Source organism: Rosa rugosa, chromosome 6, assembly GCF_958449725.1.
Source record: "Rosa rugosa chromosome 6, drRosRugo1.1, whole genome shotgun sequence".
Lineage (NCBI taxonomy): Eukaryota > Viridiplantae > Streptophyta > Magnoliopsida > Rosales > Rosaceae > Rosa > Rosa rugosa.
The window spans coordinates 10,202,385-10,346,563 of NC_084825.1; the positions used below are offsets into that span (position 1 = coordinate 10,202,385).

Sequence of the window (144,179 nt, forward strand, 5' to 3'; positions counted from 1 at the left end):
GTACGATTCAAGAATACTGGTATGGTTCAATCCATCGGCAAACAAAGCAATTCAATATATTCATCAAGAAACAAAGGAAATCAAGCCATAAAGAGTTGAAGCAACCAGAATGGCTACTTCTATGATTCAAGGAAGAGACTACTGGAACAATTTTATTTAACCATAAAGAACTGAAGCAAGCGACTTCCTTACTTCCTTCTAGCTTTTAGTAGAATAATAGAGACACTGGGTACCATCACAACTCATTGATTATATAGCAATGGTTGTGCATGCAATTAATAGTCACACATCTTCATCGATCGTATTGATTCAACATGCATAAATAGGGTACGTAGTAACACTTGCGATATATTGTTCTGCCTTAGTGGCTGATTATTATCCTAGTACATATAGTATATAGTACCTGCTTTATTTGAACATACATGTAGAGTGAGTTTGTAACAAAGATTGCCAATATCACTTTTTGATTCATCAAATATTCTGAAAGAGGGGCGCTTCACTTAAGCACTAGTTCTTGTTCACCAGGCCACTTGGTGTACTAGCTTAGCTTGAGAGGAAATTTTCAGGTAAAGAAATTGCTTACCGTGCAAACAATTAGGCATATGTTTTTATTGAATCCACCCAACCAAGGCATTGAAAAAATGTACACAACTACATTCTAAACAGGAGTATGTATTATACAGAATAATAGCTTTACCTCCACTTTTGCAACATCATTCCTACATATTAAGTTCCCAGTAACACATAAGTGGTTCAGATATTAGCTAGCCAAATTGATAAAAAAAAATTAGGAACTGCTCTTTAAATTCAGTGCTTTTATGATCAAAATCCAAGATGAGCAACGATGAACCGATAGATTAGGCAAGTAAGAAATGAAGAACCACTAAATCATATATATCAATAGGAATAACTGTGAAACTATTTCTGCAGTAGACTAGGTAGTGAAAGCCAACACCCTATTGAAGTATTCAAATGTTTCATGCTGATGACCATTACTGATATTCATTGGAGAATAATGAAATAAATACATCTCATTCTTGCTAGAAAGCATGAGAAAAAAAGCCTTCAACATTATTTCACAGTAGAGAAAGCCAAGTCTAAAACGCCACCTTACTGATAGGAGCATAAAATGCGACAAATATAATGTGCAATCATTTACACTTTTCTTAGCTATTTCCTTTAAAAAGTCTATTTTAACTCTGTTTCTTTTTAGGTAGTTCGTGAAGTGATTCAAGAAAAATAAGAGCTTAAAGGGATGGATTATGAAGTATTGATGCAAAGGAGTAAGTTTGATCACCCTTTTGGTCGGAAATTACAAGGAAAGTCCATGGAAAACGTTGTGCAAAACAGTTGCTGCAAAGTAGAAAACTGCAGTTTTAGAATCAGCTTTTTGGGAACAGTTTTGGGGAGAGTTTCTTGCATTGTTTCAGCTGCACCTTTGCAGAAAGGGCCAGCAATCCTTAAATTCATGATGTTGTACTTCAACAAGAGCCAAAGAACGGGTCAGAAGCGTCAACGAGGCAGTAGGACATCAAGCACAAAATAGGCTTCCCAATAAGGCAGAAACTGTCAGCTTTTCACGAATCTTTTTGGGAGATCTTTTCCGGCAATTTAATTGGAGTTTTTCAAGAAGGTTATTGATTATTATAGAATATATGATGTCATAGAACATGTAGGAGTCAAGAACCATCCAGAAAGTGGAAAGAGGAAGTCGTTCCTTGTCCAAGAAATAAGCTTCAGAGACAGAAATTGAGTCCTAGTCAAAACAGAGCAGTTTGGCCTAGAATCTTCTTTGGACGGATTTCTTGTGCGTTTTTGGAATATTATTAATGTTGCATATATCAAGGAGAGTCCTAGAATGTTTCCTCGAGATTATGGCAAGATTACCAAGGCTTGAAAATCGTTAAATTGTGCACCAATCAAAGGAATCCTCAAGCAACTAGGGGAGGCTTTCAAAGCCAAGTTGGAGAAGGAATCTTGAGCTGTGCTCCTTATAAATATAGAGCTTCTGCAAACATGAAAAACCACCCACCCACAACGCCATCTTTTGCCCTAGAATCCCTAGTTCACAAAGTCGTAAATTCCTCAACTTCAAGAAGTATAAGCCATGCACACCATCATCCATCTTCATCAAGCTTTGCGTGTACCATCTTGAAGGAAGGCTGCCTAAAAGTGGATTCGTGGCTCACATACTCTTCCCTTTACGGTTTTTACTTTCTTGAAATTCAAACTCGTATGTTTTTAGTTGTGAATTTTAAGACAATGTGTGGCTAATTTACTCTTGTTAATTAGGGGCGAGATTTGAAGCCCCTAAGACATGTTCTTGACAATATTTTGATTCCTAGTTTCGTGGTTATTGCTATGTTGTGAAATTGATTATTTGATTTTACTTTACAGATAACTCTTGCATGTTTATGACTTATGAATGCGCACATATAATATTATGATCACGTGAGTGAGGCTAGAAATAGGTATTTTAATCTCCTAAAAGGTTAACAATATTTATTTCAAAGGTAGCGAAGTCTATAGGACAATAGACCAAATCAAATAATGGGAATTGCATGCTAGGTAGGCGTTTCACACTAGTATTGGATTCTTGTTTCGATCAAACTTCCACATGTGATTAATGCTTAGAATAAATTGTTGATAGGATAGCTATACCTTGATTGTTTATTCTAAAGGCTTAGTAATGGTGCGTTCATCTTGTTTAAGTAATTTAGGGAAGAAATAAGAACTTATGCATGCGTTCATGATTTGTTCTTGATTGAAACTTTTTTCATGACTTAGTAATTGAAACTAGGATGATAAATTTGTCTCAAGCATGTTTTGGTGGTGGATTTATGAGTTTCTAACATCTTCATCCATATATTTTTCAAGCCCTAAATTCAAAAGTTGTTTTTCTTTACTTTGTTTTCTGTTTATTTTCATTAAAACCGAAAACCCCCAAATCAGTTTCGTTTTAGGATTGCAACATACTCTTCTATCCTCCTTTCTATTCTGCCATTTTTTTTTTCTCTTTTCTGTTGTTGACGTTTTTCTTTAGTGAAGTTTCAGATTTTGTTATTTGTTTTGTGTGTTAATTTTCTTTTCTTTTCGTTTCTTTTCTTTTGTGTGATTAATATATTTACCCTTAATCTATGGCATCGAATGATCCTTGCCCGTTTGGTACTTACGAAATCCTCTATGATTCCACTCATTCCATAAAGAGACTACTAGTAACCATAGCAATTCAAGCCCATAAGAAATTGAAACAAGAAAAAGTGCTACGATTCACTCATCTAAAGACAAAGAAATTCAAGCCGGTAAGCGAAGAGACTACTGGTACCTAATAAGCAAAGATGAATCAACCAGAGACAAACTGAAAATGCTCGCTCGTACCAAAGCAAACACCGAATAACTACTCTACGATGACGAACTCTCGCACTCTGTATAATGAAAACACCAAGATTTGATCAAGAAAGCGATTACAATATAGAGGATGAAAGCAAACAGAGCAATTCTTTATGAGCAAGGTACCTGAACCACCAAGAGGAAACGAGCTCATTGAGCTCTCTCTCTCTCTCTCAATTTGTCAGGTGAAATGGGTGAAATGGTGGACACTACTTGGAATTCGAAATATTTAGCCTGAGAAGTTTGTTAGAGATGGCTGGAGAGACTAATGTCAGCTACAGTGAGTCACAGACAGATTTTGGCGGCAAATAGTCTAAACGTTGTCGTTTGCTTTTAAAGGTTTCTGGCTAAAATGATCAATATTTATCCACTCCATTTCATTCGTTTGATATTTTGATCAGAAGCTCGTGGTTTACTTCTAGTCCACTTTTTCTATGAATATTTTTGAAATGATGTAAATTTTTCTTCTTTGATATAATATGGCAAAAAAATGCTTCACGGGAAAAACATTCACGTAAATTTTTTTTTTTTTGAATGAATTAGAGATACAAAGGATGTGTCATGAAAACAAATGCATATGCAAAACTATCCGTTGGAATCTAATATTTAGACTGTTCAAGTAAATCCAGAATATGTGTCTGGTCCAAACTCTAGGTTACTTGTGCAAGTTGTAATAGGGTTACTCTTAAAAATAATCTCGGAGAATCTTAGTAGATATCCATTCCTTGTACTCTTAAAAATAATCTCGGATGAATCTTAGTAGATATCCATTCCTTGTACGATTAAGTTTCCATGTACAACTCTGATTCTATGCTTTGTAATCCTCTATATAAAAAGGCCCCTATTATCAATGAAAGCACAACAAATTTTCTCCCAAATATCGATTCCCTAAAACATAGACAAGAATAAAGTTTTGACAAAATTAAGCACTTTGAATCTTATTTGACTATAGAGTCAATCCGTTCGTGCTACAACTACTACAAGGAAACGGAACTTAATTATTAAAACCCGAATCTTCTAAGACATTTGGCTGGATAGATAACAAGACTTACCTTCAAAATCTGTTACCAATTTTAGGACAAGATTTACAGTAGAACATTGTTCATCTTCTTTTATTTTTGCAATTATTTTCCTAATGTTTTAGAAAAACTGAAATTATGAGAGAATTGAGTCGTGTTTTCATTGATAATAGATGCCTATTTTTATAGAGGATTATAAGCATAGAGATAGAGTTGTACATGAAAACATAATCGTACAATGATTGGATATCTACGAATATCTCTGAGAATATATCTAACATAAACCCTATTACAACTAGAATAAGTAACCTAGAGTTTGAGTTAGATACATATTCTGGATTTACTTGAACACCTAACGAATTTTGCTTTTTTTTTTTTTTTCTCTTTCTCCAGAAGCCACATCAAAATATTCAAATTAAACCACTATATTTTCCTTTTGAATCAAAGTCAAATATGTTAAAGTAGTAATTGGAATTGCTTAGAAAGGCATCCCGCAAATAAACATTGGAGCATACATATTAGCCAAGATTGGCCTAGATAAGAGAGTAGACTAGCTGAGCGAGCACATGCCACTTTATTTGCCCGTCAACTAACATGAACACTAACAGAAACTAGGGTTCATTCCAAATGTTGTTTCTGCTTTTTCAATAAGATAACCCATCTTGGATAAATCTTCCTCATCTGCTCCCATAGTTTTCACTAGACAGCCACTTTTGAGAACACATTAATTGGAGCATTGCACTCTCAAATATACTGTAAGTATTGAAGACAAACTTTGAACCATACTCAAACATTACATCCACTATCTTCAAATGGTCAGTGTTCCCTTTGTCATTACAATGGATGCCTTGGACATGCTAATTCTGAAGGAAACTTCTCAGTTTATATGATGTTGATGGGTCCTTTTCTCTCAATCTCACAAAATGGATTTTGTGATGATATACTCACTTTGAGTACTTCTTTAATAATACTGATACCTCTCTTTCACAAAGATCTGAGTAGCTAGGTGGACTAAAATTTAACAACACCAAATTGTATTATTCTCTTGAACCATGGGAGCATTGCAGAATTTTTAAAATCTTGGCTTCCCTTGAGTGGACTGAACCTTTTCTTCCGAAAGGCCAAAATTCTAAATCGTTAGCCTCTACATTACTTGTTTGTAAGAATGACTCATTAGCTTCTCAAATGAATAAAGCTCAGCTTGATGGAAGCCTATCACTGCTCCGTCCCCAAAAGTCAATATGAGTTCAATTGCCGTTCACTTATCTACGTACATTTGGTTTTCCTTACTTTTGGACTAAAAATTGAGTTCACCAGCCAAACAAAAAATAACTATATAGAATTTTGATAATATTAGTAGTCACCGTTACCAAGCATCAAAACTAAAAGATTGGAAATAAAACTTACATAGAGGTTCCTCTTTTTTTTTTTTTACTCATGAAAAAGAGGATCAAATGATTTCACTCTTACCCCCATGGTGACTCGAACCCAACATAGAGGTTCCTCTTACACAACCAAGAGCAAGGTTATCAAAGAGCATTACAAGCTGAAAGTGGAAAGGAATTCCTCCAAAACATTAGCAGTTCTAGAATTAGGACCAGATTCTACAATGTCATCTGCTAAAAAATTAGCCTCTCTTTTGATGTCCCTGATTTGGAAACTTTGTAGCTGGTTTGCTAGGTAGAAGATATCTTTTAGGATGAATTTGATACGCCAAAGAGGAGAGATGTTGTCGAGAATGCTGTAATCTCCTTCAATTTCTAAATTATTAAAGCCATGAATAATAGCAGCATGCAGACTAGCTCTGGTGCCTAGCTAAGAGGTCAAGACATCATTCGATCCCAAATTCTTAGAAACAGATAGAATTAGGTTACCATGCTCATCTATAAACACAAAACCACCAGCATTGTGCAGATTTCATTTTACTGAGCCATCAAAACTCAATCTCAAAAATCCTAATTTAGGATGTTGTCACTTAATCAAATCATTCTGTTGTTGTTGTTGTGTTTTTTTTTTTCAAAGGAGGAGAACTAAAATTTCTAAAATTGGAGAAGAAGGAAGCTGCAAAATACATCACCAGCACTGTGCAGATTTATGACAAGACGCAACTTTATGACTTCCTCTTTCTACATCAATTGTTGACATCAAAGGAGGGGGCAATTCACTGACCAAATTAATTAACGGAGGGAAAAGCACCCAATTACCCAGATCAGGCCATCCTCCGGCCTTTTAGCTTCCACAGCAAGCAAATCTACCAGTGTTCACAGTTCTTCTCAACCAACGCCTTGTACCATCTTAGCTCCCTTTAAATCTACTACTTAATCTTCTTCATAAGAGGAGATTTCCCAAATGTCACCAAGAAACATCCTTCACAATATTGAAAACTGTTTAGAGTCAATTTCAACCACAACAACCTGCTCGAAAACATGAGATTATTAGGTGTCATACACAATCTCTCATCTTGCTTTCTGCAATGTCCTTATGTGCATAAGGTGAAGTCTGGCAAACCTAGATCAACCTTGATAATTAATCTGCAGGAAATGAAGAATTTGTATTCAAATATTAATAACTTTTTTTCTTTCCCACCTTGGCTTTTGGCTTACAGTGGCTTAGTTCACTAACGTCCAATTAATCTTTTCCTTTTCTTTCTTCTGGGGTGAAGACGCAGACTGAAAATAAAGTGAACTTTATACACAGATAGAATGAGATCATTGAGATGTTGCTTGCTGCATCTTAAACGAAGCAAGCAAATTATCACAAACACCAACCATAAACGAGTTGCTACAAGAACAACAAATAATTAAAAGCATGTAGGACAAAGTTTGTTGCAGAAACTTGGTATTATCTGATCAGCACCTAGAATAAGCCAAGCCAAAAGGATCTTAGTATAACATCTGTGCAAAAGAATACAAAAATGATAGAACCAAATATCAAACAGTAGAAGCAAAAGTTTAACTATATGGACATAGACATTATACATACTTGAAGCAACAGGTGAAGATCGAAAACAATCATTAGAGAAAAAAAGTTGGCACAACCCAGATTGGATGCAGCTTAGTCTTCTTCAAGCGACTCATTGCATTTGTGGTATAAGGCTTAGAAATTTGTTTACTTTCGACATTATACACACCGAATTCATGAGGTCCACAAGGTCTAATTTCACTGTCCATATGATTATTATCTTGGTTGAAGTAAATGCAGTTTGGTTGACATTCTGGAAATTTTGACGCCAACACAGATACTGAAGAGTTATCTCCCACAAAGAAAGCAGTATTACCTAAGGTTGTTTTCTCAGTCCATTCGAACTTTTCAGAGTTCAGTTCAAAAATCTTAAATTCTATAGTCACACATTTGTCAACTTGACAGCCCAGAATCCTTTGAACCATCAACAATCCCCCATCATCTGTATGAATCAGATAATTCCTATTGACGTACTCGTCTGGAAGGCCCTTTGCAGCCAATGTGACATCTGAGTTTGACTCCCTAGTAATCTCAAAAGATAAAAGTACGTTGGCTGAAATTATCAACGGCATAAAAATTGTCTTCAACGACATGAACGACTTCTTCAACTGGGTACCACCTTTTGTCAAGGTAAGTCCATTTTGTATCTTTCAGTCTAATAAAACCCAATTGACAACGATCCTCATATATAACCACAACAATGCACTTGTTTGCATCTAAAATTGGGTCTGCTGAAATTGTTGCCCTATGGATAAAATAGTCACAGCATCTTTTAACTTTAAACCAATCTGGAGGGATCATTGGAGGAAGGCGAATGATTGAATTTTTTTGATCTTCCCTCCCTTTAACCCTATAGAATGGATTAAGTAAGGTCACATGCATCATAATTTTCTTCTACTGCTACGAGCCATCCTTTTGAAGACCCACAAAATCGCTTATTCGGTAATCTTACTTGCATATCAAGAACCTTATCTTCCATGACATTGAATAAATTCCATGTATCTTCTTCGTCACTAGAAATCAAGAGCAACATTGGACCAGACATCCTAAGTCCTAACACGGGCACTCTTGTAGTTATCTTTTGCTACATGATACCATGAAATACAAACAACACTGAATCGCAAATAGTCCACGGCTGATACCAATTTCTCTAAAACAGAATCCAAAAGTGCTTCGGCAATTCTGCCCAATCTGAGAAAGACAACAAAGTTTCAATATTCGATTCTACCAAAATTAAATTACTTAAGAGTAATAATACTACGGTACTTTAGACTTGTGACATATAGTTGTGTCATCTATCGTGATCAATAAAAGTTTTCACTTCTACTATACAAGCATAAAATTTGGTAGTCGATTTGATGATAAAACAGACGTGCAAACTAATTGATCTGGGTGGACGTGTGTGGCTAATTCATTGAATTATGCATTGTTTACCTTCTTCTGTGACCAATCATTGTCATATCTTTGTTATTAATTTTCTAACTGAGATGAATACAAGTTATCAGAACGTAGTAAGAACTATATAGTTGCTATATGCATCTATCTCTATAATCTTCTTTCATTTAGAAATCTATAGGAATATTAGAAATATTGTCATGAGAGGGAGACCATATCATGCATCCAAGTTTAGTGACCCATGATTAGGAAAAAGATCGAAACAGAAATTCGTTGAGAAAGCTTATGTACCTGAATTCTTAATTTTTCGTTCTTCGGATGGAGTAGCTGAACTCATTATATTTTTTCTAATGATTGTGGTGCTCTTGCTTATACGGCTTTTAAATATATATGCTTCAAATTTCAAATCCATCAAGGATAAGATCATATATTCGTTAAGGATAGGAAACTAGCCAAGAATTTTGATCTTGGATCAATTCAATTCATTCATCAAGGAAAAGAGTACTGAAGGAAATAAGCTGGTCTGCCGCCAATTGCAATAGCCATAATGACAAGAAATATTCCAATCCAAAGTAAAACCCTATTATTAACATCTTTTCCACATATACACGTAACTATATATCTTTTGGTTATATTATGAGTTAATTACATATAAGTGCATCTTTCAATGTTTTTTTAGCCATAAGGCCACCAACTAGTTTTTTCCCTCATAAGGCTACTAGATTAAAAAATGTGTTATATTTTGGATATTAAAAACTAACATATTTACATAAATGCCACTAGAGTACAAAATCAACAAGCATTATCTCTCTCCTCTCCGGCGAGGTCTCCAGTCAACTCCAGCGGGTCTCTGGCCGACCTGCGGCGAACTCTGGCGGGTCTCCGGCCAACTTCCGGCGAACTTCGGCGACCACAAAAGTTACTGTCACTAACACCAAAAGCTACTGTGGCTAGCAACAAAAGCTACTCTAATGAGATTCTCGGCCACATCCGGTGAGGTCACAAAAGCTACTATCACTAGCAACAAAAGCTACTCTAGTGAGATTTCCGGCAACCTCCGGCGAGATAACAAAAGCTACTATCACCAACAACAAAAGCTACTCCTTACCAAAAAACCTATGCTCCCCAAAACAAAAAGCTATTATCCCCACCAACAAAAGATATTGTCACCAATACCAAAAGATACTCTCATCAGCAACAAATGCTACTCTCACCAACACCAGAAAACTACTTTCACCAACACCAAAAACTACTTTTACCAACACCAAAAGTTACTGTCACCAACAACAAAAGTTACTGTCACCAACACCAACGAGCTACTCTCACTAACATTAGAGAGCTACTCTCACTAACATTAGAGAGCTACTAACATAGGTACAGAAAGCTACGATCACTATGATGGAAAACCACTATAATAGTTACAGAGAGCTACTGATTTGAAAAAAATAAGATATTGACATTAGCTTGAAAATATACTAACATAGACACATAAAGCTACTATCACGATATTGAAATGGCAATAGAACAATTACACGGAGCTGCTAACTTGAAATAATGAAAATGAAAATAGAAGCTATTGACATCATGTTGAAAAGATACTAACATAGACATAGAAAGATACTATCACTATGTTGAAAAGTCGCTATAACAGTTATAGAGAGTTACTAACTGCAACAAATAACATACAAGAAATGGTTCATTATTCATCAATCAAAATACATCACAACACCATCAGAAAACAGAATTCAACCACAAAAACAAAAATACAAACCAAACTAAAACACCATCAGAAACATAGATACCATAAGATCAAAATTGAACAATGAGGCAGAAAATTAAGATCCAATTTCATTACCATAACTCAAAACAATACAAAAGCTACTCAGAAATCAAAACAATTGTAAAATTCATAGTAATTGCCCAAATCAAACCAAAGCTATCAAACTGAATGAAAAAAACAATACAGGAGTTTCTGCCATTTCCAAAAACAGTAGCAATACATGATTCAAACCACAAATCTATAAGAAAATCAAAAACTTAGCACAACGAACCATAGAACGATCAATTCCGGTGAGCTATATTCCGGCGACGTTGTCCTCTTGGGCGGAAACGGTGAGAATCTACTCCGGCTTGTCTTCGTTCGGTTCGGCTTCGACTGAGAAAGGTGATGGAGATGGAATCGACAATAGAATAGGCGATGGCGTTGAGGAAGGGTGCTGCCGGAGCCAAGGCTGAGACCATCGTGCATCAGAGATCCATTTCGTGCGTCCGAGATCTAATCGTGAAACGGCGCGTCTGTCGGGGATTCAGTTCCAGTCACCGACGTGATGGTGGAGAGGAGTGTTTCGCTGGAGAGAGTGTAATAACCGGATTTTTTATAATTAATCAAAAGCAAGGAACATGATCATTTCATTCTTTACCTTTCATGATGATTGTCGATTAGAGCACTATGAATTGTTGCCGACACTCGATCGACCGACAGCAGAAACTTAATTCCTTTCCTCTCTATTTCTCTCTCGTTCTCTCTCTCGTTTCCTCTCGTCACAGTCGAAGAAACAAAACAGAGCTTTGTTCATCGTGCTGCACCGTCCACCACAGACCACCAAACAACCTCAGACCACCTTCCACGGCTTCGCCTCGACCTTGCGCAGCTACCGGAGGTAACCTTGCGCGGCGGCACGGCCGGCAGCGACGGCGGCGACCCCGAGTCCGGTTTAGCTCGTTTTCGTTCCAAACTCGATATCTCGAGCTACAGAGCACCATTTCACTTGATTCTTGGCTCATTGAGCTCGCCTCATCTTCCTATACAAGCACCAAGAAGGATCGGAACTGGATCGAACGTTTTCACGTTCGTCGGAGCTCGACCCGTGCGGATCGAACAACCAACCTTCGGATCAAGATATCTCGAGCTATACACGATCGTTTCTTGTGATTCTTGGCTTGTTGAGTTCATAAGGAAGTTCTGAACAATTTTCCAGAAGGGATCGAGGCGTGAGGTTGTAGTTTTCACGTCGATTTTGGAGCTCGCCGGTTTCTGGAAAAATTCCGGCCACCGACTGGTTTTTGGTACATTTCGATCCCTTCCTGTCATTTTTGGTCTTGTGCTAGTTATGAAAAGTGTCCAGAATGAGAAAACGAAGGGGACAAGCACAGCCCCGATACCAATTGTGGTGGTCGGCGGTGGCTCTGTCCCTAACTCCGGCGGCCCTTTCCGGCCACCTCCGGAGGTCAAAAATTTAGTTTCTGTCCATTTTATGATTCTATGTTTCGATACGATCATTTCGGCGTATTATACGCATTTTTCGGTTATCGTATGAATTAGTTATGAATTTTGAGATTTCGATCGATTTCGATCGTTAGATTTATGATCTGTGGAATTAGGACCGTCAGATGAACCTATAATTTTGATATGATGATCGTATGACTGCCCCAGAGGCTTTGTGTGGTCATGGGCGAAGATTCGACCGTTGGATCTTCGTATAATTGCTAAACAGTGATTAGGGAGGCGATTCGTGAGAATCCGTCCGTTGGATTTTCGTATAAATTAGCGGAGATGTTAGTAAGGACGATTCAGGAAGATCCGACCGTTGGATCTTCGTAATGATTTTTGGAGGATGATCCTAAAGGCGATCTGTGAGGATCCGACCGTTGGATCATCATTTGATTTCGATCCGACCGTTGGATCATCATTTAATTTCGATCCGACCATTGGATTGTCGTTTGATTTTGTCTTTGAGTTATTGGCTAAGTTAAGGTCATGTTTGACTAGGTGATCGACGGTTGGATTTGGCGGACGATTCGTGAAATTGTATTTTGAGCTGTTAAGAAGACGCAGCGGGAATTTAGAGGTGAGTAAACCTCACGTGGTTCATATTACGAACCGAATAAATTTAATTACCTTATTTTACGTATATATATATTTACGTGATTATATGTGAATGGTGTGACATTGAAGAGTGTGGAATTGGGATGATTAAATTATTATGAATTGACATGTGACTTACCATATTTATATGTGATGAACATGATTGATGAGTTCTTGTTAATATTCATGATTTACATTGGAGGATGTATAGAGTTAGAGAATGTAGGGTTCTGAGGATGAGGTGTCCGAAGTTCGACGGTTAAGGATAACCGGAGTGTTTGTGTGCTGAGGACGGGGATGTCCAAGGTGCGACGGTTTATTATTAACCGAAGTTGTGTGCTGAGGACGGGGATGTCCAAAGCGCGACGGTTTATTATTAACCGAAGTATATGGTGCTGAGGACGGGGATGTCCAAAGCGCGACGGTTTATTATTAACCGAAGTATGTCGCATTACTTGCACCTAGGCCAAGGTGACTGGTAGCGATGTGGTTAGAGCTCTAATGTGCTGTGGGATGGACCAAAGTGGTGTTATGTGGGTTGGGTTTTTGCAGGACCAGTGTGGTGTATTGTGATTTGAGGATTGTGAAAATGTATTCCTTGTGGTTTTACATGAGTGGTTTGATGTCTCTTTGCAGACGTAATACTGTTGAATTTTACTTGAACTGAAATTTAATAAATCAACAGTTCTTTCTTTTTACTCATACGGGCTGTCAAAAGCTTACCGGGTTTTGTGTTGTTGCAATCCCGGTACACTATTCAAACGGTGTAGCGGATAACCCTGCAGGTCAGGAGAACCAGGACGGTGATCGGGCAGCTTAGAGTAGTGTTATGTGAATTACAGCATTATATTGTGAGGTTTGTTATGCTCATTTAGAGCTTTACAATTTTACTTTGTAAGAGTGAATTGTAATAATTAACTCGAGGTTTTCGAGTTTTGTGTTGAGTGGCGAGTGGTGTGTTTGTTCTGAGAAAAAAATTCAGAACGTTATTTGTATTAATTGTTTATTCATGTTTCGGATTTGAATTGGTTATTCAAAATTCGGGGCGTGACAGAGAGAGAGAGAGGCAGGGGAGAGAATCGGAGATCTGGTTCCAGTCCGCGTCGTGCATCAGAGATCCAGTTCGTGCGTCGGAGATCCAGTTGCGAAACGGAGGAGAGAGAGAGCATCGTGCAGGAGGTTCGCCGGAATCGGAGGCGGAGACCAAGACGTGAAGATCTGTGATCGACGAGGGAGAGAGGGAGAGCAGAGAGAGAGAGAGAGAGAGAGAGAGAAACTGTGATAGTGGAGAGAGAGAGCGATCACAGATCGATGGAATTGGGTCTGTTAGGTAGGAAGGGTAAAATTGTCAAGAAAGAAATAGTTTGGGGATGCAGGTGGCCTTATGGCTAATTAAAGTTTCAAAATGACACTTATGAGTAATTTTCTATTATATTAACTACTTGCCCTAGCTTGGTATCATGGGACTCTGACATGATAATAGTGTGTCACAGACAATTTAACACAAGAATAATACATTTGGAGAATCCAATAGCTTGAAACAAAGATAGTAGCCCGGCAACCAAACAATTGGCCAAGGTAACTTTTATTTATTGTAGCTCGGTAACCACACAAATGGCCAAAGGTAAAAAAGTAAAACAAAATAAAATGCAAGTATTTACCGTTGGAGTTTTAAATAAAAATTTGTATGGTTTCTGAAGGGTTTAAGCCGTTTTTGTTTCTCACCTCTCTCTCTCTCTCTCAAATTAGTCATGGCGAACCATACGAAATACGACCTGCCTTGACAGATGACGAAGACCTTGAGGCATCTTCAATGTGCGGATTCACCTTCCTTATAGAACTTAAATATCTCCTACTTAAAAGGATAAAAATAGACTATATTTTAGACCACAGTTATTAGCCTTGAATCCAATCAAAACATTTATTAGTCATGATACAAACAATAATTAATAATTAGTTGCCTCTATCATGTAGCTACCATCTAAGCCAGATATCCTTATTTAAACCAACTCTTGGTTATGTACGTTTTGCATTCATATATATCCTTGTTTTTATTTTTATTTTTTTATAAGCATATATATATATACAGATTTTGTCCAGAGCGAGGCCTCGCTTTGAAATTTCAGAGCGAGGTTAGGGTTTAGGGTCACTTTTTGGTCTCATATCCACATCTCGACCGTTCAGTTTTTAGGTACTAATGTATAGATCATCTATACAAAATTTCAGCCAAATTGATGATCTTTAAGGTATCTAACTCACTTAAACCAGTGGACGAACTGAATCTGTCCAACCTAAATCGTACTAGCTTTAAGGCAGTTATCAATGCCTTAACGACCATCAATTTGGTTGAAATTTTGCAGAGATGATCTATACATTAGTACCTAAAAACTGAACGGTCGAAATGTGGAAATGCGACCTAAAAGTAACCCTAAACCCTAACCTCGCTCTGGATAAAATTTGTATATATATATATATACAGATCTTATCCAGAGCGGAGCTCCGCTTTGAAATTAACGTGTGAAGTTCGAGTTTTGGGTCACTTTTCTGTCGCATATCCACATATCTACCGTTCAGTTTTTAGGTACTAGTGTATAGATCATCTTTGTAAATTTTCAGCCAAATTCATGATCGTTAAGGTATCTAACTCGCTTAAACCAATGGACGGACTGAATCTGTCAACCTGAACCGTACTAGCTTTAAGGCAATTATCAATGCCTTAACGATCGTCATTTTGGCTGAAAATTTTCATAGATGATCTATACACTAGTACCTAAAAACTGAACGGTCGAGATGTGGATGTGAGACTGAAAAGTGACACAAAACTCGAACTTCACTCGTTTAATTTCAAAGCGGAGCTCCGCTCTGGATAGGATCTGTATATATATATATATATATATATATATATATATACAGATTACTGGTCACACCCTCATCTTTTTGGGATTCGACAGTTCAGTCCCTCGTATCGTAATTTTAACAAGTAACTCCTCAGACATTCAAATTTCACACAATTTGGTCCAAAATGACCATTTTACCCCTCACTTCCTTTTTTTTTTTTTTTAATTCTTCTCTCTCTCTCTCTGTTTTTTTTTCCTACTTCTCCCCAAGCAACTGAATCGACGATACCGTCTCTTCAACTGGATCAACCTCTCTAACACTCCTCAACAAACCCGAAGCCCCTCCCAAATCTTTAACACCACTAGAATCCACTCCTTCGAATTTTCGAAGATACCCTGAGCTTTCATTCTTCTTCAACTTCATTTTAGGATTAAACAAAGGCGCCAAATTCCTATGACCTAATGATTTCACAGGAAAACCAGCATCCCCACCACCACTCCGTACATCAACAAATTCATCCAAATCAGCTAAAAACCTAGAACTCGAATTCCCCTCACCTTTACTGGCCGTGTGGCCCGACTTACCAGACTCGCCCTCCAATTCCTCCATAAACCGATACAAAGCCCAAGGCGAGAACCGACCGGGTCGGGTCGAGGCCCGCTGCTTCTCGGAGTGGTACCGTTTGCGGAGCTTCTCGATCTTGTTGTGGCACTGCGCGGCCGTCTTGGAGGGGGAGACGAGGGGGAATTGGGCGGCGAGGGTGGCGGCGACGTCATCCCAGTCGTTGGCTTTGAGATTGGTGCGGCCGAGGGAGAACCACTTGTCCTTGAAGACGGAGATGAGGGCTTGGGCCTCGTCGTCGGTCCAGCACAGCGGCGGGAAGCGGCGGCGGGGAGTGGGTGAGGACATTGGGGGTGTAGGTTAGGAGAAGAATGAGGGTTGTGATGGTGGTGGTGGGTGGTCGTTGACATTGGTTAAGGGAAGAGAGAGAGAGAAGGTGGGGAATGCTAGAGTGCGCAGGTGGTGTTAGAGAGAGACAAAGTGAGAGAGAAGCAGAAAAAAAAAACAAAACAAAAAAACGAGAGAAGAATTAAAAAAAAAAAAAGGAAGTAAGGGGTAAAATCGTCATTTTGGACCAAATTGTGTGAAATTTGAATGTCTGAGGAGTTACTTGTTAAAATTACGATACGAGGGACTGAACTGTCGAATCCCAAAAAGATGAGGGTGTGACCAGTAATTTGCCCTAAATAAATTAAGGTTGATTGCATGTTACCCAAAATGTTCCACGTCCATCATCATACCTTAATTCCCATATATGGCTAACCTTGATATCCTCATCATGGGCCGGGCTAGGGCCGGCCCTACCCTAAATTTTAGGGCTTAGGGTAGGGCCGGGCTTTGACCAAGTCAACAAAATTTAGGGTCGGGCCGGGGCTTCAATACGTAAGCCCTTACCCGCCCTTAAGGCCCATTCCGCAAGGGCCGGGCTGGGCTGGTTCAAATAGGGTCGGGCAGGGCCTTTGTTTAACACTTTAACTCACATAAAACACTAACTACATAAACTAAAACAGTCAAACTGATACATAAACTCAAGCAGTGCTTGACACTGATACGAAAATTGATCAAGTCTTCATCAATTCACAAGAAGTGGTAATCTTTCATGGCAACCAAACAAAGAACCTGCAACGAAAAACAATATAATTAATTTATGTGGGAGTTCAGTTCAGCAACATATATAAATGCAACTAGACATATATTTATGGGAAAAGCTTGCTTCTAGACATATATTTCACTTTCACTTTCAATTTCAGTTTAACGACATATATTTCAGTTTAGCAACAAATGCAAACAAGGATATTGAAACCCCAATTTTAACACAAACAAAACAAATCAGATCCAAAAAAACACAGTCACATACCTTTCCTCAATCGACTGGACCTCATCGCGTGGGGAATGAGTACTTCGGCAAGTGGATAGGTGTTGACCACCGCCGACGTCATCATTTTTACATCTCTGAGGAGATCTCTGGTCTATCTATCTGTTTTCGCTCTAAGAATTTTTGATCTAGAAGAAGTGTGACATTTCGAGAGAGAGAGAGATTCAAACCCAGAACAAACAAGAATTCGAAGAACCTCATACACGCGCCGCCGCCACTGCCACTGCACTCCTCAACAAACTCGACTGCTCCAAAGACCCCTCCTCCAAAAGGCACAACATCGACCTTCCTCCGAATTCAAACTAATTGCTACCAATTCCATGGCGGACGGCGGCGGCCTTCATAAGCGAGCTCTTACCAGTCTCGCCGACCACGATGGCGTCCTTGATGAGATTCTGGTAAGACTACTGGTCAAATCACTGATGCGATTTCGCTGCGTCTGCAACTCATGGCGTGCTTTCATTTCCTAGGCATGAAAGCAACTCTGTCTCTCACTCTCATGAGTTGCACGCCATGAATTGAACTCCAAAACCCAATTCCCTTCCAAAACTTTCCCTTGGTTGAGGTTTGGTGGATTAGAGTTTTGGAGGCGATTGGAAAGTTGAATAGAGAAGAAGAGAGGGTCAAACCGGGAAGATCTGTACGAGTGCGAGTGCCAGTTCTCTCTCCAAATGGCTGCTGCCTCCTGCTACTAAGCCAAGTCGCTCAGAACTGAGTTTAGGTCGACCCTTCGATGATAGGTATTTCACTTTGGATTTGGACTTGGACTCGGGCCAGGCAAAATGGGCCTCATGCAGTCAAACATTAATTGGGTCATTGGGTTTAGGAGAGATTGACAGAATCACAGAAGCATATATTTTCATTTCTATGTAATTTTTGTATTATGTAATAGAAAATAACAAAAATATAATATTAATTTTTAGGGCTGGGTTAGGGTCGGGCCGAGCCTAGCCCTTACGGGCTCAATCAGGCTGGGCCGTAGGGTAGGACCGGGCTTCATTTGTATGACCCATACCCTACCCTATTTTAGAAAGGGTCGGGCCGGCCCGCCCTAATGGAAGAGCAGGGCCGAGCGGGCTTTGGGCCCAAAGGCCATATGATGAGGCCTACTTGATAACCTGCATGGCCCACGTCCTTATTTCTTCTTCAATCTGCTGCCATAGGTGCAGCTGCCATATTGATATTCTCCCATCTTGTACAACATTGATAATTAAGCAAATCCTCATTAATTATCAAATCTTTAATAATTACTAGTAAATCAATAAATATCAAGATTTGTCTCAAAATTACTTGATCTTCACATAGATTTTATTTAGCCTCTAAATAATATATTTCGAACGTTCTTGTTCTTGTCGATAATATATAATTTAGGCCACTGATATTGGTCTGATTTCCTTCGAAACATTCATTGTCAGGAAAATATTAATTTGCGCTCGGACACTATGTTCCCTTCGATGAATTCTTTTCTTTAATAAATAAAATATTTTTCTTTAGAATTTTCTTTAGAAAAGAAAAATTGCATTCTCACTTTTTTTTTTCTTTCTTTTGAGCATATGTTGGATTTGTAGCCCAACATGCTTTCCATTTATTTCAAACAAAGTGATCACTTAGTTTCTAGTTATTAGTTTCTCTACATTGATTTTCACACTTCTTGCTTCTAATTTTATTTTATTTTTTTATTTTATTTGTCTTTCAATCAAATGGCTTCTAAATCATTACATTTATGCTTCTAGTAAGATACAAAAACGCGAGCTAGATGTTTTCCATTCATTTAAACCTAGGGCATGTCTACTTACTTGGAATGGAATGTAATGGAATGATTACGGAGTAAAAATATCCCTGTGTTTACTAACACATAAAGCAATCGGAATGATTCCAGGTAAAAGAATTCCTGTGTTTACTAACACATGAAGGAATGGGAATCGGTGTAGGTCTCACCTATTTATCAGGAATCGATTCCTGAATACTCAGGAATTCGATTACGAAGGGGGGAGATGGGTTTAGGAATCATTCCTCCGGAATAAATACCGATTCATTTCTTCTCCCATTCCACTTGTCTCCGATTCATGATTATTTTCCATTCCAAGTAAGTAAACGTGCCACTAGTGTTAGTTTCTCTACATTGATTTTTCAAACCTCTTTCTTCTAATTTATTTGATTTGATTTGTCTTTTAGTGAAATGAGTTCTAAATCTTTATAGTTTATACAAGTTGTTCTAGTGAGATTTAAAGCTCTATATGCTTTCCATTCATTTCAAACAAAATGATCACTTAGTTTCTAGTGTTAGATTCTCTACATTGATTTTTGTCACGCCCCGAATTTTGAATGATAAATTCAAATCCGAAACATGAATTAAACCACTTAATCAAATAAACGTTCTGAATTTTTTTCTCAATATAACCTCACCACACGGTACACAAACTCCAAATCTTGAAACCTCGAGTTCATTATTACAATTCACTCTCACAAGCAATATTGTAAAGCTCTAAATGAGCATAACACACCTCACAACTTACAATTGCTGTAAAACTCTAACAATTGCTCTAACCGCACGATCACCGTCCTGGTTCTCCTGTCCTGTAGGATTACCCGCTACACAATTTGAATAGTGTACCGGGAGTTGCAACAACACAAAACCCGGTAAGCTTTTGACAGCTAGTATGAGTAAACAAGAAAGAACTGTTGATTTATTAAATTACAAGACCACCACAAACCCACGTTACTTTCTCACTCTCATATATATATATAGACACTTATGAGTTACTCTCAATTTAGCTCATAAGATTTCCCAACATTTAACAGACAGACTCATATATATATATAGACACTTATGAGTTACTCTCAATTTAGCTCATAAGATTTCCCAACATTTGACAGACACACTCATATATATATATAGACCCTTATGAGTTACTCTCAATTTCCCTCATAAGGTTACCACATATATATAGACACTTATGAGTTACTCTCAAATTCACTCATAAGGTCACTCCACATTTGGCAGACAGACTAGAGCTCTAACTGAACGTAACCACTCGTCCGGCCACAGACGTGATTACGATTTAATACTATTAATAACCACCAGCCCGGTACGAGAGCGTGATTCACTAATAGATGCCATGGTCACCTCGTGACCTAGTGATCTCCACAGATCACAACAATTTATTGTTCCTCAACAATAAAACTCAACACCTCTCACAATATATTGTTTCTCAACAATAAACTCAATACCTCTCACAATATATTGTTTCTCAACAATAACTCAATACCTCTCACAATATATTGTTTCTCAACAATAACTCAACACCTCTCACAATATATTGTTTCTCAACAATAAACTCAACACAACTCCAACAATACATATTATTTCACGTAATAATATATATACAGACATTCACACAGGAATGTCTAGTAATACCAACAATAGTTCATATGATTGCAACAAAATAAGCAATTAATTGTATTGGGTTCGTAATATGAACCACGTGAGGTTTACTCACCTCTAATCCAGCTGCGTCTTCTTAACAGCTCCATTAACAATCTCACGAATCGTCCGCCAAATAAATCCATCGATCACCTAATCCAATAATGATCTTAACTTAGCCAACAACTCAAAAGCACACATATACGGAAATCCACGGTCGGATTCTAATTTAATGATGATCCAACGGTCAGATCGAATTTATATGATGATCCAACGGTCGGATCCTCACGGATCGCCCTTAAGATCATCCTCCAAAATTATCACGAAGATCCAACGGTCAGATCTTCTTGAATCGCTCTAACAAACATCTCCTCAAAATTATACGAAAATTCGACGGACGGATTCTCACGAATCGCTTTCCGAATCACGATTTCTCAATTATACGAAGCCAACGGTCGGATCTTCGCCCGTGACCTCACAAAGTCACCGGGACAGTCATACGATCAACATATCCAAAATTGAAGCAAAACCGATGGTCAGATCTTCACAGATCGTAAACCGAAGATAAACGTAAAAACGTTAAATAGTAACGTCAAAACGTAAATCCACTATTTATCAACTTTTTCTAACATGACCATGTTATATATCAAAACGCTCGTATGGATGCATAGATCATCGCCTAGATAATGAAAACTCGAAATATGGTCTGATGCGCCGCCACAAGCGGTGGTCAGTGGGCGGTCAACGCGGCGGTCAACGCAGGTCAACCACCTTTGATGGCAAAGTGACCAACTACAAACTGGTTCAAAATGAAAGGGTGATCGACTTCCATACCTGGAGCTAAGCCTGGTTCGGCCTAGATTGTCCTAGATCAAGCGTTGAAGTTGGATTAATCTGGTGCGTCTGATCAGATTCCAGATTGAATCAGGGACGTCGAAATCTTCAACTCGTGATCTTTCACTCCACACTCCAAATCGTCAAGCAAGGAGGATATGAGGATGATCAGGGGAAGGAGGAGATCACAAAAATGGGGAGGATCGGCCCGTGCAACACCGGCACGGCCAAGATCCGATCGGGTCAAAAGCTTGGCTCTGGGGGGCTTCGATCCAGGGATAGAGACAGCGGCGGGGCAAGGAGACACCAGAGGGAGGCTGTGCGTGCGACGGCGAGCTCGGGGAAGGCCGGGTCCGGGGCCAGAGGAGGCTGGAGGACCACCGTTTGGCCGGGCCGGGTCGGTCGGAACCCGAGGGTTCTGAAGGTCGAAGGAAGAGAGAGAACGGAGGAAACCGGGGGCTTTTCCGCAAAAAGAACTTTTTTTCGTCCTTAAATGAAAATAAAAAAATCAGAAAATTTCCTATTTATAGAAAATTCCCAATTTTCAAAAATTCATAACTTATTCATAAGAACTCCAAATATTGCGTTCCACATGTCCACGAACTCGTATCGACGAGCTCTACAACTTTCATGAAGGAAGTTTTCCCAAATTTTGAACGTATAAAAAGTCAACTTTGTTGACCCCCTAAAAACGTTCGTTTTCAAAAATAAAATCGTTCGAACTAATTCCACAACTTCTCCAAGCTTCGTACTCGCTCCTACTATCGTGAAATCATTTCTAAAAATCCATGGAATTTAATTTGGATTTTTCGGGGTATTACAATTTTCCACACTTTTTGCTTCTAATTCTTTTGATTTAGTTTGTCTTTTAATGAAATGGCTTCTAGTGAGATTCAAAGTCCAAGATGTTTTCCATTCATTTAAAACAAAGTGATCACTTAGTTTCTTTTTTTGAGTAAATGAAGATTTCATTGATATTCGCAGGCCAGAACGACACTTACAAATTTTTCAAGAACCAGTCCATTTCAAAAAAAAAAAAAAAAAAATTCTCAGGAACGAGAATCATGTACCATTCGCTTAAAACATCGAAGCTCACTTAAACAAGGAGTTTAACAAACTACAACATTACCCTATAAAGAGATAATTTGTGTGAGTTAGCTCAGTGGTTAGAGTGCTTACTACCTAGGATCTAGGTCCTGGGTTCGAGTCACTATGGGGGTATGAGTGAAATTATTTGATCCTCTTTATAAAATAAAATATAATAATAATAATAATAATAATAATAATAATAATAATAATAAAGGATAATTTCGTGTGAGAACTTCCTTTGCCAATGCGCTCAATTGCGGTGCGCCAGAAGCTTCCATTATCAAGATATACAAGAAATATCATAATCTGCAGGCTAAAAAAACCACCTAACTACACCTGTTAGCGCTCATTAAGGAACTAACAGCATAGCTCCCTAAAAAAATAGGGAATTATTGGAAATAAACAACAAAAAACTATTTAAAACCTTAGTAGCCCAAAATAGAATTTTAAAACAAAACATTAGAATGGGTCAAGGGTCAGAGCCCAAGCCCAATAGCCAGCAAGACTAATCTAATTCAGAAGACAACAGATGTAGCACCACCACCATCTTGCAAGAAACCTTTGCCATCGCACCGCCGGCATCAGCTCCACCGCCACACCACCCAACTATTAGGCGTCCCTCTATCATCCACATCCATCCAGCAAGGAGCGCTGCCCCTCCCAACCATCCTCCACCTCAGATCGGTTCTCAACGCCCCAAACTCGATCGGAAACCTTCGATCTGATTTGATTGCATCAGGTCCCGATCTCATCGCCACCCACTCCTCCCCACCCAGTGACCACACATCCTGCCGTCTCTGCTTCGATTTAGGGTGGAGCGACACCAGCGCCACCTCTAATCCACCTACCCGCTGCTGCCAATCTCCGACGGTTCCAAGAAATCTGGATAAGGATGCTACTCTGCCGCCTTCCGTTCGATTGGACCACCAAGCACGGGACACCAGGTCCCTTCTGGCCCGTCCGATGACTCTGCCGCGAGGGCATGCCGTCGGACCGGGCATAAGCACTCCTTCGAAGACCCAACGCGGCTAGGGTTTTGGGACATACGTGATCACTTCGTTTCTAGTTTTAGTTTTTCTACGTTAATTTTCCACACTTCTTACTTCTAATTCATTTTATTTGGTTTGTTTTTTAGTGAAATGATTTATACATCTTTATATGTGTGCTTCTAGTGAATTTAAAAGCCCTACATTACCTATACTAAAGTTCTAACTCCTTATGAACAGTAACGTCCATATTGGATTACTGTTTTACCTATCTTTGTTGTTTTATTACGACTATGTCATTCAACCTTCAATAGTGAACAGTAATATTGTGTTATTTTACTTTTTTGCCTCTCATTCAAATCCACCACCCACTACAAATATATGCACATAATTTCGACCTTAATCCATAACTCACACACTATTCAAATGGTGTGTTGGCAATTTCTAGTACTTATTATTTGTTTAAAACAAAGTGATCAATCATCGCTTAGTTTTTAGTCTTAATTTCTTTATTGATTTTCCACACTTCTTGCTTTTATTTATTTTTATTTAATTTGATTTGATTTGACTCTAACCTGATTACGGTGTGTCACCGACAAATTTAACACAAAAATAACAGATTTGGCCAAAGGTAACTTTTAGTTACTGTAGGCAAAAGGTAAAGTAAATAAAATAAAATGCAAGTATTTACCGTTTGGATTTTTAAATAAATAAAAACTTGTAGGGTTTGTGAAGGGTTTAAGCCGTTTCTCTCTCTCTCTCTCAAATCAGTCATGGCGAACCGTACGGAATACGACCCGACCTTGACAGACGACGAAGACGAAGTTGAGGAGCTCCAAGAGTGGGACGATTGGAACGCCGAAGAAGAAGAAGAGAGCTCCGACTTGGACTCAGACTTGCTCTGCTTCTTCTGCGACTCCAGGTTCAGTTCCTGCGACGAACTGTTCGACCACTGCAGCGCCACTCACCATTTCGATTTTCCCGCCATTCGGAAAGCCCTGGGCTTAAGCTTCTACAGCTCCTTCAAGCTTATTAACTACCTTCGCTCTCAGGTCAGTCACTGCTCTCAGAAAGTGGATTTAAAAAAAAAAAAAAAAAAAATTTCTTTTTATGAGTTTATGCTCTCTTTCGGCATGTATTTTCTTTGTGTTTTTCAGATGAATATAGTATAGTGTTCTGTGTTAGGAATTGGATGTGAATTTGCGTAGCAATGTGTTTCTATTGGAAGATAAATTTTTGAGAGTTTATTTTCTTATTATCTGCTGATTCACATTTGTAACCAGGTTGCGGAAAACAGATGTTGGAGTTGCGGGCTAAGCTGTCAGTCCAACAAAGATTTACAAAATCATTTACATGAAACAGTCAATTTGAAAGACATTAAACCTATGTGGAATAGCGACGAGTATCTCAAGCCTTTTTTGCAAGATGATTCAGTCTTGTTTAGTTTCGGTGAAGATGAAGAAGGCGACGATGACTACGCTGTAGCGGTTGACAAGGACGAACTTATGAGTGATTTGCGGCATTTTGAAGAGATTTGCATTGATCATCAGATTCATGTGGAAAAGATTGGTGGTGAGTCTGACAACTCTTGTGAGAGTGGGAGAAGGGATGTTGATTCACCATCGAATGGCTACTTGAACACAGCTAGCTCATCTGGAAAGGTGACTGCCAATGGTGTGAATTCAGGAGAGCATGTTGGGTCAGCTGATAGAAAGACAAAAGGGAAGAGTATAAAAGCATATATTCCAAATCATGGTTCAAAGGATATGAAGAATATCAATGACGATTACTTTGCCTCTTACAGCTCATATGGCATTCACAGAGAAATGCTCAGTGATAAGGTATATATAAAAAAAAAACACTTCATTTGAGGTTCTTGCAGAATTGAAAATACAGTTACATTACTTTATTCATCACAGAAGAAAGTTTGAACTGAAAATGCCCGACTTCTTTTGTGTTTAACTATTTCTTATACCTCTTTGCTGTGGTTATGCAGGTAAGAATGGATGCTTATGGACAGGCTATTTTAAAGAATCCCTCTCTCTTGAAGAGTGCGATAGTGATGGATGTAGGTTGTGGCACAGGCATACTTAGGTGAGACTACACATCAGTAATTTTTGTCTTTAATGCATTATTGGCTAACAGTGCCAATCCACCCCTTCCTTACTCTTAACATCGATGGTATATTGAAAAAACACTCTGCTTTTCACTACCTGTATTGTTGTAACATTTGTAGTAGATTTAATTTCCCAAATTACCATGATTGTTGAACATGGAACGTTTAGTTGACAACTAGTGAACTAATTTGTGCACACATTGTGTCGAAAATAATGTGAATTAAACATGGTGATATTAGTTAAAGTACCATGGTAATGATAGCATGAAAAAGGGATAATTTTGGTTGGAAGGAACTATTGATTTATGGGAAATCAAGGCCTATTCCTGTATTTGGAAGACAAATCATTGTTGCAAGATGCTTAATGTCTGTGATATTTTAGAAAGTTATGCGTATACATGGCATTCATTAAAAAACAATTTACTATATATGAGTTGAGGGAATCAATGGGGGTTGCTGAGCCCTGTCTTGAGTTGGCTCTTGCAGCTGACATTTATTCTTTTATACATGCCCAATTTAGAAGAATAGTATTCTAAGCATACTTGGTATTCTCTCTGGCAATTTGAATGAATACTTTTGTTCAATTTTAAGCATATCACATAAATGGGCATGTGATTATCTGGGCTGCTAACTTGCTACGGCTACTATATTATATCTTTGATGTACTTTGATGTGAGCGACGTTTAAATGTTTGCATTGTTTGCTGGTCCACAAATATTTACCCCAAAAAAAGAAAAAAGAAAAAAGAAAAAAAAAAAAGTTGTCCGGAAGCAGAACACAATACAGAGTCTATAGATATTAATCTCATGCAATTTTGATAATGATCTGTTACTTAGCAACATCTAATTTTATCTCTTTTTTTTTCTAATAGTCTCTTTGCAGCACAAGCAGGGGCTTCAAGGGTAATTGCAGTTGAAGCAAGTGAGAAGATGGCTTCAGTGGCAACTCGGGTAAACTATCTCAGTAATCTTCTTATTTCCGTTCCTTCATGTCCTAAGAATTTGTTCTAGTTACTTCATTGGTTTTGTCAATTGCAGATAGCAAAAGATAATGGTCTTTTGTGGAAGAGTCCAGTTGGCAGTACTGCCCATGGCACTGGGGTAATAGAAGTGGTTCAAGGTATGGTTGAGGAGCTTGATAAATCCATGGTGATCCAACCTCATAGTGTTGATGTATTACTGAGTGAATGGATGGGGTATTGCCTACTTTATGAGGCAATGCTCAGTTCAGTGCTCTTTGCACGGGATAAGTGGTTGAAACCTGGAGGCGCCATCCTCCCTGACACAGCAACCATTGTGAGTCCTCTCACCTCGAGAATCTACAGTTCTTTATATGCTTATCCAAATGATGTCCTCATGGTCCTTTTTGTTTTTTTCTTTTTCCTTCTAATTTGTTATTTCCTTTTCTTCTTAGTTTGTTGCTGGATTTGGAAAAGGTGCTACGAGTCTTCCATTTTGGGAAAACGTGTATGGTTTCAACATGTCTTGTGTTGGCAAGGAGCTCGTTGATGGTGCTGCTAAAGTCCCTATAGTTGATGTCGTGGATGATCATGGTTTGGTGACCAGTGCTGCTATTCTCCAGGTTGGTGTTGTGCTATTATCTAATTGTGAAATTTGCCCATCATATGACTTAAATTTGCTATTGGTTTAATACCTCGAGTATGTGATGGATCAGCCATTTTTTGTATGTCTGTGATACTCAGTTTCTTTTTGCATAATGTCCTTGATAACTCAACAGATCAAGCAATAAATAATTTAAAGTAGACCCTAATATGGCAGCTGCTAGCTCCCAAGCCTTGATAATAGACATATCAAACTCAGCATGAGAGTTTGGCTCAACATATCAAAGGTGAATGGGAAAGCCACGTCAAGATTTAGCTGTAACCTATCCCAAGATATTTGATGTTAGAAGCATCTTTGAAGGATCTTATGAACTTTGTATTTTAACCTCCATACTTTTTTATTTCTGTGCAATTGAAATTCCTTGTAAGTTGAAGTGGTACGGAGAGCTAGACAATATATGTACCTCCAACTCCGATCAGGTAGACAATGATTTCCTCTTTTTTGCTGCGCAGACCTTTGACTTGGTTACTATGAAGCCAGATGAAGTCGATTTTACTGCAAGTGTTGTGTTGGAACCAAACTGCGATGGTGCAACTAGTGGCTCGAATGACCTGAAATCTGAAACAACTTGGTGTTACGGAGTTGTCTTGTGGTTTGAGACTGGATTTACCAGCAGGTTCTGCAAGGAAAAGCCAGCTGTTTTGTCCACGTCCCCATACACTCCCCAAACCCACTGGATGCAAACAATTTTGACATTCCAGGAACCAATTGCTGTGACATCAGGAGAATCTTGTGTGGACAGATCAGCAGCAGTTGGCACCGAAGTATGTCCTGCAGCGCGGATTCAGTTGCGCATAAGTATTGCCCGTGCTTCTCAACATCGCAACATTGACATTTCCCTAGAAACTACTGGAATTGATCCTCATGGTCGGAAACACAGCTGGCCTTTGCAACTCTTTAATCTATCTTAGTCTAATGATAAAGATCCAGGATCCTGATGGTCGGTGCTTCTTAGCATTTGAATACTGACAGTCCCTCTAAACTGCTGGAGCTTTGATCTTTATGGTCGGAAACACAGCTGACCTGTGCAACTTTATAATCTACATTGGTTGCTCAAAATCCAAGCTCACCCTCTGGAAATCTTCCTTTTTTGGCAGCTGGTGTGGATTGGCTTTGCTTCTGTAGTTCCATTTTGATTTTTCACCTGTTGATTTTCAATTGTATGTTACTTTTTGCCTATTTTGTTCAAAACTGGAGTTAATATATGGCAAACTTTTTGGAAGCAGCTCCAACAGCCAGGAAATTTATCACCAGGAGAGAAAACCTCTCTTTCTCCATTTATTACTAGCTCAATTTAGCTTTTTTATTGTCGACTAGCTCAGTTTAGTTTTTTTATTGTCAAGTATGTACTTTTCTGTATTCTCAATTTGTCAGTCTGATATTAGCTTAGTTACGACGAGTATGAACCATACTGACTGGAAAATATGTCCTGGCTATTCCTCCATCCTTTTAACATGTAAAAGATATGAGAACTAGTAACGACAATGTTATATAGACCAACACCAAGACCAATTATTCGCGTGACATCTAAAGCCCCTGACATTTGAACCACAAGTGAAATTGAATTGGAGGACTATCATCACGGAGCAAAGGAACACAAAATTTACGTAACACTTGGAACACATACTATAGTAATTTGTCATATAATACGCGAATAAAACACATATTGATGTTTTTTTAAAGTATTTACGTATTTTGTATTTTTAAAAAAGACTCGTTAAATTTTTCGTATTTTTGAAGTCAAAAATATTATACAAGTACTATTATGATATTTACGTTTTATCCATATTTTACCCATATTATTTTTTATTTTTTTCTTTATTTGTTTCTTTGAAATGAAGAAAATTTCATTAAAAGGAGAGAGTTACAATCATGTTGAGGTAAGTCACTAATACAACTAGGAGCTTGAATGAACCAAGCTTCATTCTGACCGGATTCAAAACCGATATTTTCTAGTCTGTGAGCCACCTGGTTGTAAGTTCTAGGAGCAAAATTGATCTGGACACCTTGTGGACCTCTTAGGTCCTCCTGAATGTCATCACTGATATTACCAAAATCAGAGAAACTCGAGTCGGAATGGGCAATCGTTTGAACTGCAGCAAGGTAGTTAGATTCGATGGAAACCTGTGACATTTGCATTTGTTGTGCCAGGTCAATACCCTCCCTGATGGCTAATAGCTCCACATGTTTGGTAAAACAAACATGTTGAATGGAGTGAGCAAAAGCAGCAATGAACTGACCTTGAGAGCCACGTACAACACCACCAAGTCCTCTCTGTGTCAATATCGGCAAGAAAGCACCATCGACGTTGATTTTGATTCGATTATTTTCTTCTTGCTGCCATCTTTTCTTCATTTGGTGTTTTACCCATATTATTGAACACAAATGAATATATTAGAATTAAAAAACTAATTAAAAATGTAATCCTGAATTTTTCATCAAATTACTAAATGAAATTGTTTGAACAATAATGCAATTGTTTAAGGATATCTCTATTTGTGTTTGGCCCAAACTCTAGGTTACTTGACCTATTGGTAATAGGGTTTAATTAGAAGAATCTAGAGATTATCTTTCCTTGTATGATTGAGACTCTATGCATTGTAATCCTCTATATAAAGAGGCCCCTGTTATCAATGAATACACACAGCGAATTTCTCTCAATTTCAGTTTCTCTACAACACGTTATCAGCACGAAGCCCTAACCCTGAAAACCCTAATTTCGTAACCTTCAAAATCCTGCAACCACCGCCCCACATATCGAAGCCCTATTCCCTGACAGGACCCGCCCCGAACTTCACCTTGAAATCTGGAGTGGCCCTGCGGGGCCCACCTTAGAAGAAAGTCTACCAAAAATTTGGCGGAACTCCCTCTAAAAGTGGACTACCCAAAACCTGTAGAAAGACACTTACACTTCTAAAATAATCCACCCTTATTCTTCTGGAGCCACCCTGCTCCCTGCATCACAACATCTCTCATTTCACAGTACAAATCTGAACTTAATAATATTAATCTCATAGGTTATCAGAGCAATCTAATGTACAGGCGTACAAGATGATAAAATATAAGATAAAGGACCGATACTTTTGTAATGCTGAAGCTATGACAGCTATGCCTCAACCCCATGTACGCTCGACCTCAAGCTAAACTGGCCTGCAAACTGGGCATTTGAAACCGAAGGGCCCAGGGGAAAACATTTAAAAAACCGTTAGAGTGAGTGGACGAAAAATAAGTAATTTCGAATGAATAAGTAAAACTTAATGCTTTCCCAAGTTATTCTCTAAAATCTCACATGCAGTAACAATCTGGAAAAATACTTTTAATCATCATCTTTACTGCAATCTTAATCGCGTAGAAATAAAACATCTTGAAATCTCTTAAAATCTCATCCTCAATCCTTATAAAAACATCCTTTTCAAGAGGCTTGCTTGATAACTCGAAAGGACTGCTGTCTAGTCATCTCATGCCATCTGGGAGGGACTGCCACCCAGATGACGCATCGGAAGGGACTGCCAACCGGAATAGGAGGCGGTGGTAGAAGGGACTGCCAACTAACCACAGGTAGTAGACGGGACTGCCGACTAACTACCTCATGTCATCTGGAAGGGACTGCCACCCAGATAACGCATCGGAAGGGACTGCCAACCGGAATAGGAGGCGGTGGATAGAAGGGACTGCCAACTAACCATCTCATGCCATTTGGGAGGGACTGCCACCCAAATGACGCATCGGAAGGGACTACCAACCGGAATATAGTCTGGAAGGGACTGCCAACCAGATTATTACCTAGAAGGGACTGCCAACTAGGTAATATGCGCATGCGCCGTAAATAGTCTCCTCAATAAACTGAATAGCCTCCTCAATAAACTGGAAACAGCCTCTTACAATTACTTGCTTTCGGAAATAAACTCGATAATACTTCAATAAATCATTAATAATCCACTGAAAGCATAACTCAGGATTATCCCGCTAACTCATACCTCAATATCTCAATAAATCCTCGAAAGCATAAATCAAATACTCTGTAAATCAATAAATGCTTTCGGAAAGAAATCTCAATCTTACTTCAAGGCTGATAAGTGCGGAGCTCAAAACTCAATAAATCTCGATAATTCAACTATGCTCAAATATTTGCTAAATCCTTCGTACTCGTATATCATCATATAAACTGATATTCGAAATCAATAATTCTCATAATATTTTCTTAATCTATCACTTCCCGAAAATCGTTTCCCAACTCAATAACCCATAAATAAATAGTTTGAAAAATCTATTAAAAGCCCTCGGGAAGGAAATCCACTAAAAATCCCGTAACTCATAGAGCATAATAAATCTCAAGAAAACAAGCTCATAAAATCATAATACTCAATCATTCAAATGATAAATTAAACCTCCATCGGAAAATAATAATATACTGCATGCACATTTAATTTAAAATAAATGTCCACTCACAGTACTATTTAGGCGATCACGTATACGAATTCCTTCATCGAGCAATAGCTCGGTATATCGCCCTGTACACAATTATAATTCGTGAATAACGATTCGGCAATTAAATACGATTCTAATATCTTATTCTCCTAAATCAAACTTCCAATTTCTTTCCTATTTAATCCAGACTTCACCATTAACACCAAAACTTTATCATTTGCACCAATTCTTTAATTGAAGGTTTCTAGGGCAAAACTGAGAGAAATCCGATAGTGGAATTCTCATAAATCAATAACCAAACTATTGAACTTCGGAAATTCCGATTAATATCCAAACCTCCTCCAATTTCCACCAAACACCTATCCATAAATTCGTAACAATATAAGCTACTCAATAGACCAAAACAACTCACCAGGAACGGCCGGACGCGCCCTCATGCGCCGCCACAGACGACTGCACGTGGGCCCCACGCGCCGCCGGTCAACCACCATATCTGGCTACCAAATTTTACCAACATCATCAACTCAACATTCTAAGCGTCTTTCATAACTGTGGTCAAGTTCAATTTCAAGTCTAAAGGGTCGAATTTACCTCAAATCCGAAATCTCCAAATTTAGCTCAAATCTTCGATTCACCTTCCTCTAGCTGAATTGGAACATGAAACTTGGTGGATTAGGACCGTGGAGGAAGGGGCTAAAAATCCCAGACGGTGGAGTCGTCTAACATGGCCGGAAAATCACGAATTGGCCGGAAAACCAATAACGAGCTCGCCGGAAATCAAGCTTGCTGCGCCGAATTCTGCCATTATCATCGTGCATCGTGGCCACAGGGAGGAAGAGGAAGGTGAGACGTCCATGGGAGCCCGGTTGCACGGCCGGGGGTGGCCGGAAACGCCGGTGGTGAGGCCGGGAAGCCCACTGCCGGCTATCTCCCTCTCTCTCTCGAGTTCCCTCTCTTTCTCTCGTCAGCTTCCAGAAATGGAAGCCCCCGAAAATAAAGGGGAAACCCCCATATACCAAAAAAAATCCCCCAATTTACAAAATTGCCATTACATTCCAACTTATATAACTTTTTCGTTACAGCTCCGATTTTAACATGCTGCATGTCCACGAACTCGGTTTAACGTCCTCTACGACTTTCATGAAGAACATTTTCTCAAATTTTGATCCGAACAAAAAGCCAACTTTTAGGGCCCCCCAAAATATCGAAACGGAGCCAAAAAGTAAATGTAAATGTCGTTTACCCAACGAAAGACTCGTAAACTGGTAAATTTAGGTTCGGGACGTTACACCTCCGGCCACCAATCTCCGGCCACTTTTCAGGCGACCTCTGGCAACCCTTTTTCCGGCCATCTCCGTCATCTTTTCCGGTCAAGAATTCCGGCATCTTTTCAAAGTAAACTTTTCTAAAAGTTCCCGTTTTTTTGAAGTTTTTCAATTTCTTCTTCTTTTCACGGGGACTTCCAACATCCCTTCTTCTACCCCCATTTTCTTCTTCATGGGGGAGACCAATAGCCGAACTGTGGGGGTTTGTGCTCACTCCAAGCTTGGAGCTTGTAGAGTCCTCCAAACTTAGAGTTTGTTGAGAAGAAAGCGATCGACCACATACATCGTCATTTCGATCTAATCCAAAAACCCTCTTGGAATCGGATTTTCTTGGAAGCGACTACACTCAGAAAATCCCTAATTTCTTGGAAGCGACTACGCTCAGAAATTTTATAGTTTTTCGTGGTAGCCTTCTTCGCTCCGAGACTAACCCTATTTTCTTGTTGTTTTTCAGGATGAGTAACCTGAACAAGTTGAGCTTCGCTCCACTAGAGACAACAGGTGCAGGATACCACAAGTGGGTCCGTGATGTGCGCCAGCATCTTAAGGCTGATGGGATCCTGAGTACGATCCAAGAGCCAAGTCAGGACGTGCGTACTCCTCAACAAGTTGCTGCTTTTGAAGCAAATAGAGCTACGAGAGAGGCGAATGAAGCTAAAGCCATCATTCTCATGACAAGGCGCATGAATGACGCGCTCCAAAATGAGTACCTCAATGAGGAAGACCCAAGAAGACTATGGGTAGAACTCGAGCAGCGTTTTGGCAACGTCCGTGATTCCCTGCTTCCAGACTTAGAAGTGAGATGGCATAGCCTCCGCTTCTGTGATTTCAAGTCTGTACTTGACTACAATTCAGAAGCACTTAGTATCAAGTCTATGATGGAATTCTGTGGACAGAACATCACTGATACGATGTTGATCGAGAAGACTCTCTCCACCTTCCCCGTCTTTGCATTGATGATAGCCAAAAACTATCGGATTGATGTCAATGCTAGACGCATCACAAGATTTCATGAGCTAATTGGTGCCTTGAACGTAGCTGAAAAGCACAACAACATACTTGTGAAGAACTATAACTCTAGACCCGTGGGAACCAAGTCAAATACGGAGTCTAATTATAGTCGCGCCTCCAAGGGAGGACGCAAGGAGCAAAACCCTAAGAATAGGGATAATTCTGGACGTTCTGGTCCATATTCTCGCCCTAAAGAGGAAGGAAATCGCCAAGATAGGCGTGCACGGAACCGTGGAGGTAAACGTGTGAAGAGAGAGAGAGGCCAAGCCTCCGGTTATGGTGGTAACGCCACCAAAGGTAATAACCGTCTACAAAACGCTCCCAGAGCGCCTCGATCAAGGGAACCTGACCATAATGATGCTTGTCTCAGATGTGGATCAAGTGGACATTGGGCAAAGAAGTGTACTGCATCCCAGAACGTTGCAAACGCATACAAGATGTATCGTGAAGCAAGGGAGGCAAATTACATGGAACAAGAAGATCAAGATGGAGATCTCGAACTAAGGGTGGAAGACTACAAGGATCAAGACCCAGAAACTGGCGATTTTGATTAAGTCTTTTTATTTCCAAGAGATGTAGGCAATTGCCATATTAGTTTTGTAGTAGATGCCAATGCTATTAGTCTTTCTTCAAAGTAGGCGTACTCAATATGAGTGTGATGTCTAGGAAGGTTTTGAGATAAGTGGTACTTAAGTGAGCCTCGCTCCACCGACATCTCTCTACTCACCTGGTCACATTTACATTGGAATTACCGAAAGGAGTTAGACGACTACCATTGTTTTGCATTAACTAGTTTATTGGATTAGATTTCCTTTGGTTAAAGAAACGATGATGTAATTCCGTTTGGCTTATTAATAAAAGTTGAGTTCTTTTCTTTATGACTCCTTTTTTAATTACGAGCTTTTCTTTTAGGAATGGATGAACTTCAATGTCTTGCGGATAGTGCGACTACGCACACTATTCTACGACATAGGCAATTATTCTTAGAGATGTTGCCTACTGTACATACCTCCAATAATATGGAGTATTTACTACGTCACCAAGCATAAGTAACACCCACTTTGGGACATCCACAAGACATGGCAAGGCCTAACCGAGACATACATCGTGTAGCCCTATGTTCAGGCTACGCGGCGGTATCCGGAAGTCGCAAATCCGCCACTGGGAAGCCACCTTCCCGCCCTTGCCAACATGCCATCACAACTAGGCTTCAAGACTAGAATAGTGTGGTTTCTTGTCCCACATCGAAGAACAAGTAAAGGAGAAGCATTCCTTCATCTATAAAAGGAATGCCTCCTCCCACAACTCAACACATTCATCCATCCCATTACATCTTTTGTAATCCCCTTGGGCCGCAAGGCTCGACACACTAGTATAAGCTTTCAAGTGGACGTAGTCTCCCGCTCATGCGGAGGCGAACCACTATACATCTTGTGTCAAATCTCTCTCTCTGTCTCTCTTTCTTTATTTATAGCTAACTAGAGATCCCCACGGATCACTAACGTTAACATTGGCGCCGTCTGTGGGAAGCCAACACATTGGCTTCGTCACCTTCCATGAGCTAAGTCTGCTTAGCGGAGCTTGAAGAAATTTCTTCCTTCTTTGAGTTTATGTTTGAATTAATGTTTCTTGGCGGCAACTTTTTTCCTAGGCTGATCAACACTACCCCAGCGGTACAACTAGAGCAGAATGTGCAGAAATTTGCACTTTGAGGGCCGGTCAACACTGGTCAACGCCGGTCAACACGTGGTCAACGCCCATGGAGTGGTCAAAATTTGCAGAAATTGCTCAAAACACCAACATATGGGGCGATCAATGCTTGGTCAACACCCGGCGGAGTCGGTCAACGCCCGACGGGGTTGGTCAACGCCCAGCGGAGTTGGTCAACGCCCATCCAGGCTTGATCAACTTTTGGTCAACGGCCAACTCAAAAAGTCAACGCTGGCAAAAAAAAAAAAAAAAAAAATTTCTGCCAATTTGCTCTGGACACCCAGAAAAATTCTCTGGGCACTCATCTCCATTTTCAAATCTGCATTCGGTCTCCGCTAGGCGAGCTCGAGCCTCCGCTCCACAAAGCTCCGCCGGACTTGTTCCGCTATTCTTTATCAGCGGACATACTCCGCCCAACCCTCCTCAGCATCCCCAGCGCCTTGCTCCGCCCAGTGCTGCACCGCCCGGCTCTCCCCTGCTCCGCTGCTCGCACAACATCGCTCCGGTCTCAGCTGCAGGCTGCAGCGCCGGTGTGCAGTCCCCGCTGCGAGCTCCCTGATTGCAGGTTGCATCTCCGCCACACTTCTTCAGCGGCGACTTCCTCCATCAACGTTGCCCAAGAACTCCGCCGACCGGAGAACCACCCAGGCAACTCGGACTCCCCGCCGCACTTCGCTCCTCCGCTGAGCTAGCTCTCCACCAAGCTCCGCCAGCCACAAAGCAGCGCTCCTGCTCTGCAACTCCGAAGTTCCGCCAAACTGCGGTCGTCAACGCTGCATTCTCTTCTTCGCTGCACTCTGCTGCACAACTGGTCGGGGACTGCTGGCATCACCCCCACCGCCGGGCACCATGCTCCGCTCCGCCAGACTTTTCACCGCCGGCTCTCCTCCGCCCAACATCCTCTGCGGAGCCACTACCGCCTGAGATCCTCCGCTGAACTCCATTATTACTGCTGAGTTCCAAAACACTGCCGGCCACCGCCGACGAAACCTCCGCTGCCTGGAGAGCCGCTGACGAGAACTCCATCGCCCGGAGCTCTCACCTCACTCGCCGCCCACTTTTCGGCGACCGCTGCACTTCCATTTGATCAAAATGGAGCTTGTGGTCCTCTCAGTTGCATCTCCCGCCCAAAGATAAGTCTCTGACATGGACTGATTTCTTATGCATTTATAAACATAAATCATTGCAAGCTGCACGTGGCCATATGTCGACTATTATCATATACCTTGAGTACTTAAACACGTGTGCACCCCCACAAGCATGCAGCTCACCTAGATATGCATACGTACATAGCTTACAAATATGTTTGGTGCACGTCCGCTAGCCACGTTCTTTGTTTAAGTACATGCAGCCACATATATGTTTCATTACTTGCACATGGCTTACACGTGTAATTTCTTGCTGCCTTATGGTGTCTATAGCCATCTCTACTGCACATACATATTCCTTCATGGAATTTATAATCTCACGTACATAGTCAACTTCATGATGTATATATGTGCCCCCACCGCCCAACTACATATGCAAATTAATGATGATGATTTTACACTCATGTGCTAATCACCTATTTCTTACACTCATGATGTATATATGTACCATTCATCTAGAAGCTTGTGACACTTACGACTTAGTTAAAACATGCTCGGATAAACGACTTGCTCGGGTTACGACTTGCTTGGGTATCGAGTACGGCCACGACTTGCGCTTGGGCCACGCCTCGCATGCTCGCACAGCGCCTACACACTCAACAACACCCAACTTGCTCGAACAACCCATCTTGCTCGGTCATGTCCAACATGTTTTACTTAAGCCCCAAGTTCACAAACGCTTCATTCTATGTCACCGGGCCTACTCCCACAAAATTACTTTGGACACCCATTACACTTGCCACTATCTATTGTGCGTGTTATATGGCCATAAGATCCACATATACAACTACCAATATTTTACATGTTCATACACATTAATGGAATATGGAATTCTTCTACCATTTGTTAATCCGCTACAAATCGAATTCTTTTTCGCATTCCATTAATACGGACGATAACCAATACAACAAGCATTCTACATATGCGCGTTTTTTGTCTCATTGTGCAGGATCACACGAGTCCCTTCTTGCTTACGGAGTTCGGGGACTTGTAGGGACTCCGTGCCGCCCGGTTACTTATGCTTGATGACTTCATGATTTGAACTCCCCAACCAAGAAGCTACTCTTACTCGGGGACTTCGGGGACTTGTACATACCTCCAATAATATGGAGTATTTACTACGTCACCAAGCATAAGTAACACCCACTTTGGGACATCCACAAGACATGGCAAGGCCCAACCGAGACATACATCGTGTAGCCCTATGTTCAGGCTACGCGGCGGTATCCGGAAGTCGCAAATCCGCCACCGGGAAGCCACCTTCCCGCCCTTGCCAACATGCCATCACAACTAGGCTTCAAGACTAGAATAGTGTGGTTTCTTGTCCCACATCGAAGAACAAGTAAAGGAGAAGCATTCCTTCATCTATAAAAGGAATGCCTCCTCCCACAACTCAACACATTCATCCATCCCATTACATCTTTTGTAATCCCCTTGGGCCGCAAGGCTCGACACACTAGTATAAGCTTTCAAGTGGACGTAGTCTCCCGCTCATGCGGAGGCGAACCACTATACATCTTGTGTCAAATCTCTCTCTCTGTCTCTCTTTCTTTATTTATAGCTAACTAGAGATCCCCACGGATCACTAACGTTAACACCTACATATTCATCTGTGACTACGATGGCTGGGCCATCAGGTTTAGTTCAAGGACATGGAATGGCCCAATTCCTTTTGCCTAATGGCACCTTGATTAAAGTCACTGAAGCTCTCTACGCTCCTAAGGCAAATCGAACCTTATTGAGTTTTAAAGATATTAGAGCCAACAGATTCCATGCGGAAACGCATAGTGAGAACGGAATAGAATTCCTTTGCATTACCTCTAAGGATTGCGGAAGAAAACGCATCTTAGAGAAGCTTATGTGTCAATCTAGTGGACTTTATGTCACTACAATTCGACCTATTGAATCCAATAATGTCATAAGAGAAGATCTATTGGATTCCGACACATATTGGCTTTGGCATGACCGACTAGGACATCCTGGTCGCGATATGATGCTCCGTATATTAAAGACTTCACACGGACATCCATTCTTCAGAGTGAGAAGAAGCAAGAATCGAAAATTGATTCCAGGACTTAGCAAGACCGCAACAATTGCAGCATCTGGCGCTGCAGCCGTCTTGGGGCGCCATAGGGCAGCCCAAGTCCCATGTGATGACGCCATCAATGGCGCCACCCATGAGCATGAAGCCATGGTTGTTCCTCCCAATGGCCATGACGCCATAAACAGCAATTCCCATGGCTCCAACGCCATGATGGGAGATGTAGTCACACATTTTGCTTCTAATAGCGCTACAGACGCTCAGGCCCAACCAAAATCCTCATTGGTTACTTCTAAGGCCCCTCGCTCTTTCTGCAAAGCCTGTTCATTCTGGAAATTAGGATCAAGACAGTCCTACGCAAAGGATCCCAAAATACTCATTCCGTTCTTACAGAGAATCCAAGGGGATATCTGTGGACCAATTCAACCATCATGCGGACATTTTAAATAATTTATGGTATTGGTTGATGCGTCGACACGCTGGTCACATGTCGCGATGTTGTCCACTCGAAATGCTGCTTATGCTAAACTCCTCGCCCAGATTATCCGTCTACGGGCTCACTACCCTGACCATCCTATTAAGTCAATTCGACTTGATAATGCTGGGGAGTTTACATCGAAAACATTCGATGACTATTGCATGTCACTGGGGATTGATGTAGAGCATCCAGTTCCCCATGTTCATACCCAAAATGGTCTCACAGAAGCCGCTATCAAACGACTACAGATGATAGCACGGACATTGGTTATGCGCACCAATCTCCCTGTTTCTGCTTGGGGATATGCAATATTGCATGCAGCGACGCTAATTCGTCTACGACCCACTGCAATCCATTCTTACTCTGCGTTACAGCTAGTGACTGGGTACAAGCCTGATATCTCGCACTTACGCATTTTTGGGTGTGCCATTTATGTGCCTATTACGCCACCACAACGTACTAAGATGGGTCCACAACGACGAATGGGCATTTATGTTGGATATGAATCTCTAACGATCGTCCGCTACCTTGAATCCTTGACAGGCGAACTCTTTACCGCTAGATTTGCGGATTGTCACTTTGATGAGACAGTCTTCCCATCGTTAGGGGGAGATAAGAACACATATGTTCAACAGGAACGACAGGAATTGTCGTGGTCTGTCCCCACTATGTCTCATCTCGATCCCCGTACCGCACAGTCCGAACTTGAAGTACGAAGAATAATCGAGCTCCAGAACGTAGCAGACACTCTGCCTGATGCGTTTTCTGATGTTGCCAAAGTGACGAGATCACACATACCTGCTGCAAACGTGCCTGCAAGGATCGATGTCCCAAATTCTGGACATCACGCCTCTCCTGTGACACCAGGAGATGGCGCCATTGCCCAATATGGCAATGATGTGGCATCTATGGCCGCAGGTCCCGCAAGAAAGCGCGGTAGACCGATTGGTTCGAAGGATACTCGCCCTAGAAAGAGAGCGAATGAGGCACAAACAAATCCTTTGATCATCGATACTCAAAATCCGTCCCATGAGAATGTTCCGGATTATGGTTATGTCCAAGAGACATCATTGGGGGATGCCTCAATGTCAGAACCTATCCCTGAGAACGTAGAGATCTCTGTTAATTACACTAGTGTACATGGGACGTGGGAAAGAAACTCCGTCATCATTGATGATGTATTCGCGTATTCAGTGGCGCGTGAGATTATTGAGACCGATGACATCGAACCACGCTCCATTGATGAATGCCAACGTAGAGCTGATTGGCCAACGTGGAAAGATGCGATCCAGGCAGAACTTGATTCTCTAGCGAAAAGAAAGGTATTCGGACCAGTTGTGCCAATACCGCCCAACACCAAACCAGTTGGTCACAAATGGGTATTCGTTAGAAAGCGTAATGAGAAAAACGAGATTGTAAGGTACAAAGCTCGCCTTGTGGCGCAAGGTTTCTCACAACGCCCTGGAATCGACTAGGAGGAGACCTATTCTCCCGTAATGGACGTCATAACGTTCCGCTACCTTGTCAGTTTGGTAGTTTCCGAAAAACTGAACATGCAGCTTATGGATGTGGTTACTGCGTATCTATATGGGGATCTAGATACAGAGATATACATGAAGATTCCAGATGGAATTCAGTTACCCAAATCAAGTGGCTCTAAACCACGGAGCGCGTTTGCTATAAGGTTGAAATGCTCACTGTTAATGCTTTGATCCGTGGGGATCTAATTAACGATAAGTAAAGAGAGGGAAAGAGAGTGACACAAGCGAAGTATAGTGGTTCACCTCCCGCCTTAGCGGGAGACTACGTCCACTTGAAAGCTTAACTAGTGTGTGTCGAGCCTTGCGGCCTAACATGATTACAAAGTGTGTTGTAATGGGATGAATGGTGTTTAAGTGGGAGGAGAGTTCCTCTTATAAGTGAAGGAAGCCATCTCCTTTACTTGTTCTTCGATGTGGGACAAGCAACCATACAATTCTAGCTAGTTCAAGAAGCATGTAGAAAGCCATGTTTGTGGAGGCATCTTGGCAAGGGCGGGAAGGTGGCTTCCCGGTGGCGGATTTGAGACTTCCGGATACCGTCGCGTAGCCTGAACATAGGGCTACACGATGCATGTCTCGGTTGGGCCTTGCCATGTCTTGTGGATGTCCCAAAGTGGGTGTTACTTATGCTTGGTGAGATAGCAAATACTCCATATTGTTGGAGGTATGTACACTCACTATATGGATTGAAACAATCCGGACGGATGTGGTATAACCGTCTAAGTGACTACTTGATTGGAAAGGGATATGTCAACAATGAACTATGCCCATGTGTGTTCATAAAGAGGACAAGTTCCGGATTTGCAATAGTAGCGGTTTATGTCGATGACATGAACATAATTGGCACCCTTAAAGAGTTAAGGGAAACCGCTGAACACTTGAAATCCGAGTTTGAGATGAAAGATCTTGGGAAAACACGGTTTTGCCTCGGTTTAGAACTTGAGCACCGTAGAGATGGTATCCTGATTCATCAATCAGCTTATACCCAAAAGATGCTTAGGCGTTTCAACACTGACAAGATTAAGACTTCAAGCACCCCAATGGTCGTCCGTAGTCTTAATCCAAGGAAGGATCAATTTCGTCCAAAAGATGACGATGAAGAAATGCTAGAGGCAGAAGTGCCCTACCTAAGTGCAATAGGCGCATTATTGTACTTAACACAATGCATAAGACCGAATATCTCATTCGCTGTGAACTTGCAAGCTAGATATAGCTCTGCGCCTACAAGACGTCATTGGACTGGTGTTAAAGATATCTTTCGATACCTAAGTGGTACGACTGATATGGGCTTGTTCCATCCCTACAGAGAGAAGATGGATTCGGACCCATCAAGTGCCAGGAACACCACACATGGTGGATTTCGTTCCCTCTCCCCATCCCAAGACGATATAAGTGTTTTGGAAGGTTTTGCTGATGCTGGGTACCTCTCTGACCCACATAAAGGTCGTTCCCAAACTGGCTATGTTTTCACCATGGGAAAGACCGCGATATCTTGGAGGTCTACAAAGCAGACCTTAGTCGCTACCTCTTCGAATCATGCAGAGATTATTGCTTTTCACGAAGCTGTTCGTGAATGTATATGGCTTCGATCCATAGTTACGCATATTCGAAGCAATTGTGGTTTGAAGTCTACCACAGATGAGCCAACGAGCATTTATGAGGATAATGCTGCTTGCATTGAACAAATGAAGCAAGGCTACATCAAAGGCGACAACACCAAGCATATATCGCCCAAATTCTTCTACAATCAGCAACAACAGAAGCTCCTCAAGATCAAAGTGAACCAGGTTCGATCTGAGGACAATGAGGCAGACTTGTTTACTAAGTCATTGCCCAAATCCACGTTCGAGAAACATGTGGCAAGAATTGGCTTGCGGAAATTATCTGAACTCCCATGATCGTAGTCATCAGGGGGAGGCGCAGACATCAGGGGGAGATGTCTACATGTTCACCTCGAAACGTGAAGGGTGTGTTGTGCTCTTTTTCCCCTTCGACCGAGGTTATTTTTGTCCCACTGGGTTTTTGTTACTCGGCAAGGTTTTTAACGAGGCAACGAGAGAAGCATCGCGTTTGGACAACACAAGGGGGAGTGTTTAAGGATATCTCTATTTGTGTTTGGCCCAAACTCTAGGTTACTTGACCTAGTGGTAATAGGGTTTAATTAGAAGAATCTAGAAATTATCTTTCCTTGTATGATTGAGACTCTATGCATTGTAATCCTCTATATAAAGAGGCCCATGTTATCAATGAATACACGCATCGAATTTTTCTCAATTTCAGTTTCTCTACAACAGCAATTAAGTATTTTCCCCATATTATATACGTGACATATTTTACTATGTATTTCAGTGTTGCAACTACGAGTGATAAAGAAATCTTAGCCACATGTATTAACTTTAAAATATGAAATTATAACATCTTTTTTTGTTCAGTCCAGTACCATTTGGTTTAGTTACATAAATATTCCCTTTATAAGTGGGAGGTATCGAGTTCGACTCATTGTTGGATATCAGGATATGAGTTGTTTGTTTGATTAAAAAAAAAAAAAAATTTCTTTTCTCTGGTCCATGTCTATCTGAAATTATAAAATATTTATATATATTTTTTTTGTGATTAATAAGGTCAACCATTTTATTTTAGCTCACGGTCTTTCAACAACTAGTTGTTCCGTAACATGACTCCTTTATGTACATATTACAAGGAGTCCGTAGAGGGCCCACCAGCGATACCCCAAGATTCTCCCAATCCAACTCGTTCACCTGGACAAAAGCCACAAAACCAACGGCCCTGATCGACTCTTGCGAGATATTCTTATTCCTCTGGAGTGCCCTCTCACAGAAAAAAATCTAGGGACGCGTACTTTGCCAGTTTCCAAAGTCTAACGACCGACTGCCACCATCACACGTGGCAACCCCTAACGGAATACGTTTCTCACTTGCGTGGGGCCCAATCTTCTCCAACTGCGCCCCAGCCCACCTTATTTTCACAGCTCCACCTCTTCTTCTTCATCTTCCCTCTTCTTCCTCCCTCTTCTCTCTCTAATCTAACCAAACCAGGTCCCCCCCCCCTCTCTTCTCTATCTATCCAATTTTTTCTTATGAATTTCTGGCTGGATTTTATTTTTTAAATTCGCTGATTATAATTGATATTCACAGGCGGAAATTATAGAGGAAGATCTGATGTACTTGCTGGTGGATCTCAACTACACCAAAGATCATGATGGCCCTTGAACAAACAGGTTCGATTTTTTTTTTTTTTTTTCAATTTCTAAATTTTTTTTTGGTTTCCTTTACGAAATTATTCGGTTCCAATTCTCAGTGATTTGTGCAATTTTGATTTGGATGGCCAATTGTGTTGTTGCAAGTGATTTTCTTTTCCGTTTTATTGGTTTTTGAGTGTTTGGGAACAGTGACGTGAGCTTGATTAGGTGTAATGGCTTCTGTGTTTCTTTGATAGATGAATGTGGTTGCGTAGTCGGTGGGGCAATGCGAGATTTTGATTGTAGTGTGGAGTTGAGATGCGAAAAGGTTGTAAGAGGTTTTCAATCAGAATCATAGAACACTGAACTTTTAAATCGAAAAATAGAAGAAACATTCCTTGGCCTGTTTATATTGACTGAAATTCTGATTACACTGGGTTAGCAGCAGCGTAAAAGTAACCGATGCTACCTTGGCTCGGTATGCTGCAAATTAGGGTTGTCGATCTAACCTGGAGAAACATGGCCTTAACTGTTTTCATTTATGAATAAAGGTGTTTTAGATGGTATCATGAAATCATATCAGAAATCTCACAAACTAGAGCCATGTCACTGATATTAGAATTTCCAAGCCAGGTTTTTTTTTACTTATTTTTCATTTGTGGTCTTCTTTTTCTTGAGATTGAAGTAATAAAGTTCCTCTGTTCTTGAAAAATAAAGAAAATAGTAGCAGAAACTGCGGATAGCATTTGAACTTTAGTGTGTTTACCCTTCCGATACTGCTTTACTAAGTTCGTTAATCAATTAAGACCCTTTTCTAAAATCCTCAACTAGGCACAGCGTTGGATATAATAATTAGTAAAATATTGGAGCCCTAGATAGCCTGAGAGATTGGCCTGCAAATCCAATACACAACTGAGCATAACCTCCGAAATACCAAACCCCATTTGTGTTTAATCTTCTTCCTTTTTCTGTCTCTTGTTTTTGTCTCTGGGGTAAGGGACAAACTGCAATATAGAGAATCCTTGGAATGTAGTCCCTGGAGGAGTCCCACTTCTAATCCTCAATAATTGTCTCTCCTATAGATTGCTTTTTGCTCAAATGATAATATATTGGTGAAGCAAGGTGGAGATGGAGGTGGTGACTTATTATATATAAAGTTTTTGTATTCCTAGTCTTGCATTATTTTTCGGCCATACATCAACATCCTTTCTTAGGTAGGGCCGGGGATTACTTTTTGGTTGAATTAGCCGACCTCTCCTTACGCCGTTGATGAAGTCATACTATTGCAAGGACTTTTTGCAAGAGCACTGAACATTTCAATCTCTAACTTATGAAGTGCCACTGCTATGCAGGCTCTGTTTTGGTCAATTTATGCTAATATTTGGTATCTACCCAGGCCTTCAAGGACTGTAATAGCAATATAAATTTTTTCCAACTTTGGTTCAGTGGTTTCCCTTTAGTTCTGTTTTAGCTCCTTTAAGTGAAAAAAAGGAAAGTGTTTAAAAAGATATCCTTATAGCTAATGTTGCTTGTTATCCTTATAGCTAATGTTGCTTGTTACTTTTGGGGAGGGGTAAGGGTAAGCATCCTTTGTGTAGCTGCTGTACTATTAAATATAAAACAGTACAGAAAAGCAAGTGATTGCACATTGAATTTTAAATCTTTGTTTTCTTTATAAAATCCAAGAACTCCAATTATAGATTTAGAGAAACCTTGGAATATAGTGTCCTAAGGCATCCCACTCCCAATATGATCACTGCAATGGATTGTCTTCTTCCCTCCCCTCAGGTGTGAGCACCCTTCACCATGTAGCTCTCTACTACTGATTAAAAAGATTATAAATGAAATTTGCAAAATGATGTCTAATCTTTCTTTTCTTTCATTATTGTTATTGTTTTTTTCTCTTTTGAGAAATGGCTGGAATTACAATTTAGAAACCTTGGAAAGTAGTTCCTTGAGGAGTCCTTTTAAAACCGTAATATAATCACTCCTATAGATTGCTTTCTTCTCTTCTCTTCCCTCAGGTATCCTTTTCAATTTTTTCTCTTTTGTTTCCCTGAGTCTGTAGAGCAGCCAAGCTCCTATGAGGCTACGACAAACCAATACCTTCTGCAGCAGTGCACGGGACCTGCATCCACTACCCAACTAGGCATAACACTGAGTCTAGCAAATATTTTCAGAAAAGGAAGGCCTACATATCCAGAGAGATGGATTTGTTTTAGTCTTTATATTTTCTTTTCTCTAAATTTCTTTTGTTTTTGTTTTTTTTTTTTGAAAAATTCTTTTGTGTTTTTAAGATTTAGTAAGTTGGTATGTTGGTAAGTTGATGGAACATTGAGAAAACCTACTTTTCCTCTGAATATTATGAGCTCGTTCTTCATCAGGGTATCAGTTTAAGTTCATGCCAATTTCTAAGGTAGCACTACGTTTTACGATTTCCACTTAAAATAAAAAGTACAAAGGGAGTTCAGGCAGTGATATACTGTTTTCTATGTTCTAATTGAGGATATGGTCCTTGACAGAGTGCATCTAAAGAATAGGTTTCGTATAGTCTGATCCCAACAGATGGGATATTGTGTTGTGACCATATGAACACCTGGTTTCTCTTCTTTGGGACACCCGGGAGTTGGTTTTTTGTTGGAGTTGTATATTGTCTCACTCATACTTTTTGTCTGTGCAATGCTTCATGTTCATCTGTGCTTTTCATTTTTTGTCACTGGAAACGCATAATATTCATTTGTATTTATTGTTTGATAGAAAATGATCTCTCATGGTTATGTCGGTCATGGACTAGCCAATGATTTGTTCTCATTACCTTTCTTTCCTGGTGCAGAAAATATGCAAAGGAACTGTGAGGCTTCCTTAAAATGCCTCCACAGTAAGGGATTCCCTTACAACCTACAATGTAATGGAAATCCCATAGAAGGATTTCCAGAGCATAAAGATGAACTTAGTAACCATCCAGGTGGGGATAATTCTGAGTCTGACCGTCCATTAGGCAGCGAATTTCTGGAACCCCCAACTGAATGTCACAACAAACCTACCTACCATCATGATTTTGGGTACTGGTCAGCCTTTCATTTTGATTCTCAAAAGTTGCAACAGTGCCAGATGAATGCTTTTGAGAGCCAATTTTATCAGCTTCCTGTCGACAATCGATTTCATTATGTTCCATTCAATGTGTTTGCTCAAAGCTACCCGAACGAGTTCCAGTTCCAAGATTTTCAGTATTTTGTGGTAATAGACTTTGAGGCTACATGTGATAAGGATAGAAATCCCCATCCTCAAGAGATAATTGAGTTTCCATCTGTGATAGTGAGTAGCGTGACTGGCCAATTGGAAGCATGTTTTCAAACTTATGTGCGGCCGACCTGCAATCATCTGCTGAGTGATTTCTGCAAGGATCTGACAGGCATACAGCAAATTCAGGTTTGTTCTACTTGGCTTACATGATTTACTTACCACTAGGACTGAAATGCTGTGCAGACTGATTTGTGGCTGTATTTATTGATTGCTTCACTAATTGATATTGTCCACACTGCTAAGAAATGATATGCATGTTTCTTGCCATTGGGGTATTCTGGTAAAAGAACTTAATGGTTCATTGTCTTGGCTCAGTAATATATTGCCTGTTATCAGAAGATGGAATGTTGGTTGAGTATGTTATGTATTTCGACCAGTAAGTCGTATTCTTAATAATAGTTTCCTCTTTGTTGGGATAGTTACTCTTCCTGTTTCTTAGCTTACTATTGTGCGAAATGCTCAAGATTGATGCCTCTGTTGCACATATTGTATGCTACTGGTGCTCATTGACTTTTCTAATTGATGAATCTTTTCATGCCAATTTGTTTGTTATATTTCGTTCTTTTGGTATCTATTTCCTGCGGATGATAAATTGATTATCACTTTGAATCGATTGGTCCCTTCCTCGGTTGAAATAGGCATTGAGAATATATGGTCGTTCTCGTTGTGGCTGCATGGCGGATTTGATGCAATTATGCTTGAAGATGTCCCGACTTAGTGAGGAGTCAACAGCAGCGGGAAAGTAGGCTTTAATTTCTTTGCTTATCTTTTTGTGGCGTACCCTGGAAAATAGTTGGAAAAAGTTGTCTGTAAGATACTGAAGGGGTCTGAAAGTGAGTACTGGCGAGGAAGGATGTGGAGAATTGCTAGGAGTGTAGAAAACTTGATGGGCCATCTTGTATCAACTGGATATCTTTTCTCTAAGGTGCTATAAAATTAGATTTCAATGATAAAAAAAAATTCAATTTAGAAATAAGTGGTCTGTTTTATAGTAGCTTTACGCTAAATGATCCCAAAATTGGATTTTAACTTGACAACCAAACCCACTAAAAAGTTCACTTTTGTTCAGAAGTGATGTTATATCAGAAAATGACATGATAAACAGCCTCTAAGAAGGATTGTGTCTTTGTGTTCCCTTATTCTGTCTTAACTGTAATTTTTTATTCAATTGATGAGTTCAGAAGCAAAGCTGCCTTTTCTTCCAGTTTGAGTCAACTCTTAATTACCTTAGTGGTAGTCATACTCAGCTTAACTTAATGGGATCAAGAGAGACCAAGTCTTCATTCATAGAATCCATCCCAAGTGCTTGTTCAATTGAAAGTTTGATTTTCTTGAAACTTTTTATTTTCAAATGACATCCACACTGTACAGAACTATTCATTTTTGAAAAACCCCGCAACTGAGGTGTATTAGTATACAAGTCTTTGGTTGCAATGCGATGTTCCAGATTTTGAAGTCTTCTGGACATGTTGACAAAAGTACTATAGAAAGTATTGTAATTCAGGATCACTCCTCTAGACCTACTTCAATTTGTACTTGTTGAAACGCTGATTTGTGTATATTGGAACCTTATTTTGATTCTTGGATTACTCTTTTTGGTCCATAATTGCTTTGGTTACAACACTTTTTGACCACTGTTTTTTGTAATATGTTTGTTTGATTTTAACTTCACCAAACCAACTAAAGAGAGTGTAAACTTTGGCATAAGGTTCCTATAATTGGGATTCAAACAGGAAAGTCTCCACAAGTGGGTGTTTGGTTGTGCGCATCTAACCCACAAAGGCAGGAGTCTCACACACTGGGCCCACCAAGAAACCATCATTTTTTATGTCTTATAAGGAACCTGTAGGATCTGTTGGTTGATACTTGCCCTAATGTTTAGCTTTCCTCGACTCTATTGAGCTGTGGGTTTTCATTCTTGTCTTAAATGTTAAGAATGTTTTATTGATTGCTTTGACTAAGACATGTTGAGCTTTCCTGCCATGCTTTTCATGCATTTACAATGGTTTGACGAGAAAATGGATTAGGTGATGTCCTGGATGAGATTGGAATAGTTCTCATGTATTTGATTTGTAGGAGAAACACAAAATCTTTATTAGACTGTTGAGAAAATAAACACGTATTGGGTACTTAGATCGTGTGGAATTAAGACCTGTGGAAGTAAACGCGTTTTCACATTTTCAGCATTCAAGGTTGTAATGGCTATTTCATATTGCTGTTAGTTTATTATTTTTTCGCATTGAGCATTATAGGTTGTGTGCAGTTAAGGCCCTGGAAGTAAACACATTTTCGAATTTTTAGCATTCACGGTTGCAATGGTGAAAGTTGAATTCTTGTGTTGACAGCATGCTCTTAGTAAACTAAACTGTGGTTTTTTTTTCCTTTCTCTTTAGTGTGAACCTTTGAATTTATTTTGATGTATTGGGCTTTGGCAGGTGGACAGAGGAGTAACTCTGAGTGAGGCCCTTCTTAGGCATGATAAATGGCTTGAGAAGAAGGGGATAAAGAACACCAACTTTGCTGTTGTTACATGGTCAAACTGGGACTGTCGGGTCATGTTGGAATCTGAGTGTCGATTCAAGAAAATTCGAAAGCCTCCTTATTTTAACCGGTAAGAAATGTGGATGAGAGTAATTATTGATCATTTTAGCCATTCACGAGATAAATAAATGTCTTTTTTATGTGACGTATATATGGAAAATATTGTAGCTATTTGTTCAAATATTTTTCTCTTGATTCTCGATAGATGGATCAACTTGAAGGTGCCTTTCCGTGAGGTTTTCGGTGGCATGAGGTGCAATCTGAAGGAGGCAGTTCAAATGGCAGGCTTAGCATGGCAGGGACGGGCTCACTGTGGCCTGGATGATGCCAAAAACACTGCTCGCCTACTTTCTGTCCTCATGCGTAGGGGTTTCAAATTTGCCATAACAAATTCATTGTTGTGGCAGACTGCTGATCGTCCTCTAACATTGAAGCAGTCCCCAGAACACCTGTCACCGCCTCATCACACTCTGAAACTGAAGGATATGAGTATTCCTGTATGCCAGTATCATCACCCATTCTGTTTCTGTGGGGTGAAGAGCAGCAGAGGAATGGTCAGGAAGCCAGGGCCAAAACAGGGGAGCGTCTTCTTTGGCTGTGGGAACTGGACTGCCACTAGAGGTGCCCGCTGCCATTACTTTGAATGGGCGTCCGCGTAACTCAAGAAAGATATTTCGTGATCGTATGGTACCCTAAGCGTCTTATGAAATTCTTCTGTAGAAAAAAAGAAAAAAGTCTAAAAAAAGAGAGAAAAGGATGGAAGTAGGGGTTGTCTCCTTGTGGAAGCAAGTATGGTTTTAGCTGCTTGGTGAGGTATCTGTTTCACACAGAATAGATATAAATAGTTGGCTCAATGGTAACATATTGTCTGCCAAATATTTAAGTAGCTTCAACCTGTAAAGCTGACTTGAGGTTGACTGGAGAACAATTTGGGTGTGAGAGAATTGGGTAGTTAGGATGGTGCTTATTATGCATGTTGCTCCTAAGGCATGCTAAGGTACCTTAAATAAACTATGAAATAGGGACACCTGGTTTTCGTAATGAAGTTTCTAATGGGAAATCAGTGGAGTTTGATTTGCCCAGTATGCTATTCTTAACTTGTTACTGCTTTTAAATGGGCATACCTGTTCTGTGTACTTACCTTTCTTTGTGGCATTTAAAAGTGGGATATGATATCGGGGGAAAAACAAATAGAAATAGAAAAAAGAAAAAGAAAAAAGGTTTTTTCTTTGCTTTTTTTTTTTTTTTTTTTTTTCACAAAATATTTTTTTCGTATAACCGAGATAACTGATGACCAGGGTCCAGGAATTTGCCTTTTCTATTGATTTCTATGGATTGGATCAAAAACAATTCTTGAATATAGTTGTCTCAATGTATTCTAACAACCAATTGGTTTAGACTATGGTTTTGCCTAAACCTTTTCCATGCTTGTTCATCCCCTTTGGTCCTTTAATATAAAATGTACCCAAACTTTTGTAATATCTTCTGATTCATCTCATGCCATGCCGTGGATTCATCAACGTCTGTCTTAGTTCCATCATCTTGGATAGTTCTGGTCACGTACTCGCTACTCAACTCAATATATTTTTTAGTCAGTACTCAGTTGTGCTCTATAATTGTTGGATCAAAATTTAATGAAGTGTGAATATTTTAAATTGTGAATGATTTTTTTACATTTAAACATGAAATCAATCAAATGGATGAACAAGAGTACTGTTGATTATCAATATGACGATTAAGGCGAAATTACCCTCATTCATGTGAAGCCAGCTTGAAGGAAGATTTGGATCGGCTCATTTTGACATAGCTTATGTTTTACAAAAACATGTTTAATTTATAAATTAAATAATAAAAAGTGTTTGGTAAAATTAAATAAAATAACTTATTTTAAAAGTTATATTATTAACCTGCTGCTTACAAAAATTGACAAAAAACAGTTTTTATAAGCTAAAAGTTACAACTGCTTACGATTTAAAACTGAACTAGGGCTGTCAATGGGTCGTGTCGGGTTGGGTTTGTGTCGGGTCACCGTGTCGCAAGCTACAAACCCAAATTATTTAATAATCGTGTCAAAAATGAAAAATTTAAATCCAAACTCAACCTATTTATTAAACGGGTTATCCGTTTTCAACCTGCTTAACCCATTTAACAAATAAGTCGTGTCGTGTGAGACAAAATGACACATTTAAGGATTAACAATGAGTTAAATGTGTCGGAAAAAAATGCATAAATTAATTATTAATTGACAATCATGAAAAATGAGCAATTAAGGTCCTTAACTCCTCAAGTCCTTGGTCTGTCTCAAATAAGGAGAGACTTTCACCCAGTAGCTCTCTCCTCTCTTTTGCTCTACCACACATACCAAAAAGCTTTGCAATGGCCAGTGCCCAATGCTAACCTCCAATCCCTCAAAGCTTCCCCCATTCTCTTCTCTCTCCCATCTTCTTCGAACTCTCTCATCCATTGCTGTTCCATCTCACAACCACATATCACATCTTCTACTCGAACAAAAATCAGCCACCCAGGTCCTCGACACCTTCCAATGGGCCTCCAAACTCCCCAGCTTCACCCACTCCCCGTCCACTTACCGAGCCCTCATCCACAAGCTATGCACCTTTCGCCGCTTCGACATTGCCCACCAACTGCTCGACGAAATGCCCCACTCAATCGGCCTACCCCCAGACGACCACATTTTCGTCACACTCATTCACGGCCTCGGCCGAGCCCATTTGGTGAAGCAAGTGATCAAGGTGCTTGACTTGGTTCGCAAGTATAACCAGAGACCTTCTCTCAAGATATTCAATTCGATACTCGATGTTCTTGTGAAGGAGGATATAGATATAGCTAGGGAGTTTTATAGGAAGAAGATGGTGGCAAGTGGCGTCAAGGGTGATGATTATACTTTTGGTATCTTGATGAAAGGTCTTTGTTTGACGAATCGGATTGGTGATGGGTTTAAGCTTTTGCAGGCTATTAAGTCGAGGGGAGTTGCGCCGAATACTGTGGTTTATAACACATTGCTGCATGCACTTTGCAGGAATGGGAAAGTTGGGAGAGCAAGAAGCTTGATGAATGAGATGGAACATCCCAATGATGTGACTTTTAATATTTTGATATCTGGTTATTGTGGAGAAGAGAATTTAGTGCAGGCGCTTGTTATGTTAGAGAAGTGCTTTGGTCTGGGGTATGTGCCTGATGTTGTCACGACAACTAAGGTGTTGGAAATTCTGTGCAATGATGGTCGGGTAACGGAGGCTGTCAGGGTTATAGAGAGAGTGGAGAGCAATGGAGGGTTGGTTGATGTTGTGGCATATAATACCTTGATTAAGGGTTACTGTCGGTTAGGGAAAGCAAAACTTGGTCTTCGCATTTTGAAGGAGATAGAGAGAAAAGGGTGTCTTCCAAATGTTGATACCTACAATGTCTTGATCTCGGGTTTTTGTGAGTCTGGGATGTTGGATAAAGCTCTTGATCTGTTTAATGATATGAAAACAGATGGCATCAATTGGAATTTTGCTACATATGATACGTTAATAAGAGGCTTGTGTTCAGGAGGAAGAACTGAAGATGGGTTAAAAATTTTGGATTTGATGAATGAGAGCAAAGATGGTTGTAGGGGTCGAATAGGTCCTTTTAATAGTGTCTTGTATGGCATGTATAAGGAAAAACGTTTGGACGAAGCACTTGAGTTTCTTGCCAATATGGGTAAACTATTTCCCAGAGCTGTTGATAGGAGCTTTAGGATTTTAGGTTTCTGTGAGGAGGGTGCCACTGAGAATGCAAAGAAGGTCTATGATCAGATGACTGTGGAAAGGGCAGTCCCATGTGTTTTGATTTATGACTATCTAATCCATAGATTTTGCCAACAAGGGTGTGTTCGTCAAGCCTTTGAGCTTATGAATGAGATGATTACTCATTGTTACTTTCCTGTTTCATCGACTTTCAATGTTCTGATTAATGGGTTTTGTGAGCAGGGAAAAGTTGGTAGTGCGCTAAAGCTCCTCAATGAGATGATTGGTAGAGGTTGTTTACCCGATATAGAAAGTTATAGTCATTTGGTAGGTGCTCTTTGCCAGAAGGGGGATTTTCAGAAAGCTTTAAAACTCGTTTTGCAAATGGTAGGAAAGGGTATCACTCCTGATTATTTCACATGGAACTCGTTGCTTCTTTGTTCAAGTCGAGAGACTGTATGGTTAAACAGCAAAAGTATGTTTTATGTGAACAATCAATTACGTTGTATTATTGAGGCTTAACTACATTCCAGGGTTAATAGTACTGAATGAAATATCCTGTTTCACAGTACTACTGAGAGGTTACTCACTATGTTCAGGTCTGTGGCTCAGTCCCTTTCTTATCCCAATACCGGTATGCATCTCTTTGTGAGTCCAAACCAAGCCCCTGTCATCTCACTTGGCCACCACTTGTCGCAGATTCCTTCACTTTGCTGAGGTATTTTTATATTTTACATGCCCTCTCTTTGTGTTTGTTTTCATTTGCCTGGTCACCATAGAAAAGTTAGTGCCTTAGATACATTGTTGTTTCTCATTGTGATTTGTATTCGCCAATTTGTCAATTGAATTGGGTTTCCAAGAAAAGACTAATTTGATAGGACTTTTGTCGAACTGTTGGTTGTTTACGGTAATTGTGACTTCTTTTTTGACTGTAGGAGCTAGTGGACAAATCAATCTTGTACACTGTCATTGTTACATAATTTAGTTGGTAGAATAATGTTCATAGAGTATTTAAAGGCTTGAAGTTTAGCCTGGTTAAGGGAAGAATCTTAATCTACCTTCAAAGGAATGAGTTTGGGAATATATATGTCTACTTCCAGCATATACTATTGCTAGTCGTAAGTGACTGCTTGCAACACAAAGTGGAGGAAAATAAAAGAAATAAAATACGAAGTATAGATGTTGCTTTCAGTTTCTTTTGTTTTCAGCATATTTGACCTCTAAGCAAATACTTGAGGAGGAATACCCCAGAAAAAAAAAGTTGTTAAATTTGAACAAGTATGCTAGCTCAGAGTCAAAGTTTTGGCATGGATTGCAGCCCATGCTGAGAAGAAACTAGATGCTTGTTTAGGCCCAAATTGGTGTATTATGTGTAGGAAGATGTGCTGATTATGTGTGAAGTTGGTCATCAGATTTGGTCTAATCCTTTCAGGGAAGCTTAAATGGTCTGGGATCCTCCAGAGGGATGTTATCCTCTGTTAAGTTCAAGGTTTAGGGGCTTTTGGAGGATGGAGTAGGGCAAAAGCCTTGTGGAAATGCAAAGTTCTGGTGGTTATATAGGTCATTTGGTTGGAAAGGAATAATCAGATATTGAGGAGCATAATTGTGGGAATTTTTTTTTATTGGTCATCTTTCTGGGCTTTTGCTTCAGCAGCCTTTGGCGGTGTTCCTCTGTATTCCATTTTGTGGAATTGGGTGGGCAGCAACTGTTTTCTCTTAAAGTTTTCTTTCTGGTGTTTCATAGGTTTTGCAATTTCTTTTTCATGTCTAAACTCTTTTCTGCAATTCATCAATTTTGAGTTTGATACTTTGATTTAATAAAGTTTGTTTCTTCCTGCAACATACCCCCGCGAAAGGAAAAAAAGAAAAAGGATTTAGCCGCTGTAATTGATGTGTTCAGGAGGACTCCTCCCATGACACACTTCCGAATTTAAATTACCAAAATAATTACTGTTATACTTTATGACCACGAAAATCATGGCTTCAATACTTTGAAATTGAAAATGTAGGGTTGCAGCTTACAACTCTTGTAATGTAATATAACCGATGCATACGTTATGTTAGTTTGATTTCTGTGTATAATCTTAGTCTGATTGCTTCCAAGTCTTATGTTCAATTTTGTTCTGAGTGCAAATGGTGGCCAATCAAAACTTTTAGTTAAAACTTAAAACAGTTATGTGTGAGTAGCTCATAAGGAGCTCATAGGTGGCCAATCAAAAATGTCTATTGTCAAACAAGTTGCTTACATGTCAGAAATAAAAAGCTATGAGCTGAAAAGTTGCTCAAAATTTAGCTGAGGTTTAAATTTTTGTTCAAGTTTTCATATATTTGACATAGTAAATGGGACTAGGGGAGTCATCACCAAAGTTTGAAAAAGATGAAAGAGCAGATATCTTCGACTCCCCTTAATAGTTATTTTTCTCTTTTAGAGGACAAGTGAAGTGTTAAGTGTTGTCTTATATATCACCATTCATTAGTATAAATTATGAATCTTTAACAGGCATTGAGCCCTTGTTAGATGAAACTAATTTGTTATAGTTGTCAAGTTTTATCTTTGGTGGACTCATTGTGCTATGTTTTTCTTGTGTTTTCAAAAGATGTTTCTTTCAGAAAAAAAAAAAAAACAGGTAATTTCCTAAAAGCTTCCATTGGAACCAAATAAATAAGAAATGTTGAATAATTAAAGGTTTTCAAAGAAAATGACAAGTATCAGTATTATATTAAGTTATTAACCACTCTCTTTTAATTCATTAACTTTGAACTTTTTCAATTTAATGATGAGGTGGCTATATCCAGTGCTTTGATTGTGGTTGATGTTGCTGCATTTTGTTTGTGGTGTGCAGTCCTCATTGCTAAACCGACTGATTATGGCAGCCAAGGTACGGCTTTTGGATTGCTTCAACTGACTCTGGTTCGATAATTTTGCCCTATATAGAACATTGACAGTACTAAACTCTAGTGACAATGTGACATTCATGGAAATACCTAGTTGGACGAGTCTCTTTCATCGTGTTGGACCGATTAGTGTTCAAGTTTGTCTTCAATTAGTCTCCATGCCATCTGATCCACAGTTTCAAGATGGTGCAACAAAAGATAGCCATTACATTTCTAGTAAACCTGTGAGAAGTAGAGGTGCTTGCTCAGGAAGGCAAGTCAATAACTAGAAATTCCTTCCCAGATTTTTGTGGTTAGTATGTTACTGCTTGTTTCCTTGGTCAGCATTGTTTGCGCCCATGTGGCTGGAGTTTACATGCTTCTTGTGTGGTCTGCATTGCTCATTGCCTTGTTTGTGACATACTGGTAATTCCCTTGGAGCCTCGTTTGGGCAGTATGGGTTATATCCTTTTCATGTGTCTGCCAAATGCTGGAAGGAAAATTCTAGCACATATCTGCTTGGCATCTTCTATCCCTTTTCAGCAATTCTTCTGCTTGTATCACTGGATCCATCAACGTCTATCATCATTTGCTCATAATGGGATTCTTAATATCTTGGAATGATCAAACTACAAACAAGTAAGTCTTTGAAACTTATTTCTTGTCTAACCACTTAATCACATCTATGCATGAACCAACCGATAATGTGGTACAGCGGCAGGCTTGTAATTTGAAACAACTGCATTCCATTCAGCATGTTCACACTTTCCAGATGGCTCCTATATAAAAGTGGCATTGCCGCTAACCAAAACTTAAGAATGGGAATAAATTATTTGGTAGATATCATAGTTATTTCCATATTAAGAAAAATTAATGATAAACATCTTCAACATGCCATAAGAAAAAGGGGATTTCTGATCTTTACTCTTTCTTGTCTCAGATTTTGCAGCTCAGCTTTTGCAGAGGTAGTTCTTGAGAGACCCCAAAAGAAATGTGTATGTTTTGGACAGATGTTTCCGTTCCATACTTGCATCATTTGCTTCCCCGGTAGTTGGAATATTGGCTCAGTCGTGTAGTTCTAAACAAGGGATGCTCCTCAAGAGTGGGATCTGATGGGAGCTGTAATAGAACCAGAAAGCAAATGTAATTAGAAATTTCATCTGCAGGAGAAGATCATTCTTGTGTTCGGCTTCCTGAATCACAAGTGAAGACATACATATCAATGATAGAATTGCCATTTGAAATTGACGAGATGAACATAAATTGCTGTTCATTCTGCAGACTTGTGTACTCTCTTGTTGCCTAAGTTTGACGGAGACTTAGCAGTATCTGGATTGTTCACCGACAGCAGAATTTATACTGTGTTACTGTACCAATAGATAAATCTAACACTCCATATTCAACACTTCATAATTATTACTGTTACCTTGATAGAATTTAGAAGTGAGTGGTTCTTCCACGATCCAGCGGGGATTTCCTTTCTTACGATTAGAATTGAATGATTATTCAAATTACTTAAAACATTACGAGTATGACGCTACGTACTATATGCTAAAAGTAATAAGTCCATCTCATCTCATCTGATAGCCACTGCAAAGTCTTGGATTGAAAATCAATCTCTAATCTCCTTGAGACTTCTCTTTTGGTCTTGTTATATTATGTGTTTGGTTTGAGATTATTGATTGCCATCAATTATGACTCGAACAATGACCTAATGTATCAAATGCAATGTGATATAAGATAATACATAGTAGTGTGTAAAACACCAATCTCATCGGGAAAGAAACAAGAGAAAAGTATCTCTATTGAAATGACTTGCTAGTTGTTCATCATCCATCAATCTCTTCTGGTTTTGCAATGTTCACACTTACCCATCTTCGACGGCAGCATTCCACATTGTGGAATTATGCATTATACTAAACATCATGCATCCTAGGGAAAACAAATGCGTTATATAAAAATAATAACCACATCTATGTGTACCTTTACTTGATTATATTGGTTCACAATTTTATCTTGAGAAAATATTAGATCAATCTAATTAATAAGGGAAGTTCTATTCATACTTCCAAAATCAACAGTTGGACCTTCTTCAATTTTTGAATATTTCACAATCCTATTTTACCCTTAATATAATTAAGCTGAAAAATAATAATATCTCCCGTTTGTATTCATCTTTCTCTCATACAAACAGAGTACAATTTTTAAGGATTTTCCATTACCTGAATTCTATTTTTCAAGTTCATAAATAGTGATAGTTTCATTGCTCAAGTTGAATACCGTATTGGATTGGTTTTGAAATGGGCGTTGTCATGTTAACATGGACACTATAATTGACATAAACATCTTTATGGCTTTACTGTATTCTCAGTTGACATAAACATCTATCTGGGTTTACAATCACAGTATGAGGAATGCATCAATCTTGAAACTTTATTTTTATTTTTATTAACAGTCTTGCTAAAGTACGAATTGGCACTCTCAATTACATTTTTCCATCACCATTTGTTATCCTCAAATCATACTCCAAGACCGGTTTTAATCACAATAGTTACAAGTGGCCTTGAGGTGGACCTGATTATGTATGAACATCAAAGATATTGCACAAAACTTATTCCGCAATCCAAAAATCTTAAATTCTCAAACAAAGAAACTATCAATATTTATGAATTGGAAAAATCTCTAACTAGAAAATTTTTCGATTTCCAAGAAATTTCAATATCTTATCAAAGAAACTAACAGTTGTTTTGGGGAGAAAAATCTCTTCAGGTGAAGATGTTGACGGTGCAGAACTGCAGATTGTAGTGGAGGTAGGAAGGGAAAAACTGGAAATATAGTGGGCAAAATATTATAGGAGGTCCAAATACAAATATTGAAGGTATGAATAGAAGCACTCAATTAATAATGTCTTTAAATGGGCATTATAGAAAAACCAAATGTTGGTGACACTGTTTGTTGTTGCAAGAAAATTTGGTACGACTTTCATTGACCACTTGAATCAAACTGGAGCAGGAGTTTGACTGCTTGACTGTGATTTGAATGCTGACTCGTAACAACATGGGGGAAAGGGGAACTTGCGAAAAATATTTCGATGCCTAAATGAGAAATCTTCTTATAAGTGAGTGAGTAAGAGTGATTGGTTGCCTTACCAAACCCAGTTAAGGGTGTAGTTATAGGGTGAAAAGCCTGGTCCATGAGTTGGTTACAACTTGGGTCGCAATCTACTCGCAACTATCATTGGGCTGCTGGTATCTCGACTCGAGCCCTGTGTCACAATGATAGGGCCTCTGCCTTATACCTCAAGCACTTGTCTCACAACCTTCGTACCCACATGTCTCTCGATTCTTACTGTTACAAAAGTGGGGATTGGTTAGCCCCAGATCAACTTTATTGCTAAATACAATATATAATTATAGTATATATAAACATAATTTAACGACAATATATAGATAAAATATGAAGGGATTGCAACAATGTATCAATCCTAACAAAGGTGGGATTAAGAAGAAGAGATTTTGGAAGTCCCCGAGAAAAAATAAAATTTAATTTAAATTTCATAAACGGGAACTTTAATGTAAAAACTTACTTGTAAAATTTGAAGCTTGAAACCTTTATACGTGCGCGTGTTGGTGCAAGCGTATAGGATTGTAGGGGCTGCTTCGATCCAGGAGCATGCTAGATGGTGACGCTCAGGAGGTGGTGGCGCGGCACAAGGGTGCACTCGAGGTAGTCCTAGGATAGGGTTCTAGGGTATCACGACAAGATGAGAGAACAAGGGGATTTTATGGCTTTCTGATTCAGGGTTAGGTCTCGTGCTGATAACGTAATTAAGGAAAAGAGAATTTTAGAGAGAATTGGGAGAATAGTTGTGTCTTTCATTGATAATAGGAGCCCCTAAGTACAAGTACATAATCGAGTACAAGAAATCCTATTCTAATTAGAACTAGAAATCTAGAACAATATTCTCCTATTACAACAATAGAAAAGTAATTCTAGTTTGGTAAGGCACACATGAATTGAATATAACAAATTACATATAATCAGCACTTTGATATTTCTTTGGTCATGTGCTAAATTGAATATCCTTCAACACTTTGAAATTTTTTACCAAACAATTTTTATTCTTAAGAAATTCTTAAAAATTAGTAATCAGCCAACATTTCCTTATCCAGAAGAAAGAGAAATACAAGATCAATTTGAGAACCGAAATTAAGGATATTGACAACACACGACCAAGCCAGCATAGAAGTGCCGTGAACGGCAAATGCTTCCCTCCCTCCAATTTCGATTCAGTACAAACGAGGCTTCCACTTGTGAAGCACAAAAAAGGAAACGTGGACATACAATTGATGAGGCCCATGCTAATTAAGCATGAGCTAAGCAATGGACATGTCAATACCTGTTTTTTTTTTTTTTTTTTAATATCCGACTTTCAATGCAAACATTATTAAGCTCTATCGAGGTTCTGGCAAAGTAATGGTGATTACATTGTCAGAAAAAATGGTAACAGGACTTGAATTTCTACAGGTTGAAAAAGCTGGTTCTTTGAAGGGTGGAAGTGATGTAGCTTCGTCAACCTCGAGCATATGAATCACGGATGACATTGTTGGTCGATCAACTGGAGCTTCTTGAACGCACAAAAGCCCGACATGGATACACCTCAAAGCTTCATGAATCCGGCATGTTTCCCTTACTGATGCGTCAATTACCTCCACTCCTCTACCTTCTTTCCATAATTCCCATACCTAAGATTTACACAAATAATCCTATTAATCTTCCTATTGCATTCCGATTCACCATGTCTAAAAATTGCATAATTAAAATGCAAGGCTTAAAAACAATGTAGAAACAAACAAGTAATTTCTTGTACTTACCCATTGAGCAAGTGTTAGTGAATTTTCAAAGCTATAAAAAGAAGCATTCTTCTTTCCGCTTACAATCTCTAACAACAATACTCCGAAACTAAATACATCCAATTTCTCGGAGAAATGACCAAAGAGTGCATATTCAGGAGACATATAGCCGCTGCAAGAATAGGATAGGAATGAGCATCAATATTGATTTTAAAAGTTTAGATGATAGAAATCATGGGCTATATACACTTACTATGTTCCAACAATCTTGTTAGTATTTGCTTCAATTTGATTTATATCAAAAATTCTCGCCATTCCAAAGTCAGACACTTTGGGGTTCATTGTTCCGTCCAACAGAACATTGCTTGCTTTTAGATCTCTGTGGATGATTTTCAATCTAGAGTACTTGTGGATATATAGTACTCCTTGAGCAATACCTTGTATAATTCGAAAGCGTGTATCCCAATCTAACTTTGTCTTTTCAAAGGCATCTGTTGAACAGATCATAAAGAAGGAGAAGCAGAATTAGTAGAATGTTGAATTGCATTCATACGAAAAGTTGTAAAGGATAGGATAAAAGAACAAAAGAAATAGCAGAATTCAAACTTGACGTCACATTGTCAAAAATTTAATCTTAAAAGTCATAAGCATACATACCAAACAAAAATTTGTCCAAACTTCGATTAGACATGTATTCATAGATCAATATCATTTCATCTCCTTCCATACAACAACCCAATAGCCTTACAAGATTGGTATGCTGGAGTTTGGCTATAAGTTTCAACTCATTCTTGAACTCATGATGTCCTTGCCCAGACTTCTTTGATAGCCTCTTTATGGCCACTTCTTGATTTTCTGGCAAAATTCCCTATAGTGAAACAAAGCAAAGACAACCAAACCTTACCCTCAAAACTAATTTAGGAAACTAACAAGGGGAAAGTACCAAAATGAAGAAGTGTCACCTTATAAACAGGGCCGAACCCCCCCTCTCCAAGCTTATTCGCTTCAGAGAAGTTGTTTGTAGCAGCTAGCATACTCCTTAAACTGAAGAGTGGTAATTCTGTATCATTCTTCCCACCTCCTGCACTAACATTACTTATATTCTGCTTACCTTTCTTTTCCAATTTTTTCTTCCAAAAGAAATAGCCAAAAGTTATTGTAAGCAATCCAACTGCTGCTGCAGAGACTATTGCAATTACAAGGGTCCGCTTCAAGGAATTAACGGAAAGACCCTTTTTGCCTGCAAAACAGACAAATGATCTGGTGGTCAACTATTAATATAAAGGTAGCTCTAAGTAATGGTCAGTTTCTGGCCAATGAGTTTAATCTCAACTTAACAGTATGCCAAGGAATTTACCTCACACATCCACAAAGAAAATAGCAAAAAACGAAATACATACCTAGTTCGGAGCCATGAACACGAATATAAATATCATTTGCACCATAAGTTTTATTCTCTACTAGATCCAGTAATTCGCCAAACCATGCCAAACAAGTCCCAATATTACTTCCATCTGTCCCATTTACATAAGCATAAGCTGTACAAGAACAGTTCTGCTGGCATTCAGAGTCACACTCGCTCATACTCCTATTCTCTAACAGAACAAAATGATCCGGCAGTTTCACCTTTTCAAGCTTTGAAAAGTGACCTTGTATGCCGTTACCACATGTCAACACCTTTTCCCTAATGCAGCCACTGGACCAATCCCCTACCGCCGATTGGTTCGGAAACTTGGCTGTAAAACCAGTCAAACACTTGCATGGTGATGACAGGGGTTCACCTCTACGACAGGCACTATTGGGACCGCAATGAGCATAAAAATCACAGATATCAACGGGCCATGAATTCCCTGCTTCCAACCACGTTTTACTAGAATTCTGCCACAACTGCTGTTTAAGTTGCCCCGTGGGATCCAACCAGGCCCTCCATTTTACTGAGCTATCCGAGACACTGCAAGTAAGATAAACCTCATCAACATCAAAGTTGTATGAATAGAAAAACGCAGTTCCAGCTGGATTTTGAAACTGTGTTCTTGTATCCTGGCCAACGTACACAGAACTTCTAGCATACGGAGTAGTTTCCTTCCAGACAAAGGACTGAACTGGTACTTTAGGATCTATGCCGAAGGTGAACTTTCCGGGTTGTGGATCATCAAGCGCTTCCCAGGATGTAAGGCGCCTTTGTTGGCCAGTCGTTTTGTTCAAGCTAATCTTAATGCCAGGCAACATAGTATCAGAGGGATGATCGAAGCTCTGCCACAAAGTGACTTCTTCAAAGCTCAGAACAAGGTTTCCGGTATCCTCTAGTAATCCAGTTGTGTGATTCATTGCAGAAGCAGATACGGATGCTTTAGTTGACCAGACAAGTTTTCTAGTCTGATCCAACACCACAAGATTTCCATCACTGCTGAGCATAAAGAAACCCGGAGAAACAAGTGGAGATTCTCTATTAGCTACCCATACTAATGCAGTAGTTGGGAATTTGTTGAATCGTATAGCAAGGAAGTATTTAGTAGAATTTTCAGGATTGAAGAAGCCTAATGAAAAGGTCCCAAGGGAAGAAACCAAAGTCAGGTTACCACTGATATGCTGTCCTGGTACAATTTTGTCTTGGCAGGTACAGAATGGCAGGATATGAGATAAGAGCACTGTTACAAGGTAACACAAGAGCCACCCCATTCGGAAACAGTGAGACAGAGGAAGAAAAAAAAGGTTCTTGCCTTCAGACTAAAAGGTAAATATAATTTGTACTCACTGAAGCTAGCTAGTGTAAGTTCATAGATGAGACTAGAGACTACATCGGCCACTAACAACCCAGAAAATGAAAAAACCACCACAAAAATCCCAGAAAAGAATGAAACTGAGGAACAAATTAAACCCAAAAATTGGTCAGAAAACTACCAACTCACAACCCACAAGATATCAGATCTGCATATTACTCTAAGGGAATTAACCTATGAACCCAGAACCCCGATCTCCATATGAGTTCAAGGAAAGCGGGTGGTTTCAAATTCAGCAAAGCAGAAAATTGCTGTGGAGACGATCATTGGCAGACAAAATCGTCCACATCAGCTGAAAGCAAAAATTAAGATACTTATCAATTAATCAATGGGAAAGCAAGAAAAAACCGGACCAGTACACGAAAGGACAGAGGAGATGCATCCATCCCGATTTATAGATTCTTAACAGAGACAATTACATCTCTACTATTTGTCTAAGCCTCCAAGTCTACAAATGACTAAATGAGTCGCGAGGACTTGCTAGTCCACAAAGGCATGCGGACGTACCTATATATACAGTATATAACTATATACTATATACTATAATATACATACACGGCTGGTAACATGCATTCTGAAGTTTGGTTTTGAACTAGGTATTATTCCCGCACGATGCTGCGGGTTTGTTTTTTCTTTTCCTCAAATTTGTTTGTAATGGAGTTGCAACCATAAGCTAAGAAATGTTAAACTGAAAATTTTATCATTTACATATTATAGACGCTGGTGTTTTAAAAAAAAGGAAGAATGAAACTGCTACTAATATTCTCTTTAGCTATATCTACCAACAAAAGAACTCAAGCTATCTATGGAGAACAAAGGAAGTACATTAATCCTTTGTTGGAGGTCCATACTCGGTTGTCAAAGAAAATGGAATGAGACAATTATCATTACAGTTGCCTGCACAAAGCTATATATTAACAACTGATGAGAATACCACTAACCAAAATCATGATTCACATTAGAGTTCAAAACTTGTACAAAGAAGAATCGAACTACTGGTAACAATACTTAAGGGTTGACATGATAGCCAAATCTCAATTTATGGAAAGCCTCCACTACTATGTCAATATGGGTGGTCCAAGCGCGAAATTATTATTGAAAATATTTAAATTACAAAAAAAAAAAAAAAAAATGCTTGGGGTGGAAATGAGATCTTTTAGGCGGACAACATGTCTTTACCGAATGTCCGGATGTGCTCGCGATAGATTAGTAGACGAGATTTTACAAAAAAAGGTTTATTCATAACATAGGACGAGAAAATGGATCACTTTTTTCTTAAACAATTCGAAAATTCATCTATCTATTTGATGAGTCACAAGAGACTTCATGGTTCAGGCATTTATAGTTATTAAGAATAGGAAGGGATAACCAAATCTCATGGAAGATATTAAGTAATAATAGCATGGCACTTTGAATTCGATATGAAATTTTTTTTTATTTTTTATTTTTTATTTTTTTAACCCTTAGATTACGTATCGAAATAGTAGTACGTATGAGATAAAAAGACATTTTCGATTTTAGCCAATCTATCGGGAGGCCTATTTCAGCGTCACAAACTTTTTTGTTTTCACAGCAGGGGCTCTTAATCTTAACAATATTTAGGTTATGAAAGAATATGAAAATAAATCTGAACTAATGGAAACAATACTTAAGGATTGACATGATAGCCAACTCTCAATTTGTGGAAAGCCTATACTACTATGTCAATATGGGGGGTTCAAGCACGAAATTATTATAGAAAATATTTAATCATATATCGCTTGGAAATGGGGTCGTGAAGAATGATTTTTCCTAATTATGATCTCTAAAACAGGTGTACAAATAGGGATGTCAATGGGGCGGGTTGGGGATGGGGATCACAATACCATCCCTATCTGGGGTCATTCTCTACCCCCATCCCCGCCCCAATCCCCAATAAAAATATATTGGGGATTCCCCGTCCCCATCCCCATTGGGGACTAAGTCTCCAAACCCGCCCCAAATCCCCAATAAGAATTTAATAAATAAAATAATTTTTTCTCATATTGCATTTTTTAAAATCAAAATCTACAACAAATAAATTTAAAATATTAAATTCATAAATCATAATTCAATGAGTGCAAAAGTCAAAACATCATTAAAATAAAAGTGTAGATATTAAAATAAAGTAATAAATGTATATATTTGCGATTTATATTATAAACAATAAATTAAAATATATATAAGTTAAATATATGTATATATTATTGGGGCGGGTTTGGGGATGGAGATCACAATACCATCCCCGCCCCATCCCCAATCTTAGATAGTGGGGATTGGGGATCCCCATCCCCATTCCCCATTTGTCTCCGAATTCTCCCCCCATTAGGGGCGGGTATCCAATGGAGCTCCGCCCCGCTGGGGATTTTTGTCATCCCTATGTACAAATCGCGTCCAATAAAGGCAAAAAGAGAGACCTAGACGTTTCAAATTGATTTCCAATTATACACCAACTATTTCTGAAAGTAGAACCTGACAAAATTACAGGGAATAAAAGTCACAACTGTGATGTGTTTTGGGCAGCCTCTCAATAACAACCACCAAAACAAATGTCCTTCATTCACCACAATGTATCTGTTGTGACTTGGCATCGTCAGCCTTGAATTGTCTACCTGATGCTATCTTTGTTTTTACAATTGTTTCATATGCATGTCTCTGCGACTCTGCTTTGCACTTATGGTGTGATTAAAATCAAGAGACATGCAAGCTCCCGCAAGAGGGGTTTTCATGCTATAAATTTTGACACATCGGAGTTTGGAGTGAAGCATAGATGGCCTCCCCCGTGACCTTCTAGAGGTTAGCCAAACGTGTTGCTGCTAGCTTCTTTCTTTCTTTGCTTTTAATTTCCTGTCAATTTTCAGTTTGCATCTTTTCGTTATTTAAAAAAAAAAATACAAAAATACAAAAATACAAAAATACAAAAATACAAAAATACAAAAATACAAAAAGAGTTTCAAGTTTGTGCGTCGCGGAGGATGCAAAAATTGTGTTCTTGCCTAACAATGGCTTGAACTTTCTGATATACTTAGAGGCCATTGGTTTTGGCCTGGGCACATATACAAGAGGCATTTAATATGCCTAGTATGGTATCAGCAATGAAAGAGGTCAAATCAATATTTTTGCCAATAATTGTGGCGAAAAAAAAAAAAAAAGGGTTGCGACTTGTTTGCAGCGAGGAGGCTTCAATATACATGTGGCCTCGCAACTGAACGGTTCGCAAAGGAAGACTGGTGACTTATATGTGTTCGCTGTTCACATATAATTAAGGAGAGTACGCGGCGGTCCAACATGTGTACATGCAGCCAGGGGCTGATCTACATGGTGGGCTATATGGGCTCAAGCCTAGACAGTTTTTTGGGCTAAAAACGATCAAGTATATATGTATCTATCTAATTTCAGCCCATACCCAAAGAAAAAAAAAGATAAAAAAAAAGGGAGGTAAAGCCGCGTTCTCCCCCAGCCACAGCTTCGAGACGTTCTCTCCTCTCTTCGCCTCCTCAGTCCTCGCCTATTTTTCACTCATCGGAAATATCAGAGTATCAGACCCTCCGCGGCCGGCGGCTCCGCCTTTTCTTCTCCAATCTCCACCTCTCCCTTCCATTGCCCGATCTAATGCCCAACTGCCCAAGGTTTCTCTCACTCTCCTAGTCTCCTTTACGCCAATTTCGTATCTTGTTCAATTTTCTTAATGTGGGTTCACTGGGCATATTCCATTTCACTGGGTATCTTGTTCGATTTGCAGATTTGAGGAGATTCTTGGCTTCTTGCAGAGTTGCAGACTGGAGTGACCGAGTGATTGGCTGATTGCCTGGGTTTCTGGAAGAGTACGTTCTGGACTTCTGGCCCTCCATGGCTCCATGAATTGTGAGTTGGGATTTTGAGTTTTGGGTATAAGTTGATGATTGGGATTGTTGGATTTGTTTAGGAATTAGGGGATATCGGTTTTGGCCTTTTGGGTTTGTTTCACTCGGCTTAGTCGGCTACTCGGCTATCTCTTTTAAATCTGTCTTGCTTGTGTATGGTGTTTGTGTAGATAATATGAGGCTACTGATGCAGAACGGATGACAGTCCAATTTAAAGAGCAGCTTGATCGTGCAAAGGAGGAAAACGAAAGTCACTAGTAGCCACGCCATACCTTGGTGTCTGATTGGAGCGTGCTGCTATTTTCGGAAAGGGAATCACGCCAGGAACGAAACTCGTCGCTGTGCCATGATGTGTGGGCTTTTTCTGGCTTTCGGAGTCTTTTAGGGCCTCAAAAATGTAATTTACTGAATTCTTGTTTTCCTAGTTTGTTTTGGGTTTGTTTTATTTTACCCGTGGGCTTTAGGGTTTTATTGTTAGTCGCCCTAGGGTTTCTTTTCTCATATATAAGCAACCTTAAACGGCTGTAGAACTATCTTTTATCATATTATCAATCAGATTGAGATTTTTCTCTTTTATCTCTGCTGGACTCCAGAACCTTTGTTTTAGGTTTATTGCTTGTAAACCTAGGTGATCTTTCCGATTGCGTCAGAACTGTAGAAAAAAGGGGAGCTATTTGATATTATGAGGCTAACTAATGCAGCGTTTTCGGACTTAATTGACTGTTGTTGACTTGTTAGTGTTACTAACTTTATATTTTTTAGCTTGTAGTTTTTAATTTACGGAGTTTGGTTTTATGTCCCCTTCGTTGTATGTTTTGATTGAAAATAATAAAGGCGTGAGGATGAGCCTCCCACTGGGTTCCAAACCTATAAAAAAAATTAAAAAAAATTTAGTGTACTTCTAATTAGCCTAGACAACTCTCGGATCTTGGATCCGCCACTGCATGCAGCATTAATAGGTGCAACCGTGCATGCATTATAATTCTTGCATTGAGCCATAATTCATTCATTGATATATGTATCCCTCTGCTTTGGTATGAACAATTCTAAGTTACTGCTAGCTGGCTTAATTGTCAGCACTTGCCGATGACACCTAGCCTTCATTGAAAGAAGTGATGAGTTTATAAGGAAGAAGCCTTTTGTAATGATGACACGGGTGTAAAACACTCTGCAAAGAGAGATTGGTCACCGCGAAGAGTCCAGAAATAATAATGATAGTATCCACCCCAGAAAGTTAGTTCGCGAAAGATATCAGAAGTCGCTGAATGTTCGTGAGGAACATTGTCACCAAAGTTTTTCTGGCGAACAAAGCCAGGATTCATTTGGTCAAAAAGTGGATGGGATATTCATCAATCTTCTTTTGATACGTGTCATTCCAAGAAGAGGCGAATGGTCTGCCTATCAAAGTTCCATCAAAGTTCCATCTTGAATCTCCTGCAAAGCACGATTGCTCTTTAATTGAATGATGGCATTGCACCTTTCCCTACAGACGTAGGGCCAGCATAGTGGCTTGATGTTTTTTAAAAGAGTATGATTAAAACTCATGTGTTCACGTGTCATGAAGGCTTGTTTTGTCTTAATATTATCACTGAGGCCAACACCTGTGGCCTTAATCAAATTTTTACTTTCTGAAACAACCTTCGCAGCAAGAGAAAACTTTCGCAGCAAGCTATTAATCGCATGAAGTCTGCGAATTGAGACAAGATGAACATACAGCGAATAAGAGCTCGCGAGCCAAAACTACCAAGGAAAGTTCTTAGTTTTGCTCCACAGTAGTCTTTCGCATTGCACTTTGATTTGCAATTGTGGCTGGGATTTGTTTGGAGATTAATTTATTAGCTGAGCCAGCAAGTGGCTCTAGTTGATAATTAATTCAAGTTACATGGCCTTTATCCCATCTTGAGAATTAATTGCATGATTTGCATCTGAAGTGGTGAACAGGTGTCATGTGCATGAATTGTTGTTTTACATGAAAACAACCTGCAACATTGCTTCTTGGTCAAACTCATGGCTACTTGCGGCTAACTCTGTGCAATAGTAGACTAAGCCATGCATAGCTACAGCAGACTCTTGTCCATTACAAACAATGAGGCTTTACTAATTAGCCTATATGTTTATACATATCTAAGCCTGGATCACAATAGCTGTCAAAGCCAAAGTGTGGTTTTGGAAACTTATTACGATCAAGCTAGTCCATCCGGAATACGTGTTTGATCATTAACGTTCAAGGCCAATACCTGCGGTCTTTTCCTATACAGGTCTATGAGAGATCTGTCCATAAAGACTTCTTGATGGCATTCAAGCTTCATGGCCTATTTAGAGGCTTATATATACTGAATCAATCAAATGATTTCAATTTTATACTTAATCAGTCCAGTGATATCAGTTAAGCCAATGCAAGTGGCTTTAGAGCGACATTATTGCAAGAACAAGTGCTGACTCAAGACCTCTTCAGTCAAGACGAGGAACGTTGACTTCGAGGTCTGGGGGGCAATGTTTGAACCCAAAATTAACATTTTTTCCCGACAAGGGGGACTCGAAGAGAACCGGGCCAATATCCGTGGCCCAACCTATATATTTTCGACAAGTTCAGAATATATTGTTTAGAGGCTCAATAAAGCCTACTTGGAGGCCAAGCAATCTTGAAACAAATATGGATATTCCTTGATATACTAGTAATTATCAAATATTTGACAATTAATGGTGATTTTTTTGCTTGATTACCAAGTATTACGCGAGAGGGAACAATAACGCGAGCCATGTGAATAGTCAAGTTTCCTGTTTGGCTCCAATTTTGTTGCAGCTGGTCAACAGTCTCTTTTCTGCGCGGGCGTGCCAGCACCGTTCGGGTGCGGTCGTCGGGGGTGTCCCTTGACCTGACTTCTTTCAAGCGATTGTAGACGAGGAGAGCACCAACCTCGTCGTGGGATTCTTTGTGCCTCGTGGCGAGGACTTTTGCTGAGCTTCTTGTTAACACAATCGATACTCAATATTGTAGATCGAGCAGAGCGACATCACCGGGAAATGTTGAGATCTTGCTAAAGCGTGACTTTAGCTTGGCTGGGTTGCTAGGGTGTTACCCTTGCTTGGCTGGTTCTGTAACCGTTGTGGTCGCGACACTACCGTCGGCTCCCGAGGAGACTAGGACCGAAGCATGTTGACAGAGGGTTTGGTGGCACTGAAGGTCGGCTTCTGAGAAGACTAGGACTAGGAGTGTGATCACCGCTAAGAGAAAGAGAAGGAGAGGAGTTGCTCTTAGAGAGGTTTGCTCTAGAGAGAACTTAGATCATCTTAGAGATGTTGTTGTTGAATGTGAATGTGTGCATTGTGTTTCAATGTAACCTCTATTTATAGGCTACCATGCCAACTACTTTGGCATTAAACAAATGAAAGTGGAGCACTAATTGGAGATAAGGGAGGTGGAGGTGTAGGTGGAGCACTAATAGGAATGATGAATTTGGGAGATAAGGGAGGTGGAGATGGAGGTGGAGCACTAATAGGAATGATGAATTTGGGAGATAAGGAAGCACTTTCGGCTCCTTTATTCCTTCATGTATATCTCCATCAGAAATTCAGATTCTGGCCATGATGTCTTCATAAAAAATGTTCCACTATGAATCTAGATCATGCTGACCAAATTGCAGAGCTTTCTTCCATGTGGTTGGGCCGAAAATGCTGCTGGACCTCTTACAGGTCCAGTTTTCCAGTTTTGCTTCTGTAGAAAATTGGGCTGATTGTTTGAAGGCCTTCCACTCAAAAAAAGCTCTTGCACTCTTCATAAGAAATGATCATTGGGCTGTCTAGAATGGATCTGGAAAGTTTCAGCACATTTCGATTTCATATGGTTAGTCTGCCACCCCTCCTTCCTTATCTAGCTCGGTTTTTCCTAGCCGAAGTAGGAAAATATGCTAAAGTTGACTTGTCATACTTCCATAGTAGGCTTTATTTAGCCTCTAAATATATATTTCGAGCTTGTCGACAATATATAGCTTGAGCCACTGATATTGGCTCAATTTCTCCAAGACGTGCCTTGTCAGGCCAAAATATTCATTTTGGGTCCAAACATTGCCCCCCAGACCTCGAAGTCAAAGGTCCTCGTCTTGACTAAAGAGGTCTTAAATCAACACTACTCTTATAATGTCGTTGCTTCAAAGTCGTTGTTCCAAAGCCACTTGTATTGGCTTGACTGTTTCCATATAGGCCTCTAAATAGGCCATAAAGCTTGAATGCCACTACTGAATTGCCTTTGGCATGAACTGACGCTTCCTTTGCCAACTTTATTGCCCCCCCATGGATCTAGCGAAACTTGGGCAGGTTGTAGGCAATCAAAACTTTAGCGTGCCCCCCATGCGAAGGAGACTGCTTTTGATCACGAATGAGGATCCTTCTCTTCCTTGGTGGTAGCTTCGCCATGTGTATAGCAACAAGTATCTACCTTGTTTGCTGGCTCTCTGTTGATTTTTTCAAATGTAGGTGTTGGAGCCGCTTTCCTGGCTAGATCAAGGCCTATAGTACTTGGCGAAATAAGATGCAAAATAGCAAACTGTTTGCTTTCATTTAATCCTTCGCGAGTCTTATGCCAAAGAGGATGATTGGATCATGGCTATCGTCATCATGACGTGTGACCAATTGAAACCACCATATTTTGCTGCAACTTTAGCATCTAAAACCGCATCGGTTTTAATCATGTTTTAAAAAACATCAGGCCACTATGCTGGCCCTGCGGTGGTAGGAAAAGGTGGAATATCTTCACTGTCGCCTTAGATGCGATTCTCAAGATGGAATAATGACTCATTAATTATCAACTAGGGCCACTCACTGGCCCAGCTAATAAATTAATCTCCAAACATATTTGAGCTATAAATCAAAGCGTATTGGAGAAGTATCTTCACTGTCGCCTTAGATGCGATTCTCAAGATGGAATAATGACTCATTAATTATCAACTAGGGCCACTCACTGGCCCAGCTAATAAATTAATCTCCAAACATATTTGAGCTATAAATCAAAGCGTATTGGAGAAGTATTCCTTGCGACCTAGAAATGGCATCCAAGAAACCATTCGTTATCGATCAGGCAGATGAAATCACTGAGAAAGCCGCATTCGCCTGGCGAACTAACATGAGTGTTCGATGTAGAAGTCAGAACGGAGAGGAGAGAAGTCGACTGATGGGCTTTGGTGGCGGTGATAGTCAAGCGAGTCTGGGTCCCACACCTCGCGATCGTTTGCCAGATGATGCTATGGCCTATTATGGGCTTCCCATCCGCCGTCCCATAGCGGCTCTTCGGCAGGTGCCTGGTGATTTTAGCAGTTGGGGACCAAGGAAGAAAGTGGGCTACTGGCCTACCGTCGCTCCCGAGGAAAATATTTGGTATCAGGAGGTCCGAGCGAGAGATTTGGCCCGATGGGATGCGGTGGGTATCACCCAAACCATCGATCTATGCTTCTGTCTTCCCAATAATACTAGCCCTGCACCGCTAGCTGCCGCTCTTTGCTTCTGGAACACCTCCAGCAATACATTCGATTTCCGGTTTGGGCAAATGAGCATAACTCTGCTGGATGTTCTTACCATCACGGGGTTGCCCATTGACTTTGACCCCTATGTGCATGGTCAGTTTGATGGCACTCAATTTTCTTTGAGAATGGATATGGCTGATCGAGGGCATCACAGCAGATCCTACCCATCCTGGCGCGAATATTACTGCACTCGGCGTGACCATACAGGAGGTATCGCATTCCTGGAATTCTGGCTTTGCAAATTTATCTTTTGCATTTCTTCCAACAAACCTACTGGACCTTGGAATTCTCTGGCCACTGCTCTCTACAATGGTATTTGCGTTGGCCTTGGGCAACCTGTATTGGGTGCGTTATATCGCTCCCTTTATAGAGCCGTAATGCGCCCATTTGATACCGAAATTAGTGGCCCCTTCTGGATCCTTGCCTTTTGGCTGCAGATTTATTTCCCTCTCTTCCGTCGCAGTGATATTCCAAAGGAACCTCCAGTTGATTCCCTTTTGGGGAACTGGCTTTGCCGCAACGTAAGGTATCGAGCTCCACCCTACTCCGAGTGTTTTATTTACTTGTACTTGCTGGGAGAGATGCCGGACCCAAAAATAGTCCTTTCTAGGCGATTCCCTCCTCCCCTTGATGATGGCTTTCTGCCCAGTGGACGGGATCATAGCGAAAGAGCCTTCCTGACCTTTGGTCGCGCCATCTCCTGCTTGGATATTCGTCTTGCCACTGAACGCGTAAGTTATGAGCTCTATGCCCCTAACCATTTTGCTCGCCAATTTGGGTTGGCCCAGTTGGTACCCTGGCCTCTGGTTGATTCTGCCAATTACTACACCTCTTGGCGGAGATTATCCCCACCTGGGTCTGCCCCCTTTCAGAGTCAGTTTACTTTGATAGTGATTCCCCCTTGGGTCAGAGCGCTGTACCCCCTCAACGATGTCGACGATGATTATGCTGATTGGTGGAAAGAAGTGTCCGTGAACTGTTGGGACCTGCCACATGACGAACTCTTCGTCCTGATCTTTCGTGGCATGAGTAGTCCTGGTCCGGAGGACCGCAAGATTCTTGAGCGCTTCTCCAACCCTGCAGCACAACCCCCGCGACCTATTCTACCTTCTCGCTCATCGCGTCCAGGGATACAAATCCACGAGCCTAGGGCAACAGTAAGTTTTTGTCTTTCTTCACCATTCTTTTTTCTTGTGTTGATTTTCTCGCTCTTATTCTTGAGTGTGTTTTGCAGCAAACTACCTGGAGCAGGATAGCCTCTGTTCAGGCGGGGAAACAAAAGGCAATAGCAGAGGAGACTTCTGAGGGAGAGTCTTCGCATGATGAAGATCCCGCTGAGGTAATTTAGTTAAGAATGATCCCAAACTTGTATATTTGGTGCTTCCTCCCTTTTTGAGTTATGACTCTTTTCTCGTACAGGCCACTGCTGTCTTTGCTTGCAAACGCAATCGAGCTCAATTCGTCGAAGAGAGTTTTGAAGATGACGAACCTCTGGGAATGCGATTGGTAAACTCCGACCCCGTCTTATCCTTTTTAAATTTTAGAATCTGGGCAGGATCTTCCCTATGTATCTTTTGACAGGTCCGTCAAAGGACCACTAATCCCTCTCGCTTGAGCGAGGCTGGACCCTCAGCCACTGTAGAAAAGCCAACTCTCTCGCTAGTTCAAGCATCAACTAACCCCGTGGCGCCTCTTCCGTCTCCCACATCTACAGAGCATCTGCAAGGTCCTACCATTCTAATAACGATCTCCGATGACGACTCCTCGGAGCATGAAAGTGTGGAAAGCCACTCTGAGGATTCTGCCACTTATGAGGAACTGATGACGACAGAGATTCTCGCGGCACTAAAGGTCCAAGAGGTGAATGAAGTGAGGCCTCTTCCTCTTGGTGACCACGTACCAGATATTGACCCGACAACTCGAGAGGTAAGCCACTGTTGGCCAATGCTTTCCATTTCCCTTTTGATCCAACCCCACTCTCTGACATTTCTGAATCTAACCAGGATTCTGTTTGTACCGAGGAGGTGGCTACAAACGTTGAGGGTCCAATCGGTCGGACAGTCGCCCAAGAGATGAAAAATGATACTGACGGTGGTGGTGCCCCCTAAGTCTTGCGAATAAATGAGACAACCGTCGAAGCCGAGGGCCCTGTGCTTGAATCTGCTCCACTTGCCCATGGTGAGCCGCGAGTTGAGTTTCCAGATTCTCCCGCGGCTGAAGGGACAGACCAACCTATTGAAGATGAAGAAACTGAGGAAGCTGTCCACCCTTTTGCATTGGTGGTTCGTGATCCTGTGGCGCCTCCGCCGCCTCCTACCAGATTCGAGAGATTGATGAGGGTGTTAGAGGTAACTCCTCCTTCTGCTGTGGATGAGGCTAAAATGGTGCTTCACGAACATCTGGGTCCTCAGGTATTGGAGACTGACATCCTCTCGCGAGTCTTGGAAGCCCTAAGGTATCTTTGCCAGGAGAAGGCATTGACCCTGCAGCAATTTAATGCCATTGACGATCTGCTGAATGAACTTGGTGAGGCCCGCCAACGTCAACCGGCCGCGAACGCCCAGGCTCACGACACTCGAGAGGCTTTGAATAGCCTCTCTCGAGAAATGGACATCTCTCGCGGTATTTTAAATGAGCGAACCAACCGCCTGCGGGAACTACAAATCCAAAGGTCCGACTTCAAACTTCGGATCGAGGACCTCCATACAGGTTTAGCCTTTGTTGAAAACGCGATTGCTACAGAAGAAGCCCAACTCGATGAACCTCTGGCTGCTTCTGAAGAAATGGGCCGCAACCTGGCCCATCTCAGAGAACGGGCCACTCAGGCCGAAGCTAGTGCTATTGCGGCGAATCTCCGCGTGGAGGAACTTTGCTTGAAATTGAGCTTCATGGGCCAATCTCTGTAGGCCCCCTCGAAAACTGTTCGGTCTCCTTACACGTCAATAATCCCTTCTTTTCCGAGATTTAAGGCATTAATCACTCGTTGAAAAACAACGGTCGTGAAAAAATAATCTCGTGAATAGAACAGTTACCTCCTCGAAAACCGTTCGGTTTCCCCACATGCTATTAATCCTCTAATAATAGCTAACTCCTCAAAAAATCGCTCCTCACATGCTGCTAGTCCCTTTTTTCCCGAGATTTGGAATCACTAATCTCGATTTACTGACATCGGTTTGACTCTTTAACCATCCATCCAAGGGTGGGGATTTTCCTGAAGTCCCTTTAAATAGTTGTATTTTGGGCAAGGAATACTCACAACAAATTTTCTGAAACATTCAAGAAATGGCCTTTCAGTCCTTGCTTCTCTTTCTCCTTCTTCACAAATATTCCCCTCATGAAATGACCTTTAGCCTCTAAATTTTAGGCTTTATGGCGTAATCTTAAGCCTGGGTTAGGCCTTATGGCGTAATCTTAGGCAACCCCTTGTTTCGCTTTTCTGAAATCTTGCAACAACAATGCCAGGCTTCAGATTGGTTTAGAAACACGAGGGGACTCCGAGTGTGAGATCCACGATCATGCGAGATCATCTTTATTAGGATCCCCCACTTGGAGCAAATCGGGGAAGGGAGGGAAGCCAAATTGAGGTTCATCTTTCCTCCTCTGTTTCCTTTCCTCTGGACCTGGCCCGTGTTGTGCCCTCCAGATGGAAGGGGCTTTGGTTCTCACCTCCTTCTCCCCCTTTCTCTTCTTGATAGAATCTTGGAGGGATGAGAAGGGATGGACTCTTTGAAGGAATGGGTTCAAGCTACAGAATGGCTGTTCCTGTACTTCACGTCCAGCTAATGGTGGTTACCAAGGCTAGAGGGGGTGCAGAGACTCAAGCTGATATTTGGTTCCTTCACTCTCTGCCCCTCCAGGAGATAATGGCGCGGCTCAACCCGGCGTTGGATTCCATAGCTGCTTCCAATTGAGGGGGCTTGGAGGCTCCATTTTCTTTTACTGGAGTCTGCCCCTCCTTGAGATAATGGCGCGGCTCAACCCGACGTTGGATTCCATAGCTGCTTCCACTTGAGAAAAGATTTAGAAGATAATCCGAAGATTCTTGTTTTGTATTCTAGCCACTTTTGGCTTTGTAATGAATGTATTGCTTTTGGCCGCAAAGCCACTTTATGAATACAATAATATTTTCTTATCCTGATATCCAAATATCCGTGAGAAGCCAATAATTGTGTCTCGCAAGGCCCCAAATATAGGCCCCCATAGTTGTATATTGAAAATAATATGAACTTTTAAAATATGCTCCGCGTCAAAAAGAGCCTCGTGGCGAGGTTTTTGAGGACATATGTATCTTTTGGATCCACTTGCTGGCTCCCAACTCAAAACTCTTAGCGACAATAACTCCTTCTTTTCCGAGATTTAAGGCACTAATCACTCGTTGAAAAACAACAGTCATGAAAAATAATCTCGTGAAAAGAACAGTTACCTCCTCGGAAACCGTTCGGTTTCCCCACGCGCCAATAATCCATTATTTTCCGAGATTTAAGGCAACTTTAATCACTCTTTACTGACACTTAGTTTGTCTCTTCTCTTTGACCGTCCATCCAAGGGTGGATATTTGCATGCCTATATCTTTCTCCACATTATAAACCCAAATTTCCAATCCCAAAACCATATCATCAACTCGAATATTTCTAACAGCAATTACTCATCATCATCACTCTTCAATTCTCGCATTCTCTCAATCCATCACCAATGGAACCACAAACCCAGCAACCAACCGAGGATGGAGGAAGCAACAAAGCAGCCGGGAGTAGTGCTAACATGCTTTGTAGGCGGAGCAGGTGGACTCCCACTACAGATCATATAAGAATCCTCAATGAGCTTTTCTACAACAAGGGAGTTAGGTCCCCAACTATAGAGCAGGTTCAGAGGATCTGTCTCCAGCTAAAATGGTACGGCAAGATCGAGTTCAAGAACGTCTATTATTGGTTCGTGAACCAAAGGTCTCGAGAGAAGCAGAAGAAAAGGTCCACTTCGGATGTTCATGTGCCCATGCAAAGATCAGGGCTTGTTGGTGATGACAAAGTTACCAATTGGAAACATGAGGATCAGTATATTAACTTTGGATATTCTGCACCTGCTTCTTCTTCCGCTGGTGTGATGATTGCTTTTAACGGGCAGATGGGGAACTATGGCAATTATGGATCTATGAACATGGAGATTGAAACCCTTCCTCTGTTTCCCATGCATGGTGAGGACATCTTTGGCAACATGAAGACTACTTCCGATGGAGGCGGCGGTCACGGTGGTGGCTCTTACATTTCCCTTGAGCTCAGCCTTTCCTGCGAGGGCAAAGCTGGAAAAAGTTTCTGGAGCCGCTGACTCGGCTTAGTAGCTTTGCGAGTGTAGGAACACTTAGAATTGCCCCCTAAGAGTTGTATTTATGACTTTTTAAATTTTATTATTATTATTATTATTATTATTATTTTTTTTTTTTTATTTTTTTTTTTTTTTTTTTTTAAGTAGTTGAATTCAATAAGACAATGTGAATCAAGGTTTAGACATGCGGCCCAAGTATAGTCGCCTAGACACAAATTTTCTTTCAAATCCTTTGGGCAAACTTACTGAAATGGCCAGGTGGGGGAGGGCGAACAAGAGAGGCAGAATCCATTTTGTCATGAGCTACTCCCACATAGTGGTTTAGGCCCATTTGCACGCACTTCTGGATTCAAGAACCTGTCATGAACGTTGTCCGGCCCCTTTCTAGACACCATTTCACATAGGCTATACTTACTAAGATGAGAAAGGTCATAAGTGTGAAGACAGTTCAACAAGTGTTAATAAAAGCCGCCCTTAACCTTAAGGGACCTGAACTAGGCACCAATAAGGAGTTTAGGCCAATATTAACAAAAGAGACTTCACCTATTCCGTTATGATTCACAAACCCTTACCAAATTCAACTTTTTTTTTTATTTTTTATTTTTTATTAAAAGAAAACTAGAAACGAAAAAATTAACAGAAAATTAAAAGCAAAGAAAGAAAGAAGCTAGCATCACCATGTTTGGCTAACCTCTAGAAGACCACGGGGGAGGCCATCTATGCTTCATTCCAAGCTCTGATGTATCAAAATTTGTAGGGTAAAAATCCCTCCTGTGAGAGCTTGTAGGAAAAGAACAAAGATACTTCTCGTCGAAGAATTGGAAGCAATTTGGCTCGTAGGAGGAGTAATCTTGCCCCCCAAGTATCTTTGTTGGCATAGAATTAGCCACAGATTGGCCATTATAGACGAGCACTTGTTGGTTTGAATTCTCATGATCAAGAGCCTCAAAAACAACAATTAGGTCGCCTAGATCATATTTAATCACCGCTTGGCTATCAGAATTTTTAAGAAATTCCTTTTGGTGATCAACAGAATGAACATGGGCTCCATCTTGCCCCCCATGCATCTGATCAGTAGCCACGTATTTGGCTTGATCAGTGGAGAAATCAGATATTTGTTCAGCGACAATTGTATTGTCAGAAGAACAATCTTGTTGATGACCTTTTCCATGCACAGCCTCTGTGTAAGGTTGTGACTCACCAGTGAGGCCATTAGGTTGATTGCCACCTATAGGCAAATCAGCCTCATAAATGACCTCTTCTCGAGCGTTCTGCTCAATTTCTAGGTCCCAATCGCGAAACCTCTGCTTTGTTTTTGCGATCAAAATGGCCATGTCCCTGGCTTGCTTTTCTTTATGCCTCTCGATGTTGGCCATGATGATCGCCAGCTGTTCCTCAATGCTTGCCCCCTCTGGGATGGGAATAGGCATAAACTCATCATTAATGGTGGTATCGCCAATGGTGGCAACATTGTCCATCAATTCACTTTAGGAATTTCTTTTGGTAAAGATTTTCCCCTGGCATCTCAATGATGACGAAAAAAAAAATTCTAACCTTGTCCCACTGGGCGTGCCAAAATGTTTGGCTCCAATTTTGTTGCAGCTGGTCAACAGTCTCTTTTCTGCGCGGGCGTGCCAGCACCGTTCGGGTGCGGTCGTCGGGGGTGTCCCTTGACCTGACTTCTTTCAAGCGATTGTAGACGAGGAGAGCACCAACCTCGTCGTGGGATTCTTTGTGCCTCGTGGCGAGGACTTTTGCTGAGCTTCTTGTTAACACAATCGATACTCAATATTGTAGATCGAGCAGAGCGACATCACCGGGAAATGTTGAGATCTTGCTAAAGCGTGACTTTAGCTTGGCTGGGTTGCTAGGGTGTTACCCTTGCTTGGCTGGTTCTGTAACCGTTGTGGTCGCGACACTACCGTCGGCTCCCGAGGAGACTAGGACCGAAGCATGTTGACAGAGGGTTTGGTGGCACTGAAGGTCGGCTTCTGAGAAGACTAGGACTAGGAGTGTGATCACCGCTAAGAGAAAGAGAAGGAGAGGAGTTGCTCTTAGAGAGGTTTGCTCTAGAGAGAACTTAGATCATCTTAGAGATGTTGTTGTTGAATGTGAATGTGTGCATTGTGTTTCAATGTAACCTCTATTTATAGGCTACCATGCCAACTACTTTGGCATTAAACAAATGAAAGTGGAGCACTAATTGGAGATAAGGGAGGTGGAGGTGTAGGTGGAGCACTAATAGGAATGATGAATTTGGGAGATAAGGGAGGTGGAGATGGAGGTGGAGCACTAATAGGAATGATGAATTTGGGAGATAAGGAAGCACTTTCGGCTCCTTTATTCCTTCATGTATATCTCCATCAGAAATTCAGATTCTGGCCATGATGTCTTCATAAAAAATGTTCCACTATGAATCTAGATCATGCTGACCAAATTGCAGAGCTTTCTTCCATGTGGTTGGGCCGAAAATGCTGCTGGACCTCTTACAGGTCCAGTTTTCCAGTTTTGCTTCTGTAGAAAATTGGGCTGATTGTTTGAAGGCCTTCCACTCAAAAAAAGCTCTTGCACTCTTCATAAGAAATGATCATTGGGCTATCTAGAATGGATTTGGAAAGTTTCAGCACATTTCGATTTCATTTGGTTTGTCTGCCACCCCTCCTTCCTTATCTAGCTCGGTTTTTCCTAGCCGAAGTAGGAAAATATGCTAAAGTTGACTTGTCATACTTCCATAGTAGGCTTTATTTAGCCTCTAAATATACATTTCGAGCTTGTCGACAATATATAGCTTGAGCCACTGATATTGGCTCAATTTCTCCAAGACGTGCCTTGTCAGGCCAAAATGTTCATTTTGGGTCCAAACATTTCCCATGCAATTAATGTGTAATGGCATGCACGTACAATAGAGAGAAGCATGCAATCATGCTTGATTGTGGTCATCAAGGAAGGTATATATATATAGCCCATGCAATTAAGTCCTACGGTGGACCAATTAAGCAAAGAATCAAGGTCTCCCACATACGTGGCAATCAAGGGGACGTGGAACAATTCAAGAAACATGCAATCACCTTTCATTGCAATAAACAAGATATATATACACAATCTTATCCTTTCTGATTGCATGCCACTAAGCTACGGGGGTATTTGCGGAGATATATTTGCAATTAAGACGGGCATATCCAACAGATTCGCATCTAATATATTGGTTCCAAGAGGCAATTAACTTTGCCTACATTCTAGCCACGTACAGAGGATAATCATTAATTATTGTTTACGATAGTTATCAAAATTTTGATTCAAGGCCAATAACTGTGGCCTAAAATATAATATTTCATTCCTATTAGGAAGGAGAATCCGCAGTAGCCTATATATAGAGGCTAAAGACGATATAGAAAAAACACAACTCTCAATCAACTAATCTCTTAGATTATCAAAGCCTCTCCAGAGCAAATCTACCTTCAACCTAGTTGAAAACCAGCGAAGCAAGGGTAACGCCCTCGCAACCCAGCGAAGCTAAAGTCACGCTTTAGCAAAACCCGTGCTTTCTCCTACTTCCCGGTGATTGCTCTGCTTAGTCTACAATACTAAGTATCGACTCGGTGACGCAAGAGATCACAACACAAGCCCTTATCCGTAAGGCAAAAAGTCCTTTTCCGAAAGGCATAGAAAAGAACCTGGTGATGAGGTTGGTGCTCTCCTCGTCCACAGCGTTTGATCAAAAAGTCAGGTCAGAAGATGCCCCGACGACTGCACCCTACGGTGTTAGCATGCATGCTCACTCAAAAGAGATTGTTTGCACGCTAGACTGGTTTTGGAGCCAAACATCTGTAATCTAACCTTTTCCGCTAGATATGTGACTTCAGTTGTGCTACTTGCACAGTTTATTTCATCTCCCTGATTTTCAATCCCCAAATGAATAGTCGTATCCTGAATCCTTTCTTCTGCTTCATTTGGACTATGGTCCTTGGAACTTCTTGTTAGATGTTAAACTATAATTTGCATGTTAGGATTGCTGTAATAGTCGTATCATAATTTAGGACTGTAACAATATATCTGTCCTAATCTGCAAATTTACATGAACAAAATCAACTATGACAAATATAGGACTGATATGTTATTCTGATCCTAAGTTAGGATGCGTAAATCATTGCAATCCTATAAGACAATAAGCACATATATATATATGGCAGTATACGATATGAATTGAAATAAAAGACAAAGGGTGTGTAGAGATACTAACTAGTTCCACTGCCTCCTTCCATTGTTCTTCTCCTAGATCCACCCTTGATCTCAGATTGTTAATGGGACAATTTGATTGAGGTTTGGTGTTCTAGCAGGGATCAATGCAGGCGTTGTTTATCCTTTATATCAGACAAAACAATTATGTAGTTCCATCCATTAAGGAACTGCTGCATAACTTCCTTATCCTTGTCAGATTGGATTGATATTGATAACCACACTTTGAAATTCAAATTCAAACAGATTTCAATATATATAAAACTATTTTCGATTACAAGTTTATATATACAACGTATTAGTATTTATTTGAACTCTAAACATCTCAAAAATATCAGCTTAACTAGACAATGCTGATGTCTAGTTCTAATGAGGCTTTACAATCTCCCACTGAACTAGACATCACACATAATCTATTGTATTAATGAGTTGTTTCTTAAGTGTGCACCAGAGTTCAAAAACACTATATGTCCTCAAAGTTCTGTCAATTTTCCTGAACTACATTGAACTACAGAAGACTATAATGAATTAGCAAAACATTGATCTTCTACAATCACAATATAGCAAGCAAAATTTCATAAACTACCTCAAGTGTGATTTGTACCTGTTTAATATTTACAGTAATTGATTTGTAACATATATTTGATCCAAAATTAATTTCAACTAGATGAAGAGCTGCATTATCCTACTGATTTGGCACATCAGTATTAGGTTCTTCTGCATATGTACATATTCAATGATTTGGTATATCATTATTAAGTTCCTTATATGTACATGGTTATGCAAATGTACATGTTCTACCTATACAACAACTAAATGTTGAAAACTAATTTTATTCAAATGATAAGATATTAGATGATTAATTTCATGAAGATACTGACTGATTAAAATATAATAGTTGACACAACTAGTTCACATAAAATGCATCAAATATCTATGGAGTCTAACACTCCCATATTCTTAACATGATCAATGAAAACAGAAAATGATAATGCCTTGGTTAAGGGGTCTGCTAGCTGTTCTTTGGTGCCTATCTTAATCACCTCCACTTCCTTATCTCTGACACTTTCTCTAACTGAGAAGTATTTAACATCTATGTTTCTAGAACCAGATGTTCTTCTGTTATTCTTTGAGAAGAATACTGCTGCAGCATTATCACAATAAATAGGCAGAGGTCTTTCTATGGAATCCACCATCCCCAATCTCAAAATGAAATTTCTCAACCAACCATAAAGCAAGTGCAGTAGCGTCATAAATGGCTATGTATTCCGCTTGAAACGTTGAAGTGGCTGTCAAGGATTGCTTGTTTGTTTTCCAAGAGATTGCACCTCCAGCTAGCATGAAAATATAACCTGATGTGGATTTCAAATCATCTGAGTCTTGCTTGTATGATGCATCAGCGTAAGCTTCTACTCTCAATTCCTGATCCTCCAATTTTCTATACACAAGCATATGATCTCTTGTGTTCTTCAAATACCTCAAAACTTTCTTCCCAGCCACCCAATGTTCATGTCCTGCATTGGATTGATATCTTGACAACATATTCACAGCAAAATCTATGTCAGGTCTAGTGCAAACATGAGCATACATTAAACTCTAGCATAGGGTATCTTCTCCATTCCTTTCCTTTGCAATGCATTTTGAGGACACTGACCTTTATGCAATTTATCATCTTTTGACATAGGTGATTCACTAGACCTGCATTTCTCTAAACCAAACCTCTGCAGCATCTTATCAATATAGTTTTTCTGAGACAAACCAAGTGTGCACAAGCTTCTATTTCTGGTAATCTCAATTCCAAGAACATAATGCACTTCTCCCATATCCTTCACATCAAAATTCTGCAGCAAAAACTCCTTGGTAGATTTCAGTAGATTGATATTGCTACTAGCTAGCAAAATATCATCTACATATAGGATTAAAAACACCACTTCACTCCCACTGACCTTGCAGTATATACATTCATCTAACTTATTCTCTTCAAATCCAAACTTGGTAATGACTTCATCAAACTTTAGATACCATTGTCTGGATGCTTGTTTGAGTCCATAAATGGACTTTTGAAGCTGGCAGACCTTCTTATCATCATCAACAAATCCCTCTGGTTGTAACATATATATCTCTTCAAGCAAACTTCCATTCAGAAAAGCTGTCTTGACATCCGTTTGGTGCAACTCCAAATTGTAGTGTGCCACCAAAGCCATGATCACTCTGAATGCATCCTTTGTTGAAACTGGAGAAAATGTCTCATTGAAGTCAATACCTTCCTTTTGATTATATCCCTTTGCAACCAATCTAGCCTTATGCCGATCTACCTTTCCATTTGCATGCTTTTTGGTTTTAAAAACCCATTTGCAACCTATGGGTTTCATATCTTCTGTTCTATCCACCAAAGTCCAAACTTCATTTTTGGACGTGCTTAAAAGCTCATCCTGCATTGCCATCTTCCATTGCTCACTGTGCTTTGATTGCATAGCTTCCTTCAGTGACACAGGATCTTCTTCCCTCAAATCAAGGTCAGCTTCAGTTAAGTACAACTTGTAGTCATTAGAAATTGCTGGTTTTCTGGTTCTAATAGATCTTCTCACTACTTCTGATGTACCAGCAATATCAATTTCTGAGTTTTCCACAATTTCAAAATGTTGAACTTGATTTTCATTTACTGCGTTTTCATTCTCAGGTGCTACTGCTTCTGCAAGTTGTATTCCATTGTCTAGGACTGCTGTAACACTGCAATCCTGATCTGGGATTGATGCATTGCTGCAGTCCTGATTTAGGACTGAAACATTACTGCAGTCCTGATAGACGAACCATTCTTCCATATTCTGATGTGCTTGTTCTGTGCTTGAGCCTTCATCTATCTTTTCAATATCATAAATATTTCATCATAAAATGTGGCTCTGTGAGTTTCAAAAATTCTAGTGCCTCTTCTTGAGTTGTAGAACTTGAATCCCTTCGATTTTTCTGAATAACCAATAAAATAAGCACTGACAGAGAGTGAGTCCAACTTATCATTTTTCTCTATATTATAGACTTTTGCTTCTGCTTTACAACCCCATACATGCATATGATTCAAGCTAGGCTTGTATCCACACCAAAGCTCAAAATGAGTTTCTTTAACAGCTTTACTTGGTGTTCTATTGCATATGTAGTTGGCCGTCTTTAAGGCTTCCCCCCATAAATACTTTGGAGCCCAGATCTTGCAAACATGCTCCTTACCATATCCATTAAGGTTCTGTTTCTCCTTTCAGAGACACCATTCTGTTGAGGTGTGTACGGTGTTGTATATTGAGCTTTAATGCCACATTCTTCCAAATACATGGCAAAAGGACCTTTGTGTTGTCCTTTCTCAGTATATTGTCCGTAGTATTCACCACCTCTATCCGATCTTACCATTTTGATAAGTTTTTTAGTTTTTCTCTCAACTTCAGTTTTGAACACATTAAAAACATCTAAGACTTGAGACTTTTCAGAAATTAAATAAACAAAGCAATACCTAGAAAAGTCATCAATGAAGGTGACAAACTAACAATTTCCACAAATGGTTTGGACTGGAAAAGGACCACATACATATGTATGAATCAGTTCAAGCAAGTTTTCAGCTCTTTTAGAACCAAAATTTCTAGCATTAGTCATCTTAATTGCCTTTCAAACAACTCACACAGGTTTCAAAATCAGCAAAATCTAATTGAGGTAAAATACTTTGCTTAACAAGTTCTTGCAGCCTAGACTTGGAAATGTACGTGTCCTAACCTCTTATGCCATAGAAAAGATGAAGAACTAGGATTGCTCTTTCTTTTGGATCCTGATGATTTGTTTATTGACAGAACATCTAGAGGTTGGAATACTGCATTATTGACACAATCGATTAACCAATGACGTACCATCTATCAACTTAGCATCACCAAAACAAACATCTTTAAAATAGAAAAACATATCTATACTATTACTGGAAAAGCCATAGTCACCACCTAATACAAATTGAGAACCTGAGATCAGGTTTCTCTTTATTGCTGGACTACAGTAAACATTGTTCAGTACTAATACAAACTTATTCCTAAAACATAATTCAACAACTCCTATTGCTTGAACTGCGCACTACAACACAGACGGTAATTTCTGACGACGAAAAATGGTCGGAAATAGGGCATTTTCGTTGGAAATACCTTTTTCCGACGAAAAGTCGTCATCGGAAAGTCGTCGGAAATTCCATGGTCGGAAATAATTTTCTTCCGACCAACCGTCAGAAATGCTTGACCATTTCCGACGAATATCACCGTCGGATTTGCGTCTCGTTTTGGTCAGAATTAATGTTTGTTTCGTCAGAAAAAAGTCGACAGAATTAAGGTTTTTCGTCGGAAATAATTGTACGTATTTCCGACGACTTAGTTTCGACTACTCGTTTGGTGGCAATAATATTTTCCGACGCATTTTTTCCGACCCCAAGGGTTGTCATAAAACTTTTTCCTACGACATATTTACGACCAATACCTTAGTCGGAATAAATATTTCCGACTAACGAATTTTGGCGGGAATCATAATTTGAGTATTTTCGATGACATATTTGCTTTGTGGGATATTTCCGTCTACACAGATAACTTTTACCGACGAATATGGTTTATTCATAAAATGTTGTCGGAAATGGCTCACCGACAATCGGAATAAATATAGTAAATGCGATTACATTCAATTTTAAATATTAGAATTTTCTCACAAATTAAATTTTCTCACCAGATAGATACATAGTGAAGATTTGAGTAATTTATTGAATTCAAACTGCATAATCTTAATACATAGGAAAAATAGCATCATCCATAACAATAGAAATAGTACGAGAGCAATACCAAACTAAAAACAAATAAAAGTTTCTTCCAGGACCTTACAAGTAGTAGCTAGTAGTAGGGATCAAGGTGCATGTGTTTCAGAATCTCCATTAGTAGAAGCAGGCTGTAACACATAAATACATTATAGGTTATACATGAATAACACAATAACAAAACTTAACATACGCCCAACAACACTTTGAAAAAAAGTGCAAGTATATACTGCTGCTGCTGCCAGAGCTAGAATAAGAGCTAGAATATGATTGAACGACATCATTTTGAGATAACTAGTGAAAGACAGAAATTAATGTACCTCTCTTGCACGTTAACTATTATTTGGAAATCATTATCATGTTATAAAGACATCAACAATAATGTCCTCTAACAGAGTTACAGTGCAAGATCACATGACACATCCAAACTTGATAGATAATCTAAAAAATTGCAAATCATGGGTTGAAAACTTGAATGATTAAGCCCAGCTTAAGATTCCAAGAATCAAAATTTAAATCTTATTTCCACTAATATTTCAGTTTCTCAGCAACGAAGTTCCAATCAAAGGTTAAGGTCTGGTAGTTGAAGGAAAAACGAGATTTGGAGTTCATGAATCATATGTCAATTTCGTTTCATGAAGACCAACAAAGCAAAATTTGAGTTTTGTTTCTGTATCTTATTCTAGTCCTACATTTTCCTCAGAGCTCAAACATGTACCTGAGCAGATGAAGCCCCTGGGAAGCCTGAAGTTTTATCCTGTCAAAATAGCAAAACAGGAAACATAATAGAGTATAATAAGTATGAGACCTGAAAAGCTTCACCAAGTATTATTACTATGAAGACATGCTTCTACGAGAAGATCGTCAATCACAAGTATAATATCAAACTGCTGGAAGAATATCTAGCTTATTGCTTCCCAAATTTATAAATAAGCCTTGTTTCTAATAGAATCTTATTGTCGGATCTTTATCTTTCTGAAGTCAAGAAGCATGCTTGATCTATCAATATGTACAGCTAATTTAACTTCTAGGGAAGCAGCTGGCATACCTCCTTACAAAGAATTCTCAACTGCCAAGGAAATAATCAAAGCTTTTGAAGTAGGCATAATTTGCAAAACAAGGCTGAACACACAAGGAAATAACTTTCAAAGATGGAGACGTATTATCATTTAGGCTCTGGGATAAGATGGGTACTGCTGGCAGTGGTTTACAATGGCAGAGCCAAGAGGAAAAAGAAAGAGAAAAAATAAATGTGTTAAGTGAGACAGAATATGAAGGAGACAATGGGAGAGAATATGAAAGCTAGAAGCTTTGCACTGAGAACAAACAGATGGGGAAGAGTTATATAGCAGCCTTTATTTTATGGTTGCCATACTTGAGAGGATGTTAATTTATACTCGATAAAACGTAGTATATATACTTATCTGATGCATAAGATAAAATGAACTCATAGGCCATCATATGCTTCCTTCTGCTCAGATATAAAGTAATCTAGCATAGCCGGAGGTCAACTACAGCTTAAAACAATAGATTTGGAGCTATCAAAGACATTGAAGCTATTATCAGTTATAGTAGCTCAACAGGATTGGAAGAAGAAAGAGTTGAGAGAATAAGACGCCCAGAATTCCATCCATGTTCAATATATCCATTTGGAATCAGTATTATGAAAATGGTGCAATTAATTGCCGATGTGTTGTGCCAACAGAGGGAAGATTAAAAGAAGACTTATCAATTGATGAACCTCAAGTACAAAAAAAAATGGACTGACTTTGTGATTGAAAACTCTTGCAGCCTTTAATTATTAAACATGCACAAATATATGCACAATAGTCGACCAAAAGAAGACTAATCAATTAGATATGCAGAGAGGTGATATAATTATACAAATCAAACTTTAAAAAGTAGGGAAAATACAGAATCGATCAGAAGCTAGGTTTACTTGCAACCATATTATTCACTCGGCAAAATCAAAATCCCAAAAGGACAAAACAAATATGCAATCATTTAAACAAGCAGAATATGCAATCATTTAAACAAGCAGAATATGCAATCACGTACCGAAGATGGTGATTCTCTCACAAATTGAGAATGACTTGAACTATTTGCCAAAAGAAGAAAACACATAATAAAATATGGAAACAGAAGCAGCAGAGCTAAAGATCCTTGTAAATCACAAAGATGCACACACCACTGCTACTTGTCCTATGTACCTAAAGCTGAACTATCAAACTAGCTAATTTACGGAACTGGAAAGTGATCCTATATTACAGAAGCTAGTAATTAGGAGTGCTAAAGTTTTGTATGCCGCATCCCACTGAACAAGAGAGAATTAGTTACCAAATAAAATTTATAGGGTATGTATTAAAGCAAAAGTGTTCAGCATTACCTTATGCAGAAATCCAATGATCCCAATCATACCAACCAGTACAGAACATAATAAGGCTTGCAAGACCTTTTGTCTCTGGTGTATCTCTAAATTATAAAGCTCCCAAAGAAACAAGCATAAGTTCATATATATCTTTGGCTCTTTGCTGTCGAGTAAAAGATTTAGAAACCATAAACTTGTATCAAACAAAATATCACTAAAGAATCATCATCAACCTTAAGGTAAAAGGCTGTATAATATAGTAGTGACCTGGAGGATGTTTAGGTGGTAGTGACATATACATAACAGAGACCATTACAAATCTATAAGCACCCAAAACCACAAGTACCTTTAACCAAAGGAAGCCTAGTTAAAAAGAAAGTATAGATTAAGAGACCAATCACGACAAACATGGATAAAGCAAAATGAAAAGACCTGAAAAGAAATATTTCCTAGGAGATATGTCATATAATAAAGAACCTAAATGGGTAATATATGAACAAGACGCACATTGTATGGAGGACATGCAACACACACATGTGTTTTGAATACGGAAGGTATGGAGGACTTAACCCACCTCCAGGGTTGTGGCGGCTGGCCGAAGACAGCTGCACGGAACCAATGAATTGTCTTGCTTGGAACTGTCAAGGCTTGGGGAAGTCCTTGACAGTACAAACACTTAGGGAGATTACCCACTCCCACTGTCCTAGCTTTATTTTTCTTTCGGAGACTCATCAAGGCAGTTCTTATGTGGATAACATTCGGAATCAGTTGGGATTTCAGTTGGGCTATAATGTTGACCCTATTAATACGGCAGGAGGTTTAAGTCTGTGGTGGAGACCTGAATTTAAGGTGGACATTGTTGACTTTTCAAAATTTTACATTGACACTTTGGTTAGGTTACCTGGCAGCAGTTCCTTGGTGCGTATAACGTGGATGTATGGGCCTCCTTATTTCTCTGATAAAACAAACTTTTGGGATTACTGGTGTACTCAAGGTAGGGGGGATAATACCCCCTGGCTGGTTATTGGGGACCTTAATGAGCTGGTTAGTCACTTTGAAGTGGAAGGGGGTGCTCCATGGAATCCAAACAGAAGACACTTCCTAACCTCTTTCTTGAATTCCAATTCACTCCTGGATGTTGGTTACAAAGGGCAAAGGTTTACTTGGGCAAGAAAGGAGGGTGATATTACTATTCTCCAAGAACGTCTTGATCGGGGTCTGGTTAATGAGCATTGGCTGCTAGGCTGGCCCGACACTACTCTTACCCATGTTCCGAGAATAGGATCAGATCATAATCCCATCCTCCTTAGTACTAATCCGCAACTGAGGCGAAACAAGCCATCTTTCAAATTTGAGGCCTTTTGGGCCGATGAGGCAGAAACAGAGTCACTTGTGGAGGAGTGTTGGTTGCGCAATTCCTCCATCTCGAATGCCTCTAATTGGATGTCCAACCTAAACAGATGCAGGTCTCGTTTGAGGGGTTGGAGCAAAGGGAAATTTCCAAAGTGTATAAAGGAGGAAATAAAGAAGTGTTTAATGGACTTGGAGGATCTTCAGCTGCATCTCCCTTTTAATACTGCAGAACAACAACTGGAGTTGTCTACCAAGTTAGGCTCATTATGGTTACGTGAAGAAAAGTATTGGCATCAGAGGTCTAGAGTAAAGTGGTTAAAGTCTGGAGACTCTAACTCCAGGTTTTTCCATCTTTCTACTCTGCAACGAAGACAAAGAAATCGTATCCTGAAAGTACAGAACGATGCTGGTTTCTGGGTGACTGGTGAGAACCTTATCAGGGCTGAATTTGAGTCACAATTCAAGAAGATCTTCACAAGCTCTGGACCCCGTCAGTGGGGTGATACTTTCTGTGGAGCATCCTCTATTGTGACTGATATGATGAATCAGGATCTACTGGCCCCAGTTTCCCTCGAGGAAGTCAGAGATGCAGCCCACCAGTTGGGGGCCTTAAAAGCACCAGGGCCTGATGGTTTTCCTGGGCTATTTTACCACAAGTATTGGAGGATAGTGCAAGACACTATTTGGGGCACTACAAAGGATTTCAGTGAGGGGCTGGTTAGATTAAAGGATCTAAACAAGACGCACATTGTACTAATTCCAAAGGTCCCTAACCCAGAAAAAACAACTCATTTCAGGCCGATTAGCCTCTGCAATAATTCTTACAAGATCTTATCTAAGCTACTGGCCAATCGTTTAAAGGTTCTTCTTCCTCACTTGATATCCCCATATCAGAATGCTTTCGTTCCTGATAGGCAGATCCAAGATAACATCCTACTCGCCCACGAGTCTTACCACTATCTCAAGCTAAAACGAGAGGGGGGTAACAATGAGCTTGGGCTTAAATTGGACATGAATAAGGCCTATGATCGTGTAGAATGGGATTTTCTAGAAGCAGCACTGCTTAAGTTTGGGTTTGCCAGAAGATGGGTTGACTTAATTATGGCCTGTGTCACTACAGTATCCTTTTCGATTGTTTTGAATGGGAATCCGGGCAAGTTCTTCACCCCTAGTAGAGGTCTCAGACAAGGAGACCCTTTATCCCCTTACTTATTTCTAATTGTCAGCGAAGTTCTCTCCTTGCGTTTGACAAGAGCTGTATCCGAGGGTTCTCTTATAGGAATTAAACTAAGCAGAGGATGCCCTACCTTGTCCCACCTATTTTTTGCAGATGATGCCTTATTTTTCTTGAAGGCAACCCTGCAGAATTGTTGGAAACTGATGCTGATTTTCAAGGATTACTGTCTCGCCTCTGGTCAGCTGATAAACAATGAAAAATCCAGTGTATTTTTCACTCCTAAGAGCATCTCCAATGGCTTTGTTATTTGGCTTTGGTCAAATTTGAATTTGACATATGACATGGCAAATTTGATATAGCAACATTTTGACAATTTTTAGCTCCAATGGAGATGTCAAATTTGAATATTACTTTAATATATAAAATTCTATTTATGTTGTTTTTCCTTTTTTTTATTTTTTATCTTGTAATCTAAGATCATACAATGAATGGTTCCATTTAAGATATGCATGAAGAGATTATGAGAAAAGAGATGCAATTGAGATTATGAGAATACATCAAGATGGGAATACATAGCAGGAAACAGAAACAGAAACAGCAAAAAAAAAAGTAGCAGTCAACTAGCAACAAACAGAAACAGCTTGAATTTGATAGCAACAAACTGATACAAACTCGTCTTCCCAGCAACAAACTGATACAAACTGATATATAGCAACAAATTGATACAAACTCGAGATCCCAGCAAAAACCGCTAAACGTCAATCGAACTGAGCAAAAACCATGCACATCTAGTGAGGCATTTAACTCATCTGCAGAAAAAGAACATAAAAATCAATGCAGCTTAGTGAGGCATTTAACTCAAGAACATAAAAATCAATGTTGTATGGTCCTGCACGTCTAATTACAAAACCAGCAACTCAAAACAAGAAAACAAATTGAAAGAACCAGATTGTAAGCTACTGACTACCAAATTGAAAGAACCTGGATCATACAATCAGTAGCCTGGAGTTAAGGGTATGCAAGAGGTCACTTGGATCATACATTATTGTACTTATCAAAATAAAAGGGACTCTAGACACTTAAAATGAGACATCAGATGCACGCATGCTGCATCAAATACACTAATCAAGCAGAAGGTACACCTACTAATTAAAGAAGATAAGAGCACACATGGGAACAACATTAGTTTTGTTAAAGGAAGTACAGCATCAGTAAATCATTGCAAACTGCCAGGAATCAAAAAAATTGATTATATTCTGGGCAGCATATCAATTAAACAAACTAGTTTAAGCCTATTAAGTATATCAATCAAAGGTTCAGTTCCAAGCCTCCATCAAATCAGTGCCTAACTAGTTGAATCATTTAATCAAAGTTTTACAATTCTATGATTCCAATCAAACAAAATCTGGATAGCATATTCAAAGTTTCATAATCCTATTCAAAGTTTGATAATGGGATTCAAAATTTCATAATCCAATCACTCATTCAAATATGAAGACTCTCAAATGAAATCTGGGCAGCAAATTTGAAGACTATCAAAACAAAATCTAGGCAAGGAGTCAATGATATAGAACTTCTGAATCAATTTCTTTTGCTGCAATCTGTAAAATAATGAAAAGCAAAAACCAAACCATTCGTCTATAGGCCAATTTGATTGAATTAAGCAACAGAAGTACTCAGTTGTAACAATCAACAATCACATATTCACAAAGCCTTTGAAAAGCAAAGCCTAAGTCTTGAATCACTCATTCAAAGTGCAAAAATCACATTCATATCATACCTTCAAATCATTTGCTGCCAATCGAACTCCCATAATCCAAATCTCTTGCTCGGTTGCTCCAAGTCTCCAACTCGAATTCCAAGTGAGAAAAGAATCTCCTTTAAAGCCAAATTCTTGAGAAAACTAATGGGTTGTAAGAGATTTTTATCATTTTTCTGGGTTAGGGTCGAATTTGCTGAGTTTTGGAAGTGCGAAGGCTGAAATCGGTTCTGGGTGAGATGAAGGAAGAAAGAAGCGAGAATGAAGGAGAGAGACGCACTGAGAAACAATAAAAAATAAAAGACAGAAGGAGAAGACGCTGTCAAATTTGACAGAGGAGAGGCCAATGTCAAATCCACGTGGATAAGGCATATCCGTTGGAGAACAATTTGGACCTTCAAAAGTATTCGTTGGAAGGCCAGGTGGCAAAAAACCAATCTGTTGGAGATGGTCTAATACTCCATTCCAAATGACCAGATTGATGTGTGAGCTTTTGAACTTTAAGGAGGTTGATAACCCTGGTAATTACTTGGGACTACCTACCTTTTGGGGCAGGTCAAAGAAAGATGCTTTAGTTCATATTAAAGAGCGTGTTAACAGGAAAATTGATGGTTGGAAGCAACAGTCCTTATCTCAGGCGGGCAGAGAGGTCCTTATCAAGGCTGTGGCAATGGCGATTCCAGCTTATCCTATGACTTGTTTTAAGTTCCCAAAAAACCTATGTGATGATATAAATTCGGCGCTGGGGAAGTTTTGGTGGCGTTCTGGCCAGAATGGAGATAAAATTCACTGGAAAAGCTGGTGTTCTCTAGGCTACCCTAAAGGAGAAGGAGGAATGGGGTTCAGAGACCTTCACCACTTCAATTTGGCCCTTCTAGCCAAGCAATGTTGGCGCTTATTACAAGAGCCTGAGTCTTTATGGGCCCGTGTTATTAAGGCACGATACTTTCCTGATTGCAGCTTTTTTGATGCAGTTAAGGGCTATCGAGCCTCGTGGAGTTGGTCTAGTCTACTGGAAGCTAGAGAATTTCTGGTTAAAGGTAGTTGCTGGCAAGTCATCAATGGCTATTCTATCAATATTTGGCAAGACAATTGGCTCCCCCCCACCGGACAGTGGCCCCCTAATCACAAGTGGTATTTCTGTGCAAAATGCACCTGTGTTGGTTAGCTCCTTAATTGACTGGGATTTACATTCCTGGAATCTGGACAGTATTCTTCATCTCATTCCTCCTAGTGCGGTGAGGAAAATCCTGTCCATCACTATTGGGGATGGCGAAGGCCAAGATCGACTGATTTGGCCCTGGAATAAGGATGGGAATTACTCAGTTCGGTCCGGCTATCTTTGGTTTCACCAAAAGAACACTAAACGACATCATGCTTCTACGGGCTCTTCTCATCACATTGATAAGAAAGTTTGGAAGTTAATTTGGGATCTGAACACACTTCCAAAGATAAAACACTTCTTTTGGAGGGTTCTAAATGGAGCTGCACCTACCATGCATTCTCTCTACAGAAGGAAATTGGTCAGGACTCCTATCTGCCCAATTTGTGGGGTGTCTGAGGAAACTTTTGAACATCTACTCCTACTTTGCCCCTGGGTGGACCTAGTCTGGTTTGGATCTCCACTAGGTCTAAGAATTGACAAGCAATATATAACAACATTTGATCAATGGCTCCATGATATTGCAATTTCAAATACTAGTACCAGTCAGCAGAGAAGGATGTTTACCTTTATTAGCTTTCTGTGTTGGGCTATTTGGAAGGCTAGGTGTGATTTTGTGTATATGCACAAACCATTATCACCAGGATACACCATCAGATCAGCTCGGCAAATAAGCTTGCATTTGAGTTTTTGGATGCCATGGCGCTGCAACCTGCCTCGACTGAATCAAGAACTGATCGAAATGCGATTGCCTCTCATTGGTCAGCCCCTCCTCCTGGGTGCTCAAAAGTCAATTGTGATGCAGCTTGGGTTCCTCCTGACCGCACTGGACTCGGAGTTATCATCAGGGACCATTCTGGTTCTTTAGTTGGTGGCTCCGCCATCCCTACTGCTTGCGGAGCTGTCTCTGTGGCTGAGGCCAAAGCTGTACTTTCAGGAGTTGATCTGGCAATTTCCTTGAGTCTGAAAAAAGTGATATTTGAATCAGATTCAAAGGAGGTTATTACTGAACTTAAGTTGTCAAGTGCAAGTAAAAATTGGAGAATTTACCCGATTATTGAGCAGATCAAAAGGCGTTGCTCTGCATTTGACGATTGTTGCTGGGACTGGGTTCCCCGTGAAGCGAACCGTGCTGGCCACAAAGCCGCCTCGCTTGCCTTCCGGACGGTGGGTCCTTCGAGATGGGCTAACCAGCCACCACCATCCCTCACTCTGGTTCTCAGGAACGATGGCTTGCCCTGCCCCCATGGGACTGAGCTCTGAACTGGGAGTTAGCATTGTTGTTGTTTTTTTTTCATGTTCTGGGTTTCCTATCTCTGGTTTGACTTAGGTGGAGAGCAACCTTTCCGTTTCGGTTTGTATCTTGGGCTTTTGCTTTTGCTAGGCCTCTCGGGTTTTCCCTTAATGAAATTTCTCATTAGCCAAAAAAAAAAAAAAGTTTGACGGCGACTTAGCAGTATCTGGATTGTTCACCGACAGCAGAATTTATACTGTCTTACTGTACCAATAGATAAATCTAACACTTCATAATTTTTACTGTTACCAACAGATGGACTCTGGAGAACTCTTCTCTCTTCCACGATCCAGCGGGGATTTCCTTCTTACGATTAGAATTGAGTGATTATTCAAATTACATAAAACATTACAAGTATGACGCTACGTACTATATGTTAAAAGTAATAAGTCCATCTCATCTCATCTGATAGCCACTGCAAAGTCTTAGATTGAAAATCAATCTCTAATCTCCTTGAGACTTCTCTTTTGGTCTTGTTACTTTTTGGTGTTGTTATATTATGTGTTTGGTTTGAGATTGTTGATTGCCATCAATTATGACTCGAAAAATGACCTAATGTATCCAATGCAATGTGATATAAGATAATACATAGTAGTGTGTAAAACACCAATCTCATCGGGAAAGAAACAAGAGAAAAGTATCTCTATTGAAATGACTTGCTAGTTGTTCATCATCCATCAATCTCTTCTGGTTTTGCAATGTTCACACTAACCCATCTTCGACGGCAACATTCCAACAAAAGGCCAAATTAATGTGGCAACTCAAACCAATTATGCATTATAGAAGGAATGACTAAACATCATGCATCCTAGGCAATTGCTTTATATAAAAATAATAACCACATCTATGTGAACCTTTACTTGATTATATTGGTTCACAATTTTATCTTGAGAAAATATTAGATCAATCTAATTAATAAGGGAGGTTCTATTCATACTTCCAAAATCAGCAGTTGGACCTGCTTCAATTTTTGAACATTTCACAATCCTATTTTATCTTTAATATAATTAAGCTGAAAAATAATACTATCTCCAGTTTGTATTCATCTTTCTCTCATACAAACAGAGTACAATTTTTAAGGATTTTCCATTACCTGAATTCTATTTTTCAAGTTCATAAATAGTGATAGTTTCATTGCTCAAGTTGAATACCGTATTGGATTGGTTTTGATATGGGCGTTGTCATGTTAACATGGACACTATAATTGACATAAACATCTTTATGGCTTTACTGTATTCTCAGTTGACATAAACATCTATCTGGGTTTACAATCACAGTATGAGGAATGCATCAATCTTGAAACTTTATTTTTATTTTTATTAACAATCTTGCTAAAGTACGAATTGGCACTCTCAATTACATTTTCCCATCACCATTTGTTATCTTCAAATCATACTCCGAGACCGGTTTTAATCACAATAGTTACAAGTTCATGGCCTTGAGATGGACCTGATTATGTATGAACATCAAAGATATTACACAAAACTTATTCCGCAATCCAAAAATCTTAAATTCTCAAACAAAGAAACTATCAATATTTATGAATTGGAAAAATCTCTAACTAGAAAATTTTTCAATTTCCAAGAAATTTCAATATCTTATCAAAGAAACTATCAGTTGTTTTGGGGAGAAAAATCTCTTCAGGTGAAGACGTTGATGGTTCAGAACTGCAGATTGTAGTGGAGGTTGGAAGGGAGGTAGAAAGGGAGGTGTAGACAGAAACTAATAAGGGCAAAACTGGAAATATAGTGATAAAAATATTGTAGGAGGTTCAAATACAAATATTAGAGGTATGAATAATGTCATTAAAAGGGCATTATAGAAAAATCAAATGTTGGTGACACTGTTTGTTGGTGCAAGAAAATTTGGTACGACTTTCATTGACCACTTGAATCAAACTGGAGCAGGAGGTTGATTGCTTGAGTGTGATTTGAATGTTGACTCGTAACAACATTCTCGAAGAGATGGGGAAAGGGGAACTTGCGAAAAATGTTTCGATGCCTAAATGATAAATCTTCTTATAAGTAAGTGAGAAAGAGTGATTGGTTGCCTTAGAGCATCTCCAACAGTAAAAGTTATTTTTTTAGCTAAATCATCTAAAAATTAAATTTAGATAGTAAATTTTCAGCTTTTCCTCCAGCAATGTTAGCTAAACTAAAAAAATAGAACGTGGAGTGTTTAGCTTTTTGTTATTTTCTCTCTCCTCCCTAGCTAAATTTAGCTAGAAATTTTAGCAAAAGCCAAATTTGACTTTCATATAGCTATTCTGCTGGATTGCTAAACTATCTCAAATTAGCCAAAATTTTAACTTTTTGTTGAAATAGCTAGTCTGTTGGAGATGCCCTTACCAAACCCAGTTAAGGGTGTAGTTATAGGGTGAAAAGCCTGGTCCATGAGTTGGTTACAACATGGGTCGCAATCTACTCGCAACTATCATTGGGCTGCTGGTATCTTGACTCGAGCCCTGTGTCGCAATGATAGGGCCTCTGCCTTATACCTCAAGCACTTGTCTCACAAGTCATACTCACAGGCATCCTCGATGCCTGCCACAACCTTCGTACCCACATGTCTCTCGATTCTTACTGTTACAAAAGTGGGGATTGGTTAGCCCCAGATCATCTTTATTGCTAAATACAATATATAATTATAGTATATATAAACATAATTTAACTTAACGACAATATATAGATAAAATATGAAGGGATTGCAACAATGTATCAATCCTAAGAAAGGTGGGATTAAGAAGAAGAGATTTTGGAAGTCCCCGAGAAAAAACAAAATTTAATTTAAATTTCATAAACGGGAACTTTAATGTAAAAACTTACTTGTAAAATTTGAAGCTTGAAACCTTTATACGTGCGCGTGTTGGTGCAAGCGTATAGGATTGTAGGGGCTGCTTCGATCCGGGAGCATGCTAGATGGTGGCGCTCAGGAGGTGGTGGCGCGGCACAAGGGTGCACTCGAGGTAGTCCTAGGATAGGGTTCTAGGGTATCACGACAAGATGAGAGAACAAGGGGATTTTATGGCTTTCTGATTCAGGGTTAGGTCTCGTGCTGATAACGTGTTTAAGGAAAAGAGAATTTTAGAGAGAATCAGGAGAATAGTTGTTTCTTTCATTGATAATAGGAGCCCCTATATATAGAGAGTACAAGTACATAATCTTTGAGTACAAGGAATCCTATTCTAATTAGAACTAGGAATCTAGAACAATATTCTCCTATTACAACAATAGAAAAGTAATTCTAGTTTGGTAAGGCACACATTCAATTCATATAACAAATTACATATAATCAGCACTTTGAAATTTCTTTGGTCATGTGCTAAATTGAATATCCTTCAACACTTTGAAATTTTTTACCAAACAATTTTTATTTCTTAAGAAATTCTTAAAAATTAGTAATCAGCCAAGATTTCCTTATCCAGAAGAAAGAGAAATACAAGATCAATTTGAGAACCGAAATTAAGGACATTGACAACACACGACCAAGCCAGCATAGAAGTGTCGTGAACGGCGAATGCTTCCCTCCCTCCAATTTCGATTCAATACAAACGAGGCTTCCACTTGTGAAGCACAAAAAAGGAAACGTGGACGTACAATTGATGAGGCCCATGCTAAGAGCAAGTTCACCCGTTGGGTCATGAGTCACCTACTATTCACTGCTTTTTAGTGTATATTTTCATTCTCTGGGTCACGAAATACACTGTGCAGGTCACCATGGTGACCCAGAACACTGTACAGGGTGACCCAGGGCACGAAATACACTGTGCTCGTGACTCAGAGGGTGAAATTAACACTAAAAAATAATGAATAGTGGATGACCTCACGACCCAACGGGTGAACTTGCTCTTAATTAAGCATGAGCTAAGCAATGGACATGTCAATACCTTTTTTTTTTTTTTTATTTAATATACGACTTTCAATGCAAACATTATTAAGCTCTATCGAGGTTTTGGCAAAGTAATGGTGATTACATTGTCAGAAAAAATGGTAACAGGATTTGAATTTCTACATGTTGAAAAAGCTGGTTCTTTAGAGGGTGGAAGTGATGTAGCTTCGTCAACCTCGAGCATATGAATCACGGATGACATTGTTGGTCGATCAACTGGAGCTTCTTGAACGCACAAAAGCCCAACATGGATACACCTCAAAGCTTCATGAATCCGGCATGTTTCCCTTACTGATGTGTCAATTACCTCCACTCCTCTACCTTCTTTCCATAATTCCCATACCTAAGATTTACACAAATAATCCTATTAATCTTCCTATTGCATTCCGATTCACCATGTCTAAAAATTGCATAAAATGCAAGGCTTAAAAACAATGTAGAAACAAACAAGTAATTTCTTGTACTTACCCATTGAGCAAGCGTTAGTGAATTTTCAAAGCTATAAAAAGAAGCATTCTTCTTTCCGCTTACAATCTCTAACAACAATACTCCGAAACTAAATACATCCAATTTCTCGGAGAAATGACCAAAGAGTGCATATTCAGGAGACATATAGCCGCTGCAAGAATAGTATAGGAATGAGCATCAATATTGATTTTAAAAGTTTGGATGATAGAAATCATGGGCTATATACACTTACTATGTTCCAACAACCTTGTTAGTATTTGCTTCAATTTGATTTATGTCAAAAATTCTCGCCATTCCAAAGTCAGACACTTTGGGGTTCATTGTTCCGTCCAACAGAACATTGCTTGCTTTTAGATCTCTGTGGATGATTTTCAATCTAGAGTACTTGTGGATATATAGTACTCCTTGAGCAATACCTTGTATAATTCGAAAGCGTGTATCCCAATCTAACTTTGTCTTTTCAAAGGCATCTGTTGAACAGATCATAAAGAAGGAGAAGCAGAATTAGTAGAATGTTGAATTGCATTCATACGAAAAGTTGTAAAGGATAGGATAGAAGAACAAAAGAATTAGCAGAATCAAACTTGACGTCGCATTGTCAAAAACTTAATCTTAAAAGTCATAAGCATACATACCAAACAAAAATTTGTCCAAACTTCGATTAGACATGTATTCATAGATCAATATCATTTCATCTCCTTCCATACAACAACCCAATAGCCTTACAAGATTGGTATGCTGGAGTTTGGCTATAAGTTTCAACTCATTCTTGAACTCATGATGTCCTTGCCCAGACTTCTTTGATAGCCTCTTTATGGCCACTTCTTGATTTTCTGGCAAAATTCCCTATAGAACAAAGCAAAGACAACCAAACCTTACCCTCAAAACTAATTTAGGAAACTAACAAGGGGAAAGTACCAAAATGAAGAAGTGTCACCTTATAAACAGGGCCGAACCCCCCCTCTCCAAGCTTATTCGCTTCAGAGAAGTTGTTTGTAGCAGCTAGCATACTCCTTAAACTGAAGAGTGGTAATTCTGTATCATTCTTCCCACCTCCTGCACTAACATTACTTATATTCTGCTTACCTTTCTTTTCCAATTTTTTCTTCCAAAAGAAATAGCCAAAAGTTATTGTAAGCAATCCAACTGCTGCTGCAGAGACTATTGCAATTACAAGGGTCCGCTTCAAGGAATTAACGGAAAGACCCTTTTTGCCTGCAAAACAGACAAATGATCTGGTGGTCAACTATTAATATAAAGGTAGCTCTAAGTAATGGTCAGTTTCTGGCCAATGAGTTTAATCTCAACTTAACAGTATGCCAAGGAATTTACCTCACACATCCACAAAGAAAATAGCAAAAAACGAAATACATACCTAGTTCGGAGCCATGAACACGAATATAAATATCATTTGCACCATAAGTTTTATTCTCTACTAGATCCAGTAATTCGCCAAACCATGCCAAACAAGTCCCAATATTACGTCCATCTGTCGCATTTACATAAGCATAAGCTGTACAAGAACAGTTCTGCTGGCATTCAGAGTCACACTCGCTCATACTCCTATTCTCTAACAGAACAGAATGATCCGGCAGTTTCACCTTTTCAAGCTTTGAAAAGTAACCTTGTATAACGTTACCACATGTCAACACATTTTCCCTAATGCAGCCACTGGACCAATCCCCTACCGCCGATTGGTTCGGAAACTTGGCTGTAAAACCAGTCAAACACTTGCATGGTGATGACAGGGGTTCACCTCTACGACAGGCACTATTGGGACCGCAATGAGCATAAAAATCACAGATATCAACGGGCCATGAATTCCCTAGTTCCAACCACGTTTTACTAGAATTCTGCCACAACTGCTGTTTAAGTTGCCCTGTAGGATCCAACCAGACCCTCAATTTTGCTGAGCTATCCGAGACACTGTAAGCAATATAAACCTCATCAACATCAAAGTTGTATGAATAGAAAAACGCGGTTCCAACTGAATTTTGAAACTGTGTTCTTGTATCCTGGCCAATGTACAGAGAACTTCTATAATACGGAGTAGTTTCCTTCCAGACAATGGCCTGAACTGGTACTTTAGGATCTATGCCGAAGGTGAACTTTCCGGGTTGTGGATCATCAAGCGCTGCCCAGGATGTAAGGCGCCTTTGTTGGCCACTCGTTTTGTTCAAGCTAATCTTCATGCCAGGCAACATAGTATCAGAGGGATGATCGAAGCTCTGCCACAAAGTGACTTCTTCAAAGCTCAGAACAAGGTTTCCGTTATCCTCTAGTAATCCAGTTGTGTGATTCATTGCAGAAGCAGATACGGATGCTTTAGTTGACCAGACAAGTTTTCTAGTCTGATCCAACACCACAAGATTTCCATCACTGCTGAGCATAAAGAAACCCGGAGAATCAAGTGGAGATTCTCTATTAGCTACCCATACTAATGCAGTAGTTGGGAATTTGTTGAATCGTATAGCAAGGAAGTATTTAGTAGAATTTTCAGGATTGAAGAAGCCTAATGAAAAGGTCCCAAGGGAAGAAACCAAAGTCAGGTTACCACTGATATGCTGTCCTGGTACAATTTTGTCTTGGCAGGTACAGAATGGCAGGATATGAGATAAGAGCACTGTTACAAGGTAACACAAGAGCCACCCCATTCGGAAACAGTGAGACAGAGGAAGAAAAAAAAGGTTCTTACCTTAAGACTAAAAGGTAAATATAATTTGTACTCACTGAAGCTAGCTAGTGCAAGTTCATAGATGAGACTAGAGACTACATCGGCCACTAACAACCCAGAAAATGAAAAAACCACCACAAAAATCCCAGAAAAGAATGAAACTGAGGAACAAATTAAACCCAAAAATTGGTCAGAAAACCACCAACTCACAACCCACAAGATATCAGATCTGCATATTACTCTAAGGGAATTAACCTATGAACCCAGAACCCCGATCTCCATATGAGTTCAAGGAAAGCGGGTGGTTTCAAATTCAGCAAAGCAGAAAATTGCTGTGGAGACGATCATTGGCAGACAAAATCGTCCACATCAGCTGAAAGCAAAAATTAAGATACTTATCAATTAATCATTGGGAAAGCAAGAAAAAACCGGACCAGTACACGAAAGGACAGAGGAGATGCATCCATCCCGATTTATAGATTCTTAACAGAGACAATTACATCTCTACTATTTGTCTAAGCCTCCAAGTCTACAAATGACTAAATGAGTCGCGAGGACTTGCTAGTCCACAAAGGCATGCGGACGTACCTATATATACAGTATATAACTATATACTATATACTATAATATACATACACGGCTGGTAACATGCATTCTGAAGTTTGGTTTTGAACTAGGTATTATTCCCGCACGATGCTGCGGGTTTGTTTTTTCTTTTCCTCAAATTTGTTTGTAATGGAGTTGCAACCATAAGCTAAGAAATGTTAAACTGAAAATTTTATCATTTACATATTATAGACGCTGGTGTTTTAAAAAAAAGGAAGAATGAAACTGCTACTAATATTCTCTTTAGCTATATATCTACCAACAAAAGAACTCAAGCTATCTATGGAGAACAAAGGAAGTACATTAATCCTTTGTTGGAGGTCCATACTCGGTTGTCAAAGAAAATGGAATGAGACAATTATCATTACAGTTGCCTGCACAAAGCTATATATTAACAACTGATGAGAATACCACTAACCAAAATCATGATTCACATTAGAGTTCAAAACTTGTACAGAGAAGAATCGAACTACTGGTAACAATACTTCAGGGTTGACATGATAGCCAAATCTCAATTTATGGAAAGCCTCCACTACTATGTCAATATGGGTGGTCCAAGCGCGAAATTATTATTGAAAATATTTAAATTACAAAAAAAAAAAAAAATGCTTGGGGTGGAAATGAGATCTTTTAGGCGGACAACATGTCTTTACCGAATGTCCGGATGTGCTCGCGATAGATTAGTAGGCGAGATTTTACAAAAAAAGATTTATTCATAACATAGGACGAGAAAATGGATCACTTTTTTCTTAAACAATTCGAAAATTCATCTATCTATTTGATGAGTCACAAGAGACTTCATGGTTCAGGCATTTATAGTTATTAAGAATAGGAAGGGATAACCAAATCTCATGGAAGATATTAAGTACGTAATAATAGCATGGCACTTTGAATTCGATATGAAATTTTTTTTATTTTTTATTTTTTATTTTTTTAACCCTTAGATTACGTATCGAAATAGTAGTACGTATGAGATAAAAAGACATTTTCGATTTTAGCCAATCTATCGGGAGGCCTATTTCAGCGTCACAAACTTTTTTGTTTTCACAGCAGGGGCTCTTAATCTTAACAATATTTAAGTTATGAAAGAATATGAAAATAAATCTGAACTAATGGAAACAATACTTAAGGATTGACATGATAGCCAACTCTCAATTTGTGGAAAGCCTATACTACTATGTCAATATGGGGGGTTCAAGCACGAAATTATTATAGAAAATATTTAATCATATATCGCTTGGAAATGGGGTCGTGAAGAATGATTTTTCCTAATTATGATCTCTAAAACAGGTGTACAAATAGGGATGGCAATGGGGCGGGTTGGGGATGGGGATCACAATACCATCCCTATCTGGGGTCATTCTCTACCCCCATCCCCGCCCCAATCCCCAATAAAAATATATTGGGGATTCCCCGTCCCCATCCCCATTGGGGACTAAGTCTCCAAACCCGCCCCAAATCCCCAATAAGAATTTAATAAATAAAATAATTTTTTCTCATATTGCATTTTTTAAAATCAAAATCTACAACAAATAAATTTAAAATATTAAATTCATAAATCATAATTCAATGAGTGCAAAAGTCAAAACATCATTAAAATAGAAGTGTAGATATTAAAGTAAAGTAATAAATGTATATATTTGCGATTTATATTATAAACAATAAATTAAAATATATATAAGTTAAATATATGTATATATTATTGAGGCGGGTTTGGGGATGGAGATCACAATACCATCCCCGCCCCATCCCCAATCTTAGATAGTGGGGATTGGGGATCCCCATCCCCATTCCCCATTTGTCTCCGAATTCTCCCCCCATTAGGGGCGGGTATCCAATGGTGCTCCGCCCCGCTGGGGATTTTTGTCATCCCTATGTACAAATCGCGTCCAATAAAGGCAAAAAGAGAGACCTAGACGTTTCAAATTGATTTCCGATTATACACCAACTATTTCTGAAAGTAGAACTTGACAAAATTACAGGGAATAAAAGTCACAACTGTGATGTGTTTTGGGCAGCCTCTCAATAACAACCACCAAAACAAATGTCCTTCATTCACCACAATGTATCTGTTGTGACTTGGCATCGTCAGCCTTGAATTGTCTACCTGATGCTATCTTTGTTTTTACAATTGTTTCATATGCATGTCTCTGCGACTCTGCTTTGCACTTATGGTGTGATTAAAATCAAGAGACATGCAAGCTCCCGCAAGAGGGGTTTTCATGCTATAAATTTTGACACATCGGAGTTTGGAGTGAAGCATAGATGGCCTCCCCCGTGACCTTCTAGAGGTTAGCCAAACGTGTTGCTGCTAGCTTCTTTCTTTCTTTGCTTTTAATTTCCTGTCAATTTTTAGTTTGCATCTTTTCGTTATTTAAAAAAAAAAAATACAAAAATACAAAAAGAGTTTCAAGTTTGTGCGTCGCGGAGGATGCAAAAATTGTGTTCTTGCCTAACAATGGCTTGAACTTTCTGATATACTTAGAGGCCATTGGTTTTGGCCTGGGCACATATACAAGAGGCATTTAATATGCCTAGTATGGTATCAGCAATGAAAGAGGTCAAATCAATATTTTTGCCAATAATTGTGGCGAAAAAAAAAAAAAGGGTTGCGACTTGTTTGCAGCGAGGAGGCTTCAATATACATGTGGCCTCGCAACTGAACGGTTCGCAAAGGAAGACTGGTGACTTATATGTGTTCGCTGTTCACATATAATTAAGGAGAGTACGCGGCGGTCCAACATGTGTACATGCAGCCAGGGGCTGATCTACATGGTGGGCTATATGGGCTCAAGCCTAGACAGTTTTTTGGGCAAAAAACGATCAAGTATATATGTATCTATCTAATTTCAGCCCATACCCAAAGAAAAAAAAAGATAAAAAAAAAGGGAGGTAAAGCTGCGTTCTCCCCCAGCCACAGCTTCGAGACGTTCTCTCCTCTCTTCGCCTCCTCAGTCCTCGCCTATTTTTCACTCATCGGAAATATCAGAGTATCAGACCCTTCGCGGCCGGCGGCTCCGCCTTTTCTTCTCCAATCTCCACCTCTCCCTTCCATTGCCCGATCTAATGCCCAACTGCCCAAGGTTTCTCTCACTCTCCTAGTCTCCTTTACGCCAATTTCGTATCTTGTTCGATTTTCTTAATGTGGGTTCACTGGGCATATTCCATTTCACTGGGTATCTTGTTCGATTTGCAGATTTGAGGAGATTCTTGGCTTCTTGCAGAGTTGCAGACTGGAGTGACCGAGTGATTGGCTGATTGCCTGGGTTTCTGGAAGAGTAAGTTCTGGACTTCTGGCCCTCCATGGCTCCATGCATTGTGAGTTGGGATTTTGAGTTTTGGGTATAAGTTGATGATTGGGATTGTTGGATTTGTTTAGGAATTAGGGGATATCAGTTTTGGCCTTTTGGGTTTGTTTCACTCGGCTTAGTCGGCTACTCGGCTATCTCTTTTAAATCTGTCTTGCTTGTGTATGGTGTTTGTGTAGATAATATGAGGCTACTGATGCAGAACGGATTGTAATAACCCTTTTTTTTTAAGTGGAGATTTCTTTTAATAGAAATGGTGCGGCATGTTCCGTGTTTTGAGCAACAAAGGGACGGCTGCATTGCTTTGCTTTGCTTCTTTTGTATATTGAATTAGAATTGGTGGAAAGGGTAGGCAGCACACAGAAAAGAAAGAAAAAATAAAAAATAAACCTCTCTCTCTCTGCCGAAACTAGCAACCAAAACAGAGCATTCCTTCTCCAAGCTTGTTCTCGCTCCACAGGCCTTCGATCGACCCCAGACCACGTTCCAAAGCTTCACCTTGATCTTGCGCAGCTGCAGGAGGCAGCCTTGCGCCGCAGAACGGTCGGAAACGGCGGCGGAAGTCCGGTTAGTTTTAAGCCCGTTTTAGTTCCAAGCTCGATAACTCGTGCTTCCGGCCACCGATCCTTGCCAAACTGCATCCTCGTGCTTCCCTCAACCTCCTGAAGCCCCCAGAAGCAGCCTTGCATGGCGGCGCATCCCGTAGCAGCAACTACAAGTCAACCCCGCCAAGAACGAGACCGGAACTATCGATCCAAATATCTTGAGATACAGGACGTCGTTTTGAGTAATTCTTGAACCAGTGAGTTCTTCTTGAGTTTCTTAACAACTCTTCAGAAGGAATCGAAGCCTTAAATTGAAGTTTTGACGTCGAAATCGAGCCTTGCCGGATTCTGCAAAATTCTGGAATTTTTCCGACCACCGAAGATTTCGATCGGTATATCTCGAGCTACAGACCATATTTTTCTGTTATTATTGAACCAGTGTGTTCTTCTTGAGTTTCTTAACAACTATTCAGAAGGAATCGAAGCCTTAAATTGACGTTTTTACGTCGAATTGGAGCTCGCCGTTTTCTGCAGTTTCTCGCCGGATTCTGGAAATTTTCCAGTCACCTCGACTGTTCTAGGTAATTTCCGACTACTTCCTTTCGTTTTAAGACTTCATGCTAGTTATGAAAGTGGATGAGCTCGTCATTTGGAACAAGTTTGTAGTTGACGACTTTTGCATCGGAGGTGGTTGACCGGCGTTGACCGCCCACTGACCGCCCCTTGTGGCGGCGCATTCGACCATATTTTGAATTTTTATTATCTAGGCTATGTTCTACGCATCCATACGAGCGTTTTGATATATTACAAGGTTATGTTAGAAAAAGTTGATAAATAGTGGATTTACGTTTTTACGTTACTATTTAACGTTTTTACGTTTTATCTTAAGTTTACGATCTGCGAAGATCTGACCATCGGTTTTACTTCAAATTTAGATATGTTGATCGTATGACTGTCCCGATGACTTTGTGTGGTCACGGGCGAAGATCCGACCGTTGGATCTTCGTATAAATGTGAAATAGTGATTTGGAGGGCGATTCGTGAGAATCTGACCGTCGGATTATAGTATAAATTTATGGAGATGTTTGTAAGGACGATTAAGGAAGATCTGACCGTTGGATCTTCGTGATAATTTTGGAGGATGATCCTAAGGGCAATCCGTGAGGATCTGACCGTTAGATCATCGCGTAATTTCGATCCGACCGTTGGATCATCATTAATTTAGAATCCGACCGTTGGATTGTTGTATATGTGTGGTTTATGAATGATTGCTAAGTTAAGATCGTATCTGACTAGGTGATTGACGGTTTAAGTTGGTGGACGATTGTGGATCGTATTTTGAGCTGTTAAGAAGACGCAGCTGGATTAGAGGTGAGTAAACCTCACATGGTTCATATTACGAACCGAATATAATTAATTGATTTTTTTTTTGTCGTAATTGTGTGGAAATTGTTTATGAAATAAAGATTTGTTTTGAAATAATATGAACTTGATCAACTACGGTTCATAGGGCTGCGGCTCACAGGTAAGAAAATGAATTTAAGTATAAAATGAATTTATATTTTTAATGCGTGTGAACTATAGTTGGTATTAATAGGCATTCCTGTGCGAATGTCTATGTATATATATTATTTACGTGAAATAATATGTATTGTTGGAGTTGTGAAATATTTTGTATTATTGGAGTTGTGTTGAGTTTATTGTTAAGAAACAATATATTGTGAGAGGTATTGAGTTTATTGTTGAGAAACAATATATTGTGAGGGGTATTGAGTTTATTGTTGAGAAACAATATATTGAGAGAGATGTTGAGTTTTATTGTTGAGGAACAATAAATTGTTGTGATCTGTGGAGATCAATAGGTCACGGGGTGACCATGGCATACTATCAGCGACCCACGCTCTCGCGCCGGGTAGGTGGAACTGATAGTATTAAATCGTGAACCACGCTCTCGCGCCGGGTAGGTGGAAACGATCAGTTAGAGCTCTAGTCTGTCTGCCAATTGTTGAGTGGTGTTGTGAGGGAAATGTTGAGGTTACTTGAGACTGTGAGTGGTCATGTATGAGTGATGTTGAGGTTACTTGAGACTGTGAGGGGTCTTATGTGAGAAGTGTTGAGGATACTTGAGTCTTTTAAGAATGAGTTCTTAAAAGAGAGCCTCAAGAGTATCCTTCCTTTTATGGTGATTGTGTTGAGTTATATTAATTGTAAAGAAATAAATCAACAATTCTTTCTTGTTTACTCATACTGGCTGTAAAAAGCTTACCGGGTTTTGTGTTGTTGCAACTCCCGGTACACTATTCAAATTGTGTAGCGGGTAATCCTACAGGACAGGAGAACCAGGACGGTGATCGTGCGGTTAGAGCAATTGTTAGAGTTTTACAGCAATTGTACGTTGTGAGGTGTGTTATGCTCATTTGAGCTTTACAATATTGCTTGTGAGAGTGAATTGTAATAATGAACTCGAAGTTTCGAGATTTGGATTTTGTAATTGTAATTATTCATGTTTCGGATTTGAATTTATTATTCAAAATTCGGGGCGTGACACGGATGACAGTCCAATTTAAAGAGCAGCTTGATCGTGCAAAGGAGGAAAACGAAAGTCACTAGTAGCCACGCCATACCTTGGTGTCTGATTGGAGCGTGCCGCTATTTTCGGAAAGGAAATCACGCCAGGAACGAAACTCGTCGCTGTGCCATGATGTGTGGGCTTTTTCGGGCTTTCGGAGTCTTTTAGGGCCTCAAAAATGTAACTTACTGAATTCTTGTTTTCCTAGTTTGTTTTGGGTTTGTTTTATTTTACCCGTGGGCTTTAGGGTTTTATTGTTAGTCGCCCTAGGGTTTCTTTTCTCATATATAAGCAACCTTAAACGGCTGTAGAACTATCTTTTATCATATTATCAATCAGATTGAGATTTTTCTCTTTTATCTCTGCTGGACTCCAGAACCTTTGTTGTAGGTTTATTGCTTGTAAACCTAGGTGATCTTTTCCGATTGCGTCAGAACTGTAGAAAAAAGGGGAGCTATTTGATATTATGAGGCTAACTAATGCAGCGTTTTCGGACTTAATTGACTGTTGTTGACTTGTTAGTGTTACTAACTTTATATTCTTTAGCTTGTAGTTTTTAATTTACGGAGTTTGGTTTTATGTCCCCTTCGTTGTATGTTTTGATTGAAAATAATAAAGGCGTGAGGATGAGCCTCCCACTGGGTTCCAAACCTATAAAAAAAATTAAAAAAAATTTAGTGTACTTCTAATTAGCCTAGACAACTCTCGGATCTTGGATCCGCCACTGCATGCAGCATTAATAGGTGCAACCGTGCATGCATTATAATTCTTGCATTGAGCCATAATTCATTCATTGATATATGTATCCCTCTGCTTTGGTATGAACAATTCTAAGTTACTGCTAGCTGGCTTAATTGTCAGCACTTGCCGATGACACCTAGCCTTCATTGAAAGAAGAGATGAGTTTATAAGGAAGAAGCCTTTTGTAATGATGACACGGGTGTAAAACACTCTGCAAAGAGAGATTGGTCACCGCAAAGAGTCCAGAAATAATAATGATAGTATCCACCCCAGAAAGTTAGTTCGCGAAAGATATCAGAAGTCGCTGAATGTTCGTGAGGAACATTGTCACCAAAGTTTTTCTGGCGAACAAAGCCAGGATTCATTTGGTCAAAAAGTGGATGGGATATTCATCAATCTTCTTTTGATACGTGTCATTCCAAGAAGAGGCGAATGGTCTGCCTATCAAAGTTCCATCAAAGTTCCATCTTGATCTCCTGCAAAGCACGATTGCTCTTTAATTGAATGATGGCATTGCACCTTTCCCTACAGACGAAGGGCCAGCATAGTGGCTTGATGTTTTTTAAAAGAGTATGATTAAAACTCATGTGTTCACGTGTCATGAAGGCTTGTTTTGTCTTAATATTATCACTGAGGCCAACACCTGTGGCCTTAATCAAATTTTTACTTTCTGAAACAACCTTCGCAGCAAGAGAAAACTTTCGCAGCAAGCTATTAATCGCATGAAGTCTGCGAATTGAGACAAGATGAACATACAGCGAATAAGAGCTCGCGAGCCAAAACTACCAAGGAAAGTTTTTAGTTTTGCTCCACAGTAGTCTTTCGCATTGCACTTTGTTTTGCAATTGTGGCTGGGATTTGTTTGGAGATTAATTTATTAGCTGAGCCAGCAAGTGGCTCTAGTTGATAATTAATTCAAGTTACATGGCCTTTATCCCATCTTGAGAATTAATTGCATGATTTGCATCTGAAGTGGTGAACAGGTGTCATGTGCATGAATTGTTGTTTTACATGAAAACAACCTGCAACATTGCTTCTTGGTCAAACTCATGGCTACTTGCGGCTAACTCTGTGCAATAGTAGACTAAGCCATGCATAGCTACAGCAGACTCTTGTCCATTACAAACAATGAGGCTTTACTAATTAGCCTATATGTTTATACATATCTAAGCCTGGATCGCAATAGCTGTCAAAGCCAAAGTGTGGTTTTGGAAACTTATTACGATCAAGCTAGTCCATCCGGAATACGTGTTTGATCATTAACGTTCAAGGCCAATACCTGCGGTCTTTTCCTATACAGGTCTATGAGAGATCTGTCCATAAAGACTTCTTGATGGCATTCAAGCTTCATGGCCTATTTAGAGGCTTATATATACTGAATCAATCAAATGATTTCAATTTTATACTTAATCAGTCCAGTGATATCAGTTAAGCCAATGCAAGTGGCTTTAGAGCGACATTATTGCAAGAACAAGTGCTGACTCAAGACCTCTTCAGTCAAGACGAGGAACTTTGACTTCGAGGTCTGGGGGGCAATGTTTGAACCCAAAATTAACATTTTTTCCCGACAAGGGGGACTCGAAGAGAACCGGGCCAATATCCGTGGCCCAACCTATATATTTTCGACAAGTTCAGAATATATTGTTTAGAGGCTCAATAAAGCCTACTTGGAGGCCAAGCAATCTTGAAACAAATATGGATATTCCTTGATATACTAGTAATTATCAAATATTTGACAATTAATGGTGATTTGTTTGCTTGATTACCAAGTATTACGCGAGAGGGAACAATAACGCGAGCCATGTGAATAGTCAAGTTTCCCATGCAATTAATGTGTAATGGCATGCACGTACAATAGAGAGAAGCATGCAATCATGCTTGATTGTGGTCATCAAGGAAGGTATATATATATAGCCCATGCAATTAAGTCCTACGGTGGACCAATTAAGCAAAGAATCAAGGTCTCCCACATACGTGGCAATCAAGGGGACGTGGAACAATTCAAGAAACATGCAATCACCTTTCATTGCAATAAACAAGATATATATACACAATCTTATCCTTTCTGATTGCATGCCACTAAGCTACGGGAGTATTTGCGGAGATATATTTGCAATTAAGACGGGCATATCCAACAGATTCGCATCTAATATATTGGTTCCAAGAGGCAATTAACTTTGCCTACATTCTAGCCACGTACAGAGGATAATCATTAATTATTGTTTACGATAGTTATCAAAATTTTGATTCAAGGCCAATAACTGTGGCCTAAAATATAATATTTCATTCCTATTAGGAAGGAGAATCCGCAGTAGCCTATATATAGAGGCTAAAGACGATATAGAAAAAACACAACTCTCAATCAACTAATCTCTCAGATTATCAAAGCCTCTCCAGAGCAAATCTACCTTCAACCTAGTTGAAAACCAGCGAAGCAAGGGTAACGCCCTCGCAACCCAGCGAAGCTAAAGTCACGCTTTAGCAAAACCCGTGCTTTCTCCTACTTCCCGGTGATTGCTCTGCTTAGTCTACAATACTAAGTATCGACTCGGTGACGCAAGAGATCACAACACAAGCCCTTATCCGTAAGGCAAAAAGTCCTTTTCCGAAAGGCATAGAAAAGAACCTGGTGATGAGGTTGGTGCTCTCCTCGTCCACAGCGTTTGATCAAGAAGTCAGGTCAGGAGATGCCCCGACGACTGCACCCTACGGTGTTAGCATGCATGCTCACTCAAAAGAGACTGTTTGCACGCTAGACTGGTTTTGGAGCCAAACATCTGTAATCTAACCTTTTCCGCTAGATATGTGACTTCAGTTGTGCTACTTGCACAGTTTATTTCATCTCCCTGATTTTCAATCCCCAAATGAATAGTCGTATCCTGAATCCTTTCTTCTGCTTCATTTGGACTATGGTCCTTGGAACTTCTTGTTAGATGTTAAACTATAATTTGCATGTTAGGATTGCTGTAATAGTCGTATCCTAATTTAGGACTGTAACAATATATCTGTCCTAATGTCTGCAAATTTACATGAACAAAATCAACTATGACAAATATAGGACTGATATGTTATTCTGATCCTAAGTTAGGATGCGTAAATCATTGCAATCCTATAAGACAATAAGCACATATATATATGGCAGTATACGATATGAATTGAAATAAAAGACAAAGGGTGTGTAGAGATACTAACTAGTTCCACTGCCTCCTTCCATTGTTCTTCTCCTAGATCCACCCTTGATCTCAGATTGTTAATGGGACAATTTGATTGAGGTTTGGTGTTCTAGCAGGGATCAATGCAGGCGTTGTTTATCCTTTATATCAGACAAAACAATTATGCAATTCCATCCATTAAGGAACTGCTGCATAACTTCCTTATCCTTGTCAGATTGGATTGATATTGATAACCACACTTTGAAATTCAAATTCAAACAGATTTCAATATATATAAAACTATTTTCGATTACAAGTTTATATATACAACGTATTAGTATTTATTTGAACTCTAAACATCTCAAAAATATCAGCTTAACTAGACAATGCTGATGTCTAGTTCTAATGAGGCTTTACAATCTCCCACTGAACTAGACATCACACATAATCTATTGTATTAATGAGTTGTTTCTTAAGTGTGCACCAGAGTTCAAAAACACTATCTGTCCTCAAAGTTCTGTCAATTTTCCTGAACTACATTGAACTACAGAAGACTATAATGAATTAGCAAAACATTGATCTTCTACAATCACAATATAGCAAGCAAAATTTCATAAACTACCTCAAGTGTGATTTGTACCTGTTTAATATTTACAGTAATTGATTTGTAACATATATTTGATCCAAAATTAATTTCAACTAGATGAAGAGCTGCATTATCCTACTGATTTGGCACATCAGTATTAGGTTCTTCTGCATATGTACATATTCAATGATTTGGTATATCATTATTAAGTTCCTTATATGTACATGGTTATGCAAATGTACATGTTCTACCTATACAACAACTAAATGTTGAAAACTAATTTTATTCAAATGATAAGATATCAGATGATTAATTTCATGAAGATACTGACTGATTAAAATATAATAGTTGACACAACTAGTTCACATAAAATGCATCACATATCTATGGAGTCTAACACTCCCATATTCTTAACATGATTAATGAAAACAGAAAATGATAATGCCTTGGTTAAGGGGTCTGCTAGCTGTTCTTTGGTGCCTATCTTAATCACCTCCACTTCCTTATCTCTGACACTTTCTCTAACTGAGAAGTATTTAACATCTATGTTTCTAGATGTTCTTCTGTTATTCTTTGAGAAGAATACTGCTGCAGCATTATCACAATAAATAGGCAGAGGTCTTTCTATGGAATCCACCATCCCCAATCTCAAAATGAAATTTCTCAACCAACCATAAAGCATGTGCAGCAGCTTCATAAATGGCTATGTATTCCGCTTGAAACGTTGAAGTGGCTGTCAAGGATTGCTTGTTTGTTTTCCAAGAGATTGCACCTCCAGCTAGCATGAAAATATAACCTGATGTGGATTTCAAATCATCTGAGTCTTGCTTGTATGATGCATCAGCGTAAGCTTCTACTCTCAATTCCTGATCCTCCAATTTTCTATACACAAGCATATGATCTCTTGTGTTCTTCAAATACCTCAAAACTTTCTTCCCAGCCACCCAATGTTCATGTCCTGCATTGGATTGATATCTTGACAACATATTCACAGCAAAATCTATGTCAGGTCTAGTGCAAACATGAGCATACATTAAACTCTAGCATAGGGTATCTTCTCCATTCCTTTCCTTTGCAATGCATTTTGAGGACACTGACCTTTATGCAATTTATCATCTTTTGACATAGGTGATTCACTAGACCTGCATTTCTCTAAACCAAACCTCTGCAGCATCTTATCAATATAGTTTTTCTGAGACAAACCAAGTGTGCACAAGCTTCTATTTCTGGTAATCTCAATTCCAAGAACATAATGCACTTCTCCCATATCCTTCACATCAAAATTCTGCAGCAAAAACTCCTTGGTAGATTTCAGTAGATTGATATTGCTACTAGCTAGCAAAATATCATCTACATATAGGATTAAAAACACCACTTCACTCCCACTGACCTTGCAGTATATACATTCATCTAACTTATTCTCTTCAAATCCAAACTTGGTAATGACTTCATCAAACTTTAGATACCATTGTCTGGATGCTTGTTTGAGTCCATAAATGGACTTTTGAAGCTGGCAGACCTTCTTATCATCATCAACAAATCCCTCTGGTTGTAACATATATATCTCTTCAAGCAAACTTCCATTCAGAAAAGCTGTCTTGACATCCGTTTGGTGCAACTCCAAATTGTAGTGTGATTACACGCATTTTTATGCATGTAATTATATCTAAAACATTAGAAATAAGTAAATCCTCAAGTCAATTATTATGTAATTAATCCATTTTTATTTATTTTGTAGTAAATAAGCGAGGCTGTGGATTTTGGAAGAAATTGTGCGAAAATGGAGTTAATTGGAATTACCGACAAAAAGACGAACTCCCGATGTGGTCAACTAAAGTCAAAGCCAAGAAAGAAGCATAAGGCTATTACGCATATTTATGGGTATGTGCGTGAAATTACAAGAAGAAGAGGGAGGAAATTGAAGAAAAGTGTTAATTAATCACTTATTTGATTGATTAACTATTGATTTGGTTAATTAATCATTAATTTGATTAATTAAGTAAGAGAGTTGAGCAACATTCATGCACGTGCAGATTTGTATATAATTGGTTGAAAACCAATTAAGCTTTGACATGTGGCACCCATGATTTAATTAAACCATGATTCTCATCTCGTCCATCCGATCCTCTTCTTCACGCACCGATTTTCTTCCCTCTCCCTCTCCTTTCTTGCCACGTGGCCTCATCTATTCCATATTCTCTGCAGCCACATAGCCCAGCCACACACATATATATATACCTAACCCTACAGTAGCTCGAGGAGAACACTACAGAAGAGAGAGCGCCGCACTACAGAAAACAGAGGCAGCCCTTTTGGGCTGCTCTCTCATCCTCTCCTCTTCCCTTTTTATTTTCTTTAGTTTTATTTTAGGGATTTGAAGGATTTACTCACCCAAAGCTTCAAAAATTCATCAAAGGCATCTCCTCTACAAGATTCAAGACTTGGGTAATTGTAGGAGTTGTAATTCAAGACTAGTCATGCTAGCTTTTTAGCTAGTTGTGATTATTCTTGTTTTCTCCTACACTTCTCTTCTCTTTTGTATTTGAATTTTGTAATTTTGATGTCTATGATTATGGGTTGTGAGTAATTTTCTTGTTGGGTTTTAGGGTTGTGTCCCTAACCCAAATTTTGTGTAAAAGATGTTTAATTTAATGTAATGATGCAATTTTCATATGATGGATGCTTATATCTATTTTTGTTGGGTTAAAATGCATGTCTAGGAGCCTAGTCAACTCTAGGGTGTGTATTTTGAGCATGTCTAGGATGGAGTTAGGGGCTTGACTCCCTCTAATTCCTAAGCTAGAAACCTTCAATTTCGTATTCGAGGGGTTATAAGCATGGTGATTTACACTCGTTGCGTGATTGCGCGGGCGGGTCGCTTAGTAGTCTAATTCCTCGATCTCTATGCCTCTTGATGTGAATTAGTGACCATTGAACCGGCTCTAATTCATGCCAAGTGAGTCCCTACGGCCCTTGAACCGGAGTAGGAATACCATGAAAGGGAATTTCGGTCCTTGAGCCTTGAACCGCCTTGGATACGACTACCGCCAAAATAGGAAATATGCATCTATATTAGATTAGCTTCAAACACATGAGATTTGGGTGAAGGAATCTCCCTAACACCCAACATTCTCATTTTTATTGTTTACATTTCATTTTATTTTTTATTGCTTTACATTTCATTTTTATTTGTTAAGTTAAAATCAACCCCCAAACATTAAACTCTTCCACTCATTTGTGCATATCCACCACTAGGCTCTTAGTTTTGATTAGGCTTTGGTGAGAACCAAAACCGAGCATTGCTAGGGCTTGGTGCCTTAGATTAACATTTTTATTTATTTTCTTTTTCTTTTCTTAGTTTGCTAAGTGTCTTTATTTCCGATTACCCAAGGATTGTGGGTTAGCCACTAATCCCCGTGGTACGATAACTTTGGGCATAATATTTCCCTATCTTGACAATGATACGTACGCTTGCGTAAATGTGTATCCAAGTCAATGGCGCCGTTGCCGGGGATTAGGGTTTAATAGCCTTAATCCCTTGGTGAATCGGTTCTTTAGGTCACTTTAGCATATTTTTGTTTCCTTGTTATAAAAAAAAAAAAAAAAGTTGTTAGTTTAATTAATTTAGTTTTATTGTTTTGTGTGCTTAGTTTTATATTTTGTTTTTAATTTTTGGTTACTAATATCATTTTGGGAATCCATAGGTACTTATTTCTTATCACATTGAGCTATGGATCGATGGAACTATGGATGGGATGATCCGAGGGGATATGAGCAAGAAAGTTTCTATGGTGGAGGTCATCAAGTGTGGAATTCTCATGCGATTCTATGTCCTCTTGCAATGAAACGTGTGCTTTGTGTAATTCTCCATGGCATTCACGTTTTGAGTGCTCTTTGAGATTTGAATGCCCAAATTTTATGCAAGAGCGTGAGTACATTTATCAAGAGACATTTGTACCCGACGCATATCCACAAGATGAAGCTCATGAGCCTAGTAAGGAATTCGTTGAAGGACTACTAGCTCAATTGCAAGCCTCCCAAGCTAGGATTTCACAAGAAACTACGGTTCCCCAAGCATATCCTCATGAGCAAGCATATGAGTCTAGGAAGCCTTCCCTTGAAGAAATACTAGCTCAATTGCAAGCCTCTCAAGCTCTATTGCAGGCCTCCCAAGCTCGATTGCAAGCTTCTCAAGAGATGCTTATACATTCCAATGAGCAACTTGAGGCGAGTCTTGCACAAGAGCCACCCTTCACAATTTTTCATGAGCATGAATCTTTCTTTGACCAAGTGGAGCCTATTTCAAGAGAAAATGTGTATATCGAGCATCTTGAGCAAGAGTCCTTTATGCAAGTTGAAAATGATGATTGTGATGTTGATGTACAAAAAAGTGAGCTTGGTTATGAAAGTTCCAATGCAAGTGGGGTGAGAGACTACTCTTCGGCGGAATGGGTACAATCTAAGCTTCCAAATGAAGGGGAGATACTTGAAGATGATTATGAAGAAGAGGATGGCTTGTCTAATGAGGAGGATGCGGAGTTTGAAGTCCTACACCATAATCCCTTATTCATTGAGGAGGATGCGGAGCTTCAAGCCATATACCATAATCCCTTATTCATTGAGGTCGATATTCCCATGGAGGAAGAGAGTCATTCAATACTTTGTGATGGTGAAGAAATTGAAGAGCCAAGGGCTTTCTCTCCTCCTACATCCAAGGAGATCCATCATGAGCTTCCCAAGGTGGAGAGTAGAATACTGAGCACTTATGTTCTTAATGAGAGGATTGGGATCAAGGTACTTTTACCTCCCAATCCACCATTAAGTGGTCAATGTTTCTACAATGAGGTGATGGATTGGAAAGGAAATGAAGCACTTGCACTCACCCTTTCCCATCACTCTCAAGAGCTTCTACCACCTATTGTTCCTACGAGCATCAATTCTACACCACTTGAGAAGGAGAAGGCAAGGATATTGGCTCCTAGAAGAAAAATTGAGAAGAAGGGGAAGATTAAGAAGCTATACTTTTGGCCACCAAATGGAGTATTCTTATGTAGCTCTTGGTCTTGTCTTTATGATACATCAATGAGTCCCTTAGCCCCAAACAATAGGGTGGTCGTACTTGAGAAGTATCCACCTTGACAAGATAATGTTCTATATGGACCGGCAATGAAGTCCTTAAACAAAGCGCTCGCTAGGGAGGCAACCCTAGCACATCATCGGTAGTATTTATTTGTTAGTTTATTTTTGTTGTGAATAAAGCTTTTGAGTCATTTTTGGGAGGATGGGAGGTGTATGGAGTTGAAAATGTCAAGGAGAATTATTTTGGTAGTGAGCAGTTTCTGTCCAGAAATTTCAGTTCATTTTGGGTGACTAAATTTTCAGATTTACATGTTATTTTGAGCTGATTTTTTTTGTAGACATTCCACTATGTGTCTACTGTCTTGTGCCAAAATTTCAGACCCTTTGAGTCCTTGGAACTCCAGTTATTCAATGGTCAATGCATGGAGATCAGAACAGAGACAGCCACTGTAGAGTGATTTTGGGAAGCTATAACCTCTACATATTAAGTTATTTGGAGCTCAAATTTTCCAGAGATGTATCTTCACATGTCCTCTATATGTTGGTACAACAGTTTTTGATTTGAGCCTCTCTAGCTTCGGATATGGTGTTCCAAGTGACAGAGGTCAGAAACAGGGCACAGCAGAAACTGCAGAACACAACAGTGAGTTTGGAGGCCAACGATTTTTGACTCAGAATTGATTTTCCAGTGAAATTTTACCATCAGGTATCCTTATGAGTCTAATTTCATATCCCGTTGGTCTCACCCTCTTTGCGCCTCTGGAGCTTCAGATATTGCAGTTTTGGTGACTGAGGGTCAGCAGCAGAATTCATTACAAGCTGGCAACTTTGACCAGTTATAGTTTTCATCTCAATTGGAGATAGGTGGCTTCCTTTATATGGATAGAAAGCTCTCTGAGTCTACTCTCCATTCCAAGTGGTCTCACTTCTTTGTCTTTTTCTGAGTATGATATATGGGCATTTGAAGACAGAAAGGTCATTGCTGGAAGTCTTCTGCACTCACTAGTTTTGTTCACTCGGGTTGGTTGGACTTCTTTGCACTTCATTTCATCTTTGGAGGATAATCTATGGGCAGTCGTGGAGTGTGTTGGATGTTTCCAAGCCTATGATTTTAATGGAGGACCCTTGTCCTTATTCGTTGATGGGCTACTTGTGACGCATTGCTCTTTGGACACTATATATTTCTCAATAGAGTCGATCTTTCATGAGACCTAGAGCTAGCTTGGAGCATACGTTAAGGAAGTCAAGGCCTTGTGCCTTGAGGTTGGTGTCTCATATTGGTCTTCTCCAAGGGTTGTGAGCAATGGGTGTCTACAAAGGGGGTTTTCCGTAACTTTACTCCGCATTTAGATTTTTATTTTCGTAGTTAATTTTTGTGCTTTCGCCCGGACTTCACTCTCATGCCTAAATCCGACACTGATTTAGCTTTCAAGCTCACTTGACAACATTGAGGACAATGTTGGTTTTAAGTGTGGGGGTGAGGAATCGGGCGCCCTAAAAAAAAAAAAAAAGATTTTCCATTTATAGATTAGCTTTATGTAATTATATTTTAGTGGTTAATGCTTTTTCCAACCCCAATGACGAGCCATGGACTTAACTTGTTGTGATTGTGGATAGATTGAGCATGATCTAGGACTTTGAATTTGTTTTGTGATTGAGTGTATATGTGATCTATGCTTGATTATATGTGTGCACATAGCCTATGTTAGGTTCGTTCATCATAGTTAGAGAAGCATATAGATTATTCGATTAACTTGCATGCCCTTATTTGTGAGTTTTTGTGCCTATATCTATAGTGTATGCATCGTTCATTCACTTATTCTTTCATGTGTGTACAATTTCATGACAATGCGTATCTAGAACTTGCTTGAGACCTCTCGAGGCTACTTTTAGCTTGCGACATGATAGAAAGGATGAAGGCATTAGGACTATATACCACCATGGCTAAAGAAGCATGTGCCCAAAAATATTTACCACTAGATTGCCACTTTGAGCCTATTTGTATATTGTTAGCCTTTTTGTTCATTCGCACCACAAATTCCTACCGAGCCTATACACTTTTATCCTACCCTTCCATGGTAGTTGGTGAAACGATTCGAGAGAATGACTTCATGTTTGAGTGCTTCAAAAGAAAAGAAAAGTCAAAAGTGTGAGGTTACAAAAGAATAAGTGTGGGGGTGAGTGATTTTTGTATAGAAAAGAAAGTTTCAAAAAAGTTCAAAAAAAAAAAAAAAAAAGGTTCAAAAAAAAAAAAAAAAAATTGTGAAAAAAAAAAAAAAAGTCAAATAGAAGAAAATCCAAAAATAGAAAGAAAGTAAAGTATTGTATATAGTTTAGTGTGGGTTTGTAATACCCCGGAAAATCCAAATTAAATTCCGTGGATTTTTAGAAATGATTTCACGATAGTGGGAGCGAGTACGAGGCTCGGAGAAGTTGTGGAATTAGTTCGAACGATTTTATTTTCGAAAACGAACGTTTTTAGGGGGTCAACAAAGTTGACTTTTTATACGTTCAAAATTTGGGAAAACTTCCTTCATGAAAGTTGTAGAGCTCGTCGATACGAGTTCGTGGACATGTGGAACGCAATATTCGGAGTTCGTATGAATAAGTTATGAATTTTTGAAAATTGGGAATTTTCTATAAATAGGAAATTTTCTGATTTTTTATTTTCATTTAAGGACGAAAAAAAGTTCTTTTTGCGGAAAAGCCCCCGGTTTCCTCCGTTCTCTCTCTTCCTTCGACCTTCAGAACCCTCGGGTTCCGACCGACCCGACCCGGCCAAACGGTGGTCCTCCGGCATCCTCCGGCCACGACCCGGCCTTCCCCGAGCTCGCCGTCGCACGCACAGCCTCCCTCTGGCCTCCCCTTGCATCGCCGCTACCCCCAGACGTGGATCGAAGCCCCCCCCCAGCCTAGCTTTTGACCCGATCGGATCTTGGCCGTGCCGGCGTTGCACGGGCCGATCCTCCCCATTTTCGTGATCTCCTCCTTCCCCTGATCATCCTCATATCCTCCTTGCTTGACGATTTGGAGTGTGGAGTGAAAGATCACGAGTTGAAGATTTCGACGTCCCTGATTCAATCTGGAATCTGATCAGACGCACGAGATTAATCCAACTTCAACGCTTGATCTAGGACGATCTAGGCCAAACCAGACTTAGCTCCAGGTATGGAAGTCGATCACCCTTTCATTTTGAACCAGTTTGTAGTTGGTCACTTTGCCATCTGAGGTGGTTGACCGGCGTTGACCGCCGCGTTGACCGCCCACTGACCACCGCTTGTGGCGGCGCATCAGACCATATTTCGAGTTTTCATTATCTAGGCGATGATCTATGCATCCATACGAGCGTTTTGATATATAACATGGTCATGTTAGAAAAAGTTGATAAATAGTGGATTTACGTTTTGACATTACTATTTAACGTTTTTACGTTTATCTTCGGTTTACGATCTGTGAAGATCTGACCATCGGTTTTGCTTCAATTTTGGATATGTTGATCGTATGACTGTCCCGGTGACCTTGTGAGGTCACGGGCGAAGATCCGACCGTTGGATCTTCGTATAATTGAGAAATAGTGATTCGGAAGGCGATTCGTGAGAATCTGACCGTCGGATTTTCATATAATTTTGTGGAGATGTTAGTAAAAGCGATTCAGGAAGATCTGACCGTTGGATCTTCGTGATAATTTTGGAGGATGATCCTAAAGGCGATCCGTGAGGATCCGACCGTTGGATCATCATTAAATTCAGATCCGACCGTTGGATCATCGTTTAATTTGAATCTGAGCGTTGGATCGTCGTTTAATTACATATTTGAGTTGTTGGCTAAGTCAAGATCATTATTGGACTAGGTGATTGACGGTTTGAGTTGGTGGACGATTGTGGATCGTATTTTGAGCTGAATTGAAGACGCAGCGGGATTATCGAGGTGAGTAAACCTCACGTGGTTCATATTACGAACCCAATACAATTAATTGCTTTATTTTGTTGCAATCATATGAACTATTGTTGGTGTTACTAGACATTCCTGTGTGAATGTCTGTATATATATTATTACGTGAAATAATATGTATTGTTGGAGTTGTGTTGAGTTATTGTTGAGAAACAATATATTGTGAGAGATATTGAGTTTATTGTTGAGAAACAATATATTGTGAGAGGTGTTGAGTTTTATTGTTGAGGAACAATAAATTGTTGTGATCTGTGGAGATCACTAGGTCACGAGGTGACCATGGCATCTATTAGTGAATCACGCTCTCGTACCGGGCTGGTGGTTATTAATAGTATTAAATCGTAATCACGTCTGTGGCCGGACGAGTGGTTACGTTCAGTTAGAGCTCTAGTCTGTCTGCCAAATGTGGAGTGAACTTATGAGTGAAATTGAGAGTAACTCATAAGTGTCAATATATATATGGTAACCTTATGAGGGAAATTGAGAGTAACTCATAAGGGTCTATATATATATATGAGTCTGTCTACCAAATGTTGGGAAATCTTATGAGCGAATTTGAGAGTAACTCATAAGTGTCTATATATATATATGAGAGTGAGTGATCTTATGAGCTAAATTGAGAGTAACTCATAAGTGTCTATATATATATATGAGAGTGAGTGATCTTATGAGCTAAATTGAGAGTAACTCATAAGTGTCTATATATATATATGAGAGTGAGAAAGTAACGTGGGTTTGTGGTAGTCTTGGAATCTAATAAATCAACAGTTCTTTCTTGTTTACTCATACTGGCTGTAAAAAGCTTACCGGGTTTTGTGTTGTTGCAACTCCCGGTACACTATTCAAATTGTGTAGCGGGTAATCCTACAGGACAGGAGAACCAGGACGGTGATCGTGCGGTTAGAGCAATTGTTAGAGTTTTACAACAATTGTAAGTTGTGAGGTGTGTTATGCTCATTTGAGCTTTATAATATATTGTGAGAGTGAATTGTAATAATGAACTCGAAGTTTCGAGATTTGGTTTTTTGTAATTGTAATTATTCAGGTTTCGGATTTGAATTTATTATTCAAAATCCGGGGCGTGACAGTTTGGTATCAGAGCGTAAGGTGCATATTTGGTGATGTGTCAATACCTTCCGAGTGATGGCCCGTCTGCAGCGGATCCCCATCGTGTGCTCTTCGGTATTGGCTAAGTCATTGGGTATGCGTGAGTGTTGGGAGTTGTTTAGGCCGCTAGGTCGTTTAGGGAACGTGAATACCTTCCCTATAGTATTGACTTGGTTAATATGAATTTGTATTTGACTTATACTGTGTTTTAAGTGTTATACATGTATTAGCCAAGCATACTATACTCCTTAGGTGATGGAGATTCGAAGGGGTTGTACTTAGAACCTTACAGTTGTCTTGTAGGTTCGTATTGGAATAAGTTCAGTGGCCGCGAGTTACAATCCTTGAGGAATAGGAACCTCTTGATTCAACTCTGTTAAGTCAACGAGGATTGTTTTATGGAAATGAGGTTCTTTTGATTGTTGAAGTGTTTGGTTGAAGGCATGATGTGGATCTATGCACGTACCTAGTGTGGATACGAGTATTGATTGATAGAAGTTTACCTTCTTAAGTTAGACGTACATATGTTTTTGGATGAGATGTACATGTCAAATAATAGATATCTTGTTTTGTAATGAGATGTCCTTGTGGAGTTTGTTAGTAGGGTTGAGGTTAGGGAAGAAATTATTGTGGTTACTTCTTCCTTGTGCTTGTAAGTTGTTAAGCAGGGTTTAAGGTGCGAGACAAGAATTTTATTTTGTGCTCGATGGTTAGAGATGAGAGACCATTGTTTTGGGTTGTCGTTGAGTACTATAATTCCTTCAGAATCAAGATTGTTGGTAGAATTGGAATTAGTAGTAGTTTTGGTGATTCGGAATTTGAATTGAGTTCGCGAGATGTGTCTTATATACGTGGTTGATGTTGCTTGCATCATTTTGGAACGATACGTTACGATTCACAAGGAAAACTGGATCTGAAATTTATTCATTTGAACACCATGGGTTGATGACCTGACCGTGACTTGTGAATATAGTTTTGTTCAAGTGAATGAAATTGAATTTTGAGGCCTATGTATGGTGCAAGAAGAAGCATGGAGGACATGTTAGAGTCAGGCAAGGGTTTGCCTTTGGTGATTGATTTTAGGTGATATAGTTAAACGCAATTTCAGATATTGATTTTAGTGACTTTGTTAGGTATCCATAGTGGTTCAAGTGAATTACTATGTGATATGGAGTTTGATTCGATTTCTGAATCGCTAAATGTTAGGGATTGAATTGTGGTGAGTTTTTGTTGAAGCAATTGATAGATCGAATTATCGAGATTCTATAAGAGTTGTAAGAGTAACTCTAAAAACGTGGGTTTTCCTAGCTAACTCAGGATGTGTTTAGCTTTATAAATCCCTAATCCTATCGATGAAATTGTTGTGTTTGGTTTGACTCAGAGGATACTAGCTAGACCTCGATGCGACTTAATTGATTGTTGGATTCTTTTTGAGCGATTGTTTTTATTACATCATTATGAAAGATGTGTGCAGTAGAGTTGTTTATGGTTTTGAAAATAGTATTGGGTGACCAAGGTTCGATCCTTGGTGTTGTTGTTGGTTAAACAAAAAGAAAAGAAAACATGCACACCATCTTATTGATTTTACATTACAAAAAAAAAAAAAAAAAAAAAAAAAAAAAAACGAGGACTATGCTATACTAAGCCTAGTCAGCAGCTCCGGATGGATTGAGGCTGAGCTCAAGAGAAACGTTTGAGCCACTGTGGTAACCGCCTGAGCCACCAGAATAGTAACCAAAAGCGCTACCTTCCTCGGAAGTAGCCTTCAGGTTACCAAAGACGTCCTCGCCGTGCACGGGGAACAGAGGAAGAGTTTGAACCTCCTGGTGATCTCCTCCTCGTTGTTGCAGGGATGTTTGTCCTCCTGTTGTGCCAAAAGAGTTGTACTAGTATTAGTGTTGAAGTGTGAGGAAGAATATGAAACAGAATTTAAATCAAGAAATCCTTCATTACCAGTAGAATAGGTGGAACCAAAGTTGAGATCAATGGATCTACCATCATCAGTAGAACTAGTGGACCCAAAATTGATGTCAATGGATCCACCAGCTGGCCCAAAATTGATGTCGATGGATCCACCAGCACCAGTAGAACCAGTGGACCCAAAATTGAGATCAATGGATCTACCAGTACCAAGAGAACTAGTTCTCATGGGCACTGGAGCAGCCTGATTACACCTATTCATCTGCTTCTCTCGAGCCCTGACGTTCTGGAACCAAAAGTAAATGTTCTTACCCTCAACATGCCCATACTGGTTCAGCTGGAGACAGATCTCGTGAATCTGCTCTGTAGTTGGGCACTTAAATCCCTTGACATAGTAAAGATCCTTGAGGATTCTTATTTGTTCTGGAGTAGGAATCCACCTGGTACGGCTTCGCCAGAAATCCATGTTGGCACTACTTCCAGCTGCTTGGGTGTTTCCTCCCTCCTCTGTTGGTTGCTGTTGTTGTGGTTCCATTTGTTGCGGGGTTTGGAGCTCCATTAGTTGCAGAGTTCGTGGCTCTTGGGTCATAGGGTGAGAGGATGTGGAAATCGAGGAATACATGGTTTAGTGTTTGAGGGAGATTTTGTTAGAAGGATTGGAGTTGTTGAACTGGTGATTGGAGATCTGAGATTCTCAGAGGAAAGATGAGATCGAATCTTCAAATGGAAGAAAAGATCTGAGAAAGAAGGATTGAAGATTTGGAGGAAAAGATTGAAGATCTGAAAGTTCAGAGGAAAGATGGGATTGAATCAACTAGATGGGAGAGAAGATCAGAAGAGAAGGATTGAAATTGATGAAGAAAGGATTTGAGTTTCGAGAGGAAGGCTGCAGAGTTTGAGAGAGAATGGCTGGGGAAAATTTCTTTTCTTTGGTGTGAACAGTTTTTCTCCAGGATGCACCTATTTATAGAACGAGGTGAGCAGATCTCCACCGTTGGATGGACGATCTCTGAGATTCAATCCACGCGTTGGATTAAAGTCGCCCCGAAACCCGGAAAAGCTGTTGGCGCGTGGAGAGCGTGTAAGGGGACCGAGGGAATCTCGAGGCGCTGTGGCAGACAGCTGTAGCCGAAAGCAGATTTGACTGCCGTAAATCACGGAAGGGATAAGCCGTGACACAAGTGGGCCGTACTTGGGCCTGTCTCGGATCAAGGCATCACTGTAGCTGTGGGTGGAGGCCTGATGGGCCGAGTTTCAGAAACAGTTTTGGACATGATGGGCCGAGTTTCTGAAACAGTTTTGGATGAGTTGGGCTGGATTTCTGTAACAGTTTTGGATACGTTGGGCTGGGTTTCTGCAACAGTCTTGGATGTTTTGGGCCGAATTGTTTAAACAGTTGAAACAGTTGGTTTAAATAAAAGGATTTGTATGGATAATAACGTGAGCAGCCGTGCTCGAGTGGTTGAGTGTACAGTTCGTGTACAAGAGGTCTGAGGTTCGAACCTCGCCTCTCGTTTATTTTTATTATGTTCGTTATGACATAATAAGTATAAAATTTGTACACATTATATTAAGCACAGCTTGTGCTCCAGTGGTTGGGGGACAAAGGTTTCGTGCGGCAGGTTGAGGTTTCGAACCTTGCCTCCCCCGTTATTTTATTTATGTCGCTTATGACATAATAAATATAACACGTGAGCATATATTAATGAAGGCAGCTCTTGCTTCAGTGGTTGGGAGCAAAACCTTCGTGTTTGAGGTCGGGAGTTCGAACCTTACCTCTTACAAATATTTTTGGATCTCGTATATGCTTGATATACGGACGTATATACGGTATGTACGGTATACATACGTATATACGGTCTGTACGGTATGTATACTTATATACAGTTGTACAGTATGCATACGTATATACGGTCTGTACGGTATGCATACGAATATACAGTTGTACGGTATGCATACGTATATACGATCTGTACGGTATGCATACGTATATACGGTATGTACAATTTCATACCGTAGCCGAGCTGGAAGTTGGTGGGCCGATTGGTAGGCCCAAATAGTAAGCCCAAATAGTAAGCCCAAATGGTAGGCCCAAATGGTAAGCCCAATTGTTCGGCCCGAATAGTAGGCCCAAATGTTAAACCCAAAGTGGTTTGGGCCGGTTCGAAATGTGGATGGTCCGATTTCTTCAGGCCCAATTGGCCAGCCCTAGTGCTTAGCCCAAGGATTGAGCAAGCCCAAGTCATCATCATTGGATGACATAATTTATTGGCGTGCTTTTGGGGATGATTTGTTTTGAGTGATGCATCTCTATGGTTGTGAAGAGTGGTGCATGCTTAAGTTTTACTATGGAGATTTACCGTGATGCTAATTGAGTAGCGAAACACTTTGTGGGAGTGTTTACTGTGCTTGTATGCCAGTACAGAGTGATGATCTATGTGATGATCTATGTGAAGATCTATGTGAGGATCTATGAGATGATCCATGTGACGATTTTGTGTATGTGATGTGGAGTGTTGTTGAGCAGTTGTTGTGTGAGTTTACGTTTGTGATGAAAGGATTTAGTGGCCATAGGAATGTATTTTTATACAAAGGATTGTGGCTCTGTAGATTACTACAGATTTGGAAGAGATGGAGATTATATGGTTAGGTCAACCTTAATCGAGAGGAATTGACTTACGCTCAAATTTCGGGACGAAATTTCTTTAAGGAGGGTAGACTGTAATACCCCGGAAAATCCAAATTAAATTCCGTGGATTTTTAGAAATGATTTCACGATAGTGGGAGCGAGTACGAGGCTCGGAGAAGTTGTGGAATTAGTTCGAACGATTTTATTTTCGAAAACGAACGTTTTTAGGGGGTCAACAAAGTTGACTTTTTATACGTTCAAAATTTGGGAAAACTTCCTTCATGAAAGTTGTAGAGCTCGTCGATACGAGTTCGTGGACATGTGGAACGCAATATTCGGAGTTCGTATGAATAAGTTATGAATTTTTGAAAATTGGGAATTTTCTATAAATAGGAAATTTTCTGATTTTTTATTTTCATTTAAGGACGAAAAAAAGTTCTTTTTGCGGAAAAGCCCCCGGTTTCCTCCGTTCTCTCTCTTCCTTCGACCTTCAGAACCCTCGGGTTCCGACCGACCCGACCCGGCCAAACGGTGGTCCTCCGGCATCCTCCGGCCACGACCCGGCCTTCCCCGAGCTCGCCGTCGCACGCACAGCCTCCCTCTGGCCTCCCCTTGCATCGCCGCTACCCCCAGACGTGGATCGAAGCCCCCCCCCAGCCTAGCTTTTGACCCGATCGGATCTTGGCCGTGCCGGCGTTGCACGGGCCGATCCTCCCCATTTTCGTGATCTCCTCCTTCCCCTGATCATCCTCATATCCTCCTTGCTTGACGATTTGGAGTGTGGAGTGAAAGATCACGAGTTGAAGATTTCGACGTCCCTGATTCAATCTGGAATCTGATCAGACGCACGAGATTAATCCAACTTCAACGCTTGATCTAGGACGATCTAGGCCAAACCAGACTTAGCTCCAGGTATGGAAGTCGATCACCCTTTCATTTTGAACCAGTTTGTAGTTGGTCACTTTGCCATCTGAGGTGGTTGACCGGCGTTGACCGCCGCGTTGACCGCCCACTGACCACCGCTTGTGGCGGCGCATCAGACCATATTTCGAGTTTTCATTATCTAGGCGATGATCTATGCATCCATACGAGCGTTTTGATATATAACATGGTCATGTTAGAAAAAGTTGATAAATAGTGGATTTACGTTTTGACATTACTATTTAACGTTTTTACGTTTATCTTCGGTTTACGATCTGTGAAGATCTGACCATCGGTTTTGCTTCAATTTTGGATATGTTGATCGTATGACTGTCCCGGTGACCTTGTGAGGTCACGGGCGAAGATCCGACCGTTGGATCTTCGTATAATTGAGAAATAGTGATTCGGAAGGCGATTCGTGAGAATCTGACCGTCGGATTTTCATATAATTTTGTGGAGATGTTAGTAAAAGCGATTCAGGAAGATCTGACCGTTGGATCTTCGTGATAATTTTGGAGGATGATCCTAAAGGCGATCCGTGAGGATCCGACCGTTGGATCATCATTAAATTCAGATCCGACCGTTGGATCATCGTTTAATTTGAATCTGAGCGTTGGATCGTCGTTTAATTACATATTTGAGTTGTTGGCTAAGTCAAGATCATTATTGGACTAGGTGATTGACGGTTTGAGTTGGTGGACGATTGTGGATCGTATTTTGAGCTGAATTGAAGACGCAGCGGGATTATCGAGGTGAGTAAACCTCACGTGGTTCATATTACGAACCCAATACAATTAATTGCTTTATTTTGTTGCAATCATATGAACTATTGTTGGTGTTACTAGACATTCCTGTGTGAATGTCTGTATATATATTATTACGTGAAATAATATGTATTGTTGGAGTTGTGTTGAGTTATTGTTGAGAAACAATATATTGTGAGAGATATTGAGTTTATTGTTGAGAAACAATATATTGTGAGAGGTGTTGAGTTTTATTGTTGAGGAACAATAAATTGTTGTGATCTGTGGAGATCACTAGGTCACGAGGTGACCATGGCATCTATTAGTGAATCACGCTCTCGTACCGGGCTGGTGGTTATTAATAGTATTAAATCGTAATCACGTCTGTGGCCGGACGAGTGGTTACGTTCAGTTAGAGCTCTAGTCTGTCTGCCAAATGTGGAGTGAACTTATGAGTGAAATTGAGAGTAACTCATAAGTGTCAATATATATATGGTAACCTTATGAGGGAAATTGAGAGTAACTCATAAGGGTCTATATATATATATGAGTCTGTCTACCAAATGTTGGGAAATCTTATGAGCGAATTTGAGAGTAACTCATAAGTGTCTATATATATATATGAGAGTGAGTGATCTTATGAGCTAAATTGAGAGTAACTCATAAGTGTCTATATATATATATGAGAGTGAGTGATCTTATGAGCTAAATTGAGAGTAACTCATAAGTGTCTATATATATATATGAGAGTGAGAAAGTAACGTGGGTTTGTGGTAGTCTTGGAATCTAATAAATCAACAGTTCTTTCTTGTTTACTCATACTGGCTGTAAAAAGCTTACCGGGTTTTGTGTTGTTGCAACTCCCGGTACACTATTCAAATTGTGTAGCGGGTAATCCTACAGGACAGGAGAACCAGGACGGTGATCGTGCGGTTAGAGCAATTGTTAGAGTTTTACAACAATTGTAAGTTGTGAGGTGTGTTATGCTCATTTGAGCTTTATAATATATTGTGAGAGTGAATTGTAATAATGAACTCGAAGTTTCGAGATTTGGTTTTTTGTAATTGTAATTATTCAGGTTTCGGATTTGAATTTATTATTCAAAATCCGGGGCGTGACAGGGTTGTACATCGGGATTAGAGTGAGTGACTTAGCATTTGAAAGCAAAAGTCTTAAATCTCTACAAGAGAGAGTTGCTTCATCGATTTCTATGGACTTTGTTTTTCCTTATCCTTCATTTCTATTAGCCACTCGCCCTTAGCCCCATTACAACCAAATAAAAGACCTCTTAATCTTGAATGTTGTGGGTTACCTAGCGGAGATGAGATCGAAGAGCAAGCATATGGCGGCGCGTGTTGTGAAATTGCTTTTGAGTGAAACACATATAGCCCCTAAACACTTGAGTGGTAATATTTAGTGAACCTATGTGAGTTTAGTGGGTTATGTCGGGTCTTCTATATGCCTATTTGATTATGGTGGATTGATTTGACACATGGTCAACACATGCATATACTTGAGCATTTCTCACATGTGCATCTTAATTGCCTTACAAATTCAAAAATCTTATGTTATGCTTACATCTACTTCATGGTCATGTACATAATTAGTTCTCTGAGAATTATGGTTGGAAAGGCTAATACCGTATTTTACTTATGTTTGTGAGTCATTAGATTTTCGGATTATATTTCATTTAGTTTGCTTGAGGACAAGCAAAGTTCAAGTGTGGGGGTGTGATTACACGCATTTTTATGCATGTAATTATATCTCAAAAATTAGAAATAAGTAAATCCTCAAGTCAATTATTATGTAATTAATCCATTTTTATTTATTTTGTAGTAAATAAGCGAGGCTGTGGATTTTGGAAGAAATTGTGCGAAAATGGAGTTAATTGGAATTACCGACAAAAAGACGAACTCCCGATGTGGTCAACTAAAGTCAAAGCCAAGAAAGAAGCATAAGGCTATTACGCATATTTATGGGTATGTGCGTGAAATTACAAGAAGAAGAGGGAGGAAATTGAAGAAAAGTGTTAATTAATCACTTATTTGATTGATTAACTATTGATTTGGTTAATTAATCATTAATTTGATTAATTAAGTAAGAGAGTTGAGCAACATTCATGCACGTGCAGATTTGTATATAATTGGTTGAAAACCAATTAAGCTTTGACATGTGGCACCCATGATTTAATTAAACCATGATTCTCATCTCGTCCATCCGATCCTCTTCTTCACGCACCGATTTTCTTCCCTCTCCCTCTCCTTTCTTGCCACGTGGCCTCATCTATTCCATATTCTCTGCAGCCACATAGCCCAGCCACACACATATATATATACCTAACCCTACAGTAGCTCGAGGAGAACACTACAGAAGAGAGAGCGCCGCACTACAGAAAACAGAGGCAGCCCTTTTGGGCTGCTCTCTCATCCTCTCCTCTTCCCTTTTTATTTTCTTTAGTTTTATTTTAGGGATTTGAAGGATTTACTCACCCAAAGCTTCAAAAATTCATCAAAGGCATCTCCTCTACAAGATTCAAGACTTGGGTAATTGTAGGAGTTGTAATTCAAGACTAGTCATGCTAGCTTTTTAGCTAGTTGTGATTATTCTTGTTTTCTCCTACACTTCTCTTCTCTTTTGTATTTGAATTTTGTAATTTTGATGTCTATGATTATGGGTTGTGAGTAATTTTCTTGTTGGGTTTTAGGGTTGTGTCCCTAACCCAAATTTTGTGTAAAAGATGTTTAATTTAATGTAATGATGCAATTTTCATATGATGGATGCTTATATCTATTTTTGTTGGGTTAAAATGCATGTCTAGGAGCCTAGTCAACTCTAGGGTGTGTATTTTGAGCATGTCTAGGATGGAGTTAGGGGCTTGACTCCCTCTAATTCCTAAGCTAGAAACCTTCAATTTCGTATTCGAGGGGTTATAAGCATGGTGATTTACACTCGTTGCGTGATTGCGCGGGCGGGTCGCTTAGTAGTCTAATTCCTCGATCTCTATGCCTCTTGATGTGAATTAGTGACCATTGAACCGGCTCTAATTCATGCCAAGTGAGTCCCTACGGCCCTTGAACCGGAGTAGGAATACCATGAAAGGGAATTTCGGTCCTTGAGCCTTGAACCGCCTTGGATACGACTACCGCCAAAATAGGAAATATGCATCTATATTAGATTAGCTTCAAACACATGAGATTTGGGTGAAGGAATCTCCCTAACACCCAACATTCTCATTTTTATTGTTTACATTTCATTTTATTTTTTATTGCTTTACATTTCATTTTTATTTGTTAAGTTAAAATCAACCCCCAAACATTAAACTCTTCCACTCATTTGTGCATATCCACCACTAGGCTCTTAGTTTTGATTAGGCTTTGGTGAGAACCAAAACCGAGCATTGCTAGGGCTTGGTGCCTTAGATTAACATTTTTATTTATTTTCTTTTTCTTTTCTTAGTTTGCTAAGTGTCTTTATTTCCGATTACCCAAGGATTGTGGGTTAGCCACTAATCCCCATGGTACGATAACTTTGGGCATAATATTTCCCTATCTTGACAATGATACGTACGCTTGCGTAAATGTGTATCCAAGTCATAGTGTGCCACCAAAGCCATGATCACTCTGAATGCATCCTTTGTTGAAACTGGAGAAAATGTCTCATTGAAGTCAATACCTTCCTTTTGATTATATCCCTTTGCAACCAATCTAGCCTTATGCCGATCTACCTTTCCATTTGCATGCTTTTTGGTTTTAAAAACCCATTTGCAACCTATGGGTTTCATATCTTCTGTTCTATCCACCAAAGTCCAAACTTCATTTTTGGACGTGCTTAAAAGCTCATCCTGCATTGCCATCTTCCATTGCTCACTGTGCTTTGATTGCATAGCTTCCTTCAGTGACACAGGATCTTCTTCCCTCAAATCAAGGTCAGCTTCAGTTAAGTACAACTTGTAGTCATTAGAAATTGCTGGTTTTCTGGTTCTAATAGATCTTCTCACTACTTCTGATGTACCAGCAATATCAATTTCTGAGTTTTCCACAATTTCAAAATGTTGAACTTGATTTTCATTTACTGCGTTTTCATTCTCAGGTGCTACTGCTTCTGCAAGTTGTATTCCATTGTCTAGGACTGCTGTAACACTGCAATCCTGATCTGGGATTGATGCATTGCTGCAGTCCTGATTTAGGACTGAAACATTACTGCAGTCCTGATAGACGAACCATTCTTCCATATTCTGATGTGCTTGTTCTGTGCTTGAGCCTTCATCTATCTTTTCAATATCATAAATATTTCATCATAAAATGTGGCTCTGTGAGTTTCAAAAATTCTAGTGCCTCTTCTTGAGTTGTAGAACTTGAATCCCTTCGATTTTTCTGAATAACCAATAAAATAAGCACTGACAGAGAGTGAGTCCAACTTATCATTTTTCTCTATATTATAGACTTTTGCTTCTGCTTTACAGCCCCATACATGCATATGATTCAAGCTAGGCTTGTATCCACACCAAAGCTCAAAATGAGTTTCTTTAACAGCTTTACTTGGTGTTCTATTGCATATGTAGTTGGCCGTCTTTAAGGCTTCCCCCCATAAATACTTTGGAGCCCAGATCTTGCAAACATGCTCCTTACCATATCCATTAAGGTTCTGTTTCTCCTTTCAGAGACACCATTCTGTTGAGGTGTGTACGGTGTTGTATATTGAGCTTTAATGCCACATTCTTCCAAATACATGGCAAAAGGACCTTTGTGTTGTCCTTTCTCAGTATATTGTCCGTAGTATTCACCACCTCTATCCGATCTTACCATTTTGATAAGTTTTTTAGTTTTTCTCTCAACTTCAGTTTTGAACACTTTAAAAACATCTAAGACTTGAGACTTTTCAGAAATTAAATAAACAAAGCAATACCTAGAAAAATCATCAATGAAGGTGACAAACTAACAATTTCCACAAATGGTTTGGACTGGAAAAGGACCACATACATATGTATGAATCAGTTCAAGCAAGTTTTCAGCTCTTTTAGAACCAAAATTTCTAGCATTAGTCATCTTAATTGCCTTTCAAACAACTCACACAGGTTTCAAAATCAGCAAAATCTAATTGAGGTAAAATACTTTGCTTAACAAGTTCTTGCAGCCTAGACTTGGAAATGTACGTGTCCTAACCTCTTATGCCATAGAAAAGATGAAGAACTAGGATTGCTCTTTCTTTTGGATCCTGATGATTTGTTTATTGACAGAACATCTAGAGGTTGGAATACTGCATTATTGACACAATCGATTAACCAATGACGTACCATCTATCAACTTAGCATCACCAAAACAAACATCTTTAAAATAGAAAAACATATCTATACTATTACTGGAAAAGCCATAGTCACCACCTAATACAAATTGAGAACCTGAGATCAGGTTTCTCTTTATTGCTGGACTACAGTAAACATTGTTCAGTACTAATACAAACTTATTCCTAAAACATAATTCAACAACTCCTATTGCTTGAACTGCGCACTACAACACAGACGGTAATTTCTGACGACGAAAAATGGTCGGAAATAGGGCATTTTCGTTGGAAATACCTTTTTCCGACGAAAAGTCGTCATCAGAAAGTCGTCGGAAATTCCATGGTCGGAAATAATTTTCTTCCGACCAACCGTCAGAAATGCTTGACCATTTCCGACGAATATCACCGTCGGATTTGCGTCTCGTTTTGGTCAGAATTAATGTTTGTTTCGTCCGAAAAAAGTCGACAGAATTAAGGTTTTTCGTCGGAAATAATTGTATGTATTTCCGACGACTTAGTTTCGACTACTCGTTTGGTGGCAATAATATTTTCCGACGCATTTTTTCCGACCCCAAGAGTTGTCATAAAACTTTTTCCTACGACATATTTACGACCAATACCTTAGTCGGAATAAATATTTCCGACTAACGAATTTTGGCGGGAATCATAATTTGAGTATTTTCGATGACATATTTGCTTTGTGGGATATTTCCGTCTACACAGATAACTTTTACCGACGAATATGGTTTATTCATAAAATGTTGTCGGAAATGGCTCACCGACAATCGGAATAATATAGTAAATGCGATTACATTCAATTTTAAATATTAGAATTTTCTCACAAATTAAATTTTCTCACCAGATAGATACATAGTGAAGATTTGAGTAATTTATTGAATTCAAACTGCATAGTCTTAATACATAGGAAAAATAGCATCATCCATAACAATAGAAATAGTACGAGAGCAATACCAAACTAAAAACAAATAAAAGTTTCTTCCAGGACCTTACAAGTAGTAGCTAGTAGTAGGGATCAAGGTGCACACTATGCCAAAAAAGCTATCAGACAACAGAGTTCAGACGACAGAATCGTCATTTTCTGTCGTCTGAGTGTTTCAGACTAAACTCAGACGACACATAAATTAAATGTGTTGTCTGAATATAATGAAAAACCATGCTTGTTTCATTTTGAAGATATGGTCAGATTCAGACGACACATAAATGTCGTCTGAAAAGATGAAAATTTTCTTACCAGAAAGTTTAGATTTCCCTCCAACAAAATTAAGTCTTTTCCCTCCCAAATGCCCAAACCCTATCGGTAACTAGTCAATGGAAAACTATTCAGACAACAGAGCCAAGAAATTCTGTTGTTTGGATAAAGTGAGTTTGACTTCTTTTTATTTTAAGTCTCTTTTGACATAACCAAAACCTAGCTTCGTGTTTTTCATTCCCACAAACATTACCTCTGTCTAAAACTCTCTTAGCAACCAGAAACTCGAAGCTCACAGCATCTGGAGGAAAACTTAGCCATCTATACCTCTCAAAAATCGGCCATCTCTCAAATCTAAGAATCCTTACCCAAAACTAATCTCTCCCAAGGTTCTAAAAATCGGCCTAAGGCGGCCGAGCGAGCTGGGCGCTGGGATAAAGTCGGCCTGGGTTTTGGGCGCTTTTTTTTTTTTTCTCTTAACCAAAACGCGAAGAGAGGTGAGAGAACCCTATTTTCTGGGTTGAAAATCAAAACGTGAAAGGCTCCGTCACTCTCTCTTCTGGGTTTTGTCGCTCCGTCGCTCTCTCTCTCTTTTCTGCACACTCCGTCGGCCGTCGGCCAGTCGCTCTCTCTCTATCCGACAGGCTCTTTCTCGATCAGTCGATTGAGTCGATTCTCAGTCCCTCTCCGGCCAGCTCTTTAGCTCTCCAGCTCGCAGGTAAACTCGATTCTCAGTCTTTCTGGGTTTTACTCTTAATCGAATTTCTAGGTTTTAGTCTCACAATCTCACAATTTCTGGGTTCACACTTTTCAGGGCTTTCTGGGTTTGATTTTGGGTTGGATTTCTAGGTTCAAGGCTTCAAGCTCGGTGATTCTTCAACCTCGAAGCTTGGTGATTCTTCATTCTTCAAGCTCGATTTCTGGGTTCAAGTGGTGATTCTTCAAGCTCGATTTCTGGGTTTTGGATTCGGTGTTTCTGCAAGCTCAGTGAGTCTTGTTAAGTTGCTGGGCATTGAGTGATTTCACTGATTTGAGTCATAATTGAAGTGATTCTAGCATTCTGCAAGCTCGGTGAATGTTATAAACTTAATTGAATTGTAGTTGTGTATCTCATAGTCAAGTTTTGGATTTTGGACTGTGGTGTTTCTGATTTATGATTGTTGGAGCTGTTTTGGACTTTGCTTACTGCATTGTTTTGAGATGATGATATTTGGCCTCTGTATCTATTTTGGATGGGAATTGAATTAGTTGATTAATTGAATTGCATCTGTTTTGGCCTCTGTGAATGGGAATTGAATCAATTGATTCATCTATGTAGTTGGTTTTGAACTTTTGATGGGCTTTGAATTGAATCAATCGATTACTCTTGTTGGTTTTCCAATCCATATATCCACTTAGTCATTAGTTCTTCTTCCTTGCTTCTACGTTGTGAGTCCTGAAATAGTTTTCGCGTTGTAATTGCAGGAAACAAAGGAAATACAGTTTTGGAGAAGGAAAACCTAGAAGCGAGGGATTTAGCCGCAAGGGAGGTAAGGGTGATGTGCTTCATTATGTTTCCTATACCTGTACTTTAGAAATCCTTAATTTAGCAATGGAATTGAGGAAGAGGTCAGTCACCACCCAACACTCATTGCTTGCCACTGTGAAGGTAGAGGGTGGAAGTTCTGGGCTGACAACAATCTCCGGTCAAAATTTTGGGGGCGATCAATTCAGCTTGACCCTGTTGGAGTTCTAAGCGTGGAGTTTGATGATGGTGAAATTTTCCAGTGGAGCAAGGTGGGATTACTGTGTGATTCTGAAATTATATGGAACTCAAATCAATCTTACTTGCTGTTTAACTCTCTCTACAACATTAAAATCTGATCTTAATTAACTTGGTGTTTTTAGTTATGCTTATTCTATATATATTTTTTATTTTTTCAGGTACTGCAGATTTAGAATTTGGGAGGTTTTGGTGTGAAACTAGGAACATTGCGAGAAGATGGTTCATGGTTGTTCTTTATATTTGAGAAGTGCAAAAGTTTTTCCATGTAAATGTTGTTCATTGCTTTTTGATGCCTGTTTTGGTCCTTATTTATAGTTTACACATTTTTGTTAAATTGTACTTGGTTTGCTCTGTGGTGTGTTTTCAGGTTTGGTGTTTGATGTTCTTCATTTAATTTTTTTCCATTGTTTCTTGCTTTCAAGTCAAACTAAGTTTCTTTGTTCTAGGTGATTAAAGCTTTGTTATTTTCATTTATTTTGTGCTGCTATATCTTTGTGTTCTCTGTGTTTAATTGTCTGGCTTTCTTTGTTTGGTTTTTCTTGTTCTGGGGAGCAGTGAGGTGTGTAGAGAGTAAAGCTATAGAATGGTGTGAGTTTCGATTTGGGTGCTAGAAGAAGAAGAAGAAAGAGATGAATGAAGGAGAATGGGAGTAAGGGTAAGTAATTGCTCCGTAAAGTTTGTTCTGTTTCCTTCTGACACTTTAGTGTTAGAAATTGGGTGTTTTTGGTTCTACGATGCCTATCAAATGTATTGTATTAATCCTCTATTTTCTTTTGTACTTGGAACTGATGTGAACTGTTTTGGGATTAGTTTTGGATATTATACTTGTTAGAAGTGTTCTTCAATTTATTTTAGCCTTTGAAATTAGGTTGGTGTGACAGTTCTTGAGTTCGGTAATTAAGTGATTAAGGGAATGTTTGTTTCTTTTCCCTCAATTCTTACGGGGTTTAGATTTTATTGCAAAAAGCTTAGTGTTGTGATTATATTTGTAAGGTCAAAGGACTTTTGAGTCTTATGTTGGCTCTTTACTGATTTGATGTTGGTGGAAAAGTTGAATTCCAATTGGTTGTGACTTCAAGTTAGAACTGATGGTGTTTAGTTGTTGTTACTTTGATTTATTAGCCATGTAAATCTTGTAAAACTATTTTGGGTTTTCTAGTTAACTTCTACTCTATAGTTATGATACTGCACTTTTACTGCAGTTGATAGAGCTGAGTAGTGTGTTTGAGTCATGACTTCCCTGTGGATGATTGCAAGGATATGGATTTAGTTACTAGTCTATTAAAAAAAAAAATACCATGTTGCTAGTCTAACTCACAGTTTTTGTGATATCCCTCATCCAATTTAAATATCTCTTCTTTTGTGTTTGGGTTTACATTTTCATAAGCCTTGTTAAAGGTTTATTTCTTTTACTTATTTAGTTAGGTGATATTGTTTTACTTGGTTAGTTGGTTTTGTCTTTCAGTTTGTCAATTACTTAGATTATTAGATATTAAGTTTATTTCTCTTTTTTAGTTTGTTTTGGGGTGTGGGCTTTTATTTGAAAAGGAGAAGTTCAGTTTTTGGTGGCTGAGAAGAAGAAAGAAAAAGAAAAAAAAAAGAGAAAAAAGAAAGAAATGAAAGATGGGTCGGCAAAGTGATGAGAAAGAAGGAAATAGAGGGAGGTGGAGAAAGAAAGAGTAACAAGGGGAAGAAAGAAAGAGGAAAGTCAGAAAGAAAGAGAGGAGCAGATGGGAAAGTCGATGACAGAGAGAAGAGGAGAAAGAAAGAAAAGAAGAAAGAATAGGAAGAGGGAAGAAGAATACTTTTTTTCCGGAGGGGATTAAAAACGAGAGAGAAGGAGAGAGGAGAGTTTGTTTGAAGTTAAAAGGCAAGAACTTGGTCTTGGGTTCAGTTTCTTTTTGGTGAGTGGCTTCTATTGTCTGGATTGTGTTTCTTTTCTTGATATTTGTTTACTTGGTGAGTTGATGTGGCTGTTAAGTTCCTTAACTTTTGTGTGTTTTCAATCATTTCTTGATACATACTGCTAACTATTGATCTGTTTCTTTCAGGCTCCCCGGTCTAACAACACAGCCAAAGCTAAAGCAATAGCACTAAGGATGAAGGCACTGCAAATGAAAAGAGGTAAAAAAAAAAAAACAGTGTCGAAACCAGCTGTTGAAGAGACTGATGCACCACCTAAATCTGCCTTCACCAAACATGATTAATAGTATGAGATATCAGTGTTTTTTGGGTTTCATTTGTTGATCATGCCAACTGTGGTGGGTTATTGAACTGATGTTTATTAAGTTTAGCTCCATTATGGATGTATGTATAGCTGCAGTAACAGATTAATCAAATATTTGTATTTTTATAAATGGATTCCATATTTGATGAATGCATTGGGTAGTTTCTAGATTTACATAATTGTGGTGCAACTAGAATACAAATATGTCATCTGGAATTAGAAGGCAACAACAAAATGAAATCCAAATATGTTGTTGGACATATCTAAGAACAACAGAAACAAGAAAAAATATGTTGTTACGTATGCACTCAAACAACAGAAAATTGTTATCTGAAATAGAAAAACCACGACAAAATGAAATTCAAATATGTTGTTGGACATATCTAAGAACAACATAAACAAGAAACCATATGTTGTTACTTGTGCACTCAAACAACAGAAAATTGTCATCTGAAATAAAAAGCAACGACAAAATGAAATCCAAATATGTTGTTGGACATATCTAAGAACAACAGATACAAGAAAAAATATGTTGTTACTTGTGCACTAAAACAACAGATAAATGTTATTGTAGGCTACTAAAGACCATAGATAAATGTATTCTGAACTGAATGCTAATGACAGTTAACTGTTATTGGAATTTGAATAAAACAACACTAAACTGTTATTATAAGTCCATTCAGACAACAGATAGGATTTCATATCTTCTACTTCAGTGCATTCAAACCACATTTTTCTGTCTTTGGAATAAGCATTAGATCATACAAATTATAAGGAACTGTTATTTGTTTCTAGATCACACGACATTTATCTGTCGTTTGAATTCACTAGCCTCATGTCTCGATTTCATCAGACAACAGAAGACCTAACAAATTTCTGTCGTCTGATAAATAAGACGACAGAGGAAATCTGTCGTCTGATGCCCCAAGAGACGGCACCGTACTAGACAACAGAAATATTTTTAATCAGACGACAGATCTCCTCTGTCGTCTGATTGTTTTTCTGGCATAGTGGCATGTGTTTCAGAATCTCCATTAGTAGAAGCAGGCTGTAACACATAAATACATTATAGGTTATACATGAATAACACAATAACAAAACTTAACATACGCCCAACAACACTTTGAAAAAAAGTGCAAGTATATACTGCTGCTGCTGCCAGAGCTAGAATATGATTGAACGACATCATTTTGAGGTAACTAGTGAAAGACAGAAATTAATGTACCTCTCTTGCACGTTAACTATTATTTGGAAATCATTATCATGTTATAAAGACATCAACAATAATGTCCTCTAACAGAGTTACAGTGAAAGATCACATGACACATCCAAACTTGATAGATAATCTAAAAAATTGCAAATCATGGGTTGAAAACTTGAATGATTAAGCCCAGCTTAAGATTCCAAGAATCAAAATTTAAATCTTATTTCCACTAATATTTCAGTTTCTCAGCAACGAAGTTCCAATCAAAGGTTAAGGTCTGGTAGTTG

The 144,179-nt window shown here is 39.4% G+C and overlaps 7 protein-coding genes and 3 long non-coding RNA genes across 14 annotated transcripts in view; 3 read left to right on the forward strand and 7 right to left on the reverse strand.

The window, feature by feature from the left end:
* Nucleotides 1-15,723: 15,723 nt before the first annotated feature.
* Nucleotides 15,724-16,501, reverse strand: LOC133716196 (trihelix transcription factor ENAP1-like). Its single transcript, XM_062142917.1, has 2 exons — nucleotides 16,026-16,501; nucleotides 15,724-15,926 (listed from the first exon to the last, which is right to left on the reverse strand). Exons 1-2 carry the CDS (start codon nucleotides 16,375-16,377, stop codon nucleotides 15,724-15,726), a joined length of 555 nt encoding a protein of 184 aa, XP_061998901.1. The 5' UTR covers nucleotides 16,378-16,501.
* Nucleotides 16,502-24,474: 7,973 nt separating this feature from the next.
* On the forward strand, nucleotides 24,475-28,779 carry LOC133714949 (probable protein arginine N-methyltransferase 3). The gene is made up of 7 exons (XM_062141235.1): nucleotides 24,475-24,789; nucleotides 25,021-25,578; nucleotides 25,734-25,831; nucleotides 26,725-26,803; nucleotides 26,891-27,148; nucleotides 27,267-27,434; nucleotides 27,928-28,779. Exons 1-7 carry the CDS (start codon nucleotides 24,511-24,513, stop codon nucleotides 28,384-28,386), a joined length of 1,899 nt encoding a protein of 632 aa, XP_061997219.1. The 5' UTR covers nucleotides 24,475-24,510; the 3' UTR covers nucleotides 28,387-28,779.
* An 86-nt stretch (nucleotides 28,780-28,865) lies between these two features.
* Nucleotides 28,866-29,830, reverse strand: LOC133716197 (uncharacterized). Its single transcript, XM_062142918.1, has 2 exons — nucleotides 29,344-29,830; nucleotides 28,866-29,011 (listed from the first exon to the last, which is right to left on the reverse strand). The coding sequence occupies exons 1-2, from the start codon at nucleotides 29,828-29,830 to the stop codon at nucleotides 28,866-28,868; spliced, it is 633 nt and encodes a 210-aa protein (XP_061998902.1).
* Nucleotides 29,831-44,136: 14,306 nt separating this feature from the next.
* Nucleotides 44,137-51,336, forward strand: LOC133714568 (uncharacterized). The gene is made up of 5 exons (XM_062140701.1): nucleotides 44,137-44,213; nucleotides 44,313-44,395; nucleotides 47,190-47,785; nucleotides 50,095-50,270; nucleotides 50,406-51,336. Exons 2-5 carry the CDS (start codon nucleotides 44,374-44,376, stop codon nucleotides 50,857-50,859), a joined length of 1,248 nt encoding a protein of 415 aa, XP_061996685.1. The 5' UTR covers nucleotides 44,137-44,213; nucleotides 44,313-44,373; the 3' UTR covers nucleotides 50,860-51,336.
* Nucleotides 51,337-52,483: 1,147 nt separating this feature from the next.
* Nucleotides 52,484-58,290, forward strand: LOC133714009 (pentatricopeptide repeat-containing protein At2g17525, mitochondrial). 3 transcript variants are annotated; one of them, XM_062140027.1, is made up of 3 exons: nucleotides 52,484-55,626; nucleotides 56,775-57,444; nucleotides 57,746-58,290. In XM_062140027.1, exon 1 carries the CDS (start codon nucleotides 52,591-52,593, stop codon nucleotides 54,451-54,453), a length of 1,863 nt encoding a protein of 620 aa, XP_061996011.1. In that variant the 5' UTR covers nucleotides 52,484-52,590; the 3' UTR covers nucleotides 54,454-55,626; nucleotides 56,775-57,444; nucleotides 57,746-58,290. The 3 variants fall into 3 exon arrangements, with proteins under 3 accessions (XP_061996011.1, XP_061996010.1, XP_061996009.1); XM_062140026.1 differs by having other exon boundaries at nucleotides 52,484-54,649; nucleotides 55,364-57,444; XM_062140025.1 differs by having other exon boundaries at nucleotides 52,484-54,649.
* Nucleotides 58,291-61,044: 2,754 nt separating this feature from the next.
* LOC133714008 (G-type lectin S-receptor-like serine/threonine-protein kinase At4g27290) lies at nucleotides 61,045-64,900 on the reverse strand. 2 transcript variants are annotated; one of them, XM_062140022.1, is made up of 6 exons: nucleotides 63,059-64,900; nucleotides 62,621-62,898; nucleotides 62,316-62,526; nucleotides 61,912-62,149; nucleotides 61,680-61,830; nucleotides 61,045-61,550 (listed from the first exon to the last, which is right to left on the reverse strand). In XM_062140022.1, the coding sequence occupies exons 1-6, from the start codon at nucleotides 64,335-64,337 to the stop codon at nucleotides 61,260-61,262; spliced, it is 2,448 nt and encodes an 815-aa protein (XP_061996006.1). In that variant the 5' UTR covers nucleotides 64,338-64,900; the 3' UTR covers nucleotides 61,045-61,259. The 2 variants fall into 2 exon arrangements, with proteins under 2 accessions (XP_061996006.1, XP_061996008.1); XM_062140024.1 differs by lacking the exon at nucleotides 61,680-61,830 and having other exon boundaries at nucleotides 61,421-61,550.
* A 23,231-nt stretch (nucleotides 64,901-88,131) lies between these two features.
* On the reverse strand, nucleotides 88,132-91,142 carry LOC133714011 (uncharacterized). The gene is made up of 2 exons (XR_009848395.1): nucleotides 88,925-91,142; nucleotides 88,132-88,337 (listed from the first exon to the last, which is right to left on the reverse strand). It is a non-coding gene; the product is annotated as an uncharacterized LOC133714011 (long non-coding RNA).
* Nucleotides 91,143-93,622: 2,480 nt separating this feature from the next.
* On the reverse strand, nucleotides 93,623-95,316 carry LOC133714010 (uncharacterized). The gene is made up of 2 exons (XR_009848394.1): nucleotides 94,885-95,316; nucleotides 93,623-93,913 (listed from the first exon to the last, which is right to left on the reverse strand). It is a non-coding gene; the product is annotated as an uncharacterized LOC133714010 (long non-coding RNA).
* A 5,877-nt stretch (nucleotides 95,317-101,193) lies between these two features.
* Nucleotides 101,194-104,850, reverse strand: LOC133714007 (G-type lectin S-receptor-like serine/threonine-protein kinase At4g27290). Of its 2 annotated transcripts, XM_062140020.1 has the most exons (6): nucleotides 103,051-104,849; nucleotides 102,613-102,890; nucleotides 102,311-102,521; nucleotides 101,908-102,145; nucleotides 101,676-101,826; nucleotides 101,194-101,550 (listed from the first exon to the last, which is right to left on the reverse strand). In XM_062140020.1, the coding sequence occupies exons 1-6, from the start codon at nucleotides 104,327-104,329 to the stop codon at nucleotides 101,260-101,262; spliced, it is 2,448 nt and encodes an 815-aa protein (XP_061996004.1). In that variant the 5' UTR covers nucleotides 104,330-104,849; the 3' UTR covers nucleotides 101,194-101,259. The 2 variants fall into 2 exon arrangements, with proteins under 2 accessions (XP_061996004.1, XP_061996005.1); XM_062140021.1 differs by lacking the exon at nucleotides 101,194-101,550 and having other exon boundaries at nucleotides 101,922-102,145; nucleotides 103,051-104,850.
* Nucleotides 104,851-143,391: 38,541 nt separating this feature from the next.
* The window catches only part of LOC133717266 (uncharacterized), a 4,032-nt gene continuing 3,244 nt past the window's right edge, over nucleotides 143,392-144,179 (reverse strand). Inside the window, exon 3 of the long non-coding RNA XR_009849493.1 lies at nucleotides 143,392-143,736. This is a non-coding gene — a long non-coding RNA (uncharacterized LOC133717266). The remainder of the gene's footprint in view (nucleotides 143,737-144,179) is intronic.

What these genes read in the sequence shown, in the direction of transcription:
- LOC133716197 (XM_062142918.1), bottom strand. Translation starts at nt 29,830, where the DNA reads ATGAAGAAAAGATGGCAGCAAGAAGAAAATAATCGAATCAAAATCAAC. An exon ending in TGACTTACCTCAACATGATT is followed by an intron (nt 29,012 to 29,343) that starts GTAACTCTCTCC and finishes TTCAAATGTCAG; the next exon opens with GGGCTTTAGATGTCACGCGA.
- LOC133716196 (XM_062142917.1), bottom strand. Translation starts at nt 16,377, where the DNA reads ATGTCCTCACCCACTCCCCGCCGCCGCTTCCCGCCGCTGTGCTGGACC. An exon ending in GGGCCACACGGCCAGTAAAG is followed by an intron (nt 15,927 to 16,025) that starts GTGAGGGGAATT and finishes TGAAATCATTAG; the next exon opens with GTCATAGGAATTTGGCGCCT.
- LOC133714009 (XM_062140027.1), top strand. Translation starts at nt 52,591, where the DNA reads ATGCTAACCTCCAATCCCTCAAAGCTTCCCCCATTCTCTTCTCTCTCC.
- LOC133714949 (XM_062141235.1), top strand. Translation starts at nt 24,511, where the DNA reads ATGGCGAACCGTACGGAATACGACCCGACCTTGACAGACGACGAAGAC. An exon ending in TGTGGCACAGGCATACTTAG is followed by an intron (nt 25,832 to 26,724) that starts GTGAGACTACAC and finishes TTTTTCTAATAG; the next exon opens with TCTCTTTGCAGCACAAGCAG. An exon ending in CCAGTGCTGCTATTCTCCAG is followed by an intron (nt 27,435 to 27,927) that starts GTTGGTGTTGTG and finishes TTTGCTGCGCAG; the next exon opens with ACCTTTGACTTGGTTACTAT.
- LOC133714008 (XM_062140022.1), bottom strand. Translation starts at nt 64,337, where the DNA reads ATGGGGTGGCTCTTGTGTTACCTTGTAACAGTGCTCTTATCTCATATC. An exon ending in TGTTCATGGCTCCGAACTAG is followed by an intron (nt 62,899 to 63,058) that starts GTATGTATTTCG and finishes TCTGTTTTGCAG; the next exon opens with GCAAAAAGGGTCTTTCCGTT. An exon ending in TTTGGACAAATTTTTGTTTG is followed by an intron (nt 62,150 to 62,315) that starts GTATGTATGCTT and finishes TCTGTTCAACAG; the next exon opens with ATGCCTTTGAAAAGACAAAG.
- LOC133714568 (XM_062140701.1), top strand. Translation starts at nt 44,374, where the DNA reads ATGATGGCCCTTGAACAAACAG. An exon ending in GATGGCCCTTGAACAAACAG is followed by an intron (nt 44,396 to 47,189) that starts GTTCGATTTTTT and finishes TTCCTGGTGCAG; the next exon opens with AAAATATGCAAAGGAACTGT. An exon ending in CAGGCATACAGCAAATTCAG is followed by an intron (nt 47,786 to 50,094) that starts GTTTGTTCTACT and finishes GGGCTTTGGCAG; the next exon opens with GTGGACAGAGGAGTAACTCT.
- LOC133714007 (XM_062140020.1), bottom strand. Translation starts at nt 104,329, where the DNA reads ATGGGGTGGCTCTTGTGTTACCTTGTAACAGTGCTCTTATCTCATATC. An exon ending in TGTTCATGGCTCCGAACTAG is followed by an intron (nt 102,891 to 103,050) that starts GTATGTATTTCG and finishes TCTGTTTTGCAG; the next exon opens with GCAAAAAGGGTCTTTCCGTT. An exon ending in AACAAGGTTGTTGGAACATA is followed by an intron (nt 101,827 to 101,907) that starts GTAAGTGTATAT and finishes CTATTCTTGCAG; the next exon opens with CGGCTATATGTCTCCTGAAT.